The 120,532-nt window shown below is 49.4% G+C and overlaps 5 protein-coding genes across 7 annotated transcripts; 3 read left to right on the top strand and 2 right to left on the bottom strand.

Moving 5' to 3' along the window:
- Window positions 1–17,586: 17,586 nt before the first annotated feature.
- On the bottom strand, window positions 17,587–29,979 carry SAPCD2 (suppressor APC domain containing 2). Its single transcript, XM_057410594.1, has 6 exons — window positions 29,543–29,979; window positions 24,578–24,711; window positions 20,714–20,860; window positions 20,464–20,565; window positions 19,820–19,933; window positions 17,587–19,435 (listed from the first exon to the last, which is right to left on the bottom strand). Exons 1-6 carry the CDS (start codon window positions 29,940–29,942, stop codon window positions 19,307–19,309), a joined length of 1,026 nt encoding a protein of 341 aa, XP_057266577.1. The 5' UTR covers window positions 29,943–29,979; the 3' UTR covers window positions 17,587–19,306.
- A 4,379-nt stretch (window positions 29,980–34,358) lies between these two features.
- UAP1L1 (UDP-N-acetylglucosamine pyrophosphorylase 1 like 1) lies at window positions 34,359–53,800 on the top strand. 2 transcript variants are annotated; one of them, XM_057410592.1, is made up of 9 exons: window positions 34,359–34,662; window positions 42,698–42,902; window positions 44,441–44,616; window positions 45,820–45,992; window positions 46,782–46,975; window positions 47,748–47,888; window positions 49,372–49,557; window positions 50,318–50,384; window positions 51,391–53,800. In XM_057410592.1, the coding sequence occupies exons 1-9, from the start codon at window positions 34,386–34,388 to the stop codon at window positions 51,475–51,477; spliced, it is 1,506 nt and encodes a 501-aa protein (XP_057266575.1). In that variant the 5' UTR covers window positions 34,359–34,385; the 3' UTR covers window positions 51,478–53,800. The 2 variants fall into 2 exon arrangements, with proteins under 2 accessions (XP_057266575.1, XP_057266576.1); XM_057410593.1 differs by lacking the exons at window positions 50,318–50,384; window positions 51,391–53,800 and adding an exon at window positions 48,638–48,708 and having other exon boundaries at window positions 49,372–49,511.
- Window positions 53,801–56,368: 2,568 nt separating this feature from the next.
- On the top strand, window positions 56,369–76,342 carry MAN1B1 (mannosidase alpha class 1B member 1). Of its 2 annotated transcripts, none has more exons than XM_057410590.1 (13): window positions 56,369–56,546; window positions 58,512–58,620; window positions 59,583–59,719; window positions 60,500–60,660; window positions 62,646–62,755; window positions 64,037–64,222; window positions 66,421–66,569; window positions 67,187–67,375; window positions 68,441–68,631; window positions 70,010–70,130; window positions 72,540–72,737; window positions 73,107–73,238; window positions 74,124–76,342. In XM_057410590.1, exons 1-13 carry the CDS (start codon window positions 56,406–56,408, stop codon window positions 74,325–74,327), a joined length of 2,028 nt encoding a protein of 675 aa, XP_057266573.1. In that variant the 5' UTR covers window positions 56,369–56,405; the 3' UTR covers window positions 74,328–76,342. The 2 variants fall into 2 exon arrangements, with proteins under 2 accessions (XP_057266573.1, XP_057266574.1); XM_057410591.1 differs by lacking the exon at window positions 56,369–56,546 and adding an exon at window positions 57,438–57,580.
- A 2,647-nt stretch (window positions 76,343–78,989) lies between these two features.
- On the bottom strand, window positions 78,990–110,493 carry DPP7 (dipeptidyl peptidase 7). Its single transcript, XM_057410574.1, has 14 exons — window positions 110,461–110,493; window positions 102,040–102,145; window positions 101,661–101,774; window positions 97,348–97,487; window positions 96,507–96,670; window positions 95,008–95,143; window positions 91,404–91,485; window positions 89,725–89,891; window positions 88,579–88,639; window positions 80,758–80,876; window positions 80,517–80,673; window positions 80,159–80,223; window positions 79,705–79,775; window positions 78,990–79,158 (listed from the first exon to the last, which is right to left on the bottom strand). The coding sequence occupies exons 1-14, from the start codon at window positions 110,491–110,493 to the stop codon at window positions 78,990–78,992; spliced, it is 1,584 nt and encodes a 527-aa protein (XP_057266557.1).
- LOC130599823 (kelch-like protein 9) lies at window positions 81,260–88,792 on the top strand. The gene is made up of 4 exons (XM_057410589.1): window positions 81,260–82,904; window positions 84,016–84,268; window positions 86,086–86,246; window positions 87,345–88,792. The coding sequence occupies exons 1-4, from the start codon at window positions 81,813–81,815 to the stop codon at window positions 87,741–87,743; spliced, it is 1,905 nt and encodes a 634-aa protein (XP_057266572.1). The 5' UTR covers window positions 81,260–81,812; the 3' UTR covers window positions 87,744–88,792.
- Window positions 110,494–120,532: the final 10,039 nt, after the last annotated feature.

Here is a 120,532-nt window from a genome sequence, read left to right as displayed (position 1 = left end):
GCCACAGTCTGAGGGAGCCCTGCCTGACTGCTGGTGTCCCAAGAGACTCAACCTCCAGCACAAACAGGGAGGCATCGAGAGCTGCAGTGCACTGGGATGGAAATGCTCCCAGCCGTGCAAAGGGAATGACAGCCATGCAGACCCGTGTAGAGCCAGAGATCCCCATGACAGCGTGTTCAGGCAGGGAGCATCTGGACACAGTTGCCCTGAGCCCAGCCAGAGTCAGCCCCAGGAAGGGGAGGTTTCTCATTGTCACCCATTTACAGGAGGTGCTGCCATTTACTGGTGGCACCACCACCAGAGAGCATCCCACAATCCTCATGCCCATGTACGCTCTTTGCTGTCCAATCTGACATCTTCCTGTATCCCAAGTCCTCCTCTGCAGGGCTGCTTTCCATCTGTTCATCCTGCCTTGAGTGTCCCCAGGGACAGAGGCAGATGGTGAAATGTTAGGGGCCTACTTTGATAGAGGAGGGACAGAGACCCTCAGCATGACCAGACACAGTAACCTGAAATAGCCATTTAATCAGCCAGATGCAGGGCTGGGGTTTGCTGTGAGGCACAGTCAGTTCCCCACCGTTCAATGCCAATTTTCATGCTCACATCCCATGCCTGGGGTACCTCAGTTAAGGGGGTATGGCAGCGAGGGGCCAGGTGTAGCTGTGAGATGGGGCATGGTAAAGGGAACCCAGCAGAGAGCATGGATGTCACAGGCAAAGGGGAAACCACATCAGGAGCCCCAGCTCTCAGCTGTGCTGGTGCCTTTTGCTCACCTCACACCTGGGTAAACACTGAGAGCTTAGTCCCAGGTAAAGCTGGATGAGGATGCGCCACCAGCAAGCCTGAGGTGTCTGCAGGCTCTTGGTGTTTCCACATCCCATGCAGCTGATGTGGACACTGACTGCAGCTCAGCAGCATGAGGGATACAGGGCTTTCCTCCCCCAGCTCCGAGCAGAGGTGCAGGCTCCGCAGGGAAAATGGGTCTTGGCGGCATTCCCATACCAGCCTGTCCCCTTGCTGTGGGACTCAGGCAGAATGAAACATTCACTGAGGGCAAAGTGGCAGGTGGGGAACAAAAATGAGAAGGTGAGGAGTGTGTTACCCAGCCAGCAGTGCTGGATAACCACTTCCCGGACAGAATAGCCACTTCCCGGTTGGGATAACCACTTTCTGGATGGGATGACCACTTTCAGGATGGGATGACCACTTCCTGGACAAAGGGGAGGGGTTTTTCCAATCCACTTCCAACGAAAGCATCTGACAAGGTGCCACCTGCGTGAGGGTGGCCTAAGCTGAAGGAATGATTAGTAGAGATACTGGAGTAAAAGAATTCACTGGCTGGGCCTGCAAGATGGTGCCTGGAGATGTTGGGGTTTGCTGGTGCTGGGGCTTATGGCTTCTCAGTGTCTTCATTAAGCATGGACAAGCACATCTGGGAGCAACGGGTGGGCGGCACATCTGGAACACTGCTGAGCAGCACTGCAGCTCCATGTGTGGTTGGGAAATAACAGGAAGAACAAAATGAGCCTGGAGACGGGCAACAGGCGGGGGTCCAACATGAGAGATTATCAACAGGGTTTGCTGCTCCCATCTGCAAGCTCCTCATCCAAAAGCAAGTGCAGGGGAGATGCATCCAGGAACATTCAATAATCTTGGGACTAGGATGAACCACCAGTGTGGGCCAGCCATGAGCAATGTGCAGACAGTCCCACAATGCACTCAGGAGCTGCTACAGCACAACACTGACCTCAGCTCTGACAGGAGCCCCAGCGTGGTCCCGACCAGCACCTGAGGGAGCACAGGAGGGCAACGGGGCTGTGGTTACTCTGCAGGGACACCTAGGGCAGGGAGCAGCAGGCAGGGAGAGAACAGCATGGTCCCTGTGCAGCCAGCACCACGTCCAGGATGGGGAGAGGCTGTGAAGGTGTCCCCAGCAGGAGCACAGCTCCTGTCTGCCCCACGAGCAGCGTGTGAACCAGGGGACAAGGGCAGAGGATCTCTCCTCAGCCACAGGCTGGGTTGCGTTTGCTCACAGGTCCACATGCTGTGGCCTGTGGGAGGTGGAATCCCAATCCCAATCCTGCCTGGGAGCAGCACAGGATGCCCAGCCCAAGGATAGGGCTGTGACCTGCTCCCAGTGAAGCTGGACGAACTGCGCAGCTCTCACTGGGCCCAGGACCTGGATGGACCCAGCCTTGGAGACTCGGCTCAGAAATCAGGTGGATGTCTGGGAGGGTGCAGGCCAGCCACCCGCTAAACCAGAGCTGTCATTTCCTCAGGGACCTCCAGGTCCAATCAAAGGACTTCGGTGTCTGGGCTTCCCAAACAGCTTGTGATGATTCTCTCCCAGGTGTCTCACTGCCAAAATCATGCAGGGTACCAGGAAACCTCCCAGTAGCCTGTCCTACAGGGGGTGCATCCCTCAGCCCAGCAAAGACGTCCAGCTGGAGCCAGAATGATGCTTTTGCTTGGGGTGCTCCTACCACATCTCCACATTTCCAGCGTTACCTATAAACAGGAGCCAGCTCAGGGCTGGCCGGGAGCAAGTGCCTGCTGGGAATAGCTGGGAGTGCCCACACTGGCCCCAGCACTGAGCAAGCCCACAGCACATGTATGCAAGGCGTTTCGGTTTGGGTTTGAGCCTGTGGGCAGTGAGGCTGTAAATCCAACCAGTGTTTCCACTGGTAGAGGAGAAAAATAAGGGGGTGCAGCAAGTGGAAGCATGACTGGGGGCAAGTCCTGCTGAGCCAGTAGCTTTGCCTTGACACCCTGCAGGTGGGAGCTCCCCAGTGAACTTGAGACTTGGCTTCAAGGCCAGAGTTTTTCATCCTGCAAACACAAAGACTGGAAAGACCCTAGTGTATCCAAGGCTATAATCCTCCTCCTGGCAAGGATGCTTGCCTGGAAGGAAGATCAAACCCAAGCATAAGTCTCCATTCTTCCCTTACTTTCTAAACCGTTTTCTCTATCCTGTTTCCCAGGGCAGCGTCTCTGTGATGCCAGCCCAGGAGGGGCTCCCATGGCAAGGGATCTGCTCCCTGTTGTCCAGGCACCAAAGCAGCCAGGAAATAGGCGGCTTCTCTGGCAAAGCGCCCCTGGGTTCTCCCGGCTGCCCTGCCAGGAGCCCTCACATGACAGAGCAGACGCGGGGGGCATCCAGCCGTGGGACAGCCGCCGCAGCCAGGGGCAGCACGGGCTGCCAGGCTCCCGGTGCTGTCAGCTCTGCTCATGGAGCTGTGGCGCAGCACCTGATGAGCTGTTTCCCCAGGCTCATGGTAACAGGCTGAGGAGCATGCGACATGGGGCCCACTGGCCATCCTCAGTGTGAAGGAGGCAGGACAGATGATGGTAGCACACACAGGACAGATGATGGTAGCACACATGGGACAGACAATGGTAGCACACATGGGACAGATGATGGTAGCACACACGGGACAGATGATGATGGCATACACAGGACAGATGATGGCACACCAGGAGAGATGGTGGCACAGACAGGACAAATGATGAGGGCACATACAGGACAGATGATGATGGCACACGCAGAACAGATGATGGCACACACAAGACAGATGATGGCGGCACACACAGAACAGATGATGGCACACAGGACAGATGATGGCGGCACACGCAGAACGGATGATGGCACACACAGGACAGATGATGGCGGCACACGCAGAACGGATGATGGCACACACAGGACAGATGATGGCGGCACACACAGAACAGATGATGGCACACAGGACAGATGATGGCGGCACATGCAGAACAGATGATGGCACACACAGAACAGATGATGATGGCACATAGAACAGATGATGGTGGCACACAGAACAGATGATGGCACACAGGACAGATGATGATGGCACACACAGGACAGATGATGGCACACACAGGACAGATGATGGCACACACAGGACAGATGATGATGGCACACGCAGAACAGATGATGGCACACAAACAGATGATGGCACACACAGAACAGATGATGGTACACGCAGGACAGACCATCTCCCACCACCACAGCAGCAAGGACAGCGCGAGGTGCCAGCAGCAGCCTGGGATGCACCTGGCTGTTTACAAGGACCCGTTTACAGGGATAGCTGCAAAGGGACACTCTGGAGCACAAGGATAGGGGAGCAGGATCTACCTTTTGGCCAGGACTCAGCCACGGGAGCCCTTCTTTTCCCATTTTGCTTCCCAGCCCTTGGTGCTGCCCTGCCCTGCTGCCTGTGCCTGCTGACAGCTCCTGCCCTGGGCAAACACCACTGGGAACTTTCCTGGAGACACTTCCTCGGCATCTGCCTCCCAGCAGCTCTCCAGCATCCGGGCTCATCTCCTTCCAGCAAACCCAGTGCTCCCCAGGGCTGCCTGGGAGCAGGGATGAGCTTCATGGAGCTGTCATGATCTCTCACTGAGATCAGCCTGTTGAACTGATCCATACCCTGGCCAGGGAATGAATCAGCTGTCATCACTTTTTAAAATCCATTTTTTTTCCATATATAACCCTCCTTTTTCACCAGCATTGCCCACTCTGGGGCCTTTCGTATGAGCCTGCCTGCTGAATTCCCAGTGCACCCCTAGCTCCCCCAGATCCCTTTAGGTTTTTATCTCAGTTGACTCAAACCTCAAACATGGGAGTCAAAGAACCCAAAATCCTGACATTTAGAAGGAAAGGAAGAGTTTGTGAGCTGCAGACATTTTCAGAGTTTCACTTTTCAGGTTTTGAACACAACTGCAAAACTGGAGTTTTATCTTTCAGGGAGAACTGGAGCTTCTGAGCTCATCATGGGATGCCACCAGCTGCAAGTTGAGAAAATCGTGCTGTGAAACTCTCAAAAAGCCCCTGAAAGCCTCATTCATTTCCTCTTCTTCCTCACTACAAAACAGTACGACTCGTGAGCAGATGGATGCTCTGAGTACGCACAGGAATCTCTCCAGCTGCAGATGGACACCCTCAAATGCACCCCGGTGCTGCAGGTTTTCTATTCCTGCCCCAAAACAGAGACATCTCCATGGGTTTTCAGGCCACTCCAGGATGGGCAGCTGGCTTAGTGCAAACCTCAGAAATGTGAGAGGAGATTGCTTCAGCATGAAGCAATGAGGGACTGCGGCACATCCCCTGCCTAACCCCACGGCACTGGTTCTCTCAGCTCTGGGAGCGGCAGCCTGGGTCCAGCCTCAGGATGGGTCCAGCCCCCCTCCTTCACTAATGTTTGCAACATAGTCTGAAGAAACATGGTCCCACACAGATGTTACAGGCTGCAGGGCAAGAGCAAGCAGGGCCCACACCTGGGGTGGCACCAAGTCACTGAGGCTGAAGCAGGTTGCAGAGGTGATGGAGTCATCGTAAGGGGAAAGGAGATGGAGAATAGCTGTGCTCTAGGATAATCTCAGAGGCATTCAGAGCTAATAATGCTCCACTCAGAGCCACCACCCTGCCCTTTTAAGTCTGTGCTTTGTAACAGGGACAAAAGGAAAAGAAACACACAGGCAGGTTCATCTGTGGGAAGCTGGCAGTGCCACTTCCAGGTGCCACTCTGTGCCCGCTGGGGTGGGGCCATGGTAGGGAAGGGCATGGGAAGGATGCTTTCCCACCTCCGGGTTCAGTCCTGCTCTCAGGCTTCAGCAGGTGGCTTGGATGAACTACTAAGTGCAAGTTTTCCAGCTTCAGCTGAATTTTGCTATTCGCGGGGTAGAAGAGCAACCATCACTCCTCACACTGCTGCTGGGAGCTGCAGGGAGCCAGTACCCTGCTCAGGGAAGACATTGTTCGCTGGAATGAGTTTTTCCAGCTCGAAGGTCCCGGGGCAGGGCTCAAGTTAAACGCTCACTGCAGAAAAATGAGACTTTGCACGAGTCTGAGGTTTGGCAGACCAGGGCTGCGGGACTTGCCAGAGGAGCACTCCACAGCCAGCAGCCGGCCAGGTCCAGCTCCAGAAACACACCCCGTGCTGGTGTCAGAGGAGCTGTGCAGGCTGGGGAGTCCTCACGAGAGCCACATCCAGCCCAGGCATGTGGGATGCTGCTGTTGGAACAGAAATGATCCTTCCCAGTACGTGTCAGCCAGATGGGAACTGGGCAGAAGTTGGTGTGGACAAGCGTCCACATCCCGCTCCCAGCGTGTGCCTCTGCTCCAGCCTTGTCCTCCTGCCATGGAGACATCTTGTCCTTGAGACTGCATTGGGTTTACATGGCCAGGTTTTGGTAGTGGGAGGCTGCATGGGTGGCTTCTATAAGAAAACACCAGAAGCTGCTCCCATGTTGGGCCCAGCCAGGTCCAACCATCTCCAAGATGGACCCACCACTGCCCAAAGAGCTAAGTTGGTGGCTCTTCTATAATAACATATTTAAGAAAGGGTAAAAACCACTGCATAGCAGCTGAAGAGAGGAGCCAGAACATGTGGGAGCAGCAGCTCTGCAGATGCCGAGGTCAGTGAGGGAGGAGGGCAGGAGGTGCTCCCGGCACCAGAACAGATCCGCTTGTGGCCTGTGGTGCAGACCATAGAATTACAGAATCAGAATGAACCAGGTTGGAAAAGCCCTTTAAGCTCATCCAGTCCAACCCTTACCCCAGCACTCCCAAGGACACCACTAACCCATGGCACTGAGGCCTCGTCTCCACGCTGTGTGAACACTCGCAGGGACGGTGACTGCAGCCCTGCCCTGGGCAGCCTGTTCCAATACCTGAGCACCCTCTGGGGCAGGAATTGTTCCTCAGCTCCATCTAAACCTGCCCTGGTGCAGCTTGAGGCCGTTTCCTCTTGTCCCATCCCTTGCTCCTTGGGAGCAGAGCCCAGCCCCTCCTGGCTCCATCCTCCTGTCAGGCACTTGTAGGGAGCCATCAGGTCCCCCCTGAGCCTTCTCCATCTGAACCCTCCAGGTCCCTCAGCCCTTCCCCATCACACTTGGGCTCCGGGCCCTGCACCAGCTCCTTTGCCCTTCCCTGGCCCCGCTCCAGCACCTCAATGTCTCTCTTGTAGTGAGTCGCCCAGATGATGGTGAGGCAAGCTGTGCTCCTGCAGCCCACGGAGGTCCATGGTGGAACAGATATCCTCCTGCAACCCAGGGAGGACTCCACACCTCCACATTCCTGCAGCAGGAGCCTGCTCAGCCTCTGAGGTGTGCTTTGAGAGCCAAACTGCTGCCAGCAGCCTGCCTGGCTGCCACTGCATCCATCCCCCACCTTGTCATGTAGGAAAGCTTGCATGTACCTTGCATGATTCAGCTCTCCTTTCTCACTGCACATGTGCCTCCCTTTGGAAACGAGCCCTGAGCTCAGCCCTTTCAGCTCTGTTCTGGTTACCGGGTGCTGGACCACAGCAGGACTCCCACAGCTGGGGCCAAGCTGCCACATCCCGGCCAGTGCCAGCCAGAGGCACACGGGCCCACATGGAGATCCTGAGCCCTGTCTGATGCTGCAGATGGAGCTCAGGCTCCTCTCATCCCCCTGCCAAGGCTGTCTCACTGCAGAATGGGAGGAGATGGGTGCCAGGTCCCACGGCTTCAGTAGTCTGTGTGAGGAGCCACATTTCCAGTGTCTGGAGTAACTGGATTCCCCTGGGAGTCACCAGGCAGCTCGTGGTGAGAAGCTCACCAAGGAACCAGGCTTAGACCCTTTACAGGTGCAAGTTTCACTGGTTTAAAAAATAACCATCTCAGGGTCCAGCCAGAGCGTGTGCTCACTGCACTCCTGGCTGGCACACACCTCTGAGCAAATAAGCCTGGGAGCAGCCACCAGTAACACAGTTATGATGTCCCCACTGTCCCCTCCTGCCACCCAGCAGTGTCCAGAGGTGACAAAGATGACAGCAAGTGTGTGATACTCCCCTTGAGCTCTCTCCCTATCTCCAGTTGTTTTCAGCTCATTTCCTGAGCCACATGTGATTTCCCAACGTCCCTGTACTTACACTCGTTAGTAGATCCCTCCTTCCTGGACTTGTCAAAAAAAACCCTTTGGGCACAGGCAAACCCCCAGCATCAGCACAATCCCTCCACAAGGTGCTCCTGCCACCCCTGGGTGGAGAACTGCCTACTTCAGGTTGGGTTAAATCTGGCTCCCACCTTCACGTCGTGCGTTGGAAGAGCCGGTGGCTCTTCCCTTCTCCAGCCTCTTGGACAGTGCTCAGTTTCCAGATGCCCAGTTGTATCTTCTCTGGTTGGAGGCTCCCATCCTGCTCAGCTAGGAAGGTCCCTTCCCACCAGAGTTTCTCACAGTGATGCCTGCAGGCAGGGCTCACCCTTCCTGGGGCTCATCTGCTCCTCACGCACCATCCTGTGTGCATCCCAGGGAGCAGGATCAGCTCCTTGCAGCCCTTGCTGCCGCACTGACTTCACTCTGCATGCAGGTCCCACCCTGCATCCCACCTAGGGCTGAGCAGGACACTCACCATGGGACAGAGGCACGCTGTTACCCCACCGGCTGCCTCCGGCCTCTCGAATTTTCCCTCCAGCAATGTATTTTCCATTGCATTTAAAAATAAAATCTCAGCAATAAAAGCTCTGGCTAATTTTATACTGGGCCTGGTTTTCCCAGGCTCCTGCAGGATCCGGTGCCTCTCCAGCCTCATGGTGCTGGTTCCCCTCCCAGCACCAGCACTGCCCACATGACCGGGGAGATCCCACAGGGGACTGTGGGTGGACGTGGAGTGTCTGGGTGGATGTGGGGTCACTGGAGTGGATACTGAGCCCTAGTGCTGCCCATGAAGGGGATTCTTTCTCTTTGCCTTGCTGGGGAGGTAGGAGACAAGTGGGAGGGCAGGGACTTGCTGTGTGGGGTGGGTGGCACAGTTTGGTGGGGTGGGAGCACAGACACGGTGTGACCGTGGACACGGTGTGAGCACAGACACGGTGTGACCGTGGACACGCTGTGAGCACAGACACGGTGTGACCGTGGACACGGCGTGAGCACAGACACGGTGTGACCGTGGACACGGCGTGAGCACAGACACGGTGTGACCGTGGACACGCTGTGAGCACAGACACGGTGTGACCGTGGACACGGTGTGAGCACGGACACGGTGTGACCGTGTACACGCTGTGAGCACGGACACGGTGTGACCGTGGACACAGTGTGAGCACAGACATGGTGTGACCATGGGCACGGTGTGAGCACGGACACGGTGTGACCGTGTACACGCTGTGAGCACAGACACGGTGTGACCGTGGACACGCTGTGAGCACAGACACGGTGTGACCGTGGACACAGTGTGAGCACAGACACGGTGTGACCGTGGACACGGTGTGAGCACAGACACGGTGTGACCGTGGACACGGTGTGAGGAGCACAGACACGGTGTGACCGTGGACACGGCGTGAGCACAGACACGGTGTGACCGTGGACACGGTGTGAGGAGCACAGACACGGTGTGACCGTGGACACGGCGTGAGCGCGGACATGGTGTGACCGTGGACACGGCGTGAGCGCGGACACGGTGTGACCGTGGACACGGCGTGAGCGCGGACAAGGTGTGACCGTGGACACGGTGTGAGCGCGGACACGGTGTGACCGTGGACACGCTGTGACCATGGACACGGTGTGAGGAGCACAGACACGGTGTGACCGTGGACACGGCGTGAGCGCGGACACGGTGTGACCGTGGACACGGCGTGAGCGCGGACACGGTGTGACCGTGGACACGCTGTGAGTGCGGACACGGTGTGACCGTGGACACGGTGTGAGCACGGACACGGTGTGACCGTGTACACGCTGTGAGCACAGACACGGTGTGACCGTGGACACAGTGTGAGCACAGACATGGTGTGACCTTGGGCACGGTGTGAGCACGGACACGGTGTGACCGTGTACACGCTGTGAGCACAGACACGGTGTGACCGTGGACACGCTGTGAGCACAGACACGGTGTGACCGTGGACACGCTGTGAGGAGCACAGACACGGTGTGACCGTGGACACGGTGTGACCGTGTACACGCTGTGAGCACAGACACGGTGTGACCGTGGACACAGTGTGAGCACAGACATGGTGTGACCATGGGCACGGTGTGAGCACGGACACAGTGTGACCGTGTACACGCTGTGAGCACAGACACGGTGTGACCGTGGACACGCTGTGAGGAGCACAGACACGGTGTGACCGTGGACACGGTGTGAGCACAGACACGGTGTGACCGTGGACACGGTGTGAGCACAGACACGGTGTGACCGTGGACACTGTGTGAGGAGCACAGACACGGTGTGACTGTGGACACGGTGTGAGCACAGACACGGTGTGACCGTGGACACGGTGTGAGAACAGACACGGTGTGACCGTGGACACGGTGTGAGAACAGACACGGTGTGACCGTGGAAACAGGGCAAGCACAGACACGGTGTGACCACAGTCATGGTGTGCACAGTGCCAGTGAGCCTGGCACGATGGGACCACGAACATGCTGTGCCCATGCCTGTGCCCACGTGTCTGCCCAGGGCAGGGGGTTTCTCCAGGAGTGCCTGACTCCCAGAGCATTGCCCTGAAGCAGTGCCAGGAGCGCTGGCACGCTGGTGTCTGTGCTGGAGTCTCCCTCCAGCAGCTCCCCATCTGTCTGGCATTTGAGTGTATTCTGTAGCCCCCTCACTGGCTGTGCTGGAGCTCTTGAGCTGCAGCAATTGTCTGCAGGGCCAGGCACATGCCCAGGCCTGGGTAGCTGTCACAGCCTGACACTGGCACACATGGGTACAGGGAAAACCACCTCCACCTCCTGCCCTGCGGCTGGGCTGGCAGCTTGGAGAGATTGACAAAGTTGCCTTGGCCCTGCATTACCCTGCAAGTGGGAGCCTCCAGCCAGCACAGCCACTGTGGTTGCAGCAGAGGGGGTGGGTGCCAGCCCAGGTAGTGAAGGGACCTGGCAGAAGAGATCCCAGAGTCCAAAACTGGTTTGTGTTGGAAGGGACCTTAAAGCTCCTCCAGCTCCCACCCCTGCCACGGGCAGGGACACCTTCCACTGGAGCAGCTTGCTCCAAGCCCCTGTGTCCAACCTGGCCTTGAACACTGCCAGGGATGGGGCAGCCACAGCTTCTGTGGGCACCCTGTGCCAGCGCCTCAGCACCCTCACAGGGAAGAGCTTCTGCCTAAGAGCTCATCTCAGTCTCCCCTCTGGCAGGTTAAAGCCATTCCCCTTGGCCTATCCCTACAGGCCCTTGTCCCAAGCCCCTTTCCAGGTTTCCTGCAGCCCCTTCAGGCACTGGAGCTGCTCTCAGGTCTCCCCTTCAGGAGCCTTCTCTTCTCCAGGCTGACCCAGCCCAGCTCTCTCAGCCTGGCTCCAGAGCAGAGCTGCTCCAGCCCTCGCAGCATCTCCATGGCCTCCTCTGGCCTTGCTCCAACAGCTCCACGTCCCTCTTGTGCTGCTGCCCCAGAGCTGGATCAGGACTGCAGGGAGGGTCTCCCCAGAGTGCAGCAGAGGGGGAAAATTCCCTCCTCAACCTGCTGGCCTCCTTTCCTGCAGTCCCACATCCGGAACCTGCCATGCGAAGATGCTGTGAGTGGGAAGAGCCGCGTTTCCACTGGGAGGAAATCCCCGGAAAACTCCCTGGAAAAGCCACAGGATGCAGAGACCGGTCCCGGTGCAGCATGGGTGGGTGGGCTTTGAGCTCCCACTGTCCCCAGGCCATGGGTAGGAGCTGCAGCACCCCCACATGCCAGCATAGGCACCGCGGGACACGCAGCAACGGAGCTGTTTGTGTGGGAGTCGGATCCTGTAGGATCCTGCTCCCTGCTCCCAGCGCAAGGCCCCAGCGGCTTCGCCTTTCTTAATGAAATAGAGGTTTGCAGTACTGAAGGATTCACAGCTCCTCTGGTTTCATAAGACCAGGCTCCACCAAGGGTGGGTGCCACAGAGGAAAGCTTTATGGTGGGAGGGAGAAAGGCTGTGGCCCCTGGAGAGGAGCAAATGCTCTCTCAGAATAGCATTGTTTGCGGAAGTTGGTTATTTTTCTTTCTTTTTCTCTTTCTTTTTTTTTTTCTTTTTTCTTTTTTCCATTTTTTTCTCCTGAATTTCAGATTCTGGAGCCCCGGGGATGTTTGTTCCTCTGGGAACTGGCAGCAGCACAACAGCTACTTATGAGAGGAAAATGTGAAAAATGGGCTGGAAAACAAACACGAGTTTGGACAGAGTTGCAAAACGAGACCTGAGCCATCAGTGTCCTGGGTGGTGCAGAGCACAGAAACCCTGGGGTGAGGGTGCCCCTGCAGACCCCATGAAGAGCCCTACCAGAATCAGGTGAGTGCCTCTGCCTGCCCTGGATGCAGGGATGTTACCAGGATGTTGCCGGGATGCTGGGCTCAGCCACCCCTGTGGGACAAGCCTGGCAGCCTGGCACAGAGCAGAGGCCATTGTCACTGACCAGCCCCATGGCCACTGATGAGAAGGTGTTTGAGCAGGAGCATCAGCACGAGGATGATGGGCTGCACCAAAAGGAGCGTGACCAGCAGGTCAAAGGAGGCAATCCTGCCCCTTTGCTTTCGTGAGACCTCACCTGGAGCATTGTGTGCAGTTCTGGTGTCCTCAACACAAAAAGGACATGGAACTGTTGGAACAAGGCCAGAGGAGTTCCACGAGGATGATCAGGGGACTGGAGCACCTCCTGTATGAAGATAGGCTGAGAAAGTGGGGGGCTGTTCAGTCTGGAGAAGAGAAGGCTGCGTGGAGACCTCAGAGCAGCCTTCCAGTATCTGAAGGGGACCTATAGGGATGCTGGGGAGGGACTCTTCATTAGGGGCTGTAATGATAGGACAAAGGGAAACAGGTTCAAACTTAAACAGGGTAAGTTTAGATTGGATATAAGGAGGAAGTTCTTTCCTGTCAGGGTGCTGAGGTACTGGAATGGGTTGCCCAGGGAGGTTGTGAATGCTCCATCCCTGGCGGTGTTCAAGGCCAGGTTGGACAGAGCCTTGAGTGCCATGGTTTAGTGTGAGGTGTCCCTGCCCATGGCAGGGGGTTGGAACTGGGTGATCTTAAGGTCCTTTCCAACCCTAACCATTCTATGATTCAGTGTCTCTTACAAGCCCAAATTATTCTCTTCCTAAGCCATCAATATTAAATATTTAATGATGAAACCCATCCAATGATGGTGACCCATCCAGCTGAGCTCTCTCCAAGATGGCCAGGAAGATAGAAGGTTTTAGAAGATAAGGTCTAATGAAGATTTTTGGAAGCATCCCAAAGAAGTAGAAGCTATCTGCATGGCAGAGCTCAGCAAGAAGTACCAGGTCAGGGCCATTTTTCTCTGTGCTACTTAGAAATTACTTTTACATTTCCACTGGCCCTAAATACAGCAGAAGACAAAAAGGCAGTGTGTTTACAAAGCCCAAACCGAACTCAGAACACAAAATATTTTCATTTTGGCCTAAACAAAACCAGGGGGCTGAGGCAATAACTTCTGGGTTTCTTAGTCAATAACTAAAAAACTGTTTCTTTCTGTGTGATGAACACTGCATGGGAGCTGTTCATCTTCAGCAGGGACGGAAAAGCCACTGTGGCTTGAGAGCTGCTCAGTGCCTTTGTGGAAGTGAAGCAATGCAAAACCCCACTCAAGACCCACAAAACCCCCACTCAGGACTGCCCCTGCCCACACCCTGGCATCCACCATGCTCAGCCTTTTCCCACCGAGCCCAGTGCTGCCTGTGGCACAACACATCTGGAGAGTTCCTTCATCCCTCAGCTCCACACAGCATCACAGACTGGTTTGGGTTGGAAGGGACCTTCAGAGCTCATCCAGTCCAACCCACCTGCAATGAGCAGAGACATCTGCCACTAGATCTGCTTGCTCAAGAACCTGTCACATCCCTCCTGGGGACCTTGAGCAGTAAATGCAGATAAATCTTTTGCCATGCATGTGTGTGCAGCAGCACAAAGGGGGAAACTACCCACGCTTTGGGGCACGCTCTCAGTACAGTGTGGCCAGATTTCTGCTTCCCTTGCCCACCTCCTTTGCAGATCTACCCAAATTGCCCACCCTGTGATGCTGGCACCCGGTTTAGGTGTCTGCTGGGACCACAGCGGGGTCACTTGTGACAGCCTCCTCACAGGCAGGTCCTGACCAGCGCCAGTCCCTCCTTGGTGGCTCAGTGGCTGGAAGCCATCCCAGGGCACAGGGATGGAGGAGCACGGACTAGGACATCCTGCGTGCACTGGGCTGTCACTGCTGTGCCTCAGTGCTGCCCTGCGGGGCCCCATCCACAGGACACAGAGATGCGGCCTTGGCCACGACCCTTGCCTGGGGGTGGCTTCAGGATGCCCCTGTGCGGGCAGAGCAGATCCGAGCAGAAGGCCCTGCTGCTGCCAGCTTCCTGATGGGAAGATTTGATGTTTTCTTTTTTTCTCCCAAGGAAAGGGGCCAGGGGACATCCCTACAGCTGCCACATCCCTGCCTGGTGCTTCCTTGGGCATGTAGAGACCCCCCAGACCTCTTTCAGAAATCAAACCTGCCTGCCTGGGCCTGCGAGGCGTGGAAACAGATGGAGAAGTGCCCTGCTGCTGCAACTGTGCAGGCACAGAGCAGCCCGGGCTGCTGCCCTGGGGACCTGCCGCTCCGTGTGCCCGTGCCTACAGCTGTGAAACTGAGGCAGAGAAGTCAAACAGTGTCATCGTGTGGAGGGTTCTGATCACTCCCCGGGCCATGGCTGCAGCCCAGCTTCCAGCAGGCTCCGTCCATGCAGCCATTTCTGCCCCTTCGGCTGCCTGTCCCTGTCCCTGTCCCTGCCCGGGGCCGTGCTGGCCTGGGCACGCCCGGCATGGCCGCATCTCTCCGGAAGAGCGAGCAGAGCTGACGGCAGGGCAGGAGGGGGCCTCCTCCACAGGGTCTGCACCCCACCAAGTGTCAAAGGGGACTTTGTGCCTACAGGCGAGCGCGGTCCCGCCAGGCCAGGACCCCAGCCCCCGCTCTGGTCCGCAGCAGCCGCCCCTCTGAGGGTGACGGACCGGGGGGGTGACGGCAGCTGCCTCCCGGTGCGATGGGAGCGCGGCCCCAGGCTCCGGCCCGCAGCTGCGATCCAAGCGGGGATTCCGGGAGCCCCGTCCCGTCGCGCTGGGTCCCCCCGGAGGGAGCTGCTGCCTTCAATGGGCTGTACCGTGGGAGCGGCTGTGCTGCCCGCACTTAACCGGGCTGGGGCTATGGCCTCAGGGAGACCTCAGAGCTGCAGGGAGCTGGCCAGGCGCTGGAGCAGAGCCAGGGTGCTGTGCTCAAGCCACCCATGATGGAGATGTTGAGGGCACCTGGCTCCAGTTTCCCCCTGGGAATGAGCTGGGATGGGGCAGCAGAGGCTCACCCACCTTTGCCCCTGCCATATCCCACAGAGCAGAAGGCAAACCCGGTCCATTGCCACCTGGATCTTGGTTCCACCAAGCCTCAGTGGAAAATGAAATTTTTCCATGGCCGCAGCCAGGGCGGAGGAATGGGGAGCATGGAGTCAGGTAATACTGCTAAGGCAGAAGGCAGCTCTATCTCTCCCGAGAGGAGAAAGGCTTTGGCAAGCTGGAATCTGGGATACAAGCAGGGCTGTGGCAACACGGTAACAGGATGGTCTGGGACAGGAGAACACGAGGGACCAAGGGGATGAGCAAGTGGTATCGGGTGCCAGCTCACAGGTCTGCGACGCACCAGGCACCCCTTCAGCCAAGACAGCCCTGCATGACCCAGGGCTCCCCATCCTGGTGAGGACCAGCCTCAGGACCCAGGGTCTTCTCCAGGTCATCACATCCTCAGTTCATCTCCCAGGGATTTGCATGGGTTAGAGCAGGACAGTGGGTGCTCAGGACATGGGCTGGCAGCCCAGGAGATGCTGCAAACCACCCAGAGCAGCGAGGGCCCGTGATGGGCAGAGCAGCTCCTGACCACGCAGCACGGAAGAAAAGAAAAAAACATGAAAGGTTCAGGCTGGGGGCTCCAGATGCAGCTGCTCCTGTTGGCATTTGGGATAATTGTTCTGCTGGGAGAGCAGCCCTTCTCTAAGGGGGTAGCCGGGCACAGAGCCCAGCCTCAAAGGGCGTGAGAAGGGCATGAAGCTGGGCAGGAGAAGAGTGAATCTACAAATAGACCTGGGGGACTGGATCCTTCCCAAACCACGTGGCTGAGGACAAGGATAAGATTCTGGGTGCCAGGCATGTTCCCAGGTTGAGTCCAGGCAAGGGCCAAGGGCACCATGCCCCCAGTAAGAGCCCCCATCACCAGGGTCTGACAGTGGGGACCCCCCGAGCAGCCTCACCCCAGCACCTGTGATGAATGCAGTGACATGAGCGTGGTCTGTGTGGTGTGACCCTGGCCCTGACAAGCTGCAGTGTGCCAGGGCTGAGGCGGATTGGCAGGAGCTGCCCTGGCTGGGGACAGCAGAGCTCTGCCCCAACTGCTCCCAGTGTCACCACAGCTCCACATGGCAGGCACCAGATGTGACCGGAGCCATGGAGGTGCCTTCACAGACCTATGCTAAAGCACTGGAGGGAACAAAGCCTGAAGGGAAGGTGTCACCCACGTCACCCAGTGCATTGCTTACAGACCCGGCCACAGACCTAGGTCTTGTGGCTCCCAGACAAGCACTAAACAGGTAACTGCCCCCCATGGTGCAATGATACTGCAGTGAACACAACCCAGACACTCAGGTGAGGATCAAGCACAGGCTGGACCCATCAGGGACCCAGAAACAGCATGGCCAAGCCAGAGGCACAGCTCGAGGTCAACCTTGCTGCCCAGCCCCAGCCAGCCCCTCGGCTTCCTGAGATCCTCAGCACCGTCCTGCAGGGAGTGGGCCCAGGGCCAGCACTGCCAGGCCACGGCCAGGATGTTTCCTTGGGCCGTGGAGCAGGGGAAGAGCTGCCCTTGCTCCGCACACAGCAGCATTGAGCGCAGACAATGATCCTCTCTTGCATTTGACAGCTCTCACAGGCTCTGCATCCAAGCAAAGGCTTCAAATGGGAACTGAGGGCAATTATCCCCCTCCTCCTTGCCCTGTCTGGGACTTGTGGCTACCATCAGCACCACTTGAAAGAGGCTGCAGCTGCAAAAGACTTGGCTGCATCCCCATGCTGGCTCTGGGAGGCTCAGCCCCAAAGGCTCTGCAGCACAGGGGGTCTGAGCTCGCCAGAGGGGCAAGGGAAGGTGCCTCTGACCCCAAGAGCCTGAGGCTGGCCACCCTCAGCACAAGGCAGAGGGACATGGCTGCAGCACACAGAGCCGGCGTGGTCCCCTCTGGCTGCCCCTGCAGGAAGGAGTCAGTGCAGAGCACCATGGGCAGCCACAGGGGCCAGCTCTGAGGGAGGGCTGTGAACGACACCAGCACCACCTGAGGAGCACAAGCCCCCAGCACAGCTCCTGGAGGAGCAGCTGGGTGAAGGTACAAGCACTGGAAGGGGTGTGGGTGGCTTTGTGACTCCAGCCACAGTGGTGAGGAGACGATGGGGGGACCCCAGCCCCAGGGGAAGCCCAGAGGGGATGGAAAAGGGCATGGGAACATGGCCTGGAGCAGGGACCCCTTGCAGGGACCCTCAGGCTGTGACTGTGTAACCTCAGCTCACCCCACATCCTGTGGGACAGAATACTCAAAAACATTAAGGCTCGCAGCAGCAGATGAGCTGATTCAAGCACAAAGAAGGCTAAATTAAATAGTTCACCCCGCTTTATTACTCCCATGGACAAGAGACCCTTCTCAGAAAGAGGGTCACATTTAAGTCTCAGGCAAAACAAGCCGTGAACACCAGAGGTGGCATCACAAAAGTGGCCCAGAGGACAACTGATGTCCTATTCTCACAGCTAGAGGACACAACTAGTCCTGGCCTTGCTCCACCTCCCTCACCCTGGCACTCCGTTGATCCCTGCTCCATCACAGAGCAGCAGGCACAAGGGTAGAGCAGGGATCCATGCCTTGCAGTGAGCTTCAAGTCAAGATCAACCTCAAAGAGAGGAGCTGAATGGGACACACAGCACTGGACACATAAAAACCACAAATAAGAAAGGAACCGGTCTGCACGGTGCTCAGGGCAGGGCAGGTCCAGCACCTTCTGCCCAGCTCAGTGCATTGTGCTCCAGCATCATGCCAGGAGAGGCAGGAAACAATCCTGTAGAGAAAGGTCCTGGTCTTGGAGCTACAAAGGGCCAGATTTGTGCTACATGGGAATTCACAAGGATCTCCTATGAAAGTACCATAAATATCAAGTACCAAGCCACAGTGGAAGACATCATTCAGCTCAAGCATCATCACTGAGCTGGGTGTGAAGAAGAGGTATCCTGAAATGCACCAGTCTAACAGGACCCATGCTTAGACCACCCCACCCTCCCAAGAGACCTGGAGGAAGGTGCAGTTCATACTCAGGATGTTGCCCCAGGAATCCAGCATCCACCACCAGGACAGGCAAAGCTGCCATTTCTCCACTTGGAGATATGCAAAGGAAAGAGCCCATCAGCACCCACTCCATCGCTCAGTTCATCACAAAACCCTACCCTGAAGCCTCCTCAGAAGTCAGGCTTGTGTTAGCATCCTCCTGCTGCAGGACTTCCCCTTTCCTTTTAAAGTCATCATGGAAAAAAAAAACCAACAAAGTCTGGCAGTCATAAGAATCCATTTGCCGGGTCAAGGCAGACCAAAGGACTTGGAAGCGTCTGCCTCAATCTGCAAAGAGCCTGGAACAGCAGCTCAGACGTACGGGCTACCTCGTTCGAGTCTATGGCTCATGAGCTACAGGAGCCTGCACACATGTAAACAGAGACTATGGCATCACTACTGCAATTGGGAAGAGGGATTGCACCAGAGGAGCATCAGCTCAGGCGCTGCTCTGGCCCAGGACAGTGTCACTGGCAGGCAGAACTCAGGCAGCAGAGGGGCCAGGTAGGCCCCATCGGATTTTCAATTTGTCTTCCAACAGCAGCACAAGCAGGGGTCAGGCCACCCCCTCCAACAGCCATGCTTGCCTGGAGGTGCCAGCAGGAGTGTTGAAGATACATGCTCTTTTTAGGACAGCAGCCAAAATTCAGCCCAAGTGAGGCCAAGGGCACAGCAGCTCCCCCCCCACAGGCAGTGGCCATTTCCTCCAGCACATCAGGGACCCGGGGCTGGGGCACAATCTCTGAAGTCCCCTTAGAGATGGGAAAGGAGCAGCTTGAGAGCAGCACAGCTGAAAAGCCCAGCGGCAAAGCAGTGCAGGGACGCTCCCAGGTGGGGCCAAGGAAGTTCCAAGGGGTTCCTGGATTCCTCCTACAAAGATGCCACCAGCAGTTCCGGACATCAGGATAAAACACCTGGAGCAACGGATGTGGTGGGTTTGGGGCAAAAGTCTCATGAAACCCCCAGGAAAGCTTGAGGCCGGGGAGGTGGGAGCTGGGTGCTAGATGAAGGTGGAGTCCAGCTGGCTTGTCTCATGGTTATTGCGGGCATGAGCCTCAAAGAGCTGCTTGATCAGGGCAGATTTCTCCTGCTCCAACTGGGTGATGCGCTCGCTCTTGTCAGTCACCTCCTGCGTGGGGCAGAGGAAAATGCTGTTCAGGAGGAGAACACCACCATCTGCTGTGCTGCAGGTGCTGGGATGTGAACCCCAGCAGTGAGCATGGCCCCGACTTCCCCAGCAGCCCTGCTCACAGATGACGGCTGCAACATCTGCACTCTCTGTGACCTCCATTTATTCCATTCCTGCCCATGGACCATCACCCAGCAAACATCTGGACACAGCTGCATGACAGAGGGTCTCCATGTGCAACCCATGTGCCCTTCTCTGAGATGGCCAAGGTTGGCCAAGCTGAAGGAACACTTTCCACTGCCTTGTATTCCTTCTGTCCATCTCATTCCCCCCTCCTCTCCCAGCCCCCCTCCTTAGAATCTCCTTCCCTTTCTCACCCCTCACCTTGGTGAGAAGCCGGTTTTGCTCCTTCAGCATGTTGATGGCTTGCTGGGAGCCTGCTGAGGCTGGGGACACCACAGGGACCAGCCTGCTCAGAGCTGAGGAGGGGTTTGCTGGCTGCAGAAAAGATGAAGGGAAGGGATGAGACATTGAGCCTCCTTCCCAGAGGCCCACCCCAGCCCTTCTCCAAAGCCAGAATCTGTTTCTGTGGCACACAGGGAACTGAGAGAAGCCCAGCACAGGATTAAGATCCCAGCACAGGATCTCAGGCAGGCAGGCAGACATGGAAAGCATTTCTGCCAGGAGCCCAGTGGGACAGTCAGCTCAGCAGGATTGTTTCCTTATTCACTTGACAATGTCTACACCTTTTTTTGGATTTGCTTTAGCCTCCCGTATACCTTGAGCATCCTCAGCCCAGCTGGGGCCTGGCTGTGCTGTCCTCTGGGCCATTCCCATCCCTCCTCTTGCCCACAGAGCCAAGTCACCTCCCCAGAGCCCAGGAGGCAGCCCCGATGTCAGCCCAGCCACCACAGCGGGGGATGACAAGGATCTTGGGAGGACAAGGACAAAAGGGACATGAGCTTGGGACCCGACACAGGACGAGCCCCAAGCTCACGCAAACAAAGGTGCTGATGTGGTGCTCTCACCTTGCCAGCAGTGGACAGGAGGTCACCCAGGCAGCGGTTTACTTCCTGCAGCTTGGGGACCAGGCGCCCCAAGTGGCTTTGGCTGCCCTCTGTTGGAAAGTCCTGGGAGATGGGGAGGAAGAAGAGGCTGGGGGTTACTATGGAGCTGGCTCCAGGTCCAGCCAAGTCCCAGCCCACTTCTCCAAACCCACAGAGCAGCCCCAAACCCTCCCAAGCAAGTGGGCACCTCAAGAACAAGTCCCATACTCACCGCACTGGTTTTGTTCTTCCCCAGAAGCCTCTGGCGTTCCTGCATGAACTGGATGTGCTGGTGGTACCACTCCCAGGCACACTCGACCAGCTCCAGACCCTGCAGCAGGAAATCCTTCTCCTGTTCCAGCTCCTTCATGTGCTTCAGCTGCATGACAGAGGATGCAGATGTGTCATCCTGTTTCCACCAAGGCCTTGTCAAGCCCCAGGAGCTAGTTTCATAAGGCACAGGGATGAAGATACAGTCTCAGCTCCTTTCCCCATTAAAGACTATAGAGGAGTGGGCTGATGGCTGCTACCTGATGCTGCTTCAGAAGAAGAGCTCTCTGGTTTGGAAGAACAACTGAGGCAGGTGAAGGACAATCAGGCCATCTCTACCCTCTTGCTCCCCACTGACGAAGCAGGTTTCTCCACCTCATATTTATTCAGTGACACAAGAGCAGGGCCTACAGCCACTTCCCAACACTGTGAACCTCAGCCAGCAGCACAAACACACCCGGCTTTGGGTGAGCAGTAAAGACCCAAGCTAGATGTGCAGACTGGAAGCTGCACTCTACACCCCAGGCACCTCTGAGCAGAGCACAGCATGCCTTTCTGCTGAGTGTCTCTGCTGGTCTTTCAGGTTCAAGCACAAGCATCACCTGGAGAGGATGTGGGGACTTTCATACACCCAGAGAGCTGCTACTTGGGTGTCTGGGGCTCCTGTCCACAGACAAGCCCCTGGGACATGCAGAGCAGGCGCAGCCTACAGCCAAAGCTGCTGTAGGACAGGCAGCCCAGCTCCTCGACCAAGAGCAGAGCTGGAGCAGGGGTCTGTGCCACAGGGGATGCAGGGACCCTGCTCCACTGCCACCTTCTTCTGCTGCCCCTCAGCACTGCGCTGCCACTGGCAACTGCAGAGGTGGTGGGACAAGAAGGGACATCCTGAGAAACAGAGCAACTGGTGCAGCAACCCTTTCATCAGCCATCACTCAGTGAGCCCAGGGCTCCTGCTCCCCTTCCCCTGAGCAATGCTGCCCTGTTCCACTGGCCCCTGCCCCCCTGTCTCCATGCCAAGAGTATGGGGAGCTGACTGCCTTGCTGCCTCTGTTGTGTCCTCTGCCACAACACAGCCTGGCTTCCACTGCCCATAGCACAGACTGGGCTCCAGGAGAACCTCCTCCAGGCAGCAGTGGGATTTTGATCACCCAGAAGCTGCTGGATGCTCAGGAACCTCTCCTGCTGCTTTGGACAGCATCTTGAGAGGGGTGATTCAGCTCAGAAGTGGCCCTGAACAGATCATAGAAACACAGAATGGTGAAGAGCTGGAAGGGACCTTAAAGCTCCTCCAGTTCCAACCACCTACCAGGGGCAGGGACACCTTCCACTAGAGCAGCTTGCTCCAAGCCCCTGTGTCCAACCTGGCCTTGAACACTGCCAGGGATGGGGCAGCCACAGCTTCTGTGGGCACCCTGTGCCAGCGCCTCAGCACCCTCACAGGGAAGAGCTTCTGCCTAAGAGCTCATCTCAGTCTCCCCTCGGGCAGGTTAAAGCCATTCCCCTTGGCCTGTCCCTACAGGCCCTTGTCCCTACCCTGGAGACATGTGAGACCACACCAAGACCTTCCTCAGGCCACTAGCACTTCCCATCCCCACTGCCAGCCCTGAAGCGCCTCAAGTGCCCCACACCAGCCTCCTCCCCACCTGGATGGACAGACTGACCAAAGGGGACATACCCAGAGGAAGAAGCGCAGAGCCTTGATGCTACGCAGGCTGTTGCTGAGGGGCATGAAGAAGGTGCTGTATGTGACAAGGACTCTCACCCAGCTTGCGCTGCAGGCAGCCACCACCTGGCCTGCTCCAGTCCCACCAGGCTTGCTGGCCAGTTTGGAGACTGGAGGAAGAGGCAGCATCCCACAGAGCAGTGAAACACCACCAGGGACAGAGGGCATCTCTCTAAGGATGGGAAGTTCTGGGGCAGTGGCAGCTTCTGGGGCAGGAAGAAGACAGAGCGCTGCACTTGGCTGCTGCTGCCCAGGGTAGGAGGGGAAGGGACAGTGCTGTACGCTGGGCTGCAGACAAATGGAAGCGCTCAGCCTCATACAGAACATCTCATCCAGCCACCCCTGTGGCCATGGAGAAATGAGGCCGATCAATGATGGTCTGGCTGAGAACAGCAGCTAAGCAGACACCAGCAGTGGTGGTGCAAAGGGTCCTGGGCTGCAGTACAGCCCCACACCTCTGCTGCTGCTGCTGCTGCTTGGGATGAACCAACCCTGGTGCACCTAAGAGTGCTGGATGGATACCAGTATTCCCAACCTCCATTAGGCACTAGACAAATCAGCCTAATCACACCTGAGAGCTTTGTGTCTTCTGGGGCCTAACATACTCCAGCATGGGGAAGAAGGGAAGAAAGGCAGAGGGACTCCTTCCTACTGCTTCCCCAACAGCCTGGGAAAACAGGCAAGCCAGAGCTCAAGGCAGTGGTGGGCTCCAGCCTGGAGCTGTACTCACAGGGAAAAGCCTTGCCAGGGAAAGGAGGAACCTTCCACTATCCAAAACAGTAACTTCCAGCCACCAAAACCCAGAGAATCAGTCCCATCCCAGACACACACACACCCCTACATAACTCCTTGCCAGGACCTCTCATTAGAGACCTCCTCAGCCCAAGAGCACCCCAACCCTTTGCATGGCTGCAGGCCCAACAAACCATGAGTGTGCACAAGCCCCTTCTCCTCAGGCCAGGCTCTACAGCACGTTATGTCCCCCAGGGCCAGGCCAGGCTGTAATCAATGCTGCCCAAGCCACTGGTCAGCCCCACTGGGCTCAGGGTGACACCAGGGTGCAAGGAGTGGAAGCGCAGAGGTGACAGCAGCACCTCTGACACCAGCCAGAGCTCATCCCGCCAGTCACGCACTCATCCTGCAGGCTGGGTCCTGGCTCTCATCCCAGGAAAAATCAGCTTGAGCTTGTGGACAACATGCCCAGGCAGCTCCTCCATCCCATTTCAGAGCAGTGCAGATCCCTTCATCCAGGGATTCTGATCCAAGCCTCTCCACACATGCATGGAGAGGAAGGCAGAGCCCTCCATGCTGGGCTGCCCAGCTAAATTCAGTGCTGATTTTTCTGCATTACTGGCAAACAACCTCTCAGGAGCCACGAGAATCTGCATGCTTGAGCTCCAACCTTCAGAGCACAAGCGGTGGGAGACCCAGCCCAGCACCACCACTTGCCAGCACAGAGCATACCTGACCTCCACTGAGTACTTGAGGGGCCCAGAGATGCACCTGCTCCTACACCTACATGTTTGCTTTTCCCTTCCCGGGATTTTGCCCACTGGTAGGCACCTGTGCAGTCAAATGCTGGCTCCACAGACTGACCTCACTCCAGGAGAAGGCAGGGGAACACATGCCTCTGGCCCTGTCTGGCACGATTCAGGATGGAAAGCACCTCAGAAGCAACAGCAGGACCTCCACATACATCAACAGAGCTTTGTATGCCCAATATCAGGATCTGCCCAACACCCCACAGTTCACACATGCAGGACTGGGCAGTGGGGAGCCACAGCCCAGAGCTGGTGTCAGTGGTGAGGGACCCTGTGACCCACCTTTCCACAGGGACCAGGACTTCCCCAAGGTCTGTGAGTGTGCTGAGGCGCTGGCACAGGGTGCCCAGAGAAGCTGTGGCTGCCCCATCCCTGGCAGTGTTCAAGGCCAGGTTGGACACAGGGGCTTGGAGCAAGCTGCTCTAGTGGAAGGAGTCCCTGCCCGTGGCAGGGGACTGGAACTGGATGAGCTTTAAGCTCCCTTCAACCCAAACCGGTCTGGGATTCTATGATATGACCAAGGTCCCCTTCACTGGAGCCTGTGGCAGGACTGTCCCCTTACCATGCTGAAGTCCACGCCATTGGTGATGGTGTGTCTCCGATGTTCTGCACGTCCTCTCTGATGCCTCCGAGCATCCCCAGCCCCTGGATGGCCACTGTCTCCCTGGGACTGCCCAGCAGCTTTAGCATCACCACCTGTAACAAAGGAAAGCATAAGGCCACCAGCTGCTATCTGCAGCATGGCCTTGCAGACATGGCAGGGAGCAGCTGAGCAAAGCACCAGACCAGGTGCCTGCTTGCAGGCAGAGCAGGCTTCAGCAGCAACTTATTTGGCTGTGCCAGGTTGGCAACACACCTTGGTCATCTGCAAAAAGCAGACAGCTTCCAGGAAATGCTGTTTCAGTCCTAGCACAGGCAATTAAACCATTACCAACACGGGCTACCCTTGTCCTGTCCTCATGAGACCCCTGGCTCCCACTCAGTGGCACAGGCTCTGCCCAGAATCTGACTCCTGAAGGCATCTCCTGCTTGGTGATGGGCTTGGCCATGCAGACATTCTCTCCCCAAAGCCTGTGCCTGTGGCCTAACCATGAGTAAATCAGGCTGTAGGTTTTCCAAAATGTTATTCAAATCCCAGCATCCCACCCTGCAAAAGACTGATCTCTTACAAACACGACACTGGTGCAAATCCAGGCATGACCTTTCTGCAGGTTTTCATACTGGCACGTTTCAGGCTAGATCAGCCACCTCCTGCCCATGTTGCCTGTTTGCCCAAGCAGGTATTGGCTGGGCACCTGCAGCAGAGTCAGTACAAGCCCCACATCACCCACCTTGGGGAACTCACCAGGAACAAAGCCCTGCAGCATGGCCAAGGCCAGCTCAGAGCCTGGTTCTGGCCAAGCACCGCCCCAAACCACGGCACCAGAGCAGCCAGCACCATCTTGACATGCCTGGGCAGCGAGTGCTCCACCTCCCTTTGTGCCAGCTCCAGGCAGACCCTGTCTTGTATCCAGCCCTTGCTGCTGCAGACACCTCTCCTTGAGAGTCTCTTTCCCAGGCTGGCCATGGCACAAGAGCAGCAGAGAGGCAGGCGAGCAGCACGGAGGCAGGCAAGCGACGGCAGGCAGAGACAGCCAGGGAACACGCCTCTTCCTCAGGACTGCTGCCCACCTATCTCCCAGACACCCTTACCCATCACCACATCTTCTCCCCCATGCAGGCTCCCAGGCACCAGCGCTGCCTGGCACAGGTCCAGTGTGTTCTCTGCTGCATGGGCACAAAAGGCAGCAGGTACCAGGACAGGGCAAGTAGCATTCTCCAGGCTGGCACCCACAGCCCACAGCTCCACAAGGCTCCTCAGCCAAGCACATGGACACAATGAAAGAGGGATACAGAGCAGGAAAGGACAGCACTGGGCACAGAACCACTCTCTTTCACCTTGAAGGCAATGAGGTCTAGGAGAGCTGCACCATACCGGGGCTGTCTGTACTGCCAGTTTCAGCAAGAGGAGTTGGACCCTGGCTTAAGGGGCAACAGGCCACGCTACACAAGTGCCCTGCTCAGCCTGTCATGCTGTGTCTCTGAGGAAAGAAGCTACTGTGGCATGGGAAAAATCCTCTTCTGGTTTACCATGGCATCCTGCTTCTCCTACCAGCAAGAGCATCATCATAGACAGGTCTCCAGCATGTCAATAAACACAGTCTTTGCTGTCACCCATGTTGTTTTTGTTTCATACCCCCATATCACCTGGCAAGACCACTGCAAATACACGCATGCTCTCCTAGCAGACCTGTAGCACATCCTGTTTGGGAAGCTGAGGAACAGCCCCGAAACTAGAGCTAGCTTCAACAGGCAGAATCCCAAAGCAAAGCTAGGAACACCTTTGGGAAACATGTTAAAAAGGTTTTCATGGCTGTTAATTGGAAGCGCCAGGTTGAGCTGAGCTGAACCTGCAATAAGAAGGTGCTCCCTGGTCAAACAACTGAGCTCTGTGTACCTGAGCTGACAATGTAGTGGCTAAACCAGGACCCCTGCTAATGAGCCGAGATAATTTCATCTTTGGCAAAGAGCAGTTCCAGCTCACCAGAGCTGGATGAAATACAGCCTCTGCCACTGCAGGGCACAGGCCCAGCATTCTCCAGCCAAAGCAGGTGCCCAGGACCGAGCAGACACCTCATGGTCATTTACACATTTACATACCTATCCTTGGCAATGGACAGTAACTGCTCCCTACAAACCATCCCCTCCTGCCTGCAGGGGCCACCGACACTCCAGGCAGCTGACAGAGCCAGGCCACCCCAGCAGTGGGGGCCAGTGCTGTGCAGGGAGGAGGCAGCAGTGCCCAGGACACCACAGACATCCTGGGCGAGGCACATCCTAATCTGAACTTCCTCAGGTCTCAGCTCACAATGGAACCGCAACAGTAAAGACCCCAACACCAAGACACTTAGATGCTGCTGTGACAGGCCACCAGTAGTAGGGAAGCCATCACAGAGACTTTCCTGGCCAGCAACTTCTCCAGTATCAGCCTCACCGTCCCGGCAGATGTTGTTGGCTCCCCAGAGAGCCAACAATGGTGGCCAGCAGTGGTTCATGGGCTGCCCCAGCACTGCTGGGCTGATCACAGCCCCAGCCTCTGCCATCTTGCTGTGAGTCCATCCAAATCACCTCTGATGCAGGCAGATGTCCCTGGACCAGAAAGCAGAGCTGGGGTGGCATCCTGTGAGTACCCCCTTCCCCCAAAATGCAGGTTGGGAGACTTTCTTCAGACTGTGTAGTTGATGAGCACTGATCCACCATCTCGCTGCCCTTGGTTTGGTTCTTACAGAAACTACCTCAGACAGCTGAAGGCTCAGAGCAGCCTCAACCCCAAATGATAAGTTTAATGGAGACAGGTCTTTCGGGATCCACAGGCAGCTCTCGGCACATTTCTCCACAGCAAGAGCTGTGTCCTGCCACAGCAGCACTCAGCCTCGCAGCCTGGTGAGAATATCTACCCATTCATCCACACCTTGGGAAACCCTCGACAGTGGGAGGGAGCACTGGGCAGCTGTGCAGGATCCGGAGCTAAAAGAAACAGAATAACTGAGTTATGATGTTTGCTAAGCTGCTGAATCCAAGTGAGATTCCAGCCCTTTGCCAGAATAGGGCCCTGTGCTGCAGGAAGCTGGCAGCAAAGGCTGTGGCACAAACCCTACCTGCAGGCTCCAGACATCAGTATAACATCAGCTTACGGCGGGAAGATCCTCAGCAACCATGAAGCTGCTGTAATCACCTGCTCATTCCTTTCTAGGGCAGAGCTTTCCATTTGCTGTTTATTTACCAAGCAGGATTTTTGTTCAGGTTTTTCCAGATTTACTCTGTTGACAACAGAAGAACCAGCCTGCTTAATAATATTGCCCTAGACGAAGCTCCAGTAATTAGTCTGGAGGCAAAATGGAAAGCAGAGAACCTCAGCCACAGTTAAAGGCTTCTTCTCCACCCAACAGAAGAAAGGACTGGGAGGGAGCAGGGGAGAAGCAAAGGCAAATCAGCCTAACTTTCCCAAGGTTGAGGCAGTCATTGCGCTCCAGTGTTGAAATAACAAACACCAGCTCCTCACACAGACCTTCATGTCTGTAGATCTCAAAGCACTTCACAGATCATGGGCATGTAGGGACAGGCCAAGGGGAATGGCTTTAATCTGCCACAGGGGAGACTGAGATGAGCTCTTAGGCAGAAGCTCTTCCCTGTGAGGGTGCTGAGGCGCTGGCACAGGGTGCCCAGAGAAGCTGTGGCTGCCCCATCCCTGTCAGTGTTCAAGGGCAGGTTGGACACAGGGGCTTGGAGCAAACTGCTCTAGTGGAAGGTGTCCCTGCCCGTGGCAGGGGTTGGAACTTCATGAGCTTTAAGGTTCCTTCCAACACAAACCAGTCTGGGATTCCATGATTCTATCTAAAGAATTATTACCTGCATCAGATAAACCCAGAAGCCTGGTTTCCTGATGACATCACCTACTGACTAGCAACAAACTGAGATGCCAGTCAAATCACCTGCCCCTTGCCAGGGTCAGGGTCCCACTGGGGGTGGCAGACCCAGCACAGGGACTCCAAGAGCTCACAAGGACCTCAGGTGGCCTCTGCAGAGCCTGGCCATCAGGACACCACTGGGGGACAGCAAAGCACAATAAGGGGAGACCTTATGCCTTTCCGTACTTCAAAGGGGCCTATAAGAAAGATGGGGAGAGACCTTTGAGCAGGGCCTGTTGAGACAGGATGAGAGATGATGGATTTAAAATTGGGAGATTCAGGCTGGATGTGAAGAAGAAATTCTTTACAATGAACGACTGAATGGTGCAACACTGGCACAGGTTGCCCAGAGGTGGTAGATGCCCCATTCCTGGGGACATTCCAGGCCAGGCTGGATGTGGTTCTGAGAAACCTGATGTAGTTGAAGATGTCCCTGCTTATTGCAGGGGCGCTGGACTAGACAACCTTTGAAAGTCCCTTCCAACCCAAACCATTCTGTGATTCTATGATCTCTCTGATGCTACTTTCCCATTTAGCTATTTATTCTCATAATCAGTGCTGCGGCATTATCCAAACAAAAAAGGTGGATCAGGCTTTCCTATATTTTTGGTCCAAAACACAGATGAAATGGTGAACCCAGTGTCTGAGGGCACAGCACAGCACCCACTCAAGCTCACGGCTGCTCCGGTACTGGGGCTCCTGCTGACGCAGGCGACACTCCGAGATGACCATCGGCAGCACCAGAAGGTCACCGGCAGCCTCTACGCCGGGGACAACTGCGAACACGTTATGATAAAGCCCTTAATTTTTCCTGTCACTGCTATGAACAGACAGGCCCGCGTGAGGAGGGGTGCGAAGGGAAGGAAGCACGAACCCGAGGCAGGCGGAACGGCACTGGAGCCCAGGTCAGAATCATCGGTAACTTCTCGAGTTCGGCACCCGGCTCGCGGGTCCGAGGCGATGCTCAGGCCTCGCAGGAGCCTCAGTGTCACAGCCGCCCCCGCCCGATCCCCGCTCACCTCGGCCGCGGTGCTGGCCGTGCCCCGGCTCCCGCTGCCCGTTGCTCTTCCTGCGCCGCTCCTCGGCACAGCGCGGGCTCGGCGGCTTCTCCTCGCTCCGCCGCCCGCCGCTCTCCGCCGGGGGGTCAGCCCCGGGCAGGGAAGCGCGCAGCCCCAGGACGAACCTCTCGAAGGTGAGGTACCCGCTGGCCGGTGCCGCCCGCCGCAGCCCCTCCATCACCCCGGCGGGCAGCTCCCGGGCTTCCGCTCCCCGCCAGCGGGACTCGATCTCCCGTAGGTGCACGTAGCCGCGCCGCCGGTCATCCAGGATATCGAAGAGGGTGCGCAGGCTCTGCAGGAACGCCCGGGGAAGACCCTCGGTGCCGGCGGGGAGCGGCCGGTCTCCGCGCTCCAGGGCCATGGCCACCGCCGCTGCGGCTCTCGAGCGTTACTCGCCTCTCCGGCCCCGCGCTCCTATTGGTTGGTGGCGTTGGGTCCCGCGCTCTCATTGGCTGGTGGCGGCCGGCCGTGCTGGCCATTGGCTGAGGGGGAGGACGAAGGTTTTGAGTTCCGCGCGGTCCCCTCCCCACGCTCCATCGGGGAGAGGATCTGAGATGGGGAGGTCCCGCCCACCCATCCCGGTGCCGGCTCCGGGACCCGCCGGGAGGAGCCTCTGCCTGGCCCTCAGCACAGATCAAACCCCCGTTCCCCGCCCGGCAGAGCTGCACCGCTGCTCCCGTTGACCGGCAGAACTGCGGGAACCACTGCCCGCGCCCGACGGCAGCGAGTGCCTCTGCTGCCGGTGGCAATAAATAGAATCACAGAATCAACGAGGTTGGAAAAACCTTTGAGATCATGCAGTCCAACCATTCCCCAGCACTGCCAAGGCCACCACTAACCCATGGCACTGTGGGCGTCGTCTCCACGGTGTGTGAATGAACACTTGCAGGGACGGTGGCTCCAGCCCTGCCCTGGGCAGCCTGTTCCAATGCCTGAGCACCCTCTGGGGAAGGAATTGTTCCTCAGCTCCAGTCTAAACCTCCCCTGGCCAGTTTGAGGCCGTTTCCTCTTATTATTTGTTCCTTGGGAGTAGAGACCGCACCCCTCCTGGCTCCATCCTCCTTTCACATAGTTGTAGAGAGTGATAAGGTCCTTCCTGAGCTTTCTGAGGGTTTGCACTTCAAAGACACTGTAACCTTGCAGAAAGGAAAGCAGCTCTCTTAAGCAGAGATACTTGAACACCTTACATAGAATCACAGAGTCTCAGGCTGGTTTGGGTTGAAGGCACCTTAAAGCTCATGAAGTTCTAACTCTGCCACAGGCAGGGGCACCTTCCACTGGAGCAGCTTGCTCCAAGCCCCTGTGCCCAACCTGGCCTTGAACACTGCCAGGGATGGGGCAGCCACAGCTTCTCTGGACACCCTGTGCCAGCGCCTCAGCACCCTCACAGGGAAGAGCTTCTGCGGATGATCTCACCTCAGTCTCCCCTCGCCTGCTTGTCTTGACCATTTCTTTCCATAAATTTCAAGGACCTGTCCTACCTGTTTTGAGATCTCTGCTTGGCATAGTCGTGTCTGACTGAACAGGTTCACACCTGCTCAGGATACAGGGAGAAGGAACTGGTGCATCAGCCCTCCCCTTTCTGCTCCGGAAACAAGGCAGTGAATGTGATGCTGCTCAACTCTGATAGCATCAGCACATGGGCTGTTCTCAGCAAAAGATAAATCTTCAGGAAAAAGTTATTTAGGTTTCTCACACATTTGGACTTGATGGAAGAGCCAGGAATTCAATATGACTTTAATGTCTCTTGTTCAATTTCCCTGCCTGGCAGGTCCCACCAGGACCCAGCAGGAAAGCAAACAGACACCAAAAATAATTCCTGCAAAGTATTTCAGCCCAAATACTCTCACTCCTCCATGGGGTGCTTTCTGCTCCAGCAGCAGGGAGCAACTGCCCAGTGCAGCCCTGGTCTTACTCTGCTTTCCATAGCAAAGTGTCCTGGAAAGGCTGTTATGGGAGAGGCTCTCATCCTTGGTGTGAGCAGGTGAACAAGGTTTAGGAGATGTTGAAAATTCTTGGAAAAGTCTTCCCCCCCCCCCCCCCCCCGAATAGTTTATTTCAGGGCCGGCCCAGACTCTTCTGCTCAACAGCCATCTTTGTGTTGGGTTTGTTTTTAATCTAAACAACATAGTCATTCAGTTCTTCCTCCAAACTACTGGGAAGCACCAACTGCCAACTGCCATTCAAACCTCTCTCCCTGCTGGCCTGCAGGCACACTCACAGCTCCAGTGTGGTGGCACTCAGTATATCACTTTCCCTCTCTGGGAGGCCATGGAATTTCTGATGTTCCCAGGAAGGTGGTGGCAGGCCAGTGTGTCCACCAACCAGCCTTCCCACCCCTGGGAGGGGAGGTAACAGGAGCCACACCAAAAACCCTGCAGAGCACTGGAGGAACAGGTGGTGGAGACTGGGGCACCTTCCTACATGACACTGGCCAGCTACAGGTGATGCTGGGTGACTGTGGCAGTAGATGAAGCCCCATGCTGACTACAGGAGCATGTAGGGATTCACGTGTGAAGCTTGACTCTGCACAAGACACACAGTGATTGCAGCCATGGGGCTGACTATGTTCAAGCAGATGTTTACAGAGGCCTGTAAGGACAGGTCAAGGGGAATGGCTTTAACCTGCCACAGGGGAGACTGAGATGAGCTCTTAGGCAGAAGCTCTTCCCTGTGAGGGTGCTGAGGCGCTGGCACAAGGTGCCCAGAGAAGCTGTGGCTGCCCCATCCCTGGCAGTGTTCAAGGCCAGGTTGGACACAGGGGCTTGGAGCAAGCTGCTCTAGTGGAAGGTGTCCCTGCCCGTGGCAGGGGGCTGGAACTGAATGAGATTTAAGGTCCCTTCCCACTCAAACTAATTTTGGGTTCTGTGTTGTTAACTTCTGCTGCTGCTTTCTTCTGGTGGAGAGCAAGGTCTGATGGGGAACCAGCTGCATGTCTGTGTGCTCTCTGCACGCTTGCTGCTGCCTGACAGGTGGACCAGCCAGCACAGCACAGCCCTCCTCTGTGTATTGTACTGACAGTCTCAACAGTGCTGCATCCAAAATGAGTTGGTCCTCGGGCAGTGCAGGTTACCAGACCATACCCAGGAACAGTTGGTCAGGGCTTGGTTAAGACCAGACCAGGAGCTGTGCACACAGCAGTCCAGATGCCAAGTTCTGGTGCTCCCACAGCTGTCCAATTCATTCAGCACAATTGCTGTTAAACTCTTCTTCCAGCCCCAGAGCCAAGGAGTGACAGGAATCAGTTCCAGTAGGGTACCAAAGTGTTAACCCAGAAACACATCTGTAAACCTTTGGGCAGAGGCTGAAGGTTGCAAGGGCCACGTGGTTGGGGAGACACAGCAGACCTTCCCTTGGAGGGCGGCTATCTTGTTTGATCTTCCCAGCTCTGCACTGACATCTCATTTTCCATCTTGCTGCTTGCAGGGCGTCCCGAGGACCTGCTCTGTTTGCTCTGGAGGGGGCCAGCTGCTTCTCATAAAGTTGCTTTTCTTTCCTCCCGACTGTTTTTCCCTGCAAAGGGCCTTGAGCAGGAAGTGTGGTGGCTGCCTGGTGGCTTACAGGCTGTCACGAGGGCTGGGAGAAGCTGAGATCAGCTGTCCAGAGGGTGGGGGTTCTGTTTACTCACGCTGCAACATGCCTGATCCGCAAAGCAAGGACTTGTGTTGGTAGGAAATGTCAGTCACTCGTGTGGCGTCACCTTCCTGCCCTTCTGCTGATGGAGTCTCACACAGTGTAAGTAGAGGGAGTCATCCGGGGTTTAAATCAAAGTGTGACAGATGCTGCAAGTCCTCCCGTTAGAATCTATCAGCAATTGCTCTGTCCTATTGTAAGTCTCACTCTGCTGCTGCTGAAGCCATCTTGCAGGAGCGGCTCAAGGCAGCGTTCAGGAACAGTCCTGCCATGGAAGACTGATGTAGGGCCTTAAACACAGGCAGCTCTGCCTGTCTCCTGGTGGAATTTCTTACACCTGACAGAGCACGGTTTGCTGTCTCTCTGTTTTCAGGGTGCTGGAGCTTTTTTAAGGATTAATTTCTTTCCTGTTCCACCTGCATGTTTGAGTCTTGTACCTCCTTCATGTTCCCTCAGGTTGTCCTGCCTCATATATTTGATCCCACCTGCTGCTATTTGCAGTGCTTTACAGAAGAAAATTTCTACCCACATGGGTGCAGTGGGTTCTGGAATCAGCCCAGTAGACTGTGCAGCAGGACAAACCTGTAGTGGGGGGGTGACTGGACTGTTACAGTAGTGATAGGCCAAGGGGAATGGCTTTAACCTGCCAGAGGGGAGACTGAGATGAGCTCTTAGGCAGAAGCTCTTCCCTGGGAGGGTGCTGAGGCGCTGGCACAGGGTGCCCACAGAAGCTGTGGCTGCCCCATCCCTGGCAGTGTTCAAGGCCAGGTTGGACACAGGGGCTTGGAGCAAGCTGCTCCAGTGGAAGGTGTCCCTGCCCGTGGCAGGGGCTGGAGCTGGAGGAGCTTTAAGGTCCCTTCCAACCCAAAGAGTCTGGAATTTTATGACTTCAACTTTCTGCACCCAGAGCAGAGCTGCTTCAGCGCTCGCATCATCTTTTTGGCCTCCTCTGGCCTCGCTCCAGCAGCTCCACGTTCTCAGAGGGGGCCGCAAGGCTTCAGGGAAGACCTCCCGCGGCTGCAGCGGGACACCAGGCAGCAGAGAGCAGAGCACGCCGGGGTCCTCAAAGGGGCCCGGGGAGGTGGGAGCTGCTCGGCGGGGCGGGGCCGTGGCGGGGCGGTCCCGCCGCTCTCCCTGTGCTCGCTCGATCCGGCGGGTAGGGAGCGGTTGCATGGAGCCGCCCGAGGAGGTGCGGGACCGGCTGGCGCGGTGCGGGCAGAGCCACCTGCTGCGGTTCTGGGCCGAGCTGTCCCCGGCGCAGCGCGGCGCACTGCTGGCCGCTTTGCCGCCGGGGCTGGGAGAGCACTGCCGGATGGCGGCGGCGGCCGGGGCCCGCCAGCGGGGCCCACCGGAGTGCCTGGACGGCCGGATGGAGCCGCTCCCTGCCCGGCTGCTGGGCAGCGCCCGTCGCAGCGGCCCCGCCGTGCTGGAGCGCTGGGAAGCGGAAGGTGAGCGGGGCCGTGGTCCCGGAGAGGGGCCTAAGTTTGGCCCTGGCCCCGGGGCCTTGGAGCGTCTCCCCGGTCCAAACCCGTCAGCCGGAGCCGGGGCGGAGGGCACAGGGCATCTGTGCCAGCGCCGCTCCGAAGGGTGCCCCAGGGCGGCACGTCCGCCATGCGGTGCCAGAATACCGAGTTTTGCCCTAAAATCCTAGGAGAGCGCGGCCTGGCCCCGCGGGAACGTGCGGGGCCGGGGGCTCCGTGCGAGTGCGTCCGGCAGAGCCTGGCGCGGGCGCAGACGGGGGCCTCAGCACCACGCGGTGCTGGGACCGGGGTCAGGCGGGGAGGGCGAGTGGGACAGAGAGTGACAGTGGGGCGGGCGGTGGGGGGGAGATCTGGGCTTATGGCAGTGCCACCGGGCCCCAGGCAACGGCAGCCGCATCCCGGTGCACGGCAGGGGCTGAGGAGGCTCTAGGGCTGTGACATTGAATTTCCGCTGTTAGCTGTTAAATATAGAGCCTGAGGCTGGAGAGCACGTGGTTGGCAGGACCGGGGATAACGCCGTGCCCCGCGGGTGGATGTAATCATAGAATAAATCCTGGAATAGTTTGGATTGAAGGGACCTCAGAGCTCCTCCAGCTCCAACCCCTGCCACGAGCAGGGACACCTTCCACTAGAGCAGCTTGCTCCAAGCCCCTGTGTCCAACCTGGCCTTGAACACTGCCAGGGATGGGGCAGCCACAGCTTCTCTGGGCACCCTGTGCCAGCGCCTCAGCACCCTCACAGGGAAGAGCTTCTGCCTAAGAGCTCATCTCAGTCTCCCCTCTGGCAGGTTAAAGCCATTCCCCTTGGCCTGGCCCTACAGGCCCTTGTCCCAAGCCCCTCTCCAGGTTTCCTGCAGCCCCTTCAGGCACTGGAGCTGCTCTCAGGTCTCCCCTTCAGGAGCCTTCTCTTCTCCAGGCTGCCCCAGCCCAGCTCTCTCAGCCTGGCTCCAGAGCAGAGCTGCTCCAGCCCTCAAAGCATCTCCGTGGCCTCCTTTGGACACCAACAGCTCCACTTCCCTTTTGTGTTAGGGGCCCCAGGGCTTAAGAGGTGAAGTCCCTGCACTGGACACTGTTGCTGCTGGAATAGGGGGCTACACACTATCTTTCAGACCACTGATGGATGCAGAGGCAGTTCTCATGTAAGTGTGGAGCCCTGTCCAGACTCTGCCATGTGTGATGCAGAAGGGGGATGGAATGTGGGAGCAGAGTAGATTGGTGGTGTAGAAGAAGCCTGGAAAGCCCAGCATCCAGTTTTTTTTGGAGCCTGGTATATGCTGGTGGCTTTCCCTGGTCACCCTGTAGGCATATGAAAGATGGGCTTGATGTGAGCTGTGCTCTTCCCCTCCACAGGGAAGGGACCACATGTTTTACATGGATATCCTGTATGTACTCTGTTTTATTTGTTTACAAAGGTTCAGATGTGTCTTCCCTCCTTCTTTGGGAAATAGAACAGTACTATTAAAAAAGGAAGCCTGAAGAAAACAGCTGTGGTCAGAGAGACAGTTGCTGAATTGTGGCAAGCATTTGCACAGCCTTCACCTAAAACTTCCAGCGAAGATGTGGGGTTGTGTGGGCAGCGGAGTAAAAATTTCCAAGCAAAAGCAGAAACAGAAGTGGCAGGGTAATGGGGAGCTTCTCTGCTACATCAGACTCCACTGATGGGGCTCAGCAGTGATGGACAGAGTTAGAGGAAACCCAAGGGCCGCATTGTGGTTGGTCCCACCAGGGATCCACCAGCCATGCTTACATCTGCAGCCCAGCTGAGGAGGGTGTCAGCGCCCAGCCGATAACACAGCAGACGCTCAGATGTAACCAGTGGGGTTTGGCAGGGAACCTGCTGGGATGGTGCCTGTAGCCTCTTGCTTGAGGGTATTGCGGTGAGGAGGAAGAGGACCCCTGAATCCCAGAGGCACAGGGGTCTAGGTCAGGGCTGCACAGTTAACAGTTTTAACAAACTGGTTCCTTGATCTTCTAGCCTGCTGAGCCAATGAGGAACTGGCGTGTCTGCCCTGTGCCTGTCTGCAGCAGGAAAAGGAAAGCTCTCCCTGGAGCCTCTTCTTCTCCAGGCTGACCCAGCCCAGATCTCTCAGCCTGGCTCCATAGCAGAGCTGTTCCAGCCCTCAGCGCAGCATCTCCGTGGCCTCCTCTGGACTTGCTGCAACAGCCCCACATTCCTTTTATGTTGGGGGTCCCAGAGCTGGATGCAGAACTGCAGCACTGCAATGCTTGCAAGAGTCCAGAAGGTCTGGTGTGTTTGGGATGTTTGGCCATGTGTACAAGTCAGCTTGCCCTGGCCCTGAGGCCTGGTGGCCCTGAGCCACACCAGCCCTGCAGGCAGTATGTCTTAATCTCTCCCAGGAGGGAACATGCTGTCCTTCTCTTTCCTTTTGGTGTGTTTTTATGATCCAGTTTAATGCTGGTGATGGGATTCAGACCTTGGTTTTATTTCCCAGAGGAGGGCACTTGGGAGTGAGACTTTGTGCCATGTGTCCCTGTGAACATGGCCCCATCCCGGAGTGTCCATGTGCCCTGGCATAGCATTTCCTAGTGGAGCTGGCATCAGTGGCACAGGCTTTGTGGGGATTGGGGGTCCCTGTGGGGATGCAGGCCCCTAAAGGCTCTTTTTTTTTTGTGGTGTGGAGCTGGATGGGAGCAGGGTGAGCAGCCCTGACCCACTGCTTGACACAGCCCCCGGTGTGAGGTCAGGGTAACCCCTGAACTGAGCTTATCTGAGCTCTGTCCACGGGTGTCCACATTCCCAGCAGTTCTCACCTGCAGTGTGTTCCCTGCAAAGACTAAACAGCTGAAGGGGTGTCTCCTCCTTTCCCATTCTCTCTTTTTGTGATAAAAAGTGGTGGTTAAAAGGACCAGGCTACCCAAAATTTAGTCACAGAATCATATAATCAGCTGGATTGGAAAATACATTTAAGCTCATCCAGTCCAACCATTCCCAGCTCTGCCAAGGCCACTACTTTCTGTGGAGATGTCGTATCGGCCAACCTGCAATCCTCTGGGACCTGCCCACTACACTGACCTAGGACTGTGGATAGATGATGGAGAGTGGCTTAGCGAGTTCCTCTGCCAGCTCCTTCAGCACTCTTGGATGGAACCCACCTGGCCCCATAGACTTGTGTATACCTGAGTGGAGGAGGAGGTCTCTAGCCATTTCTTCCTGGATTATGGGGACTTCAATTAGCTCCCCATTTCTGCCATCCAGCTCAGAGAACCGAGTACCCTGGCGATAGCGTGACTCTTAAAGGCTGAGGCAAAGGTAGCATTCAGCAACTCAGCCTTTCCGTCGTCCTCAGTCCCTAGGTTTCTCCTAGTATCCAGCAGAGGATGGAGGTTCTCCTTGGCCCTCCTTTTATTCTAATACATATGTAAAAGTATTTTTTTATTATCTTTTATGGCAACGGTCAGTTTTATATCTGTCTGTGCCTTTGCCTTTCTACCTTTTTCTCTACAGAACCTAACAACATCCTGTACTTTTCATGGGGTAACTGTCCCTTCTTCTACAGGTGATAAACTTTCTTTTCTTGAGTTCCAGCACTCCCTCCCTGTTCTGCCAGGCTGGTCTCTTCCCCACCGGTTTTGGTTTTGGCACATAGGGACTGCCTGATCCTGCGCCTTAAGGATTTAATTCTTGAAGTGTCCAGTCTTCTTGGACCCCTTTATCCTTCAGTAATGTTTTCCAAGGAATTCCGCCACCCAGCGTCCTAAGCAGGCCAAAGGCTGCTCTCTGGAAGTCTGAGGTGCAGGTTTTGCTGACCTTCTTCCTGATTTCTCCAAGGATTGAAAATTCAATCTTGGTTGCCCAAGACAGCCTCCAACCATCGCATCACCCACCAGTGCTCTGTTTGCCAACAGCAGATCTAGCCAGTTGTCTCCCCTAGTTGGCTTACTCAGCACCTGGGTTAGGGAGTTATCTTCCACACCCTCTGTGAACCTCCAGGAATGTTTCTTCTCTCCTGTGTGGTAATTCCAGCAGACAGCTGGTAGGTTGAAGTCCCCCGTGAGAACAAGGGCAAGTAATCATGAAACTTGGCCCAGTTTTTGGAGAACATTTCATCTGTAGCTTCATACTGGCTAGGTGGTCTATAGCTATTATAGACCTATACAGTTATATTATATAACCTATACAGTTATATAGATCTATAACATTCTACCAGGTTATCAGCTTAGTTGGCCTTCCCCTGATCTTCACCCCTAAACACACAGCCTTGTCACTCACAACACTGAATTGAAGGCACTCCCTGACATACAGTGCATCCCCACCACCTCTTTTTCCCTGCCTATCCCTTCTGAAGGGCCTGTAGCCATCCACTGCAGCACTCCGATCATGTGAGTTATTCCACCACGTTTCTGTGGTGACGATCTTGGGAACACCAGAGGTATTTTTTGATCGTTGAAAAAAATAGATGTCATTGTTCTTGTCTCTGAGACAATGAAACTCAGCGTGGTCAGATTTGTTCTCATACCTTAAACACAAACGTTAAGCAAACGCATTTTCCAGGCAGCCTCAGGGATGACAGTGTAAATCAAGCACAGACCTTTTATGTTCTGTAAATGTTTTATTAACGGAATCTAAGCCTTAGGCAAGGACTGCAGTGGAGCTCTGATTCTGTCAGAGGCTTGAGGAGCTGTTCTGGTTATCTGAATTAATGTTTTGGGGTTTTTTGCTTTATTCTTCTTTTGCTGACTGCTCCTATAACCAGGCTGATGCGCTTGTTCAGCAGGAGAATTCAGTCTGTTCTTCCTGCAAAATCTATTTTTGTTTTTTACTTTCTATGCAGAGTAAGGCTTAGTGCAGCACTGGGGGGTATCTCAACAGCCAAAACATCTTCCCTTTCTTGTTTGGTTGAGCTGTTGGTATTTCATGCACTGCAGAAAATAAGATGGATTGGTTTTGAAGAGGGATAAATATTTCCATTTACTGCAGGATTGATGTGCAGCAAGATGTGTCAGTATGAACTTTAGATGTGAACGTTAGTAGTTTTACAGTTGGGAAGTCAGAGCAGACCTACTTACTCAGGTTTGGGGGGATATTATCTTCATGGTGGCCTAAAATCAGGAAGAACTTGCCAGTAGTTGTAGGGTTGCACCAGAAATACTGGGAATATCATAAATTATGGGAAGGAGAGTCCCTTTGCTGGGGCTGGCATCTCCCAGGAATATGGCCCTGTCAATCGGCTGGATTTTGGGAAGAGAAAAAGAGAATGACGCAGTTCATGCTATCAGTGGTGCTGCTTCGGACTTGGGTTAATTCTTCTTAGGTTGAGATTTTGGTCCCTGCAGTAAGAAGCTCCTCTGGGAGGTGAGTGTGAGATGCCAAATCACCCTTGGGCAGATTCCATCCTCTTATCACTGTGTGGAAAACTTCTGAGAACGGACATTGTGAGCTTCCTAACTGGAATGTGGTTGGGAATCGCTGGATAGTGACTCACTCAGTGTTGTCCTTGGCTGTGGGCATGACAGCAAGTACACTCTTGCCAGTGCTCATAGCTAAGGGCTTTTCTTTGCTCAGACGCTGCTATTTATCTTGCTTTATGAGAGGCTTATCGTCACTGAGAAGAGGCCAAGATCAAGCTTCCTCAGGGATAGGTTTGTCAACAGAGTGGCACTGCCTTGTGGAGTGGTGAACCAGCTCCCCATGCTGTTTGAGCTCAGCAGGACCATGGCAGTTGTTACTCCTTTTCCTAGGAAGGGAATGGTCAGGATCTGTATAACCACATCCTTGCTTGTGGTAACACTGCTTCAGCTATAGCTGCAACTGTCTTCTCCCTGCCTTGTCCCAGGACAGGCACAGCTACCATAACAGTGCCCTGAGAGTTTGGCTATGGTTTCTAACCACAGTGACTTTCCTCTCCCATTGGTAATTTTGTTATCACTGCTGACCCCCCACTGGCCTGTACTTCCTTCCTGCTCCACGCCACTGCTGTTGCTTCAAGGCACGGGCACAAGCCGAGGTGATGTCCTGGCAGGGATGTGGACTCAAGGGCCAGCTGGGAGCTGAGCATCCCTGGCTGGTCTGATGCTGAGCTGGCTGCTGCTTTGATGAATCTGTGTCTGCATGGGGAGGAGAAAGGACGCGAGGGAGAATGGGCTGGTCGGAAGGAAGGTTTTACCCAAGTTTGTGTGCTCCAGGGCTGCACCGTGCTGGGCTTGTGTCCTGCACGAGTTGGCTGCCTCTGTGCTAGGTTGTACTGGGGGGACAGTCACCATCCTTGATCCTGTGGCCTTTTGCCAGGATCCTTCCCTTCTCCCAGCATCATGCTGTGTCCTGGCAAACAGCCTGCTGAGCACACAATGGCAAACCATGTGCTGGGGACTGGTGCAGGTAGTAGTGGTGTACTACCACCTTAGCCCCCTGCTATGTGTTTTAAGCCTTTGTGACAGGAAGTTCAATAAAGATGCAAAGGAGCTGTTAATTCCTTGTGGTTTGTTGCATAAAATTAGGCTTATTTTATTTGCTTTGCTGTACAGCTCACCAGTGCCATTGTCTGTGCCTTGTAAATCTCAAGTTAAAACCTATTCAAGCTTCACCCCCTACCCAAGGCCCTCCTGAAACATAGAAACCTCAAGACATCCACCTTCCTACAGGTTTCCCTCTAGAGAGCTCTTCCGATCCCACTTGGAGGGTGGAATGCAGATCTCTAGAGGTGAACAAGCACTTACGGGGTCCTGTGAAGTCAAAGCTTGCTCTGCAGCAAAGAGCTGTCAGAACCCTCTTCAGTGTGCCCAAGCTGTCATCTCCAGCCTCTTCAGAAGAGGTTTGTTTAGACAGAAACATGGTGTTGCTCTTGTGGTGGGACTGTGACTTGTAAGCATGGAGAGGTCATTAGTGTTCGTGCAGTGTCATGGATGGCTTATGTCTGATTTTATTGTTGAAAGTTAGATTTTGAACAGAGTTAAAGCCCAGCCGGGTTGTTAGAACAACAGTTGATATTTTCCCTCTATTGCTCATTTAAACAGTCAGTTATTTAAAGATGAGCTTAAAACCAATCCTGTTTTTCTGAAATTCAGTATCTTCAGTCCAAGTCAGGATTTTTCTAGTCCCCGGTGTGTTAAAGCTGGGTGTTAGTCCTCTCCTCAGAGGATGGGGGGAAGTACTGGCTGGCTGGGGCTGTAGAGAGCAGTGGCAGGCTCAGTGATGTGTGCTGGACTTGTGTTAGGGTGCGGAAGGCTCTGATAGCTCCTGTACAGCAACAGATTGGGACTTTTAATCGAGGCAGTCCCAGAGCTCACTTCATTCCTTGAGGAACACAGAGTGTTCCCTAAGGAAAAATCTTTCTCATGGTTGTCAGTCATTACTGACTGCTAGCTTGAGAGAAGGCAAGGAACAAAAACTGGATGAGCTGTGGGTTTATTATGTGCTCTGGTCCTTCCCTAAGTTCTGGACTTTCCTGTTTTGTTGGGAGAAGTGATACTGTCTTTTCATTAGATCATGGGAGTTGTGGCTTCTGCAGGCTTGGCTATATTACTGGTCCTGACTGCAGTTGTACAGGAACTGAAGCATAAGTACAGAGATTTGATCAAGGTAGATTCCAGAAATGCCTGTGCTTTACTGAAGATGAGACTTTGCTTCTTTGGGACGTAGAAATGTTGGTGATCAGGGACTTCTGGAGGTCACTAGTCCGGCCTCTATTTGGAACAGGACCATATCCAGCCCTAAGTCAGGTCAGCTATGGCTTTATCAAGCATCACCTTCCTAGTAAAGAGTTTTTATCCCAGTTTCTAGTTTGAACCTCCTGAGCTGTAGCTCGTGGCTGTTTGCAGTTGTTACACAATTTGCTGCTTTAGGTGAGGAAATTGCTGCATCAGAGAGGTGAAATGAATGTTTTCATCGCGTGCAGTATCCTGTTTCTCTCTGAACCACCAGCAGTGGGCATTGGACTGGCAGCTTCTGGCTGCTGCCTGATCTCTGCAGAAAGGTTCAGAAGACCGTGGGGTGTTGATTGCTTTTGTGATTCTTATGTTCCCTTGGGCTTCTTTCTCCTGTTCAGGCTTGCATCAGATCTCGCAGAACAAGGTGGCAGTGCTGCTCCTGGCTGGAGGTCAAGGAACTCGCCTGGGAGTGAGCTATCCCAAGGGCATGTACAACGTGGGATTGCCCAGTGGCAAGACCTTGTATCAGATCCAAGCAGAAAGAATCCATAAAGTGGAACAGCTTGCTGGCCAGAGACACCACTGCAAGTGTGCCATACCCTGGTAGGTGACCTGGAACCAGAGACCTACTCTGCAGGCATCTGTATTGCAGTCCTGCCTGTGTGGTTTTCTAGAAGCATTTTCCTGGGGGTTGGAGAGAGGCTTATCAAGGGAGAGCCTTTAGTTGGCAAGATTTGTGATGCCAGGAGCTGGAGGAGGGTGCACAAGGATGAGAAGTGGCAGGTCTGTGTCTGCAGATCTGAGGGTCCGAGCACTGTCCTTGGACCACTGACCACTACCCTCACTGCTGTATCATGTTGTCTTTTTAAGCACAGTCCCTGACAACACTCTGCAGAGCACTTTTCAGGGCCTGTTCTGGATGCCTCCCAGCAGTTGTCATCCACTTGTGCTGTGCCTTCTCAGGTTACTGCATGGAGGGAGAGATTACCTGGAGTTCACCTTCTAAGACCTTCTTGCCTGCACTTTCTGCAACAGCAAAAAAGTAGTAAATACTTGTCATGCTCCATTTCCAGGCTGCCTCCTGCTGTTGTTGTTTACAGCTGGCTGTCATCTGTCTCTTCTGGCAGCTTTCAAAAACCTTCAAAAGGCTTCAAAAGAGACTAGCTCTGTGTATGTTGCAAAATATGAATTCCCTATAGGATGTGGTGGGTGAGAGAGAGGAAGGTGCTGCAGCAGACTTCTGGGAATGTTCTCTGCAGAGTGGTCTTTGTTAGGTTCTGGAGAGATACCCTTGTGATCTGAGCTGCAAATGCACCCTCCCTGGTGCTGGTGGAACCCAGGATGGATTATTTGCAAGATGCAACATCTGCTGATGTTTACAGTTCCTCTCTCTGGGCTGAGGAGGCAGCTGGCTACAACAGCACACCAGAGCCTAGTCTATGCTGTGCTGCAAAGATGTACATTGGGGGGTGTGTGAGGTCCAGGCTCTTTCCTGTGCAAGGGACTGATTCCCCTGGCATGCTCGCAGAGGACGCTGTATACCTCTGCCAATAGTTGAAGTGCTTGACAGGTAGATGATGAAGATGGCTCTTAGCTACTGTTGAAAAAGGAAGATAGTGGAGCGAAAAACAGCAGCAACATGGAGTTGGAAGGAAACGAGGAAATAAAGCAAGCTACGAGAAAAACAGTTCCTGCAGCCAGTATTTGAAAATGCTGCTGTTGGCCTTGGCACAGAAGAGGCACTGGCAGGCTGAGCTGCTGAGGACTTGCAGCTCATTCTGAGCGCCTCATGCTGTTCAATGCTTCTTTAGGCACTTTACATCATCTGTAATCTGGGGTGAACGAGGCTGTTGTACTGTCCTTTGCCTTGTTTTCTAGCTCATCCAGATGTCATTCACATGTAGAGAACATTCTGTCCTGGTTGGAGCTAAGTCTGTGGGTAGAATCATGCACAAGACCCTGTGCAGCGTCCCTGTGGGATGAGTTCTGGAGCAGAGCTCTGCTGCTCAGTTGTCTATCGCAGGTCACTGTAGTGTCTCTCATTTAGCACTCTTGGGTTTCCTCCTTTTTCTGTTCCATTTGTAGTTTTGTCTTTTGCTTATGCTTTTCTTGCTCATTACTCAGCACCCATTTCTACCCAGGTACATCATGACAAGCGAGTTCACACTGGGGCCGACAGAGGAATTCTTTGTAGAACACAACTACTTCAATCTGGATAGATCCAACGTGATCATGTTTGAACAGAGGATGTTGCCCGCTGTCACCTTTGATGGGAAGGCCATCTTGGAAGAGAAAGGGAAAATTGCCATGGCTCCAGGTACCCCACTGTTTCCTCTTACATGGTACAGTAATGTAATATGTGTTGATAATTGCTACCAGCCATCATGTTGATAATTGCTACCAGCCTTGGCACATGGAGCAGTCTTTGGAGGTCATAGAATCATAGAATCACAGAATGGTTCGGGTTGGAAGGGACCTTAAAGCTTGTCCAGTTCCAACTTGTTCCATGGGCAGGGACACCTTCCACCAGAGCAGCTTGCTCAAATCTCTCTCCAGCTGGGTCAGTGTTAGTGCTTCTGATGAGCGTGGGAGGGTTCAGTTCAGTGTTTCAGGCTGGCGATCAAAAGTGCAGCAATCTCTGTTCTGGTCTTCCCAGAGATTCACCCACAGCAGGTTTTTTTGGAAGTCTGGCAGCTTTGGCAGGATGAGGAGTGGTGCAGCTACAGGTCAAGAGCAAGTTGCAACCAGCGTGAGGTCCCTGAGGTGCTGCCTCCCAGCGGTGAAGCTGCCAGGAGCCAGGCTCCTGTTCAAGGCTGATAGCTGGAAACGGGTAAAAAAGATTAACTCGCCAAAACAATTGCAAGTGTCTCACTTCTTAGTAAAGTTCTCCTCTTAACCTGGACATGGTAAGAGACTCAGTGAAGACAGCCTGGCTGTGGCCATGTTGCAGTGATGCAGTTTTGTGGCTGCAAAGTGGTTTTCTAGAGCTGACAGGAGTGTCAAAGGAAGAACTTCGAAAGGGTGATCTCTGAGGAGCAAATGTGCAGGTATCTTGTGCAGCTGCAGTTCAAGCCCTTTAAAAAGGCATTGGGAAGTTGTGGGGGAAAGATAAAAAGAGAATAAGATTTATTCTTGTCTTTTTCTCCAAGCTGAGTTTTTAATATGATTAAAAATATAGTATGATATGTACTTGAAGATAATGAATGTAACAGGCTTTTCCCACCCTCCATATAATGTTTTGCCTTTTAGTGTTTTCTCTCTGAGGATCTTATAAGGCTTCATAAAGTGTCATAAGGCTTCTCTGTGAAGCTGGTCCCCATGGTCCTACTGCCAGTGAGGGAGCTGAGGTGTGCAGGGGAGATTTCCCTGAACTGTGTGGCAAAGCTGGGGATAAAACCTGGTAGCACTGACTCTTGGCCAGAGAGCATTCCCTGCTCTGCTGTTAAATAGCTCTTTTAGCTCCAAAACCCTTACAAAGGCACTAATTAACCAGGTCTTTCTCTTTTCTCTTGTGTTATAGATGGCAATGGTGGCTTATACCGTGCTTTGGTGGATAATAAGATTTTGGATGACATGAAGCAGCGTGGAATCCAGTACGTCCATGTATACTGTGTGGACAATATCCTCGTGAAAATGGCAGATCCAGTCTTCATAGGCTTCTGTGTTTCCAAAGGGGCAGATTGCGGTGCAAAGGTGAAGCGGTGCTAACACTGGGACATTGTCCCATGGGGAATTAAGGTCTGACTGTGCCTGGAAGCTGCTGGCTGGGTGTGCTTAGGTGAGCTGAGGTGTTCACACCTCTAACAGCAGCTTGCTCCAAGCTGTTAGAGGAGCTGCTCGCTGCCTGCATTGCATTCAGAATCCCTACCTTTTGGTGTCCTCTGCTCTTCCCAGAGTACAGTGGGAAATAAACTTCCAGCAGAGCAGGGTCTGTAACTGCACAGGGAATTACAAACTGGAATTGCTTCCTGCTTATGCCCTGCCCTTTCTGCAAAGGCTCTTGTCCTATCTAGAAGCTGTATTGTACTGTGTTGTGGTTTATAGATACACCTTTAAGACTAATGAAAGCATTCCTTATGCGCTGCTGTGGAAGATGGGGAAAGCCAAACCAGCCTGAGTTTTGTCACCCTAAAGCAGCAGGTGCCTGAGGAAAGATACATACTACTTTAATCATTAACACTGAAGGCTAATAGCCGCAGACATTTTCCATTTAATGCCAGGTCCCAGTCTTTGATAAGAAAAGTGTCCTACAGTATCTTGATTTCTTTTAATTGGGTTGTCTTCTGAGCAGTACTGGGCTTTATGGCCAGTTGTTGGGCAAAATGTGGCTCCAGGCTACTCTGGACACCAGCACTGTCATGCCCCTGTTCCTGAGGTGCCAGAGCATCAGTGGAAAACAGTCCTATAGGATTGTTGTTTGGAGTTGGAATAGTGCTGGGATTTTCTTCCTCCTTGTCATAGCCCTCTGTCTTATGGCTACAGGTGGTGGAGAAGGCCTACCCCACAGAGCCTGTTGGGGTGGTGTGCTGTGTGGATGGGGTCTACCAAGTGGTGGAGTACAGTGAGATCAGCCTGGAGACCGCGCAGCAGCAGAGTCCCAATGGGGGACTGATGTACAATACTGGCAATATCTGTAACCACTTCTTCACGGTTGAGTTCCTGGAAACAGTGGCCCAGTAAGTTCCAGCAGACCTGCTAGGCAGCTATGCAGCCCAGAAGTGCCTCCAAGGGTGTTCTCATTTCCCACTCTAACTTTCATTATGGGTGCCTCCTGCTCTGCTCTTCACCTCCTCTCTTCTCCAAACGGTTCAAAACAGCTATATCCCCTTTCTGACAGCCCCAGCGTGCTCTTCAGGCCTTACCCAGTGAAGAAGTGGCATGCTTTTCTGTAGCTAAATCAACAGAGATATACCAGTGCATGACCTTCCTGGGCCTGCAAGGTTGAGCAGCCATGTAGGCTGCAGCACGGTCAGTGATGAAGCCTCACACTGAGGATTTTCAGTGACAATGTCACTCATACCCTCCCTTGGGATAACAAGAGGTTGGAGGAGAGGGTGAAGCTGGGGGAGGACTGTGCTCCTTGGTGTTGGGAGATGGAGATGTGATGCTGGGCATTCAGTGAGCAGCTGTACGACCTTCCTGAAGAGCTTGATCCACCCTTGTATGTGGGATCTGCTGTACTCTGTTGTCATTCTGGTTAGGTAACAATTTCAGCTCCACGCTAGGTCCTCCCTCTCCTCTTGCTTTACCTTGGTACAGGGAGTCCTGCTGGCTGGGCTGCTCTGCTCAGTGTTTCCTGGATGTGGCTTGGATCAGTTTGGAGAGAGCAACACCCACAGCAGCTGAAAGATGACTCGGAGCTGTAATAAGGCATCTCCTTCCCAGAAGTGTACTACTTTTTCCTAAGTGGGCAGGAAGTAAATGAACTTGTTCCTTCTCCTTTTGCAGGAAATATGAGCCGCAGCTGAAGCATCATGTTGCCATAAAGAAAGTGCCCTACATTGATGAGGAGGGAAATCTGGTAAAACCACTAAAACCGAATGGGATAAAGCTGGAGAAGTTTGTATTTGATGTGTTCCAGTTCTCTAAGTTAGTGGCAGACATGATTTAATTTTTCTTCTCTCTCCTCAGTGTTTGTTTGAATGACTGTAGGTTGTAATGGGCCTTGCCAGGGAGCGTATGCTTGTGGGTGGCTCCTTAGAAAGGCTGTTGGATCTGCATGAAGCTCCAGCACCACAGTCATGCTACTGGCTCCAAGAGGGGCCATGTTCATTCCACTGGGGATGTGGAGGCCAGTCTAGCCTCTGCCAGCCCTGGTAAAGAAAGAATAAAAAGGAAATTGAGCACAAAGCCAACGTTTAGTACAAGCCCATGCTGAGACTGCAGAAATTGGGTCTTTTAGGATTCTGGCTTCCATGGCAACTGCAGCTGTGGTTATGGGTTAGGTGCTCACACCCTTAGTGCTCAGAAAGAAAACAGGTCGTTTAAGCGCTGTGGGGCCAAGTTACTGTTGCTGTGAAATTGTCAGTGTTGACTTGCCAAGCACTGAGTGTGCTCTGCCCTGGTGTTGGTGCAGTCAGGGGTACTTTTTGTTTAAACAATGTGGGATTTTAATAATTTAGGAATTTAGCATAAGTGTTCTTACAAAAACTGTTTTCAGAAGTCTGGAATTCAGCAGTAAGGATTCTGTTGTAGTTTTAAATAAATGGTAGAAAAAGACCTCATGCAAACTGAATTACCTTTCTTTGGGGACAGTATTTTTCTCTTCAGATGATTTACTTTAGGATAGAAAGCTCAAGGGTTGAATCAGTCTCTGCTTCCTGACGTGTTCAATGAAGTGTCACGCACCAAAGCCAAAACCAGTGTGATGGAAGCAGTGGCAAGTCCTGAGCATTGAAAGGACTTACTTGTAATCAGCGATTCCTTGTGCTTTTTTCATAATACTGCAAAACCAGCTTGGCAGCTGCTTTCACACGTGAAATGCACATGGATGCTGCCACGGGATTGCTTTAATTTGCATTCCCATTTCTGGGAAATGGCTGCACTTAACATTCAATGTGAATCCTCTCATATTGCTCATTCATCCCTGGGAACGGGTGTCCTGAGTTGATCCTTGCCTACAGATCACAAGTGCAGTGGTGATTTCTTGCAGCAGGGGTGCGGTGCTCTGAAGTGTCCAGGGCTGTGTCTGTGCATCAGGCATCGTTTCTCTCTCCATCTTCTTGTGCTCTTGGCTGAGAATTTTTGTCCATGAGCCTCCCAGAGCCTGGAGAGCTTTCTGGGGGATCTCTGCAGAACTGTTGTTTTTCTTCTTACCTGTGCGTAGCTGTTGTGAGGCTGCTCTTATGTTCCCAGACACTGAGCTGCTTCTTGTGTTTTGCCATCATACAACCCTGGTGCTTCTTTGCTGTTCAGATGGGAGGTGGGCTTTTCTCAGCTTGACTGTCCCAGGCTGGATACATTGCTGCTTCCTAAAATGTGTATGAGCCTTTCCCCGTGAAAGTTGTTGCATCAGCAGGGCTGATGGCTAGCTTGCTTTTTCATTATCATTGTTTTCTCCCTTTGTTGGTAGGAATTTTGTGGCATTTGAAGTTTTGAGAGAAGAAGAGTTCTCACCGCTAAAAAACGCAGACACAGCTGACAAAGACACTCCCACCACTGCACGGCAAGCCCTCCTGGCCCAGCATTACCTCTGGGCTCTCAAGGCTGGGGCCAGATTTCTGGATGAAAATGGTTGCAGGATACCAGAGAAACTCAGGTAGGAACCTCTGTGATCTGTAGCTTCCCTACCTGTGGTTGCTCAGCCACGCCAGCTAGCTAATGGCATGTACTGTGCTCTACAAAGGCAGGCATAAGTTTGACTCCAGGGTGACTCAGCATGATTCTTGTTCAGCTGGTCATTTCTGAACATTCAGAGTAATGTCCATTACAGCTTCTGCTCCATTACTGATTGTGAGTGCTCCAGACAGTAATGCACAGTGCTCAGGGCTTTGTGTCTGGCAGAGATTCCTGCCTTTGGGGTCATGAGCTGGCTCCTCCTATAGCAGCTCCTTAGGCAGGGGCAGCCTTTTCCATCATTCTGGTTTAGCCAGGCCAGGAATTGTAATCTGTAGTCTTCACCAGCTTTTCTGAATATGGCCCAGGAAGATTTTCAGGAGGGCTTAAGGATCAGCTATTATAGCAATTACCAATTCTGATACTTCTTTCATCATTCTAAATGGGAGCTGCTTTTACTCTGTGGAGCTATTATTTCATCAGCTTATAGTTTAATAAACCCACAAGCTGTTTGTTTTACTTGAAAAGTACTCCAGTAAAAGCGATGTTCTTGTTTTGGTGAGAAATATTTGGGACCTGTTAATTCCCTTTTACTTTCACACTTTGTGTTTGGATAATGTCTGGTGCATGTGAATGTAACAAATGTCTTACCCTTCTGGATATCCTATTCTGGATGAGCTTTCTAAGAAGATGCACTGATTTCTAAGCATAGCAAGAAGTTAATCCTGTGTTCTCTTCTTTAGTCTCTCAGGAACTGAAGATGCTCCGGCTGTGTGTGAGATATCTCCATTAGTGTCTTACTTTGGAGAGGTGAGAATAACTGTCTATGGAGGTATTTTTTAAGCATGCAGGTATGCATCTGATTTCATTCCAGACATGGGGGATTTCTTTAGCCTGGGCTTGCTGAGAAATGGTAAGATCAAGGGAACTAGGTTTTGGGCTTTGTGTTTGTCCTGGGTTCAGCGCTTAAACTACAACAGTGTTACATTCCTGGTTCCATTGTGATTTACTCTTCAGCAGTTTGTTCATGCTCAGTTTTAGCCATCTGTAAAATGAGATTTGCAACAAGACTGCAAAATTTCATCCAGACTTACGAGTACTTTGAGATCTTCTGAATGAAAATCACAGACTATCCAAATTACAAAATTCATTGGGTCACTGTATTCAGTGTGTGCTGGTCTGTGTCTGTCTCTCACAGTGAGTGAGCACTGAGTGAGAAGTGTGATATGTGTATTTGATTTAGAGAAACCACATCTTAGATTTCTCAAGTTATCCCTCTGCAAATAACTGGGACTGGGAAAGCTGCTTCCATTTAGTAGCAAGAGGAGCTTCCCTGTGCTGGATAGACAGGTTGAGAAATAGTGAATTGCAGGAGGATATGTGGACGCTGTGAAGAAGGGCGTTCATAAAACTAAATCTTTCCTGGGTTTCTGTGTGCAGGTAGTGAACTTGTCGCAATTGATGCATTGTGAGAACAAAATGAAAACAAGGCAATTTAAATTGACTCTTCTTTGCTAATATTATTCTAATATGAGTTAAGGATACATCTTCCCCTGCCTGCCGCTCCCCAGGAAGCCTGTTTTTGAGATCCATTGTTTTAAGGCTTATTGGTGCCTCTCCTTTGTGAAACCCACGCATGGGGCTGAAACATTTTGCCTGTCAATGGGGAAACTGTTGCTGTTGTCTGTCCTGTCAGTGATCTTTTGACTTTGGCTAGTCAGTTTTTCTTTTAGGATATTACAGAGACTTAAAACTAGTGCAGATAACCAGTCTGATGCATTTACAACCTAACAGTACTGTTTTCACACGTTCTCAGGGTCTGGAAGCGTACGTGAAGAACAGAGACTTCCAATCTCCCTTTGTACTTGATGAAAACAAAGCAGAAATGCTAGGAAATTCTTGAAAAGGAGGGAGGCTTTTCTCTCAAATCAGATACTGCCTGTCAGGTCCATTGTAAGAACTAACATTACTAAAATATCAGCTATGAAGTGCATTATAAAAAACACTGCTTTGCAGTATCGATTGATGCCAAATCATTACAGCAATTGTGTCTGCACACACATGCGTGCTCACCAGTTCTGTTTGGTAACTTCGAAGGCTGTGCCTTTTACCTCAGTCTGTTTTGTAGACTTGGATATGAATGAAGATTATTAATACCTTCTGGGTACCAAACACATTTTGTATTTTTTATTTGCTGTGCGTACATATGTGTCAGAGACAGTCAGGGTCTAATAAGTCAGCTTTGCATTCAAGAAGATTAAATCACTTCAGTGCCTTGTTAGGGATTTTGTTTGTGCTGGTGAGGTTGGTGGTTTCTGATACTGTTTTTTTTCTTTAATTTGTGTGCGCATGTGAAGAATCAGTTTGAGGCCCCATACTGAAAAGTATGGAATGACTTTGTGTACTGGGGCCTTTCTTTCCAAAGATCCATCTTTCCTCTAAGGCTGTGCTGGTTAGAAGATCCAGTACAGCAATTGCATCCTCTAACCAGATCGCGCAGTCTGCAGTGGGTAGGGATGCTGCTGTGCGTAAGCGTTGCTTGAGGTTTGGACTCCAAAGCAGATCAAAGTAGTATGCATATCTAGATTTGCTGGTGCCATTCCAAAAAAAATATATGGAAATATGAAGCTTTGACTGATTGCTCTTTACAGCTGTAGGTTTTTTTATTGAAAAGAAGATTTTTTTTTTTTTCCCCGGCAATCCTCTGTTCTTTCTGTCTATAACAGTTATTTTACTTTCCATTTTTCTATTTCATATGTTCCATATCCCTCAAAGGGACTCTTTTAAAGTACCTGAAAGTAGTAAGAGGCACAAATCCTGATGGTAAAATTTAATGCTCAGCCAAAGCAAACAAATGAAAAAGACTCAATCCCTGCATGACCACTGCACACAGTAAAACACCAGCTTCTCCTTCTACAGTTTCTGGACATCCTTTAGATGCCTTCCTTTTAAATACATTACTAACCATAACGCAGAGATAAGTGTCATCTAATTAAGGACACTAATAGTCAGAATGCATGTAGCATGTGAACTTGGCCCTGGCCAAGGGATCCCAGGGTGCCTGTGAACCACAAATGATTGCTCCTGTTCAGCCTTTGGCACTGCCCTGGCAAGCTCGTGCCAGGCAAGCACAGAACACACCAAAGTGGTTTCACCCTTTTGAGGATGCTTCAGGTGTACTGTTGGGTGGCCTTTGCTTGAAGAGCACTTTATACCCTAAATCAGGTTTAAAGGAAGGTGGGAAGGAAGATGCTTCATTTGGAATGTTGTTATTTCATGCATCTGCTTCTATTGAGGAATTGATGCTGTTTTATTAAGCATAAATCTTTTAAATAACTTACGTGGCTTTTAAAAAACTTACATGTGATTGCTGATGTGAAAGCTGTATTCAGAATGTTGGAGAAGTATAAAAATGGCTTTGAGAGTAAGTACAGTTTGTAATTAGGCTCATGTTGTCCAAAGAAAGCATCTAAATGTCAGTGGCAGTTTTCAGGTATAAGGTGTATATGCACTGAAGTAATGAGTCTTTTGCATGTGCAGACCAGCTCGTGACAGTTTTGATTACCTGTGTTTGCCGTGCATCTGTAATTCCCATTTTTAGTATAAATTAAGCGTTTGCCTGTAATGCTCAATTCTGTATTTTTCTTCACAGTGTTTCTATGGATCATTCCATTCCTGTCAGTCAAGTTTTATATTTGTGCCCTGGTTTTGGCTGGGATAGAGTTAATTTTCTTCCTAGTAGACTCTATGCCAGCCGAAACCAGGACAATCTGCCAACAAATTGTGTTGCATCTTTTGAGTATTGCTTGTTGATTCAGGCACATGCTCCTTTTAAGGTGCACTGTGCTACAAAGAAAGCATATTTCTATTGCTCTTTATAAAGTGCTTTGAGACTTCAGTTCCTGTGGGCTTTAATCATGTGTACACTGACTGAGCTGTTGACTGCTTTTAGAGGTTGTTGTTGAGGGGAAGCCGAATTAGAATGCTGTATGCCTTGTCTGTTGGGGTGTTTTTCTATAACTCCTCACATTTTAAACTGGAACATAGAAAAAGTTTTGAGAGAACTTAAAAAAAAAAAAAAAGAAAAATAGTATCTCTCCTGTATATAGCAAAATAATTCTAGTGTGCATTGTGAAATGAAAAAGTACCTGAAACAAAGGGAGGTCCCTTAGTACTCCAGCAACTTTTGGACACCTAAGATTTTTATAATAAAGTTGTTACTGTGATTTCTATGTGTCTGTCTGTGTTTCTTGTCCATAAGGAAAATACACTTGTTGTCTTTGTCCCTGTACATCATGGGTATTGTCAACACGGCTGCAGGACACTGCATGTCACTAATGGCCTGGCTAGAGTGCCCCTGCTGCAGAGTTACAGGGGGATGTGGAACTCAGCAGAGGGTAACTCCTGATGGGGTTTGACATTGTGGATGTCTTATTTTCATCAGGAAAGAGAAGATTCTTCTTGCCTGCATTCCTGTTTGTTTGGTGGGGTTTTTTTTCAAGCTTTTAACACAGAATACTGAGGGGAGGGAGTTTCATTGTGGGTGGTCTGTGCTTTTCCTTTCTTGAAAGTAGAATTGGGCGATCTGAATCTGAGTCAGGCTTTCACAGCTGCTCTATAGGTTATGAGCACTCACTGTAACACAGCTTTTGCTTGGATTCCCAGTGACTGCACTTTTAAAACTGGGCTTTATTTATAGAACAGTCATTGGTGGAAGTTGGCATTTTTTCATGAATGACAGATCATCCTCTTTTGAGGGCTTAGTGCTGAACCCAGCAAAGGTCAGAAGTAGATATTCTATCTTCCTTACCTATTTTGCTCCATGTTTCTCTCTTGGCACACACGTGAAGGCTGCTGGGTTTTTAATATGTTTTTAAGCTATATGAACCAGTAGTTTCCTGTGATAGGAAAACAAATACTAAAAATAAATGCATGCTTCAGGCTTTTGTTAAATTGTTCCTCTACTTGTCTATGCAGAGTGTTCGCACCTGTCAGAATTGTTTGCTTGGGTGTTGGTTTGTTTTTTTTTTGATCAGAAAAAAAAACCAAATTTTCATTTTTCCTGGAAATCTGTTGTGGAGGTAGATTCCAAATTTAAAGGCGCAAATGATGCATGTTAATTAAATAGTTAGACACAGCTGAAGGTGAATGCAGTGACAGCACTTAAAGCCACTGCTTCAGTTCTTTACTTTTCCTGTTGGACTACAAACCCAATCTAGAAGTAATCATTATTACAAAACCAGTCAGGTTGAGGCTCTCAATGTGTACATCACTAAAGAGTGCTCCTCTCCGTTCCTCTACACCCACTGATAACATCCCTCCTCCTCTCTGGTGAAGATGCAGAGAACTATTTGCACAGGGATTGACAGCTGAGGGTCTCTGGGGAAGCAGGTGAGGGAAGGAGTTGCGTGGACAAGGGGACCCTACTGAGCACCAAAATTCAGTGCAGGATCTTAGGGAAGGGTTGTTTACACAACTACTTAAGTTGATTTTCACCCGCTCATATGCATCCTTTCACAGATTTCAGCTGCCTGCTCTCAGGCCTGTGTTGTCTGCCCAGGACTCTGTGTGTGTGATGCAGGGGATGAGGGATGCCAGCTGTAAAGCATGTCTCTGGGGTTCTCACTGGTGAGTGATAATGACATTAGACAGCTCTTCTCTGTCTTTTCAGAATCAATAGTTGTTTAGGGTTTTCCTTTGCTGTGCTCACTTCCCTGGCAGGCTGGCAGGAGGAGCGATGCTGTGGAACGGAGCTGATCCTCTTTATCAGGGTGCAGTGTCTGGTGCTGTGGCCTTACTGGAGCACGGTTCCCCGAGGTGGGTGGGTGCTACCCCTTCCTGAGCATGACCAGTTAAGATGCTACTGGTGAGGGTCCAGCAGAGACCAACAAGGATAGTCAGGGGTTCTCATTGGGCTTTTCTCATCTCTCCGATGATAAGAGATTGTGGGAGCTGGGCCTGTTTAGCCTAGAGAAGATACAGGCTGAGGGGAACCCATCAGTGCAGATCAGTATCTCAAAGATGGGTGCCAGCAGGATGGTGCCACTCTTTCCAGTGGTGCCCAGTGACAGGATGAGGAGCAATGGCCATAAACTAACACACAACATGTGTCACCTCAACATGAGGAAGAACTCTCCTTTAAGGGTGGCAGAGCCCTGGCACAGGCTGCCCAGAGGGGTTTTGGAGTCTCTCTCTCTGGAGACATCCCAAACCCATCATGGACACGTTCCTGTGTGACCTGCCCTGGGTGGCCCTGCCCTGGCAGGAGGTTGCACTGGCTGATCTCCAGAGGTCCCTTCAACCCTAACGGTTCTGGGATTCTGTTATTTGAGTGTGAAGGCCCTTCTCTGGTCAAGTTGTTTTCCCTGAAGACCTTCCACATGCATATTTCCATTTATTTTTCTTTCATGCCAGTATTTCTGTGACTGGTCTCTACATTATAGTCTCACAACAGAGGAAAAGCGAGGGGCTCCCCGCCTCTCCTTACATCCCATTTCCTGCCCAGGCAGCTGAAGGCTCGCTGGGCAGGGCCCTCACAGTGAGACAAGTGAAGTGAGGGACAGCGAGCGGAAAGAGCAAGAGATGTTCAGCCCCAAGCAGCACCTGCCCTCCGCCCGAAAGCGGTGCCCGTGCCAGCGTACCCGGTGGCTCCGCTCGGAACTGCCACCAGCCCAACTCCCGCTTCCCCTTCCCCACGGCGGCCGCTGCCATAGGATCCCGGAAGTGCTCCCGGCCTAGAGCGGCGCCCGGAAGCGGCCGGGAGGAGGCGCGGTGATGGCGGCTGGCGCGCGGGGCGGTGGGCGGGCAGGCTGCGGGCCCTGAGGCGCCGCCATGTACTCGGCTGCTGCCGCCGCCGCCGCCTCTCCGCCTCGCCGGGACTTCATTTCCGTCACCCTCAGCCCGGAGGAGGCGGCGGTGGGGCCCGGCGGCTACAATAACAGCAAGGCCTGGAGGCGGCGCTCCTGCTGGCGGGTGAGGGCGGGACCCGCGCCGCGCCGTGAGGGGGGCCCGGCCTGGCGCGGGTGGAGGGCCGCAGGGTGGTGCTGGGTAGCCCCGGCTGGATGCAGGGGGGAGCAGTGGGGAAGCCGTGTTGGGCTGGGGGAGCGCAAGGTCGGGAGTGTCCCTGCCGCTGGGCTGTGTGTGGAGGGTCCTGGCTTGGCCCCGCCCTCCCCGTTCCGAGTTGGGTATGGGGCCAGGGGGGTGCCCTGGTCTTTGGGGAGAGCCGGCCCGTGGCGAGTGCCCTGCTCTCGGTAGTGGTGGGTGGCAGCTCCCTGCCTGGCTGGGGTTTGTGGGGCACAGGTTGAGTGAGGGTGCTCGAAGTCACAGCTTAAGTTTTTGCAAGAGAGCTGGCAGGGGGACGCGGTGTGTGTTTGAGGGGAAGCCTGCCGTCTGTTAGTGGGCATTTGGGAGGCAACACTGTGCTCTCCGGCCGCGGGCGGAGTGGGGAGATATCGTCTTGGTGCCCTTGCTCCCTGTTTTAGGGCTTGAGGCCCTGTCCTCTTCCCTGGGAGGATAAAGGGAATGGTTCTGTTTTCTGTGGGAAGACTTGAGTGTGAGGAGATAGCAAAGCTTCAGCAAAACTGTATGGAAGTGACCTTCTTGCCACTTGGGGGTGAGAGTTGGGCAGGCAGCTTTACCACAGTCTTGGGCTGAAGAGGCTGGGTGGGAAAATGTGAGTCAAAAGGACAAGATAACCCTTCCTTTTATCCTTATTCCTTGTTGGCAAAAAAAGTGAATAAATACCCTCATGTATTTTTGCCTCATTCCTACCCACCCCAAGACACCACAGTCAATGCCTCTTTTCATATCCTGCCCTGAAGAAGTAGGGCTGCTGGGTTTCAAGCATCCTTCTGCAACTGGTATGATTTGCCATGCAGGTGGAGATGAAGGTGCAGGAGTGGGATCAGCATGTTGCTGATGGGTGCATAGGGCAGCTTTTACAGGGTTACTGTACTGCTGGCACTGTGGGAGGACATCAGGAAATGTGGGCTGTGGGGCTTGGCAATGTGAGTACATGGACAGTTCTTCACTGAGGACTATGGGAAGTGCTATGGGGTGTAGAGTAGTTTGTAGGGAACTGCAGGTTGTTCCCAAGTGTAGTGTTGGACTGAATCACACTCTCTTTATGCCAGAACCAGTAATTACAGGCAAAATGCTTCTCTGGGGAATATTGACAAGACTGTTAGAAAACTAACAAAATGGTAATTTAGCAGTTAAACATTAATTCCGACTGCTCTCTAAGTGGAGGAAACTTTTCTATTAGGCTAATGTAGCATTTGCTGTCTGACTTTTAGTGATTTTGTTGTATGTACTTCGGTTTGAAAACACATTTTTGCCCAGGACTAAGCTTGAAAACATTGTGGTTTTGTCTTGTTAGTTTTTCTGTTGGTTTATTTCATTTTCGTGTTGCGCCTTTGACAGTTCCGTTTGTGTCTGTCAGAGGCAGGAGGCCGGGCTCTTCTTGTCCTGCGACTGGTACTTAGCCTGTTGTGAGTCTTTCTTCTTTGCTGCAGTAATGTTTTTAGGTTTTGTACCACTTTCTCCTGTTTCTTATTTTGCATGTGTGTTCTGCAGCCAGAGGGAGGAAAGAGGCTTTTGGCTTGTTTCCCCTGACACCTGGGCAAATGCGCAGGTCAAGCAGTGGAGGTTGCGGTGGAACTCAGCACACTGGGTGATGCTCTCTGGGAGTCTCAATGTTTGGCAGTCTCTGAAGTTCTTGCAGCAAGTGGCTCTGATGTTTCTCTGAGCCTGCTGTGCTGTTTGCTAGCATGTTATATTTTTGTTTTCTCTTATCATTGAAGAAAATAAGCAGTGGATGTCTGCAGTTGGAAGTAGAGGGTAAAATTAAACCTACTCAGTTTTGTGTTTATTTTTGACTGAGTAGGATCTTTATGCCATATTAAGTATTCTTCCTCTTACTTATTTTCTCTCCTAAAGAAATGGAAGCAGCTGTCTCGACTGCAGCGGAGCGTAATCCTCTTCCTGTTTGCCTTCTTGGCAATCTGTGGTGTCATTTCATACACAAGCATGGGGGAACCATGGAAAAGTAGGTGTCCTGTATAGCTTGGAATTACAGAATGCCATGCTCTAGTTAAAAGATTGTTGTCGTTCTTATCACTAGTTTTTATTTTTATTGACAGTGACTGGATGTATCAATTAAAGTGCAGGATTTTATGTTTGGATGACTGGTTTCTACTTAATCAGAAATACTCTTCATCTGCCCTTTCATGGTTTATCTTGACTAGAGTAATGTCTTGTTTTAGTTGGTGAAGATTTGGAGGATGAGGGTGGTTTTTTTTATGTTTGTGTGTAGATATTGGTAACCCAAATCTAAACAGTAGAATAAGATCATAGAATCAGAGAATGGTTTGGGTTGGAAAGGACCGTAAGATCATCTAGTTTTAACCCCCCTGCCATGGGCAGGGACACCTCACCATGTCGCCCAAGGCTCTGTCGAACCTGTCCTAGAACACTGCCAGGGATGGAGCATTCACAGTTTCCTTGGGCAGTCCATTCCAGTGCCTCACCACCCTTACAGTAAAGAACTTCTTCCTTATATCTAACCTAAACTTCCCCTGTTTAAGTTTGAACTCATTACCCCTTGTCTGATCACTACAATCCCTAATGAAGAGTCCCTCCCCAACATCTTTGTAGGCCCAAGATAATCCTCTCTTGGCTTTGACTGTACATCAGATTAGAAATTCCAAGCTTTTCTAGAATACGAAGGCACATTTACCTTTGATACTCTCTTACTGCCTGTATTGAGAAGCTAAACCAACAGTAGTTAATAAAAAGCATGTGCCTTTTAGCATCCCCCTTGTATATTAGGGAGAGTGTTAATACTAGCAGACACTTTGTATCTAACAATTAGTGTGTGTCATTCAATGTTTTGTGAATGGAAAGACTTTTTGGATGTGCATGTAGTATGTGAATGCAGAAAGCTGTTGTGAATTTCTGGCCGGAGCCTAAACTGTTGATTCCTTGTGCTGAGCAGTTTTGTGTGTTTAGGTATAACAAGCAAATCGTCAGATGATCAGAATTCAGAACCAGAAATTCCTGGATTAAAGCTGGCAAATCCAGCTGTTCTACCAGCACCCCAGAAAGCAGATGCCAGCCTTGGAGACTACCCAGAGCTTTCACCACAGGTACTATGATAAGAAATCAGTTTTATACAGCTGCCAAAGAGTTTGTGAAAGCTGTAAATAGTGCTTGGTTCCAACAGCTGTTGAGGAGAAGGGAGTTACAGCTTACAATAAAAGTCTGCTCTGAGTGTAATGCTCTCCAGTCAGGAAGGCCTTTGGTATAATATTTCTTGGCTTTACCTTTTTTTATTTAAGTGTTCAGTATACTATTTCTCAATCACTGATATGTGTAGGAGAGCCAGGACTTCAGGTCACAGTGACCTCTTACTTGAGGCTTTTCTTTCCTGCTATGATTAATTTGTTTGGACTTGGATGTCAGTGAGGAGCCTAAACAGAGTTGTGCCTGAATATGAGACATAGGATATAGTGTCACACTGAACTAGAACAGCTTTTCTGGTAGCCTGAAAAATAGCAACAAATAGAACAGATGTTAGAGGTTTTGGAGGGTTACATTTGTGGAGGGTGCGATGGAAAGTAAACATGAACTAACTGTGGATTAGTGGAGTAGAGGACTCGTGGTTAATGTAGAGCATAGCAGTAGAGGTAGTTTAAAAGTAAATTATCAGTGTAAGCTTAACTGTATAATTTTACCACAAGTTTAGAACAAAACCCCAAGGTTTTTAATATACCTTCCGTTCAGGGCAGAACTTGCATGCTGATACTATATCAAAATCAGATTTAGCTGAAGTTATGTTTAACACTGGAATGCTGTTGATTTGTGGTTTGAAATTTCACCATCTCTGTAACGTAACAAGCAAAATATTTTTTTCTTCATTTTGTCAGAAGCCACCAAAACCTCCCCATGTTCGGCGTGGTCCTTCCAATCTCCAGATCAAGCAAGCACGGAAGGATGTAAGGCTGAATACCCGACGCGGCAGCAGCAGGATTGTAGAAGAGCTGGTTCAGGCTGATAAAGAAGAGAAAACAGAGAAATCTGTTATCAGGTAAAAATGTTTCCAGCAGGCTACAGTGTTCTCCCTCCTCACCGTCACCCAGATCCATTGGCTATTGGACTGAAAATTGTAGGAGCTTTTTATTGCCTGGAGTTGATTTCTTTCCTGGAGAGGGACTTTTTACAAGGGTAGTGACAGGACAAGTGGGAATAGCTTTAGACTGAGGGAGGGGAGACTGTGATAAGATCTCAGTAAGAAGTTCTTCCCTGTGAGGGTGCTGAGGTGCTGGCACAGGCTGCCCAGAGAAGCTGTGGCTGCCCCATCCCTGGCAGTGTTCAAGACCAGGGCTTGGAGCAAGCTGCTCTACTGAAAGGTGTCCCTGCCTGTGGCAGGGGGTTGGAACTGGATAACCTTTAATGTCCCTTCCTACCCAAACCAGTCTGTGAGTCAGTGATTCTATGATATATTTGTTCTCAGGTCTGGCCTGACAGCTGTTGATACTGCTAGGCCGATATATGTAATTTTGGTGAACAGGCAGCTTTTCTGGTTTTACTGTTTGAACCACAGAGGTGCAGAAGATTTGGAGCTCTACAAGACTGTATTTCTAATACACTTGGATACTCCTAATGCTTAGGAGAATTCTCAGTGACTGTAGGTTTCTGCCATTTGTTTTGTTGTAAATATTAATGAACCATTATCAGTCCATTCATACTCACAGGTGTCTGTGTCCTGGGCCAGACTTGGACAACTACACCAGTGTCAGTGCTACTTACGGGTATGATGCCACTAAACAGTTGGACTTAAGCCGAAGTTCAACTGGCAGAAGCTGTACATGTGTATGTAGTTATATGCATGTAGCTGTACATGCAGGCTTACTCCTTTTTTACAAAATATTAAGTTCAAAGACCTCTTATGCATATACAGTAATATCTTATACAGAGGGTCTATGATGCCATATTATATTTATACAAAATTATTCCCCAAGATATTATTGATCTAAATCTTTTGATTTGGGAATAACTGAAGGGCTGTATCTTGGATATAGAAAAGATTATTACATGTTCAGCAGAATTTCTTAAGATTTGGAACACTAGGCTTGTTTTTTTATTATATTTGTGTCCTTTTCAGGACTGGCACAGCTGAGCTGATCATAGCATTAGAACCATGCTTACATCAGCATTTTGGCTGCTGGTACCTGAAACCTCCCAGAATGACTTTGTTTTATTCCTATAGCATAAGCAGAAGCTTATAAACTAAGCTCATAGAGTTAAATGGCAGGCAACAGGAAAACTTAGGAGAGCAATGAAAGCATAATGAAGACTAGTTACAAATTTAAAGGATGAAAGTGAGAAATGATATGATTTATGTAAGTCATAAGGTGTGCTGACTGTAAGCAACAAACTTCAGAGGTCCTATAAGCCTGGGTCCCTTAGGAGGCGTATTATGAACTCAAAGGCAACACACCTGTATATTAAACAGCAAGGTTGAGATCATTTCAACTTGATATGAATTTGACTTGGCTTGAAGTCAGTTCTGAAAGACATTTCCTTCAGGAGATTCTTAATATAACCCTGTAAGAACTGATACACTCATCTGTGGTGGTAGGGAAAGCTGTGAACCCCTTGGTAGTAAAGCAGGTGCTTTAAGTGGCTTGTCCTTTGTGCATATTCATGATTTTTTGATTATGATCATTTGTGTGGTACCATTTAGTGTTTGTGCTTTTAATACATCATTCTCAAGTTTTTTAATTCTTTTTTAGAAGTACTTTATTAAGTTCCATTGCCAAGATATTTAATGAAATCCCAAGAACTTGTAAGATTTCTTAATCCAGTAAAATTTCTCTGGTGCAAATTTCTTTCTCTGAACTGAAAAATTATCTAGTGGACAACATAGTTATTTTGATTTTTGATACAAAATCCAGCTCCTGTTTTATCAAAGTATTGTGAGAAAAAGGAAATGCAGAAATAAGTCCCATTCATTTGCATGACTTTTCTGGGGTCAGGTTAAGTCTTAATTACAATCTCTTGGATTTGCAGCTGGAGAGGAGCAGTGATAGAACCTGACCAAAGCACTGAACCTCCTTCTAGTAAAAAAAAGGAATCGGAGAAACCTTCATCTGTGGAAGCTGAAGACCAGAAGGAACCAGGTAAACAGTACAGTTAATTATACCTTTATATCTGTTCACTTTCATGGTTGAAGTTGTGTAATTCCTGCCCACACAAATCTGCTGTATTTATTTATTTTAATTAAAGGAAACAAAAAGTGTAGGAGAGGTGATTTACCTCAAACAGCCAAGCCTTTCAGTGTCCTTATTCCACCATGACACTCTTCACTCTCACTCACCTTCAGAATTTGAAAATAATTTTAGTGACAAATCTTTGAAACATAGCCTCTGGGAGGAGGCAGACATTCCCATCTTTTACCCAGGGAAAGATATTCTGAAGAGAGAGAGCCTGAAGGGGACAGCTTGCTTTTTCAGCAGCGGTTTCCTTTTGTTCTTCAAATACAGGGAAAGTGACTTCCTCCCTGAATCAAACTATAACTATTTTTAGTGCTCAACAGAAGGCTGTAGAAGCTGGTTTTGTAGTTGCTGTCCTGTGAAGTAAAGAGCCTGTTGTTCTGTTTTCTGGGTTCAGGCAGGGAAGTTCTGATATGATAAGTACAGCCTGTTATATATTTGACTCTTGCTAGCAGAAGATGTAAGGGATTAGTCATGCTGCTTGGTGTTTCCCACTCTAGACAAACTTTATTTCTCGTTTTTGAAAATTTCAGCTAGTGGGCTTGAAGTTTTTCATGGTGGATATTTAAGATGAGCTCAACTTCATGGCATGTTGCAAGCAAAAATTTCAGTGGAACCATGGAAAAAAGACATGGCTTTACCCAAGATGGAAAATGTAAATTTTCCTCCTTTTTTGCATTTAATGAAAAATATAAGAGAAATCATTTTGTGTAAGTGATTTTAAATTTAGCAGAAGGCAATGAATAAGAGAAGCTGAAACAAAACTGCTAGGTGGTAAATTAGCTGAGGATTGTTTTGTTAAGCATATGTATTTAGCAGCTGAATTACAGGTGATTTAAGCAATCTTAATTCCAGTATTTCCTGACTTTCAAGTCTTTGAGCTTTAATGACACTCATCTAACAACTCTGTGATTATTTTAATGTTTTATTTGTAAAAGTGACTTTTTTTTGGCCAGGGAAGGATCTCAGTTTCCAGCTGGCTGAATTGCTGACCAGAAACACTGACTGATTATTCCACAGAAGAAAGGCTGTACTGGAAAGAATAACATGAGGATAGCTTTTCCATTACACTGATCATTGAATTTGAAAGAAAGTTTATTTTGGATAGAATGCAGCAAAATGGTGTCCAGTATAGCTGCATAACTCCCCTGCAGAAGTCTTGAGCAAGCTGCCATTTTCCTTTTGCAGTGCCCATAAACGACCGTCAGATTGCTGTGATAGAAGCATTCCGCCATGCATGGAAAGGATATAAGGAATTTGCCTGGGGCCATGACGAGCTGAAGCCTTTGTCCAAGTCCTACAACGAGTGGTTTGGACTTGGGCTTACCTTAATAGATGCCTTGGATACCATGTGGATTTTAGGCTTAAAAGAAGGTAACAATTTTTTTTTCCTCCTCCATATTTTCCCCTCTAAAAGAATTCCATATTTTCTGTTTAGGTAGTACAGTTCCGAGTTCTGAGGGTAACATTTATTATGTGTGGCCAATGAATTTAGTTTTCCTGTGAAGGTAAATACCCCCACACATATGTAGAAAAACAGTAAGTATAAAACTAAATTCCCTCCCCCCAACAACTATATTATAGGACACCATTTTTCTTGGAATAGCATTTTGAGCCAGAAAAGAAAATATTTCACTGTTGCATTTTAACAGTGGATATATCTGCTAGAAACTGAGGAACATTTTAATAAGCCTCATGATTTTTTGCTTCTCTACTAAGACTCTAGTGCTGTCCTTGTGCCCTTCAGTCTTGAGTAGCTCTGTAAGCTCCTAGGTTGTGTTTTATCACACCTAATATCAGTATTTCATGCCTGGATTTAAGAAAGTTGTTTCTGTAAGGAACCAAAGGATGGAGAAGGGTTCAGTACCTCCTTCCAGAACTGTTCTGCTCTCTGTGTTTTTTTCACGCTTATTCTGGAAGTGATTATGTTAGAAGACTTTCAAGCCTATTTTAAAAACTTAGTAAAAGGTGCTGCAATTCTTTTGCAAAAAAAGTTGCTTAATCGGTAGTTCAGAGGGGTTTTTTGTTGTTGGTTGGTTGTTTTTTTTTCTTTGGTCTGTTATTTTAATGTGGTGCAGGGTTTGGTTTTTTTTAGTGGTAATTAAAAAATTTCTGGAAGTGCATTATTTAACCTTGGTAGATGGCCACCTCTGTCAGCTTGTATTGATCATGCAGTTTCTTGTGTCAGGATAGGAAGAACAGAGCTGCTCACAAGGGGGCAATAATAAGACAAAATTTTCATGGTTCTGTCTCTCCTAACTTTGAAGTTTGTGTAAAACATTAAATTAAATGAAAACTCCATATTATGTGTCTGCAGCTGTAGTCCTGAGCAGCCTGTCTTAAAGTTTCACCACACTGACAGTGTGCTGCTATTTGTTTTTCCTCATAAAAAGCTAATGATTAACTGCATAGAGTTTTTAAAATAAATTATTAGTTATTTAGCTGTGTTCAAAATGAGTTCTTGGTGAAGGCTTCTTCATATTTTATAGCAGTTATTCTTCTGATTGGCTTAGAGATCTCCTGGGTTTCTTCTGAATAACAAAATATAAATGAAAGTTAAATATAAATAACAATATAAATGAAAGTTAATCTTTCTTATAAGCTGGTAAATGTTGATGCTTGTGTGAAAGAGGATAGTGCTGGCATCTGACACTGGAGTTTGTGCTGTTGTTCTCAGTGGACCAACATCCAGTATTTACCCAACCACCAAGACATTTTTTTTGTCGTGGGAACACAGAGGCATCTTTTTGCTTTAGAGTTAAGCTCCTGTGGAATGCTTTCCATTTCTGGGAAGCTGGTGATTATTCTGCAGCTGCTCACAAGTAGGAGTTCCTGGAAGGTGTGAGAGTTTGAGATAGCTTAGTCTTCACAGTTACGAGGCGTGAGCCAACTCATCTGCACCATGGAGTTAGTCCCAGTGCAATAATCACTGAGTGGTGCTGCTGCTAAACTGACTGTTGAGTCTAAAATGGGTTGTTTTGTCTTTTTTACATTCCTTTTTGAATTCATAGCATGGTAAACAACTCTTTCTGTTTCTGCAGAAAAACTTGCAGGCTGTTGGGATTGTAGGGGTTAAGTGCTGAAGCAGGAGGCAGGCTCCCCAGAACATGGCTAGACTAAAGGCAGTAAGGGCTCTTAAGTGAAAATGTTACCTGTTACCTTGGTAGGTAACAGCTTTTGTTTAAAAAGATTTAATTAAAAAGTTCATAAGGCTGTTGTGGAAGCATAATGAATTCTCTTGACAAGTCAAATGGACAGACTTAGACAATGTCAATTTCTGGACTATTTTAATAAAGAATTCCTCAATTTCTTCTTTTTTTAGACTACTAGGAACTCTTTATTTTCCTAGGTATTTCTGTCTTTGCATCTGTCATGTATACTGAGTAAGAATTAAGCCAGTGATAGTCAAACTCCTCCCAGCATGTGCTCTTCATTTTAGTTTTCCATCTAAAATTACGATCACCCTAGATAGATATAAGTAACTGTCATGGATATATGGAGTACTAGTACCTCTAGTCTAGTTTCTGGAACATGCCAGAGGTTCATAACTGAACTACTTTTATACTTTACAGAGTTTGAAGAAGCAAGAAAATGGGTAGCAAACAATTTAGTATTTGATAAAAATGTGGATGTGAACCTTTTTGAGAGCACCATTCGTATCCTGGGGGGCTTGCTGAGCACCTACCATCTCTCTGGAGATAGCCTCTTCCTGGAAAAAGCTGTGAGTGACTAGTTTTACAACTAGTTTAACAACTGGATTATGTATTCTACATTGGACAAAGTTGAGGGAGTATTCATCAAAAAGCTGAATGTTGCTCTTTTTTGACAGTTTCATACTTAAAGTGGTGGGGAAGGGATTTACCATTATTCTTTTAAGCCTGTGCTTCTTTTTGCTCTCTGGATAACTTCAGATCTGTGCTGTATCAGGTATTCTTATATGTCTGTTCTTCTGTTGATGAAGAGCTGAGCATAATAAAGTTCATAAAACATAAAAAGAAATAAATGGCAAAGAATAATAGTCGTCATTTGTCACCTTTTCTACGTGTCTTAAGAGCATCAGTCACCTCTTTAGATTCCCTAGGTGAAGTCAGTGACTTCAAAATTACATCACATTGCATAGGGATTGCAGACTCATCTGAGGCATGATAGAAACAAGGTAGAAAGTCTGTAGTCATTATTATGAGGAAATCCATAACCTTTTTTAATTCTTGGCTTTCTTGTACCATATAAAACTAAGCTGCTGTTCTCTCTTTTTTGCTCTTCTTGGTGAAAGCAAATCTAAAGGGGTGTGTGTGTATTTGTTTGTTGTTTTGTCCTTTTTTTTTTTGTTTTCTTTAGAAAGACATTGGAAACAGGCTTATGCCAGCATTCAAGACCCCCTCCAAGATACCATATTCTGATGTCAACATTGGCCGGGGCACTGCACATCCGCCTCGCTGGACATCTGACAGCACTGTGGCAGAGGTGACCAGTATTCAGCTGGAGTTTAGGGAGCTCTCTCGTCTCACTGGCGATCAGAAATTCCAGGTATGGAAGAATCAGTTGGTGTTTTTCTCTTTTTCCACCTCTCTACAACTCCACCGCTGACTCTCCATCAATACACATGGTCTCTCTAGTCTCTAAGCGATAAATGAGTTGTGAAACACTAGATGAGGGAAGGAAAAGAATCAGTGAATTTCCAATTACTGTCTTAAATATAAAAAAAGGAGTAGTGGAGGTGAATATTTTTTTTTCCTCAGAAACAGATTTTGATTTACAAAAAAAACCCAAAACACCAACCAACCAACCACCAACAAAACCCGAAACAACAACAAAACAAACAGCAAACTCAGATCACAACAAAATGAGAGCAGATGCCATCCTTCCCTCTCGCAGCCCCCCAGTTTTTTCTCATTGACATTTTTGTTTAACATTAGGTTGTCAGATTTTGAGAAAATACGTTCCCCTGAGCAGGGGACTGTTAAAATTCCTTTTTTAAGATGTCCTGTGAACCATTTGTTGATGTCATTATCTAAATACAAAGAACAAAACCGTAATGTTGCTATCCAAGGAAGTCAAATATGTCTCACGAGGTAAGGGTCTGACAGCAGGTCACAGTATAATGAAAAGTTAGTTGAAATAAAAATAATTCCAGAGAAAACAATATTTTCCACTCTTCTTTTGTTTGGGCAAGTTGTTTTATTGTTTTTAACTCTATCCACAGCTCAAGTTTTGAAGACTGCAGTTATTTAAGGACATTTTAGCTATTGTTTGTTTCATGTAGTTGTTACTTTAGCTGGACTTCTATTTTGCAAATATGAGTAAGTCACATCAGAGTCCTTTGCCATAGTACTGGCTTTCAAGTGGGCTTCCTTGATGGAAAGGAAATGGTTTAATTATTTCAGAGTACTTAAATGTACCCAGAACTTCATGATTTGAGAGTCAGAAAGTTTTAAATCCTGTATATAATATATTGCATAAGCTGAACTTGAGGTCCCTGATGGTAATTTGAGGAAGAATAGTTAAAGGTTTGTTATTGGCCTGAAGTTACAAGCTACAGTTTTGTGCCTCATTTATACCTGTAATTCATATTTTCTGTTTTCTTTCTTTTAGAAAGCTGTAGATGAGGTGATGAAACATGTTCACACCCTCTCAGGGAAAAATGATGGACTAGTGCCTATGTTCATAAACACCAACAGCGGGCAGTTCACTCACTTGGGTGTCTATACTCTGGGAGCCAGAGCAGACAGCTACTATGAGTATTTACTCAAGCAGTGGATTCAGGGTGGGAAAAAAGAAAATGAGTAAGTTCTTTCTGCTTCTCATATTGGTGTGACAATTGTGTGAGCTGTAAAACTTCCTGTCATAGTTTGCTACTTAAAGAAAAATAATGCATGTGCCCAACAGTCAACTGGAAATATCCTTGTTTTTAAAAGCAAGCTAAGCAAGCAAGAAGAACCTGTGGTAGCTTGGTGAGAGTTAGGCTTAGTCTCAAAACTTCTCCTTCTCAGAAAATTTTTCTTCACATTAGATGTGAGGAGTGTTACATAGAGGAGAATTAAGTCTTTGCAGAGAATAGACACTTCTGAAATACTGATGGTACTTAATTTCACCAGCCATATGTTTCCCCTTGGTCTGTCAGGGAAAGATGGTTGAGGTGGGAGATTTAATCCATAAGGAAAAACTTCCCTTCAGAAGAAGAGAAATCTGAAGTTTGATGTTTGTGTAAACTTTGCTTTAGGTCTCTTATATTTCTTTTATCTGCACTGGATAAATGAAAGAAAATGTTTGCAAGGAGCAGAGGAATTAGAGGTATTGGAAAAGGAGGTTTCCTCTGAAACAAGATAAAAAAATCCAAGCAGTTTTTGTCTGCTTCTAAGCCAATTATGTTGGACTTGTTCACATTGAAGGGTTTCATGCAGTGACACCATGTCTCTCTGAGGCATTTCTTTATATCTGAGCAGGTGCATCTCTACAAAGAAAACTTGATCACTGCAATTCCCAAGCCATACCTCACTGTAAAGAGACCATGGGACCATGAATGATAGCATTTTGTGAATCTCAGTATGGAATTATTCAGCAGGTGTTTTTTTGTACATAAAAGTACCCTGAAACAAGGGAAATTCTAATGAAATACTGTGAAACAGTATTTCACAATGATAGTAGTCAAATATTGGGAAAGATTGCTCAAAATTGTCGAATGTCCACCTTTGGATGGAGATACTATTGCATTTCTGGATGTAGAAACTAACAAATTGCTCGGATAAACCTCAGGCAATCAGATGTAATTGGATCTGCTTCAGAGCAGAGTGTTGAAGTAGAGGCCTCCAAGAGCTCCTCACCAGCTGAGATTTTTCTCTTACTTCAATTACTGTACTTCTAAGCGTTCCTGAAATAAGGTTTGGTTATTGCCTAGAAACATAGTTGGAGGTCTGTTTTCTTTGGTATTTAAATTTAGGGTTTACTTGAAAAATAAACCAAATATTGCTAGATGGTAGTCATACCTAATAGCCAGTTGGTGGTGACTTTGAGGGTCTTTTAGGTCAGTTTTCACATTTGGTCAAATATTGTTATGTAGACTGAAATAAGAGTCTCTGAAAGGATTGTGCTGAACATTATCTGTGATTAAATATGTTCTGACTGCGTATATGTAAGCCAACTGTGAATGATTTTAATTCACAGGCTGTTGGAAGACTATATGAGAGCCATAGAAGGAGTGAAACAGCATCTTCTTCAGAGATCGCAACCAAAGAAGCTTACTTTTGTAGGAGAACTTGCTCATGGCCATTTCAGTGCCAAGATGGTGAGAACTACAGCTGCATCTAAAAAACAATAGAAGAAAACAAAAACCAGCACCAAAAAAAATGAACATGGGGACAGGCAAACACAAAGCTTCTGTGCTGTCTTTCCCCCTTCCCTCCTCCCTAGATAGACACATATATAGCCAGTGTGATGGCAGTGCTGAGTAACTAGTTTGTAGATACTAGTCATCCATGCAAACCAGGGGCCTTTTTTTTGAGTTCTTTTAGTAAGTCAATTTATGTTCCTGTAAGACTGAAAATTTTGGTGCTGGAGTCACGTTTTCTTTCTCTTTTTTTTCTGCCTTGGTCATAACATTCCAGTGTCTGAAACTGTTAAGGCAGTGCCTATTGTATGTAGTATTTATTTGCCATAATTAAAAAGTGTACATGGACACTTGCACACTGGGCTTGTCGGATTCACCTTCAAAAAAGAACAAAGTGATTTAATATTGTGTTACTGATAATTATGGAGAGTTCTGTCCATGACACTTGTTTCTTTTCCTACATGTAGGATTATTCAGTAAACTGTATGGTGTTTGCTGTAGGAAGAATTGATTGAGCTTAACTTCCTGCTCTTAATTTGTGCATCCAGTACTCTTTAAAGTGCATTTTAAGACCTTTCTGTTAAAGGTCTCATGCAAATGTAAAATTGTGTATGACTTTTTTTGAAGATGAGTGGTGTATTACCAGTGTATGCGTAACCTTACACATAGCTTTTCAATACCTGAAGTGATCTTTAGTGAATTCTGTGACCTGTTTGGTTTCTTAATGTAGTGGCTTTGAGATGTTCAGTTCTGGTTTTCAGCTGGTGTTTCTTGCATCTGAGTTTCACAGGGTCTCTCCAAACCTGCTGTGAGCAAGACTGGAGCCTGGGTTTTGGGTAGAGGGGAGCTCCCCCATCCCAAGATGTGACAGAATTGAATTCTCAGAGTTGGCTTAGGCTCCTGCATGTGTCAGTACACTTGCTTCTGTTCCACTGAGTCAAAGTGCTGGTATTCAATCAGTGATGGTTTGGTGAAAGTCTTGACAGGTATCTCACCCTGGAAAAGTTGGTGATGTTTGTCTCCTATGGCTATGCTGACCTTCACCACCCTGACACATTTCCTTAAGAACTGGACAAAGCATTTAAAGGTCCATATGGGTGCCCCTTTTGCACCAGAGTGGTTTTACTGTGGTTTTGATTGATGAGAGCTGAGCTTTCATTCTGAATGATACGAATTGTTTGAAATCCCATATGTGACAGGAATCTGCAGTTCTTACATTCCCAATATCAGTGGTGGATTAGCTGCTGAAAGAGGACAGTCAGTCTTGTACTGCAAATTGAATTTTGCTGAAGCTGAGTTTTGGTCATTTTATACTATCTGGTTTCTGACATGTTCTTCAATTGACTATGATGATTGAGCTTTCTTGAAAAATGAAGTTAATTTCTGTTGTTTACAAATGTACAGTTCTTGGAGTAATACTTCTCTTGCCTTTTGAACAAATAGTTTGCTGTGGCAAGTAAAAACTAAGCAAGAAATGTCCCTTCAGTCCTTTCATTGCTTCTGCTTTGTCTTAGGAAAGCAAGCAGGAATGCTCTTCACACAGTCATCCTCTGGTGCCCCTATTCCATTACATACACAAAGAGACAAAGATATTTTGTTCAAGGTACCTGGAATGTGTGAGATTCAGCTGGCTGTAAACAAGAGTCTAGGAGACCTGACTGTGGGGATGGGAGCTAGTAGCATTCCAGTCTCTCTGGAACAGTGATGCTCTTGCTACTTTGATGCTCTAAAGGTGTGAGAGGTAATAGCTTTTCATTATCCCAAATAACAAAGTTGAAAGAAGGAGGCAAGCTTTCAGATGGAGGTATGCTTGAAAGCTTATCAGTGTTTCCTGGTTTTATCAGTGGATCTGACTGATGTCAGGTGTTGTCTCTCTTACACTAATGCTAAGGTGACTATTTCAGAATGAGGAAAATCTTCAGCTGACCTCTTGCCCTTCCCCAAAGCTGTATTTTCTGACTTCTATCTCTAAGTTTAAAATTAAATGCAAAAGGTCAGTTTGTCCTTCATGATGTCCCTTTAGGTGTCTCTACTGAATAACCTGTAGGTGATTTTGCTTCATCAGTTGGTATGAGATATGTACATCTGGTAAACCAAAAGACAGTCTCTTCCCCCTTACCCTGACTTGGGACCTTTTGTCCAGAAACATAAAAACAATTTTGTACTTTTTCCAAATTATTGATGTCTTTGGAATAGTGCTTCCTGCCTTGTGCTACATTGCATCAGAGTGTTAAGAAGTTACCTTCACATTCTTGGTACCTGAAGTTGTGTTTTGAAGAAGATAATGAAGCGGGTAAAAAAAAAAGACACACACAAATACCTGTTATGTATTTTTTTTTACTCAGTAAAGGTTGTCTTGTCTTGCAGGATCACTTAGTTTGCTTTTTGCCTGGTACTTTGGCACTGGGAGCTCACAATGGACTGACTGCAGATCATATGAAGTTGGCTGAAGCCCTTATAGAAACCTGTTACCAGATGTATGCTCAAGTGGAGACAGGCCTCAGTCCAGAGATTGTACACTTCAATCTTCATGCACAAAAGGGCCACAAAGATGTGGAAATCAAGGTGAACAGATAGCTGGCCTGAACTGTACTTTGGTGGTTCTTCTGTGTCTCTATTCTGTGGCTGAAACTCCCACCTGGGTATGGGGGATGTGCTTTGATGTAGAGCAGCTTGTTCTTTTGCTGCCTTGCTTTCTGGATGTGCCATAGCCTTTTTCTTTAATTACCCCTGTAGTGTATTTAGAAGCTGAGGTATGCATAATACACTGTTTGGAGTAGATGGATATGGGAATCAATGTTTTTCTTCCTGGATAAGTCACAGAATCAAAGAATTGTTAGGGTTGGAATGGACCTCTGGAGGTCATCCAGTTCAGCCCCCCTTGAGGAAATTCCATGTCTGAATTATTCTTGCCATTTTTCTTTCCTCTTGCAGCCTGCAGACAGGCACAACTTACTGCGACCAGAAACTGTGGAAAGCCTTTTTTATATGTACAGATTCACCGGTGATAAGAAATACCAAGACTGGGGCTGGGAAATCTTGCAGAACTTCAATAAATACACACGGGTAAGGTCAGCTTATAATGGCCTTGTTCTGTCAGCACTGTGTTTGCTCACTTGCTCTCTAACAAGAACTTTGATAACCTGTTATCTTTAAACAGTCATTAAAAACCTGCAGGGATATTAGTAACAACACTCAGAAGAACTAAGTTCATGAGATGCCTTACTGTTTGAGATACACTGCTTAGTACATTCAGGGGTAGAACTTGCATTACATTGATTAAAAAGCAAAATGCAGAGGCTGCATGCAGACTACCAAAGTGTCTCTGTGTCCTCTTGGAAGCTGTTAGAACCTCTGCTGTGATCTTTTTTAGAATTAAGAAGCTGGGGAGAACCTGGCTGGATTGAAAAATCATTTGGTTGAAATTGCTGCTACTCTGCCCCCCTCCCCCCCCCCGAAAAAAAGCTTGCCACAAAGTGGTGTTAATTCCTTAATAGAGGGGCTTTTGTATTCATTCTGACTACAGTCTTGTGGAGATACAAGCACTCTTACATGCTGTAAAAGTGTGGCCTAGATGCCAGTGATATCCGTGGTCTGTACTTAAAAGAAATAGGCATGGTACTTTGGCCAATTCTGATGGAGAAGTTCTCTAGTTACTTCCTGTACATTTGTCCAGAAGCTTCAAGGGCGTGTTCTTTTTGATACCTCTTTAAATGAAGCATAAATAGACATTTTGTTTCATTTTAACCTCTGGTTTGTTTTAAAATGTAGAGATTTTTTTCCATAACTGAAGTTTTACATGCGAATGAAAAACAAACATTGAATGAAAAACATGCTGATCTGTTTCTTAGCGCTTATCTTCTCCAAGTGCATCTGGATATTAAGAAATGAAAATAATTTAGATTGTCAAAATATACATTTCTGATATTATTATTTTTTCTGTGTGCACAGGTTCCTACAGGTGGTTATACTTCCATTAATAACGTCCAGAATCCCAGTAATCCAGAGCCACGAGATAAGATGGAGAGCTTCTTCCTAGGGGAAACGCTCAAATACATGTTTCTGCTGTTTTCAGATGACATAGACTTAATCAACCTTGACAAATATGTATTTAACACAGAAGCTCATCCACTCCCTATCTGGGTGCCAGCATAGACTGGGTGTTAGTAGACCTTCCAGTGGTGGCATTTTTATCTTCAAGTCACTTTACTATTCAGGGTTTGAGGAGAGATGCTATATTGCACCTTTTCTGGCTTAAATCAAACAAACAAAACCTTTAGGAAAGCATCTCTGGTTTGAAGAAGTCATGTCAGTCTTAAATGTAATCTCTGGTTCTCGGATCGACAAGCTGTGCCATACTAAGCTGGTTTTCCTGGTATTAATGATGTGGTTCACAGAATAATGGACCATGAAATCATGGGGTTCTGGTGAACCAGAACTCAACTTACGTCAGTCTTACTAAATGCTCATTAAATAGTGGGAATGCAGAGAGTTGTCTGACAGCACAGGCTTGTTCCTGAAGAGAAGGAATAAGCCTACAGGTGTCTGGTTTGTTCTGGATTCACTGAAATACTCGGTTACAGCGCTGTTTCTTCATAAGAACATACAGTGTTTAAGGTGCTAAGTGGGATAAACCAAGAACTGTGACATTGTCCCAGATAGAAGCAAAGCTGTCAGTATTGCTACTGATACTCTGATCTCATTCCGACCTCCCCGGCTATGCTGCGTCACGTTGGAGGAAGCAGCAGCAAAGCGTCTGTTGGACAGCATCTTAGTTTTATAGAGCACTTTGGTTGAAATGAATGATGGAAGAGAATTTGCTGCTGCTTTGGTTCAAAGTGGTATATAATTTTGTAGAGCTATTGCAGCTTTTTAACTTATCTGCAGGAATGCAGGAGATAATGTGAAACACAAGTGAAACTACACGTGCGTTTTATATATTATTTGCATCAGTTAGACTCAGGTATTCTGACTGAAAGCTGCTTTCTGAGGTTGGGCACTGGGAAAGCTTGTTGAGCACATTAGGTATAATTCCAAGTCAGCTTTCTTCTGTCCCTTCCTGTTCAGATATTGCATTGTAAGGTGTTTGACAAAAAACAAGCTTACAAGTGTACAGCAGAGTTCATGTTATTCATCGTTTTTGGACTGTGGAGAAATTCTCAAGGTTTTTTGTTTTTTTTTGTTTTTTTTTTTTCCTTGGGAGTACTTGGGTAGAAGTTTTTTTCATAAATAATATTCAAAGCAGACAGTCCAAGTGTATTACAGCAATTCCTGGTCCCAATAGAATCCGTGAAATCTGTTCAGTTGCTTGAAGACAAAGCAGATCCTTTTTTTCTTAAGAATCTTATGGGAGCCCTGGGATCTTTCATTTTTATATGTGCAAATAGATTTTACACTATGAATTTGGAAATCAGCTTTCTGTATTGCTTTTCCTGTAGGTTTTGTAGCTACTTGGACAGTCCTGCATTCACAGATAAGGTCTCAGATACATGCTTATTTCTTTTTGAGGCTGCTGTCATCAAAATGTCCTTTCTGCTCACTTTAATGGGAGAAGCGTAAGGAATGCAGGTTGTGGTGGTGAGGTACGTTCCCTCTAAATCTAGGGCTGCTACAGGAGCTAATGAAATCTGACTGTAACAGTTGTTTTTTCTGTGTATTTGGTAGTATTTGTAACCTTTGATTTGTAAAGTAAGACGCATTTTTATTTGTTTTATGCGTATCAGTTCTGTTTGCTGGGGTCAGAAGTTACCCTTGGGACCACTGTTTAAATCTTTTAAAGAATATTTATCATTCCATATACTAATGATGGCTTATGGAAATGGAGAAATGCTACAGATTATTTAAATGCACCTTTTTCTGTTGTCAAAGGGACCTTGGAATTTGCAAGACATGACAAGTGTGCGCAGAATGTTAATGTTGCTCCAGTTCACACGCCACCAGTAACCCTGGAAATCAATTTCTCACATGTGCACTGGAATCCAGTAGCTGTAGCCGCTGTTTGCATAACTGATTTGCTCCGAAAACTTTTGTTTTCCTTTGATGAATAGCGAAGAAGGAAAATGCTGTTTAAAGATGGGAGGAACACCTTCAGTGTTTCTGTTTGTGGGGCAGGTTTGTGCTTCTGAGGAGCTGAGCTTTGGCTAAAAGCTGGAGGCTCAAAACTGAAGATTTTTTAAAAAAAAACAAAACAGAAAAAGAAAGTGAAACCCCCCATGCTCAGTGAGACTGTCCAGGCCCTGCTGACTGGTGCTGCTTGGCCTGTGCCTTCCGTTGGAGCTAGTACTGAACTCAGACTCAATGACTCTGCTGTGGATTCTAAAACTTGCAGAGTTTGGTGTTTCACCTTTAGGGCAGCGCTACTGAGGAAACAGATGTCTTAGAAAGTGGAGTACGTCCAAATCCCACCAAAACCCTTCAGTTGTTGAAGTCTTATACTAGTCTTAATGGAATCAACTCTGCAAATGGGACTGTGTGAGTTTGTGTTATATATATTTTTTTTTTCCTTCTAATTGGTTTGAAAGTAATGATCCATTTCTGAATGAATTGAAGAAGAATAAATCATCACTTCCCCAAACACACTTCTTGTCTTTTAGCTGAGCCTGTTCAACTACTGTCTTTCTACCTTATTCTTCATGGGATACTGAACCTCTTTGCAAAGTGGCTTTACTGTCCTTGTCCTTTATATCCTTTAGATCTGAAGTTAAGATTGTTCAGGGCTCCTGTATCACATGTGAAATGGCAGAAACCTAAATAATCTGATAAAAGTCCATGTGCTTCTTCCTGTTCTTTTGCAAAGGTCATTTTAATTGCTGATCTGCTTCTACTTGCTTAACAATATGCTGTGTCAGATGAGTTGCTGAGCTTCACAGCCCATCTCAATTCCACTTTCTGCTCCCCCAACACTACAGAAGCTTTGCACATCTTTGAAAGATTTTCTTTTGAGGACTCTCTGGTTCTCAGCCCCTGCAATTCAGGCTTTGGCTCAGGAATCCCTGTTGGTGTTTCAGTGTGCTCGTATGCTTCTGGTGCTTAAGGTGAATGTTGCAGAAGTCACTTCAGCTAGTCATTCTGTTCTTTTGCACAAAGACCTGCTGTGGTTTCTCTCCAAGAGCTTGAGTGCCTTTCCTAATTAAAATAAACCAATACACAATAACCCTGCTCCACCCAGCTATGCTGTTCACTTATGCTTTCACTGAGAAACAGAAATGGGTATGAGCACAGCCATGTTGTGCTGCACAGCTGTGGGACTCTGAGAACTCACATTTGGGGCTTTAAGCCACAGCTCGGGAAACAATACAGACCTTGCTCAAAGAAAATCCAGTAGATGGATGGGGCCACAGCATCTGATCTCTGCACTTTCTGAGGACTGAAGTCCTACTGCAGGTTTTAGAAACTGGCAGTTTTGCAAGGTCCATGGCACTGGCTGATGTGAACCCTTCTGTGTTACGTGTGGCTTTATGTTAACCTGGCCAGGTTGGACGGGCTTGGAGCAAGCTGCTCTAGTGGAAAGTGTCCCTGCCCGTGGCAGGGGGTTGGAGCTGGGTGAGCTTTAAGGTGTCTTCAACACAAACCAGTCTGGGATTCTGATTAATGAGGATGCAGTTCCACTAACAAAGTGTTTTTTCCCTGGGGACCAGAGTTTGACTAACTAGGTCTTCCCTACACTGTCTTTCATTTGTACATGTCTGAAAGATCTGATAAATGGACTTCATCCATTCCTGCTCTTCCCTACCCCTGCACTCCGCAGTGCTGATGGGAGCAGAACCTTTGGTCTTTTGTAAGAAGAGGGAAGAGATAAACAGGTTGTATGCAAAAAGGCTTTTTGTCAGCACCCAAACATTGTGAAACACCAGTGACTGTCACTGTAGCTCAGAACAGTCACACTGTGATGGCTGAGAGGACCCAGCAGTGCAAATACTGCACACAAAGCCTTGTGTTTGAACAGTGGAACAGAAGCTGAGGCAATGCTGTGAGTGCCTGTGTAAGTAATGTAAACCTTTGGGGATCTGGGAGGCTCTTCCCCTAAGTCATAAAATTATTGCAAATGGATCAACTGAGGCAGCCAATTGATTACAGGATTTAATACTTCTACACTTAAGCTAGTATTTATTGGTGCATAGTAATTCCATTAGGTAAGAACCCACCTGCTGATGTGCAAAGATGAGTTTGTTCCACCTGAACAGTTTTATCTTCTCTGGCATACTACCAAGCCATGAAATCACATCACGCATTTTAACAGACTTGTAATTTATTTTAAAAAGATTGAAGATAATCTGGAGCAAACTGCTCTACTGGTCACTAATGCGCAGCTCTCGAGTGACAGCAGTACACCAGGATGACTGCTAGGTGTAAACCTCCAGCTCAAGGACTAAAGATCTCTTGAGCAAGTTAAAAACAAACCAAAAACCCACCCAAACCCCCAGCACTGGATGAGGCTAACGGAGTCTTTTTTATGTAACTGGTTTCTGGTGGAGTCCTCTGAACCTGTGTAAGTAATGACCCCACCCCTGCTTCAACTCTAGTCATCTAATCTTCACCTTTTGCCTAAAATCATTCAGCTTCAACATTCAGGTGCCTCATGCAACCACACTTTCTATGCTAGTGGCGGTTCTTGGGCCTTCCAGGGCCCTCTCACTGCAAGCAGGTTGGCACAAGAGCTGCACAACATGCTTTTGGCTTCTGTCATAGATTTGGCATTTTGCTTTTGTTTTGATGCTTGATGAGGGGCAGCTAAGACACTTCAGAAGGGTGAATTTCCACCAGCTTGGATAACACTTCCTCAAATGGCACAGGCATAGCTCAGCAGGCTTCTGTCTTCTATTGTAGTGGCAGCCTCACTCCCAGGCCTGAGGCTGTGGGTCTGGACATACTCACTGGGCGCTTCTGTGCCCTTTCCATCCCTGCAGCTTTCACCCAGCTGTTGATGATGCTCGCTTCAAGCTTGCGCACTTGTGTGACGGATGGGGGGTCAGCTGGATTGTGTCCTCTAGAGAAAGCAGAGCAGGGTGAGCTGGTCAGCGGGGGCAGCTCTTTGCCTCTCGCACAGGGAAAGCCAAGCCAGGGAACTGACGGACAGATTATCTGTTTTGTACTTGATATTTATGCCCTGGAAAAAACTTACAGCGTGGTGTCCACAAAGAGTTTGGGAGGCAGGCTGGAGAGCCCCAGGCTCTCCCTTGCATTGGTGGCTGGTGTCCTGTGCTCCGGGGCTGAAGGCTGATGGCTAATGCCAAGAGACACTGGACTATTTCACGTGACTGACAGCTACAGGCTATCGCACACTTGTGCCAATCCCTGTACAAGAACGTGTTCCAATGAGAGTATGTGAGCTTAGTGCTGAGTTCTGCACTGCCTTGCTTCCCTGGAGGCCGGAAGAGCCCTGTGCTGGGGAAGAAGACTGCTCTTCTACAGTTAGGCCGTGACAGTCTGTGTCCAACCCCTTTTAAAGGATCTCCTGGATCTTTGGACTGTGGCTAAGATCTAACCCTCAGGCAGGAGGATTTTGCCAGCCAAAGGAGAACTCGCTACTTACCGCAGGTCTAGGTGATGAGCGCCTCCTCTAACAGTCAGTGCAATTAGTGAAGGGCTGAGGCTGCTATTTATCTGGAAGAAGAAGGAGCAGAGAGAAAGTCTCACCAAGTGACCAGGTGGAACTGGGCATCTTCTGAAAACTGCAAAGTGAGCTGGTCAGGACTGAGGACAGGCATGGGAAGAGCCCCCCCGTATGCCTGACATTGTGTGCAGAGCTGACAGTCCCAGTAAGCCCAATGCTCCATCTCAAATGAAGTGAGTCTATGATCATTAATGTCCTGGGGCAACTCAGTGGTTCAGTGTAAAATAGCTGCCAGCAGAAACTCACATGTAGCCACTACTGCTCTGAAAGGGGGGGGTGTGCGTGCGTGTGCATGTGTGTGCGTGCGTGTGTGTGTGTATCACCTGGAAAGGCTGCTCTCTGTGCTGGGGGGTGCAGCACTCCACATGCTTACCCCTCCTCCAGCCCAAGGATCCAAGTCTCCATTTGAAAAAATGATGTTGCTTGCGCTTTTCAGGTCTGAAATTCAGAGAGGTGACATGTGAGAGGTCTTCCTGCCCATTTACCCAAACGCATTTGGCTACTGCAGCAAACATGGCCAAGAACAGAAAACACAGGAGAATAAACCAAATTCTTGGCAGTTTTTAAGTATTCCATTTTTGTCTTGAGGAGATACAGAAACCTGTATCAAGGCTGTGACTGTCTGCCAGGACCTGTTAGTGCATTGTGCCTGTCCCCACAGGCACAGGCAGGTGGGACAGGCAGACAACTGAAGGGTAGTGCCAAGGGACGAGCAGCCACCACAAACTCACCTCCTCCCCAGAAGTTTATCTGCAACCAGTGTGCTCGTGGCCTCACGTGCCATTTCCTCCAGCAGTACTGCTCCCGCATGGCCTCTGTGAAGGGCATCTCGGGGAACATATCAGTCACGTTGTTGCTGTTGAAAGTTAAGTTGATCTCTGTGCAAACCTAGGAGAGGTAGAAGAGCTGTCACGGGGAGGGGGGGGGGGAACCAGGATAACCAGGAACCTGCTGGTGTCTCCAAAACTTTACCTGGTAGTCCCAGGCCTCAGCGTCTGGGCCGATGCCACAGCCCGTGGGGTCAGCACAAGACTGGTATAGCTGGTATATGTCATAGCACTGCGCCAAGCCAGAGGAGTTGTAGAACACCCCTGCCAGGGGAACAGAACACAGTGCCAACCTGTGAGCACCTCTCTGTTGCCTCACCCACCACCTTCCCCCCAAACCACACGGCCAAGGGGGGCTGTCCCAGCTGGACAGGGGTGTCAACCTGGAGCAGGGGCTGACCAACATTAGGCTACAACCTCAACTTAATGCCAAAGCTTTCACATGGTCTCAAGCCTGGCTGTGGATACCCTTTGCTTCTGCTGTATCCACAGGGAGAAAAGAGACTACAGGTGCTCTCTGCTTGTGCCAAAAAACTGGTTCACTAGGTATTGGGAAAACCCTAGGCTTCAATCCCCAACACCAGCAAGAGCAGGCTGCACACAGGATGTTAGCTGACTGCTTCAAGCTGAACAGGACACAAGTACTGAGACCTTCCCACCCCCTCCTTGAAAGCAGCTGTTGTCTGAAGCGATAAAATCTAGCCAGGGGGCCAAGGGTGGCCTGTCACAGACAGGATTTTGTTTGTTGTTCAAGGAGGAAAGATGGCATGTGCAGACTTGCCCAGATGAAAGAGTACCTAAACAGGCACCCAACAAAGCACTGCTGGGGAGCTGTCGAAGAATGAGCTGGTCTTTGTGCAGATGGGTAGTTACCAGATAGCAAGGAGGAAGAATGTGGCTATGCCGGTAGCTGTCCACTGCTGCCAGTGTCACAGCCAACAGGCAAAACCCACAAACACTGTGGGGTTTGTGTGATAATCAGCACCAAGAGCTCCACTTGCAAACAGCCCCAAGCAGCTCTGCAAGGCACAAGGCACACTGCGCCTGCAAAGCGCTGGGCAGAGGCTGCTGAGGAAGGGACTGCTGCAGCTGCTGCTGTTTGGATGGCTCTGTGTGCTTGGGCAGCACAGCCTCAGCTCTCCTGAAGCAGGAAACGCCTGTCCCGACTGCAGAAGAGTACCCAGGGGATGCACTGACTGCATGCAGCTGAGTCCCAGGGCTGCTTCCAGAGCCATGCTGCTGCGCTCGCAGGCCGGCACAGCGAGCCTGGTGTCAGACACCTACCTGGCTAAACTCCTGGATGGGCTCAGCAGCCTCCGCATGCAAAGCGCGCTGTGTGATGTGACGCTGGAGGCAGAAGGGGTTTGCTTTCCAGCCCACAAGATCATTTTAGCTTCAGCAAGTAATTACTGCAAGATCCTGTTTGTTGGAAACCTGACTGGAGCAGGGAGCCCAGACAATAACATTCAGCTGAAAACTGTCAGTGCTGCTGGGCTGAGGAATGTTCTCAACTTCATTTACTCCAACAAACTAGACCTCTCATTGCAGAATATTGAGGAGACCTTCAAAGCTGCAGAAACGCTCCTGGTTCGGGAGGTGATCAAGCTGTGCTTCCACTTCCTGGAGGGTTGCTTGAACTGTGAGAACTGCACGGATGTTCTTACCATTGTTAACAAACTCGGCCCAGCAGACCTGAGACAGAAAGCCATGTGCTACGTAGGGCAGCACTGCAAACAGATCCTGGCTGATCCGCAGTGCTTGAAAGACCTAGACCGAGGAACCCTTTGTGAAATTTTGGCCAAGACCGACACAGAGGGATGCAGCGAGCTGGAGCTGTTCAGAGCTGCCATGAGCTGGCTGCAGCACGACCACACACGGCTGAAAGATGCAGCAGAGATTTTAAGGCACATAAGATTCCCTCTCATTCCTCTATGTGATCTGCAGCGATGTATCCAGGAAATGCCTCTTACGAGGCTGGATTCAGGCTGCCACAGGTACGTGCAGGAGGCTCTGAGCTACCACTCCCAGCTGTATGCTCAGCCAGTCCTGCAGACCCAGAGCACAAGCCTCCGCGCTGCTTCCACAGTGCTGCTTGTAGCTGGTGGCAGAACCACCACCAACCACGTGTGCAGAGAGATATGGGCTGCGGACCAGAGCTGCAGCTCCTGGCACAAGGTCGGGGACCTCTGCATGCCAGTGTACAACCACTGTGTCACCATCATCAATGACTTTCTCTTTGTCATCGGGGGACAGAGCAAATTTGATCCCACTGGAAAGCAACCGTCAAATGAGGTAAGGCATAAGAAACGTTTAGCCTTGGAAAAGTGGCTGGGTGAGGAAGGGAGGGAGTCATTCCTCTTGCACACCACAGCTTTCCCAACTGTACACATTTCTTAGCACTCTGGGCAGTTACTGAAAGCCCTTGCGAATACAGCTTCCAAACTGCCTGGGAAGGAATCAGCTCCTGCCCTGATCTCACCTTGCTTCTACTGTAAATCATTATCCTAATCTGTACACAACTTCCATGGTGCAGGTTCAGCCAGGTCCACATCAGTTGAGAAAGCAACCCCATGAATGCTATCCCCATCCCCACTGTTGCTGCCATGGGACTCATCCTTGGGAAGCATAGCTGAAGTTCACCAATTCACTTGAGAACCGCTTGCTCTTCGGCTTTGCTCTGGAAATGCAAATCTGCTTTAGGTCCCCGGACCTTCCCCTTCTGCCTGGGGAGTAAAAAGACTCGTGCAGGATTTTATATTTTCCTAGATGGCTCCAGTGAGCTTGCTAGCAAAACCAGCATGTTTTCCTTTCCCAAGCTCCCAAGTGGGCTTATTTCAGCACAGCTCAACAGTGCCACTGCAAACAGCAACTCCCTTCCACTGCCTCGAAGGCAGGAGGCAGCTCAGCAGCAGCAGAGCAGAGAATGCTGCAGCAACAGGGCTAACAGCCTAAGCTCAGCATCCGCCCCATGTGGTTCTGCCCTTGCTCAGTGACCTGGGCTTTCTAACAGGAGTGGCAAAAACAAGCTTCTGAAAAACTGCTGAACAAGATGTGAGTGGAAGCCCAGCCTTAGCAGAGGTGCTGTGCCCCTCTTGTCTTGTCACCAGGGATAAGGGGAGGGGAAGCCACTCCTGCCTCCTCCTGGACAAGAGCAGCAGGCAAAGCTGGGAGAACAACATATTCCCAGACCCCCCTAGACCTCCAGAAAGGCCTTATCTGAGCCTCCAGCTCTGCTGGGAGGTGCTGCTGTAGCAACTGGCTGGCAGTAGAAGTTGAGCCCGTTCAGGTCTGAATATAAAACCTTCCTTAGTCTAGGGAACTGCTTCTCAGTTCTTGAAGCCACACAAGACACAAGCCAGTCACGTGCCACCTTCTAACTCTCAGCCCTCTGCTGTGATCCTAGGTTTTCCGATTCAATCCCCGCAACACCTCCTGGCTCCAGGTCGCCAGCATGATGCAGAGGCGGACGCGCTTCCACGCAGATGTGCTGTCCGACCGCATCATCGCCGTGGGTGGTGGGACACTGCTGGGGACCCTTACATGCACGGTGGAACTGTACCAGCCTGCTGACAACAAGTGGGAGTTCACAGCTCCCTTCCCCATGCCTATTGCTGATCATGCAGGCACGACCCACAAGGGAATCCTCTATATTTCAGGTGATCAAGCTGGCAGAAAGCAGCATATTTTCATATAGTTTCGTTGATTTTTGCTAGCATCTTAACATCACAGTCTAAACCTGCACCCAGACTAGGAACACCGAATGCTCCAGGGTCAGTTTCCTGCTGTTTTACCACAGCTTCACTGCCCTCCTATGTTCTTCCAGTGTCACCTTTAATGTCTTACTTAGTTCAAGACATTAAAGGGGATACCATCTACTTGTAATTCACAGCCCTGCTCACCTTTGACCCTGCAATCCTGGCTGAATCCCAAAGCTTTGCTGTCTGAAAGGTAAACCAGGAGCAGGCTGCCATAGTGCTATGGATGGGATTAAACCCTGATATTAATCTCAATGGAAGATGTGGGACTAACGCTCCTGTGCTGCTTTGTTAACCTGTACAAAAAGAAGCATAATGCGGGCTCTTACTGTACAAGGGATCCTCAGTCTTTACAGGGATTTTTTGGTAGATGGTGCAGGGTGTTTGACAGTAAAGCAGCATGGGTTTAAACACTTCAGGAAAGTATTGTAGGATACTTAGCTTTTGCAGCTACTAGATTGGACTTAAAAGATAATCTTTAGTTTGTCCTAGGAAAAGTACTGTTGTTTGTGTTACTACCTCTGAGTTAGAATTCCTGGGCCAGTCTGCCATTGCTGCAGGCTCCCTGCTCCATAAACCAGTTACAGCCAGCTGGGATCACTGCACTGATCCAGTCCAGGTTAACTTCAGTTGCACAGTTGCAATGAAGGACACTTCTCTGTGCTGGACTGTACACCTGAGGCCCCAAGAGCAGGGAAGGCAGCACACAGGCTGTCCTGCCCCGGGACACACACCCCAGTGACAGCAGGGCTCCTGATAAAGGTTCAGATGGGGAATGGCTGAGATTCAAGTTATTTAAGCCCCTGCTTTGACTCAGCCTATAATGCCGCAGGCAGCTCATTTAACCTCTGTTGGTCTCAATTCCTATCAGAAAGCAAGGACAAAATTGCTTCACAGAGCTTCAAACACACCATAGCAATCTAGCCTGGGTAACACTATACCCCTCTGGTGCAAGATGTTCCCTATAGGATTCATTTCCTTCTAAACTAGTGCAGTTAACTGCAACTTTGATCTGGCCAGCCTATAGCCCTGCCCAAGCAAACAGAAAAATGAAGAGCATTACTTTAATACAGGATTTAAACCCAAGGTCCAAGCAGACAAAGTGTCTGTCCAGGTGAGCTGGGGTCTACAGCCAACCTGAAATACTATTGTCCTTGTTTGCAAAGGCTCTGCAGGCTGGAATTGGACAGACACGCAACTGGAAACATTTCCCCTCCCCATAGCAGCACTTTCCTTCTGCAAGGAGGTTTTTATAATGCACACTGAAATACACAAGTGAGTGCCTAAGAGAGAAAGTTGACCACGGCACTGGCAGATTGGCAATGACCTTCTGCCGAAGACCCAGCGTTCAGAGAGCTTTCAATGCTTTTCCTTCAAATCCCCATTTTGTGATTGCTGGAAGCAGATTCCCTAATGAAAGCTGCCCCTGGTTACACTCGAAATACCCCAAGAGCTGGAAATCCCCCAGTTTACAGAAAGAGCTGGAACTGTTTTGGTTGGATTTTTGTTCTGTTTTTGTTTTCCTCTTTAAAAAAGGGGAGCAGCTCAGGTTTTGAATTCCGCACCACATCAGCTGTGCAGGATGTGTGAAATTTTAAACCTGATCTTCCTAGGTATTGTAAAAAAAAAAAAATCAGCTCTCCTAATGCTTGCAGAAGGTTTGCTGGATGTCAGCCAGGACGATGGACAGATTTTCAAGACTTCTGCTCTCCTTCTAGGGGGCTTCTCTGGGGGTAAAACCTTAGGAGACACTTACAGCTACCTCCCTCACCTCCGACGCTGGATATGCAATAGTGCCATGGCTTTTACCCGCTGTGATCATGGGATGGCTACAGTCAGAGACAAGATCTTTTGCATTGGAGGAAGGACACTGAAAGGAGTAAGTTTATTATTTGCTCTTATAGTCTCATATCTGATCCAAAATGGGGTCTCCCTCTTTGACAGGCCTTGATGTTTCTATTCCATCAGGTACCAGCCTCTTAATGGACTGGTGCAGTTGCAAGTCAGGCCAATAAGCTTACAAAAATATGCCTGCCATTATAGTCATGCACATAAGAAGCACCCCTCTTGTTACACTCTATTTGCTGGAGTACAAAGGAGGCTGCTAAAAGCATTTTCTTTAAATAGAGGAAACACAGGTGAAAGTGCAGGCTGCTAATGCAGGAAAACATGTCACGTACCCTGCCCCAAACACACTTACCACCAGATTTGCCTTGTTGGAACTTGGAGGGAGTGAAACACTGGCAGACTGGAAGAGGAATGGGCTGCAGTGAGGACACTAATCTGGATTTTAGGAAAGATGGGGTTAAGTCCTGAAAACCTGGATTTCCCACCTCTTAAAGAGGAGGGAAAGCGCTGCCCATTGTGACTGAGGGGCTCACTCTAGGAGAATCCTCTTCCCTGAAGCCAAGACAAGTGAGTTTTCAAAGATCATTCAGCAATTCCCATTTGAAAGTGTAAAGACTCAGGGCCTGGCCCCACTATAACCTGAGGGGTATGGCTTCTTCTGAAGGAATGAGGGTGTCTTAGAGCACGTAGTTACTCACTGAGAAAGGGATAGAAAAGAGAAACTGTACATCAAGGCTGACATCAAATTCCTCTGGATGACACAAACTCAGTTATTGTCCACAATTCAATGCAATATAGCCACTTCAGATGATTTCCTTTGTCATGTGTTAAAAGTCTGGAGAGCAGGTACGACTTGGGCTATGTCAGTTCCAGCAGGTCCCTGTGGCTCCCTGTTCAGCTCACTCTTCTGATTTTCCAAGCAGAAAGCTCCTTCAAAGCCGTGACATCCCAGAACTTTGTTCAGCTTCTTTTGAGGCTCTGATTGCTAAATGTGGATAAAACATTTAGCCTCTTAAGCCCTAAGGTAGTTAAATCGATGTTGAGACACTGATTTCCTTTGTCATGAACCAGGCGAGCCTGATGTGACAGGCATGACACAATGTGTGAGTGTTGGTATGGTTCTTTGCAGGTGGAAGAATGGATTCATGTGAACGAGATGGAATATTATTGTCCTGGAAGCAACCAGTGGACAACGCTAAAGCTGCCCCCATTCAACTGCTGCCAGTTCAGCATTGCAGCCCATGACACTACACTCTACCTTGCAGGAGGTGGGGCCCTGCAGCGCATGCAGAAAGAAGACAGTGTTTTCCTGTATGACACAGAGGGGGGTGTATGGAAGAAAGCCAGTCCCCTGCCTAAAGCTCTGGTGGATCATGCCTCTTGCATGATTAAACTGTCCCAAGTGAATGCAGCTGGTGGGACAGGGAGAGGTACCAAGTGCTTCCCTGCAGGCAGGAAGAAGAAATCTGTCTTCAGCTTGTTCATCACAAAGGAACCAGAGTTCCACTCTGGCTCACAGAAGAAGTAGGATGTGAATATGTAAAGCAGATCCAACAGTGTTTGCCAAGACATTAGTATTTTAACAACTATTCTAGCTGCCAGTCAAGCACCCGAGCATCTTTAGCAGTGATTTGGAATTAGTACGTTTCTGACTTGGTGCTATCATGGTGACATGCATAATTTACAGAAAAAAAAAAAAATAAAAAAAGGATTAGTTCCCAATCCTCCTAAGCTGCATTAAACCCATAAGAATTCCTTAAATAACTTTTTTTTGCCATTCAGGACCTGTTTTTCTGAATAACAACCAAGGTAGAACTTATTTTTAACGAGCAGCTTGAGAGACTTTATGAGGAAGTCTTCAAAAGAGCTTTAAATTCTCTCTCTAATAATTCCCTTACAAACACTGATGGCTGATATATTGAGGATTCACAGAGACATATGATGAGAAATTTAAGATTGTCTTGCCACTGGATCATAGGTCACTATGAGGACAACCTTGTCCTCAACAAGCAGAGCAGAAACTTTCCATCAGTGAACATGCACTGAACCTGTGACTGCTTGAGCAGATGGCTAAACTTTTAGAAAAGAATCAAGTACCTTAGAAGTCCACATCTTACAGATGGTTACAGGCTAAGGGGCTGCAATGCTGAAAAACCTGACAAGAATAAGTTTGGAAAGGTGAGAAGATGAACTCATGGGTCAGCACAGGATACCCCAATAGACAATATGGGGCAAAACATCCCAGTGGGAGATGGGAAACACACAAGCTCCCACAATACATATCCTGCACAACAATGCAACAGTTCTACTTAAAGGTGCTTCTAGAGAACAGGGTGTTAAAGACCATGATAATATTAACTCACCAACAAGAGCAGCCAAGCCTTGAATTGGGTCTGTGTGGGCAAGGATTTGTTCACAGCTGACCTGGATGAGACATTACAGGCAAATTGCAGACAGAATAGTTAACAGTCTCTGCTTTCTGCAAGAGCTAAGCTGGAAGGTTCATTAAAATTACTGCTTACATATTTTATGGTTCAGCAGATTTCCAAGGGTCTAATACAACAGGTAGGGGCTTGGTGGTTGTTTTGGTTTTGGTGGTGGTAGGGTCAGGTTTTTTTTTTTGGTTGGTTGGTTTGGGATTTTTTTTCCTTCCTTCTAGCAACAAAATACATAGAAACAAGGAGACAGGGCCAGGACAAACAGTTCCTTTACCAAGTTAAATAGCTGTGCAGAGGCCACAGTGATAGGCAACAGCACCTCCTACAATCAGAATAATGTCCTTCTCAAGGGGAGGTAGAATAATTACTTCCATTTTACAGATTGTTAAACAGTCCCTAGAAAGGTACTGGCTGCCCAGTGGAGCCAAAGACAGCATCTCCTGAGTCCCAGTACAGTGTAGCCTGTATGTCCTCTCATGAAATGTGTATTTTGCTCCAGGCAGGGCTCAAGCCGTAAATGCCACAAGGCCAGAGGCAAATAAAGTCCCATCAGTGTGGTGTGCTGAGTGTAGCAAAGAAGAGCAGCATGACGCTGACAGCACACCAGATGAAACCAACTGAACAGCAACTGGTAATACTTAAAAAGGAGCCTGATTTTTAGATCTCCATCTCTACCCACCAAGAAAAATACATCTACAAAAGTATGTGGGCTACAACAAAGCAACTTCAGTGCTTTAAAGCTGAAGTCAACAAGCTTGCGCAGGCCTTTGCATCTAAGATAAAGGCAGAGCAGGGTAGGAGTGCCTTCAGAAAATGCTCCCTGATGAGCCTTATGCAGTGCATTTCAAATGCAGCAGTCACCAGCAGATAGAAGTTTAAACAGCTACTGTTACTTACAGTAACAGTAAACAGTAACTGTTAGAGTAGAAAGGCTGCAATATCCACCACCACCTCCCCCTGTCACCATCACCAAGGTGTGTGCCTGACTGTCCCAGGCTGTGCAGATCCTGCACTCGAATCATGAAGATGCACATCACAAACCCCAACACTCTCCTGTGTCCTGGTACTCACCTTCACCGGATTGGCAGGGAGGTGACCCATGAAATCGGTTTTGTAAGGGTAGTTCATCATGGCCATCATGGTGAAGGCATTCCTAGCAAATCCAAAAAGCTGGTAAACATCCTCCTTGTTAGAGATCTTATTGCATGTGGCCATTTTACTACTAATTTCATCATAGGCTGCAGAAGAAAGGAAAATAAAAACCACAAACTTTAACAGAGGAAAGTAATACCTGGCTTCGGCATCTTGTTTCACTCAGGAGTAAGGGGATGCTGTAACACATAGATGAGGTTTCTAGTGGGAACAACACATTATATCTCAAGTTACAACATGTGGATGTTCAGGCATATTCTTTCTGTGCAGCTTTCCAGGGGAGCCCAGGGAATCAGCATCCACTAAGACAGCAGCAGTGCCATCTGGCACAGTGAGAATAGCATCTTAGTACAAGCCTGTCCTTGCTCATGCCCTGCCTGGCTGCCTCCTCTTTGCTCCTGCTGGCTCCCTACCTGGGGTCTGCTGTGTCCTGCAGGGCAGTGTCCCCAGGCAAGCTCCCATACAGGTCTGCAGTAAGAATTGCCAAGAAAGAATGATTCTCACAAAGTCACAAAGGATTCCTGAGATGTGCCTTCAAACTTCAGTGTAATGCAGAGAGGTCAGCTGGGGTCAGGAAATCTGTCTTTGAAGACATTCCTTCGAGATGCACTCATATACCTTTGAATTTCTGCTGGGGAAAGCTGCTCCCTTCATCCTCCACGTTTTTGAGCTGCAGTCCCCATCCTACTCTAGAAGCTACCCATCAGAGCTTGGCTGTCTTTATTTGGAAGCCTGGGACTTGTCTCTGGACATTTACTTGAGAGCCTAAGCCTTAAATATGACTACCTTATCCACCCAGCTGCAGAAAGCATGGCCCCAAGGAGACCTTGAAGAGCTTGGCTATTTAACAGTAACATTTTTCCTGCTGTGACCCAAAGCTGAGTGGGGTTTTGGACCCCAGCTCCTCTGAACAATTCCAGGACCAGCTGCTGCTGTGAGGCACAGCCCCTGACATGAGGACCACAGACCAAGTCAAGCCTTGAGACAGGCTAAGAACCCACCACAGCTCCTCCAACACCACGCAGGGCCCCCAGATGATGCTGCATGGGCCTGTGACACCTCATCTGGCCTACCTGGGAGCGAGTGCAGAGATCTTCACCAGCCTCTGTCCTTGTCTTCACCTAACTACCCAACTGGAGATGAAAGAGATTATGATGGCTGCTTCAAGACCGAGACTGCCTTGCAAATATTTCTCAGATTGTCCAGTAGCTGAGCCACGCAGTTGTCACACACACCTGAACATTTCTCAACAGTGTGAGTGCTGAGGACAAGTATCTAACAAAACATGGGGCTTTACCATCAGAAAATGCAGGTGTTTTGCACCTGCAGGTATTTTTGCATTTTGGTGCATAAAAGACAGTTTCATTACACTGTGCAAGCTCCCACACTGATGTTTTTATTTTTGTGTCAGTTACGAATTTCAGTGCTAACTGAAACTGTTCATTAAATCAAAAACCAAGCAGGAAGAGGCAGCCAGGTGGGCATTTGCATTGATTTAGTGGAACTAATTGAAGACCTAGCTGAAGTAAAGCTGTATCAGCTCTTTTCCACATGGCTGCAACTGTCTGCTGCCAGCCCCTCGGAAGCCATCTCCTTACCTCCGCTCAGGAACAGATCCTTAAGCTGCTGGAAGGCTTTGCGGACAGCAGGGACACAGCCTGGACTTGACTTCTGAAAATCCTGAAGGGACAGAAAAGACACAGAATTATGGCTGCACAGAGGAGGTACTTTGGACATTGCAGTGGGAAGAACTGCCAGAAGTACCAAGAGATAACAGGGGTTACTGGCCCACTGCTCATAAAAGCTCATCTGCATCTCCAGGAGTAGTGACATCAGTTCTTCTGCCTTGTCCTCCAGACAATCAGCACCTCCCAGCAGAAGCCAACAGTCTGCCAGTCTGCACAGCTCAGACCAAGCAGCAACTGTTTCACCAGATCTTCCTGGGGTAAGCTTTTAGGCAAACACTTTGCACTTAATGGAGCCATTAGACTGGACATGAAGCAGCGAGACACATACCTTAGCCAGGACGGGGAGAAGGGAAGAAGATGCCAAGCTGCTAGGCACAGAAATTTTTGGGGGTTTGTTTGTGGTCTTGTTTTGTTTTCAAACACACAATACTGCACTTTGTAAGAAGGAGCGATGGAGAAGGCAGTTATGCATGGAGGGCAGAGCACAAGTTTGGGAACCAATACCTGCTTTTTTCTTACGCCCACCAGTGACCTGCCAGATGACCAAGAAGACCATGTCCTTTTTCTTGGGAAAAACATCACGGATCCTGAAAAAGCCCTTTAAAGTATGTTTGGTGAGCTGTGGCTCCTTACACTGGAGTAACAAGTTGTTTCTGTTACTGAAAGCTCTAGCAACTCAAACTGTTTCTCTTCTGTCAGCTTGTAAGGCAGTTTTAGATCTACTGGCAATCAGTAAGAATTATCAGGGCTTTTTTAAGATCCTTTACCATGCTAGAGCAATGGTTAAGTAACGGTAAATCACTAGCTAAGTGTTTTTGTTACAAAGTCCACCCTCAACTAAAACTAGATTTGGGACCTTTCTTTCATTTCTAACTCTGCCTTTGTCTGATAGTTACACCTAGATAAATCATCATGGGGTTTTCCACAGTTTACCTGGGCAACTCTTCAGGGGTTCCAAATCTTCTCCTGGTTGTGCTTATTGATCTTCATCTACTAATGGCTCTAATTGGAGTGTGGGGATGGATCAGCATGGGACAGAGGAGCAGGTCTGCTCTGGCTGCCATGATGCTGAGCTCCCCACTAGCCATGCTGGAGCGCAGCAGCATGCTGCAAACTACCACCCATTCCAGTTCTTTCCTGCAGACCCTTAGGACTCAGGAACAGTTCAGCTGAGACCTCAAAGAAGCAGGGGCAGGAGTCATTACAGCCATTCCAAGGAAAGCTGTTTCCCACTCCAGGCTGCCAGCTTTACTCTTTGGAATCACCTAATTCAGATGTCTAAACTGATTAAAGTTAATGGCCCAAACAGCCCCTGCAGCAGTATCCCTATGGGAAGCATGCATGCATATGGCTGTATGTGTAACATTCACACAGGGGGTTCTGCCTGGCTGTATGCAGGGCATTTGGCGTATAGAACTTATGCTTACTCAAAATCAACTTTCTGCCCTTTGCTCACTTTCCCTGTGAGCTAGAGGCTTATGAAGTGAGCTGGGAAAACTCAGTAAGTCACAGAGAAGCTGGATTTGAGACTGACTCACGGGAAGAGAGAGCTCCTGCAATGATTCATGGAAGGTTTTTGCCTTCATTACTATTAACAGCTCTCAGGGGTGTTCACTCACCAAGAGCAGCGACTTAATTCAGATTTCAGATGCACAAACTGGTTTTATGCAAACACACTGATGATGGAAGGAACTACTTTGAAAGCAACAAAATGTGCTTGTTTAGGATCACAGCCCAAAGGTCAGCTTATTGCTTCAGAGAGAACAGATTTTAAACATGATGGGAGAATTTGGGGCATGCAAAGGTCAAAGCCCTCATTTCAAGGATGTGTAATGACTCAACATATTCACAACTGAAGAAAGACGCATATCAGCTGAACAGGGCTTCTGAGAAGGAATTAGCACTGATACCGGGAAATAAAGGGTTAACATTGTGCCTGCTTGCTTAAGCAGTCACTGTGCTTGGTGAAGTAGAACCGTAGGAGTCAAAGTTGCAAGAATGGTGAAGCAGAATTGTAGGAGTTACAGCTGCTAGACAGAATCGTAGTAGATAAGATTCATAGCTTAATATTTTATATTAATATTATTAATATTAATATTAATACTAATATTAATAAACAAGACATTCTTGTTTAAATAGTATCTTTAGAAAGAAAAGGAACAAAAGATAGCCAGAGTAACAAAATTTGCAAACCTGACAAGTTTCTGCTTCAAGATACATAAAACCAGCTTGTACCCAACCTGAGGTTTGGATAGGAGCTGAAACCCTATTGAATCTGCCTGAAAGCAAGAGGTTACTCGCGGTGATGAAGAGGAACTACAGGCCTTCATCCTCACGACCCCCTAACGACCACCACCAGGAGGCACTGCACAGGCGCACCAATGGGACAAATGCCAGAAAACTAATTATAATACTAGACAGGAATAGGTTTTGCATATGTATTAGGCGTGAAGCAATCTCATGTTTAGGTAATCATTATATGTAATATAAACGAACTGAGTGGCAAAGGGGGTGCTCATGCTTTTGGATGAGCAACCCCCATGCGCCTCAGCTGAATAAAGCATACCTACTTTACAACTCTAATGAGTTGTGGAGTCAGTCCGCATGTCAGCTCAACCAGGGAAGAATTCTGACTGCAGGGCCTGTCAGATGACTAAGTAGTATTACATTTTTTGTTTTAAAATTTATAATTTAAAGACAGTGTTCTTTTATTGTCTTCAACAGTTAGAGTCTTTTCTTTACACTTAGTGGCTATGCTATCTATAAGTCTCTGCATTGAAATAAGGTTTTCATATATGTAAATAAGGGCAAAAAGACCACAAGTTTCACATACAGGTAGTTCATGCAACTCCATGTGTCACCCAGTTGTAGAAATTCATGTTGAAAAGAGACAAAACAGACAACATCACAAGACTTCAGTACTGCCAGGTAGTACATGTCTTTCCTTATAAACTAAATGTAAGTCAGTTCTAAGCAATAGCACCCTCCTACAGGTCCTATGTCCTCAAAATGTGAAAGCCATATTTAAATTTTGCTTTTAAGTATGCCCAGGACACCTTGAATATTTTTAGTTAGTGAAATGCAAACATCTTCGGATTAAGTAACTGCTGTGAATCATTGATAACGATGCAAAATACAACATTCTGGGAGAGGATCTGAAGAATAAATTATCCAAAAGGAATTAAGGCAGGCAAAAAGGAGAACTTTCAGGCTGTAAAATGGTCAAGTTACTAGAAATGGGGAAGTGAATCCTTAGAGGTACTAAAAGTGCTGAAACCAAACTGTGCTGCCCAGAACAGCAGTTCTGGGGTCTGATATGCCAACAGCTAAGGCAGTGCTCAGCCATCACAACTGCAGATGCTGCTGTTCCTTGCAGGCTCCCACTTAATTGCATTGCCTGCCCAGCACTGATGCTGTGAGGACAGATGTCTGTTTAAACACATGGAAAAGGAAAAAAAAAGTCCAGCCTTCTTAAAGGAAGAAAATAATGCTCCTAAAAAGTGGTGCTACTTACTGCTGTTACATCTCTGAAGAACTGGGTGGGGTCTCCAAGCCCAGCCACAGACAGCAGAGGAGCACTAGCAGCTAATGCTCCAGCCACAATGTTGGGGTATTTCATCCTCATGTAAGCGCTGAGCATTCCTCCATAGCTGCCACAGGAGAGACAAAAGAGTGATTTCCTTTAACAGGCAGCTAAGAACACAGTAACTCAACAGTTCAGGCCAGCATTCCCAGGCTCACCTAACACAAGGCAAAAAGAAGCTTGTGGTTATCTTAGTAGTTTCCATCCTCATCTAAAATGAGCAGCACACACTGTGTTCTTACTGGGCTTTCCCCAGCTGCTCACCCCAGATTGGTGGGAATGCAGCAGCCCAGTGTGCTTCTGCAGCCATACATAAATCCTGCCTCAATACTGAAATCTTCACCATACTGCATATGCCCTGACATTGCTAAACTAGTAGGGGTCAAGTGAAGCTGTCACTTTTTCAGTGGGGGAAGGAGACATATTCTGCATACAGGATTATAAAGACTAGCCAGGCTTTTAGCAAGGGGTGTCCCTGGACCCTAAAGAATAAGCAGCACTCTCTGCTGCTGGGAAGTAGAGAGTGTTCCCTCTGGACACCCCAAATAACAGCTGCATAGATGATCAGCACAGACACAGGGAAGGGGAAACAAGCTTAGAGGTGTTCAAGTCTTCCTCCCCACCACCTCAAGTGGTTGCAGATCACCCACATGTAAAGCAATATGCATTTCTTGGGAACAGGCATAGCTGAAACCTGCCGCAAGTAATTTCAGGTTAAAGTTTGGAAAAGTTACAAGCAACAGAAGAGGTATTTTATTTTCTCCCATGGCACATGCTGTGCTACTCCAACACTGCCGTATTTCAGTATTTTTCATAGAATCATAGCATGGTTGAGTTGGAGATGAGCCATGAGCCTTCTGTGACTCGGGCAGAGTGGCTGGAGCTCTTGCTGGTGAAGACTGTGGCAAAAAAAAGTCGTTACATACCTCAGCCTTCATTTGGGAAAGAACTTCTGCTAGGAAGCAAGGAGCAACCAAGCAGCAGATTGCAGAACAACTATAAAAGAGCCTAGAGTGAAAATGGCTGGATGTTGTTAAAGAGGCTGTGTTTAAAAAAAAGCTGGGTGGCCCCTGAAAAGAATATTTTCCCAATTATTAGTTTTCTGTATTTCCAATATAAAATGTTCTGATCCTACAGGACGAATTTCCCATTTTCTGCAGTTCTGGCTGTCTCGCACATTGAAGCTACCTAGAAATATCTGGTCAGTGGTGCTTCTCCAAAGCAATCACAAACTGAGACTAATTCTTGATGGAAGAATTGACTGGGGCCTAGTGATGAGATCTTTGGAGCTCAGGTACAGGCACAACTGCTCTATATCAGACAGCGAAAAGCTCTACGCTTAGAATTTGCTTGAGAGCCAAACAGATCTACGAGAACAGCACAGCCGTGGCTGAGAAAGGATGCTGAAAAGGGAAGGACACAATCTTTACCTGCCACCAAAAGCAATGACAGGGCAGTCTGCAGCACCATACTGCTGCTTAATCTCAGTAATTAGCACTGCATAGTCAGCAAGGGCTTGTTCCACGGTAAGCAGACCAGTCTTCTTCAGCTGTGTTGATTCGAGTCCAAATGGGAGAGACTTCCCATAGTATCTCTGAAAGGAAAGAGATATGCTGCAGAATGCTGGTGTCAAGGTCCAGGTCTTCCCTGTTCTCATTATAGAACTGGGATAAGTGTGCACAAACAGGAAGCAATAATAGAGCACATGGTGTCCTCTAACTTGTTTGTAACTCAGGAAGTGCCTTTTCTCCTACATCTGATAAACAGAGACCTTCAGGACGTATCTGCTTCACTGGGTGTCAAGCGGGCCCTCAGCACGCCTCTCTCCTGAAATCCCCAGCTAGAAAAGGGAACAGTGTAATGTCTTCATGCATAAATTCCAGAATAGTAGATTTAATAGAACTGTGTTGGAAATGGTGTGGAGATTAATTATCCAAACAAAAATAACTTTCTAGACAAGCATGGAGTTCAAGACCCATGGAAACTACTTACAAAAGCACTGATCTAAGGCAAATACCCTGTGGCATAGGCTTTACCGAAACAGTAATTCTGTATCCTGGATTGCTGGTAGGCACAGTAAAAAACATTCTGAAGCCATGGTTAAGTAAAGAAGAGCTGCTACCACAAGCAGAAAGCTTACAGCAGGTACCCCTCAGCTTCATGGCAAGAGGTGGTTTTATTTCCAGACTAGCAAAAAGCTGAATTTGGTAATACTGAACAGAATTTGGCAATACTGAACAGAACAAGACTCTGTTGTAGTAAAATACTCACATGCTCAGCAAAAATCACAAGTGCTTGCTGTTCCTCTGCTAATTCAAATATGAAGTCAGAGTTCTGAGCAAAAGTCCAGATGTCACCTTCATTGCCAGTATAGAAGAAGATGGGTCCACATCCTTCCTTCCAGAACTTTGCTGAGAAAATTGACAGAAGCAAATAAGCAAACAAACAAAACCCACAAAAACCGAACTAAAGAAAAAACCCCACAAACCCAAACAAACATCATGAGCATGAAATGACACTACTTTTGGTGAGTCTGGTCAGGAGCTTAACAGCCCAGGCTATAGAAATCTCTCATTTGAGCAGGGGTAAGTAAGAGCTTCCATGAGAACATCATGTGGGCTGGAACTGCCACTTCTATGATTCTCCCTGAAAATCCCTAAAAAACTCAAGTTCAGCAAGGCCTTTAGACACAGCTGCCTCATCATACCCCCAAGAATTATTTCACATCTATATACCCTCTTCAGCCCAGCTCATCCCAAAACACTTGAACGGATCATTTTCCCACGAAGTGGACATTAGGGAAGCTTTCTGCTGTGATGTATAATGTAGAGCCAAGCTGTAAATCACATAACTTAGAATGGTTTGGGTTGGAAGGGACCTTAAAGCTCATCTACTTCTCTGTCAGTTTAAAGCCATTCTCCCTTGTCCTGTACCCACAGGCCCTTCCCAAAAGCCCCTCTCCAGGCTTTTTGTGGGCCCCTTTAGGCACTGGAAGCTACTGTAAGGTCTCCCCAGAGCCTTCTCTTCTCAATTCTCTCAGCCTGTCTTCATATATGTATCAGATATATATATATATATCTCATATGACATATCATATACATAGATATATATATATGATGCTATGTTAAGATGATGTGCTTCATCCTTCAATTTGTTTAGAACTGGAGGCAAATTGAGACAGGGAGGACAAGCTGATCCATGATACCAGTACTTGCTTATCTAACAAACAGTTGCTTTAATGCTTGAAAGCATTTTATTTTAGCTTAGTCTTAAATAGCATAAGAATTAAGAGGGATAATAGACAGCTTTCTTCAACAACAGACCTCAGGTTGTCAATTAAGTGTTGATTTGGACACATAACCTCACACCTGGACTTGTGCAAAGTGTTCGACACTGTCCCACACGACATCCTTGTCTCTAAATTGGAGAGACATCAATTTGATGGATGGACCACTCGGGGGATAAAGAACTGGCTGGATGGCCACAGACAAAGAGTTGTGGTCAATGGCTCAGTGTCCGGCTGGAGACCAGTAACGAGTGGGGTCCCTCAGGGATAGGGGTTGGGACCGGTCTTGTTCAACATCTTTGTCTCTGACATGGACAGTGGGATTGAGTGCGCCCTCAGCAAGTTTGCCGATGACACCGAGCTGTGTGGTTCGGTTGATACCCTGGAGGGAAGGAATGCCATCCAGAGGGACCTTGACACGCTTGTGAGGTGGGCTGATGCCAACCTCATGGAGTTTGACCATGCCAAGTGCAAGGTCCTACACCTGGGTTGGAGCAATCCCAGGCACAGCTACAGGTTGGGCAGAGATTCAGAGCAGCCCTGAGGAGAAGGACTTGGGGGTGTTGGTCGATGAGAAAATGAACATGAGCTGGCTTCAGTGTGCACTCACAGCCCAGAAAGCAACCGTATCCTGGGCTGCATCAAAAGGAGCGTGACCAGCAGGTCCAAGGAGGTGATCCTGCCCCTCTACTCTGCTCTTGTGAGACCTCACCTGGAGCATTGTGTGCAGCTCTGGTGTCCTCAACACAAAAAGGACATGGAACTGTTGGAACAAGTCCAGAGGAGGCCACGATGATGATCAGGGGCTGGAGCACCTCCTGTATGAAGACAGGCTGAGAAAGTTGGGGCTGTTCAGCCTGGAGAAGGCTGTGTGGAGACCTCAGAGCAGCCTTCCAGTATTTGAAGGGAGCCTATAGGGATGCTGGGGAGGGACTCTTCATTAGGGACTGTAGTGACAGGACAAGGGTAAAAAGGGAAAGTTTAGATTGGATATAAGGAGGAAGTTCTTTCCTGTAAGGGTGGCGAGGCACTGGAATGGGCTGCCCAGGGAAGTTGTGAATGCTCCATCCCTGGCAGTGTTCAAGGCCAGGTTGGACAGAGCCTTGGATGACATGGTTTAGTGGGAGGTGTCCCTGCCCATGGCAGGGGAGTTGGAACTGGATGATCTTAAGGTCCTTTCCAACCCTAACTATTCTATGATTCTATGATTACAACATATTTTTTTATAACAGGTTACTAACCAAGAGACAGAGAAGATTTTCTGGTGCACAGTCAGGCCTCTATTGTTCAGATTAAATGCAATTCACCTTACTCAACACTATTCTCAGTCTGTGATCATCACAGAGATCTTCCAACAGTGGTTGTCCTACAGATGCCACTGCAGAACATCACAGGAGCCCTGAATTTAATTCTTAGCATTCTCAACACAGACTTGCCAAAGCAGGATTTGTGGGTGTGAAAGCTTTCTTTAGGGAAACTGATGTTCTTTGTTAATGAAGAGGATGATTGTCTCTCTGTGTTGCATTTGCTTTGGGTTATCAGGTAGGAAAACAAAGTGCTATTTTTACTGTGGTTTTTCTTCTGATATGCTTCCTGGCTCCTAGAGTAAACAACCAGTCACAGGAGCCAAAACCAAACCAGATGGATTGCTTAAAATGTATCTGGTTTTAGACTAAAATCCTGGGAATCTGCCAGCTAACTTCAAGAGTGTCAGATGCCTGGTTGTGAAACACCAGTCTCCAAGTTCTCACAGATAATCTGCGAAGTCTTCTATTGCAGAAGCAGCAGTAAAGGGGAATGAAACTCCTCAGAGGCATTTTGCATTAAAAACTATTTGTAAACCAGCAGAACTGCAATGTTAATATTTTGTTTCTCACAAATATTATTCAGCTATGCCCAGGACACACAGATCAAATGTAACACTTTCAAAACAAAAGAACTAGAGGTTAAGGAATGCTTTAAACCAGGTGATCCCAAGTTTCTGTCCACAAAGGGCCACTTAGTAAAATTTGGGTACACTATCAAAATTCACTGTCAATTCCCATATATTTGGACTGAACTGATCCATGCATTCACACTTGGTGAAACACATGATTGTGTGCAGGTGCTGAACAAGCTGCAGAGTAACAAATCCTGTAAGGAAGGTGAGGTGCTGCATCCAAAGCCCCAGACATGGACAGTTTGTGAAGCAGCAGCAGGCAGGTGCTGGGCTGGGCAGGCCTCTGGGCTGGTGCTATTCACAGCTCCACCTTTGCTCCCTGCAAATCTCTCCTTGATTCCTCCAAGCAGGCAGGATTGAACATCACATGCTGCTGGTTATTGGAGTTGCCGCCTTTTTAGTTACACACTGCTTAGAAAATCCTTCTTTCTCTTACTGCCTGTGGCAGAGAAAATAACTCAGCATTTGGCTAGAGAGGAAGACACTGTCGGCTCCTTGCTGGAATCCCTTACTGTTCAGCATGGTTCAAGCTATATATAAAGTTGCAGGGTTTTAAATAATGCAAAACACTGACCCAGAGTTATCTTAATTCTTGAGAACAATGCAATATTTCAGTCACTATTTCATTTTCCTCCTGCATTCATAGAATTCCAGACTGATTTAGGTTGGAAGGGAGCTTTAAAGCTCATCCAGTTCTAACCCCGGCCACGACAGGGACACCTTCCACTAGAGCAGCTTGCTCCAAGCCCCTGTGTCCAATCTGGCCTTGAACACTGCCAGGGATGGGGCAGCCACAGCTTCTCTAAGCAACCTGTGCCAGCACCTCACTACCCTCATAGGGTTAGAAGGGATCTTAAATCTCACCTAGTTCTATGTCAGGTTAAAGCCATTCCCCCTTGTCTTGTCCTTACAGGTGTCCAAAGCCCCTCTCCAGCTTTCTTTCAGGCCCCATTCAGATCACTTATTTGCACTTGCAAGAGATGCTGTGACCAGCTGAAGACTTACATGCACAGAGCCAGCCCTGGCACAAGCCTAAAGCTACTTCTGGTCTCTCTTGCTCCAGAGAGGTCAACCCCAAACCTGCGCTCCACAGCCCATGGCCGTAACAATAAATTGAAGGTAAGGAGAGGAAACTATGGATAACGGTGTGGTTGCAGGAACGAGTGGCTCAGGAAGGGCTCAAACTGACTCCTGGCTGCTCAGCACAGCTCTGTGAGCACTGAAAGCAAGGGCTCTCTGCCTCAGGGCACGAGTGGCTAGAGCTTAAGCAGACAGAAATTCAGCCTGAGCTATCGCAAGACCCCGCACGGCCATGCCGGGGTGAGAGCAGCTCGGCCACAGCACACCCCCAGGACCCACCTGTGACCAGGTACCGCTGCGGAAAGGTCTCGTTGCCACAGCTCTCGAAAGTGAAGTGGTCCCGCACCTGCTCGAAGAGCCGCTCCTCCAGGCCGGGCCCCGCTGCCCGGGCAGCTGGAGGGGGTGAACCGTCATCGCCGGAGAAACCGGCAACCGGCGCCACCACCCGGTACCGTACAGGCCGTACCGCCCAGCCCAGCCCTGCTAACCGGGGCCCAGCTCCAGCGCTCCCCAGGCCGGCAAGGGGGCTCCCGCCCAGGGAGACTGGCTCGAGACCGCGCTCGGGGCCTAGGGGGACTGGCTGGAGGGGCTCCACCGGTGGCAGGACCGGAGAAAAGGGGCGCGGGGAGGCGGGCGGGGGCTCGGCCCGGTCACCCACCGGGATGGGCGGCGGCGGCCAGCGGCAAGAGGAGCAGGAGCAGCGTTTCCATGACAACCAACAGCTCCCACCGACGACAGTTCTGCCGCGGGGCGATCCTGGCAGCCTCTCACATGACGCTGTGTTGCCCGAGCCGGTTGGTTCCGGGGGCGCTGCTGGAGGGCTCGGGCCGGGCGACACCTCTTGGGCCCCGGGTTGCGTGTAGGGGGTGGAGCAGGACCTTCAGCAGGGGCCTGAGAGTGCTGAGGCAGGGCAGGGCCGGGAGGGGCCTCTGTGTCCCCTCTGCGGGACCAGGCAGTGTGTTTTCGCAGCTCCCTGGTGTGCCGGCTATTGCACCAGCGGTGTCTTGTGCTGACTGACCCTGGTGGCTCCAGGCTCGGTGTCGGGAACCCAGCTTGCAGGGCTGGGACAAGGATGCTGTAGCATATAGTTTAGAAAATGGGTCTTATATAGGTATATAGTAAAAATATTGGGACTTATGTTACTATAGAAAAACCTCCTTTTCCAGAGTAGCACATACAAGGGCCTCCTGAAAGGTCCTGATCTGATGACCTGAGAACGACACTGATTTAAGAGAATTGATAGCCTGGGAGAAGGTTTTGGCCTTGCCTAGCCGGATAAAGAAACAGGGCTAATGAATGTCTTAATTGGGGAAAACAATCCTTGGAGGCTGGTACATCCTGGAAACACATGGACATCATCAAGATAGGACTTCGACATGTCAGCACAACATGATCAGGGTGTCCTTTAGATGAACCATACTCAAGATACTAAATAGCACACCTACAGGTCAAAAGACCCTTCACTGAGCATGCGGAGTAAGGAATCAGTGATGTTGATACATGTAAAAATGCTCCTACAATGCTCAGTTGTTTTAAGTGCCTCGAGGCTTGCAAACTCAACTAAAAGTAGCCCATTCATACCATGGCAACATTACAATGAATACATGTGGTTCATAGATAACAGGGATCTTGCAGGCAATCAAGAAGGACATCTGACCCTGTGGTGTGGAGGATTGCTACAGCGAGAAAAAGATGAAGCATCACATCTTCATCATCCTCTGTGTGACCTGTGAATAACCCGAGGAAGAGAAGAGAGAAGTAACGACCCCTAGGACCACCAAAGAGAGTTACCATGCATGCTCTAGTAGGTAGTAACCTATGTCAGTTAATTCTGGGAAGAAATTATGTATAAGGTTCCTGGGAATTGTGAAAAACTAGGGACTATGGTATTGTTTATTAAGATTTATGCTAAGCCTGATGTAAAGATTAGACAACAAAAGAAAAGATAACCGTGGTCGCTTGTGCAGATTAAACCAGACACCGCTTGCGCAAGTTTTGAGGAAACATCTGCAAGTTTTGAGGAAATATCTGCAAGTTTTGAGGAAATATCTGCAAGATGTTCTAAAAAAACTGGCAGACATATGGGTGGGGGCAACTATTGCTTTGCTTAAGTGCTTTACTTGACACCAAAATTACTTACAAACCGCAAGACGCTTACTAAGGGCTTTTGCAAAATAATTCTAAAAATTATTGCACAGCAAGTTGAAGACCATATATGGAAAAGGATATCTAAAGGTAACCGAGGAGGACTTCAAGCCTTCAGCCTCAAGCAACTGGGGCATGCGCAGAGTACTCCATTGAAGATACGAATGCGGAACTGGAGGACTGATAAAAAGGGACTGTTAGAACTGTTCAGTACGGCAGTTGTCGGAGCACAGACTCCCCTGTCGTCCAGCGCTGTCTTTGCTCATATTCTACTTGCTATAATTAATAAAATTCAATTGGATTATGATCCGTTGTGGTCCCAATTTATTACAGAATTATAACGTATATGTATGGGATCAATTCTCATAAGCAAGAAACCTGTAAGAACCGACATGCACGTTTGGTGGAGCAATTCCCCCATGCATTGGGTGCCATAATAAATAATGCCTGCTTCTTAATGCTACATTGTGTTAAGGAGTCTTATTTTGCTGACTTTTGGTGACAGTGTGATCTTACGTAAATTAACTGACCAGTTGTTAAATGGTGGGAAGGTTTTGGGGAGTGACTAACCTGAACTGACTTGTATAAATACATCAGTTCTGTATGGTGTGGGTGCCAGCTCTGCAATACCACCTAGTACTACTTTTTTGTGCAAACTTGGGGTAAAGAAACACTTCGGCTCTGTGTGTGAATCAGCCATTGCACACCAGGGAGTGAAGCCTGTTCTTGGGACTATGAGGAGGGTGGGAGCCAGCGAGGCTCAGTGCTGGTGCTATGCTACTGCACCATCCCTGCAGGTCTTGGGGGAGCTGCTGGGCAGAGGCTGGGGTGTCTCCACCTTGGTCTTACTGCTAGCTTCTGCTCTTTGAATGTCTGCAGCATTTGCCTCCTGGTGTTGAATCAGTGCTACTTTGGTCCCCTCCATTATGTGTTTGCATGGGAAGGAAGAGCTGGAAAGAGTGAAAGCCCAGCCAGTGCGCAGAGGCCATAGCAGCTTGGCTCAGTACCCAGTGGAGATGAGGGAAGTGGGAATATAGCACAGGATGAAATCAAGGTGAGGATCCATGGTGAGGTTTGTTGGTTTGTGTCCACATATCCAGTGAGGAGTGGGCGACAAGGTAGGAACAAAGGAGAGGAGGATGCCCCTTGCTCTTAGTAGGAGGATGTAAGTGTGTGACAAAAGTAGAGCATGTTCCCATGGTGCTGATACACTAGTGGCCCTGTGGTTGAGCGTACTAGGGAAAGAGGGAGCTTGCACTGCTCTTGAGAGCAAGTTAGGAGCAGCATGAAATCATGTAATGGGTAATTTCTGTAGGTTTTTGCTTCCAGAGGGAGGCCCCAGCAGATACCCCAAAAGGGAAGGTGGCCCTGAAGAAAAAGGGCGATGGAAAAAGTCGCATTATGAACTGGGTGGGGCTGGAGCTGCTGGTATGGCTGTAAGTAAATTCAGCATTCCCTATGATCTAGCTTAACCTTGTTATGCCAAGGCTGTATAAGTTTGCAAAAAAAGGCCTTTTTACCCCAAATGGTCAGTATATTGTCAGCTTATTCAAAATGTTGCAGGTACTTTACAAGATGTATGTGAATGTCCTAGGATTTTATGAAGGAAGGGTTTTAGCTTACTGAAGACCAAAGGAGTTGTTGTTGGAAGAAGATCTAAAACATGTCATGATTGGGAAGCTGCAGAAGCAGCATTTTCACATCTACTATTACCATCTGCAACCACGCAATGGCAATGACTGCATGGGAGATCAGTCTGGTTCAGGCGATCACAAGATAAAAGCAGGTGGAAGTGAGATCTATCCTGTCTTGGCCTGATGAAAGAACAGCACCAGGCTCCAACCATGGGTGAGCTCTGGCCAGGGCTTCTCTAGGGCTATTTGTCCTCAGGTTCCCACCTGAGGAGGTACAGAGGTAGTGCCTACTTAACTGGGTCTTCAGACCCCTTTAGTTTAAAATGAGAACTGATACAAAGAAACTAAACACATTAGCAGGCAAGTATTTGCTTTTTCAGTGGAGAGGAAAGGCTGGAGTCCTTGGAGCAGGTCCTACTTGGGCTCAGAGTGAAGGCTGTGCTACAGGCAGCAGGATTAAGATCTTATTTTCAGACTACTGTTTGTCTAAATTCTGTCCCAAAAAGCTTTGCAGAGTTAGGCTACAAGAAACACCTCTGAGATGTGCATTCCATGGCTTTAAGGGAAGAAGGAAGGATTTGTATGCGTTGCCAAGCTTTATGAAGGGGTTAGGGAAATCCTCAAGATGACATGGACCAAGATACTCAGCCTGGGGTAAGGAAAATATTCTTCACCAAAGCCTTTTGTATAAACCAATCCTAATAATATAATGCCTTTAAAAAGGCTCTTAGTATCTTCAAAAATTAAAATACTTGCTGGTGGATGGGACAAAGAGCCAAAGGCTTTCCAAGATCTGAAAAGAGAAAGAAATGTCTCTCCCCATCAATAATACTAAAACTCCTCCACAGATACTAACGGAGAAGGCAAGTCCCCATCTGGTGGTACTTTAAGACTGTCAGCTGTGGGCAGCTCCAGGTGGACAAGCTCCTTCCAATCTCCCTTGGTAAGGTCCTTGGCCTTGGTGGGGTAAAAGAGCAGGGGGTGCTTGGAGTGGCCTTTGGACACAAACAATGCAGTCCTGTATTTCTAGATGGTGGCATATGTGATATGTCCATTCATTTAAAATGATGTAAACCCTTCTGATGTCTGACCCAGGTTAACTGCTTCTAAGTTCCTGTTCTGTGAAAGTGGAGAGATCAAACACTTGTCGTGTCTGAACTGAGCAGCTTGTCTTGCTCTAATAACCTGTGGCACTGTGCGGCCTTTCCATAGATAATGTTTTGTTGTCTGTGTCAGCTAAAGTACATCTGGTGTAACAGTCCCTTGGTCCTAGCTGTCAGGATGGAAATAGGGCATCCAAATGTATTGAAAATAGGAAGAAGGGTTAAGCATATAGTCAGTTATAAACAGCCTTGCACGTAGTAATTGTGTAACTTCAGTTTCTCTCTTTGGAAGAAGTAGGATCTATGTATCTAGCCCTCCCCCCAACAAAGGGGGCTGACAGTAAACCTGGAGAGGGGCTTTGGACAAGGGCCTGTAGGGACAGGCCAAGGGGAATGGCTTTAACCTGCCAGAGGGGAGACTGAGATGAGCTCTTAGGCAGAAGCTCTTCCCTGGGAGGGTGCTGAGGCGCTGGCACAGGGTGCCCAGAGAAGCTGTGGCTGCCCCATCCCTGGCAGTGTTCAAGGCCAGGTTGGACACAGGGGCTTGGAGCAAGCTGCTCTAGTGGAAGGTGTCCCTGCCTGTGGCAGGGGTTGGAGCTGGAGGAGCTTTAAAGCTCCCTTCCAACAGAAACCAGCCTGGTATTCTATGATCTTCATTTACAAACATTTCTAGAACACCTTTGAGATCAATCAATATAACATGCTCAGAGGTGTCCTCAGCAGGCCTTCATTGCTGCTCAGCTCAGGGGCTCTGTGAGTGGAAACTTAGCTCCTTGATGAGCCATGGCTGACCGTGATCTACCAGTGTTCACCCGTGTAACTCCTGAGGGGTGGCCACACGAGACGCAGCCTCTGTGACTTCTCTGCCTGCTGCCATGGTTCCTGGCAGAGCTGGTTGGCTTCCTTTCCCTGTGCTCCTTGGCTGCTTGCTGTGGTAGTGCAGGGGGAAGGCAGAGGCAGCTGAAGTAGGGGAAGATGCAGACATGCCTTTGAGTGGCAGCTGGATTTCCTCTGGGTTGCAGAAACAGCCTAGCCCAGGAAAACTGTTGTGGGGCAGGTCCCAGCTCATACAGGTTACATGTGGAAGGCTGAAGTGTCTGCCTGGGAGAAAGCCTCCGTGCAGAGGGTGGGTTACCCTAACCTTTTTTGGCCTGGTGGTTGTCAGAGGAAAGGTGTCTTCTCCCTGTAAAGCACTGGGTGGATGTTCCCAGAGCTGTGCTGGCTGCTACTCTGAGCCAGAGCTCAGCATGGTGGCACTGGAGGTACAAAGAACCCATGTCCCTGAGGAGCACAGTGAGCTGGGAGTGGTGCAATGCTGAGCCTTGGATGCAGGAGGCATCATGTGGTTTGTGCCAGCCAGGTGGCCAAGTGCTGATGTTAATCCCTGTGCAGGCTTGCCGTGTGCCCTGTGCAGAACATGCATGCACTGTGCAAAGTGGTGTTACAGCACCAGCCTCCTGATAAGCTTCTTCAGGTCTGGTTTAGTGGCACTGTGACCTTCACAACGTGGTTAGCTGAGGAGTGATGCGGCTGTGCTGCTGTGCTGGCACAGGCTGCTGCGGGAGAGTAGGGGCTGGGCCTTGCAGAATGTCGTTGGCCACCTTTGCTGCCTGCACCAGCACTACGCAGGGGTAGCCAGCCATGGTCTGGTCACTAGGGCCTCAGGAGATGGCATGGTGGGTGCTCTATGGTACACCAATTCTGCTGGTGGCACGTGGTGGCAGGCTGCTGCAGGCAAGAGTGGGCACAAACTAGAGGGACCACCTGGCTGCTGTGCAGCCTGAGGAGGGTCAGTGAGAGTGCTGGTGAGGGAGCTCTGCCCATGGAAGTTGCACTTTCACCATTGGCTTCTCTTAACTTGAACAGTCCCTATGACAGATGAACGAACAGCACCACTTGTCCTCTGCAAGTGATGCCCTCAAATTCACTTGGGAGTGGGGTATTGTTGGGCCTTGTGTGACAGATTCAGTGCCACTGTGCTGTTGTGTTTTGCAGGAGTCCATCTCTAAGTAAGGTTCAGGGATGCCAAAAGCTAAGAGTGATTTTTGTAATCTGGAAAATGGAAACTTGCCTGCACGCAGGAGAGGTGAGGCTGGGGGTCTCTCTGTACATGCCTCTTCTTCCCAAGTCCAAGTATCTCTTGTTTCTGCACAGGGTGCAGCAGATCCCACAGCTTGGGAGCATGCCAAGGGACCACGCATCTGCCCTGCTCAAGCTAGCACCAGGCATGTTATCAGTCCTCCAGGATGCTCAAGGACAGGGTCCTGGAGACAGCTGCTAGTGAGTATGCATGGCCAGCACATCTGTGCAGCAGTCTGTTGAGGGGTAGATATTGGTGTGGGATGGGGCTCAGCAGCAACCTCAGGGTTGTTTAGAGGACCGAAACAAGCCACAGTCAATATTCTGGTTGTTCAATGTTGGCCACAGTATTTTGGCAGACTTGGGCAGTCCCTGTGTGACTAGGTCTGTCTTCAGCAGTTTCTTCCACTTGGGTATGCTGCTATGCTGTTGTTGGTGTCTTAAGAAGGTGCAAACTCCTACCAGAGCCTCTCCCAGTGCTGGATCTTGAGGTAGTTGCTCTAGGGTGTGGATTCTGTCATGTCTGCTGAAAGCTGCAGCACCTCCTGCACTTGGAGTGCAAACAGGGTCTCACTTCCCCATGTGCTGCCTGTTTTCACAAAACCAGGCACCTCTGAAGTCTTGGCCCTTCTGTCAAATGTAGCAGAAATGACAAATAAGTCCTAAAATTGTCCAAGGCAGGACAAACTGGAGGCAGCGTGATTGCACAAGTCTTTTCTAGACAATACTTCCCAAGGAGCACAAAGGGAACAAATGTCTTGCACTGCATTGAATGACCTAGAGAGTGACATCAGGCTGAACTATGGGGGATGTGGTGTTTCCAGGAGTTTGCATTTGAAAAAGGGAGATTCTGTTCCTCTCTTTGTGGCTTTTGTCTGCAGGCCAAGCTGGGCATTCCAGGGGTACTTTACCCAGAGGCAGAGTGACTCTCCCAAGATCAGGGTATTCACTGAAATGCATCTTGGCTCCCATCCCTCCTCAGCAGAAGGATTTTCCATATGCTGCACCTTTTCTGCTTGGCTCTTGTGCACCTGCCAGTGGCTCCTCTTCAGGCTGATGCTTTGAGACCAAATAATGGTTGTGGCTGTCATATCTGTGGTTCTGTTGGCGATCTTTCTACCTACAGAGATGTTCAGTGGTTGGGACAGACAGCCATCACCCCACAAGTTCCAGATGGGGCAGTATGGCCGCTGGCTGCTTAGATATGCCCAGAACCATGGGGGATCCTCAGCTGGGCTTCAGATGAGAGGTTCAGCTGGCTGGTGAGCTCCTCCAGGAACACCCTTTGACCTTTGTTTAATTACTTCTGTGACAGCAAGCAAATAGAAGAGAACATTCTTGACAACCTCTCACGTCCCATGATAATCCTGAAGTTATTGAAAGCAGGGATGGAGGAAGGTGTTGCAAGCCTCCATCAGAGCAGAGTTGCTGCCTGATGGTGCTCCTGCAGACATGCTGGAGCTCCTGTCTGGGGACCATGGGCGTGATGGTCTGCAGGGAGCTGGGGGCACCGAGGAGGCTGGGAATGTGGCATCATACAAGGTCTTGCCAGAGGAGAAAAGCACCTGAACAAGAGAAAGAAATTCTTGCAAGGGGAAACATAATTGGCGTTTACACCTTGGTCTTCTTGTGGTTTTCTGTAGAGTGATGTAGGTGCTTCTCAGCCATCAACACTGCAGTTTGTTCCTGGCACTGTGTTTGCTTGAAAATGTTGTTACAGGAGGGTTGCCTTTCCAGTGTTTGTCTTAATGACATGGACACTGGGGCCTCTGAGCCATCCAGTTGGTATTGCTGGTGCTGCTTCTGTGTTTGATTGGGCCTGAGTGCAGGGACAGAACTTCTTTGCTTTGACACCTGCTGATGATCTCTCCATAGCTCGTAGCTTCCCTGCTAGCTGTAGGAGCAGAGGGTGGCAGCTGGGGCTGCTCTGTGTGCTGCTTGTTGCAGGGAAAATGGTCTGTGCTTGAAGTTGAGACAGGATGACATTCCAGGGTGTTCTGTGGAGAGCAGCTGGGCACCAGCATGGCCAGGTTACCAGATGGGTGGGCAGCTTGTGAAGAGGTGTCTATGTGCTGAGAAAAGTGAAGGAGGAGAAAGGAGCAGGGGTTCTCCTCTTACCTTAGCACTGCATGTGTTGCTCTTGATGGACATTGTAGAAGGAAGAGGCAGGAGGGAGGGCAGCTGGGCAGCAAGCCAAGCCAGCCGTACCTGAAGCAGAGACTGCACTGCAGTGGGAAGGGATGTGCCTAGGACTGACCACTGATTTAACCGGGGATACATCCACATCCTAATGTGAGGTTCTGGTCATGAGAGCTTCACCCTATGGTCAGCCAGACAAGTCCATTTATGAAACAGCAGGGGAGTGGACTAGAGGTTGCAGATGTCCCTTCCAACCCCAACCATTCTGTAATTCTGTGAAGAGAAAGCTCAGGGGGGACCTTATCACTCCCTACAAGTGCCTGACAGGAGGATGGAGCCAGGAGGGGGCTGGGATCTGCTCCCAAGGAACAAAGGATGGGACAAGAGGAAACGGCCTCAAGCTGCACCAGGGCAGGTTTAGATGGAGCTGGGGAACAATTCCTTCCCCAGAGGGTGCTCAGGCATTGGAACAGGCTGCCCAGGGCAGGGCTGGAATCACCGTCCCTACACCGTGTAGATGAGGCCCTCAGTGCCATGGATTAGTGGTGGCTTTGGCAGTGCTGGGAATGGTTGGATTTCTTGAGCTTAAAGGGCTTTTCCAACCTGGTTGAATCATAGAATAGAATCAGAGTCAAGTATTGTTGATTCTGTGGTTCTGTGAAATGGAGCCATAGAAAGCCATGGGGAACTGGAGCACAGCCTGACCCACAGCCTCGGGGTGCCAGTCTGCTGACGAGCTCCATATGCCACATATGCAGATGTACTTGTTCCCACTGCATTTATGGTGTTGGTCGAAAGGAAAATGTGCCTGAAATGATCACCAGTTCTAGGGAGGAGTTTGTAACCTAGAGCTGTAGCCAGACTTGTGAGTACTGATTCAGAGAAAACTCCAGGAACAAACTTGCCAACAGTTTCAAGTTGACAAGCAGGTATTCTTTATTGCGGCGCCGGGAGACACGGGGGATAGCTCCTCCTAACGTGTGTCCCCGAATTGCTATACAGGTCATCCTCATAGGGTCACTGAGCATATTACATCATTTTCCAAAAGGTTTCCGGCATGCATACAAAAATGTGGTGGTCTTTAAGGGTCGTTTACTTTTCCCAACAAGCTTAATTAACATTACAGACATGGCAGTCATCCTGGCCTTCTACTTATCAGTTAGTTTAACTGCTCTCACCCTGGACGTCTGCTAGTCCGGGATACTCCCCATCCCCAGGTCCTGTCCTTCTATTCTGCTTTTCTCACACCTTTTGTACTGAGGCCCTGAGGGCCTGAAACTATGTCAACTACCTCCAAGCACCGCAGTTATTTTCCATTACAAAGCCATCAAACTTAACATTACTTAGAACTGATTACATTTTGTACTTTTGTGCCTCCTTGTCTCAGTACATGAGGGCTCGGCAGCATTGCAGGTCGCTGCTGCCCGAATCTCAGCATAGTCACTGCCCAGCAGCTGCTCTCAGACCCTGCGCTGCAGTGAAGGACACTTCTGAAGATGGGTTTCTCATTGTACAGCTGCATCTTAGCAACGGTGTTTACAACACAGCGGTAAATGGGCAGTAAATATTCTTAAAGGCGAGTATCTAGAAGCTGTTAAGAGCCTTAACAGCTAGTGTTGTCTAAATGCTGTCTGTGTGCTAGAAGGTGTTTTTGAAACTGCATCTTGTGATGGGTTCCTTCACATGGTGAACATGACCACTGGATATCCTGGAGAGGCAGAATTTCTGTTGCTTCCAGTGTTCGTGGTTGTCATGTAGAAGTACTAGGGTCTTCAAGACATCATGTCTGGGGCCTTGGGGAGATATCGGCAAACCTTTGGTCTGTGGCTGGTCTCAACAAACAGAGCCTATGCCAGCTCTGATGGAGGAGGTCTGTGGAAGGGGAAGAAGGGGAAGAGGGTCTTGTGACACCCCTAAAATGCATTTTCCTGCAGTATTCAACCAGCCATCATTGCTGTACCTGATTTTGTTCTTATTGGAAGAAACTGCCCTGGATGGTTAATCCCTCTGCAAAGGGGATTCAAGGACCCTGACCCAGAAGAGCCTGTGTGGCTGCTCCAAGCATCTCCCCTCCACCCTGCATCACTGTCAGGGTTAAATGGTGCTCTTGGCATCATGTGCCCCCCACTATGGCAGTATAGGGTGTCCCTGGGGAGATGGCAGAGCTGGAGGGGAGGGCAGGGGGTAGTGGCCCCTTCCTGCCTGCATCTCCCCTGAGTCCTGCTCTTCAGATACGACTTCACACAAATTCATTTTCTGCGCACATAAGTTTGCCCCTTCAATTAATTTTGTATTGGGCATTTCCTTAACTCTCTACTGAGCTGCTTCACATTCAGCTACGTAATAAGAATTGCTCTGTATGTTTTGGAAGATGATTGCAGAGGGAGACATAATCCAGATCCATGGGCTTGCCATAGTCACTGATGAAATCTACGTGTTAGGAAGAAGTTCTTCCCTGTGAGGGTGGTGGGGCCCTGACACAGAAAAGCTGTGGCTGCCCCATCTCTGGCAGTGTTGAAGGCCAGGTTGGATGGCTCTTGGAGCATGTTGCTCTAGTGGAGGGTGTCACTGCCCATGGGAAGGGGTTGGAACCGGATGAGCTTTAAAGTCCCTTTCAAAACAAACCAGTCTGGGATTCTGTGACAGGAATGCTGTGGATGGGACAGAGGACTCAGCACGTGCCTCAGTCACACGTTGCTGTCTTGGGAGCTCTGTGTTCTGCTCTGGAGCATACCAGAGTCACTAATGCAGTCACATTTCTGCCTTGCCACCAGCTGTGTTCCTCAAGTTCCAACTGCCTGCTGCTCTTGCATGACTCAGACTTTTGTTTGTCTTGTCCTCATCAAATAATTTGGATGCTTTTTTAGCGTGGTTGCTGAAACCCACAGGACACCCTCACCCACTGTCACAGAAGCATTTGTGTTAATGGAGCAATGTTGTGGTGCCTGCCAGAGCAGTGAGAGAGTCCTGTTCCTGTCCTTTGGGTCCATGGAGATGTGGTGGGTGCTGTGTGGCAGCCCTCTATGAGCACCCTTATTCTGCTGGTGAAGGGATGGGATAACAGCTGGGAGAGGAGTCAGAATGGGGGAAGGGCTGAGAAGATTTGGACCACCATCAGAGATATGCAGACTTTGGCCTTTTCAGGAACCTGCTTAATAAGGTTATTAATAACCTTAATAAGGTTCCATGGGATATAGCCCTAGAAGGCAGAGGGGCCCAAGACCCCTTGATATTCAAGGATCACCTGCTATAAGCTCAGGAGTGTTTCGTCCTGACTAGTAAGAAGTGCGGCAGGAAGGCCAGGAGACCTCCATGGGTGGATAAGAAACAGCTGAGAAAACTTAGAAGGAAAAAAGAAGCTTATAAAAGGTGGAAGCAAGGACAGGCAGCCTGTGCAGAATACAGGGACATCGTCCGGGAAGCTAGGGACCAGGTTAGGAAAGCTAAGGCCCAGTTAGAATTAAATCTGGCAAGGGATGTGAAAGATAACGCGAAGGGCTTCTATAGGTATGGAGCAAACAAAACACAGACTAGGGATAATGTAGGCCCTCTCCAGAAACTCTCAGAAGAACTGGCTACCCTGGATTTCGAGAAGGCTGAGGTTCGCAATGACTACTTTGCCTCAGTCTTTACTGGGAAATACTCTGAGCACACCAGCAAAGTCTCGGAAGGCAGACACAGGGACTTTGAGAATGAAGACCTTAGGCCCACTGCAGGAGAGGAACAGGTTCAAGATCATTTTAAAAACCTGAACGTGCACAAGTCCATGGGACCTGATGAAAGCCATCCGCGGGCCCTGAAGGAGCTGGTGAATGACGTTGCTAAGCCACTGGCCATCATATTTGAGAAATCATGGCAGTCAGGTGAAGTTCCCGACAACTGGAAAAAGGGAAATATAACCCCCATTTTCAAGAAGGGGAAAATGGATGACCCAGGAAATTACAGACCAGTCAGTCTCACCTCTGTGCCTCGCAACATCTTGGAGCAGATTCTCCTGGAAGGCATGCTAAGGCACATGATAAACAACAAGGTGCTGGGTGACAGCCAGCATGGCTTCACTAAGGGGAAATCCTGCCTGACCAATTTGGTGGCCTTCTATGATGGGGCTGTGGAACTGATGGGCAGGGGTAGAGCAGTTGATGTCATCTACCTGGACTTGTGCAAAGCGTTCGACACTGTCCCACACGACATCCTTGTCTCTAAATTGGAGAGACATCAATTTGATGGATGGACCACTCGGGGGATAAAGAACTGGCTGGATGGCCGCACACAAAGAGTTGTGGTCAATGGCTCAGTGTCCGGCTGGAGACCAGTAACGAGTGGGGTCCCTCAGGGATCGGGGTTGGGACCGGTCTTGTTCAACATCTTTGTCTCTGACATGGACAGTGGGATTGAGTGCGCCCTCAGCAAGTTTGCCGATGACACCGAGCTGTGTGGTTCGGTTGATACCCTGGAGGGAAGGAATGCCATCCAGAGGGACCTCGACACGCTTGTGAGGTGGGCTGATGCCAACCTCATGAGGTTTAACCGTGCCAAGTGCAAGGTCCTACACCTGGGTCGGAGCAATCCCAGGCACAGCTACAGGTTGGGCAGAGAAGAGATTCAGAGCAGCCCTGCGGAGAAGGACTTGGGGGTGTTGGTCAATGAGAAAATGAACATGAGCTGGCTTCAGTGTGCGCTCACAGCCCAGAAAGCAACCATACCCTGGGCTGCATCAAAAGGAGCATGACCAGCAGGTCGAAGGAGGTGATCCTGCCCCTCTACTCTGCTCTCATGAGGCCTCACCTGGAGCATTGTGTGCAGTTCTGGTATCCTCAACACAAAAAGGACATGGAACTGTTGGAACAAGTCCAGAGGAGGCCACGATGATGATCAGGGGCTGGAGCACCTCCTGTATGAAGACAGGCTGAGAAAGTTGGGGCTGTTCAGCCTGGAGAAGGCTGCGTGGAGACCTCATAGCAGCCTTCCAGGGGGGCTATAGGGATGCTGGGGAGGGACTTCATTAGGGACCGTAGTGGCAGGACAATGGGTAATGGGTTAAAACTTAAACAGGGGAAGTTTGAATTGGATCTAAGGAGGAAGTTCTTTACTGTGAGGGTGGTGAGGCACTGGAATAGGTTGCCCAGGGAAGTTGTGAATGCTCCATCCCTGGCAGTGTTCAAGGCCAGGTTGGACAGAGCCTTGGATGACATGGTTTAGTGGGAGGTGTCCCTGCCCATGGCAGGGGGGCTAGAACTGGGTGATCTTAAGGTCCTTTCCAACCCTAACTATTCTATGATTCTATGAATAGAAGGTGTTTTTCCTCAGCCTGGGGTCTTCATAAAGTCTTCTGGCTTCGTACAAATTCCGGGAAGTCCCAGTGCTAGGATCTGTTGCCATTTAATAGTCTGGAGTCTAACAGCAGCATCCTCATGAGACACACGTGTCCTTGTGCACCATGTCTGGAGTTTGAGCTGGTTTTGCTCTGTGCAGCCCCCATCATTTCCCGAGAGCCAGTGTGCCCTGGGTGTGGATGGACGCGGCTCAGCCGGCCATGGCCCCCGCCGTGACCCACCGTGGGGTATGGTGTGGGGGGGCGGATAGTTGTGGGTCGCCTCTGCTGCGCTTCGCGTAGGAGGTTGGGCGTGGGGAACACAGCGGAACCACTGGTGCGGAGCCGCACACTGGACAAAAGGAGTGCTGTGTGCTGGGGGGGGGGGGAGCAGGAGGGGCTGCAGGCGCCGGGAGGGGGTGCGCGAGGGGGTGATGCCTTCCTTGGGGAGGGCGGTGCAAGGCGTGGGGAGTGGCGCATTGCCGTGGGGCGGGAGGGGCCGAGGCGAACCAAGCGGAGCGGGCTCACGCCGGGCGAGTTGCGGTTGTGCCGTGCCGTGCGGAGCCGTGCGGAGCCGAGCCGAGCCGTGCGCGGGGTAGCGCGTCCTGCAGGACCGGGGCCCAGCGGCCCCGAGCCCGCGGCAGGTGAGTGCGCTGGGGCCGGGCGGGGGAGCCGAGCCGTGTCCCGCCGTTACCGCGCTGGCTCGTTCTGCGCCCTCCGCTGGCAGCCTCTGGAGCGGGCGGGCCGGACCCTGCAGGACAGGGGCATCCCCCCTGAAGCTCCGAGTTCCCGAGCGCCCATGGACGCTCTCTCTAGGAGCAGGGGTGCCCCGGCTGGCCGATACCTCCGGTACCGAGACCCTGCTGTTTGCAGGGTGCTTGAACGAGCTGACAGAGACACTGCGATAGGTCAAGCCCAGCTGGGGGACCCGCTCCTGCCTTGGGAAATGGAGTCCGAGCTAGGTCTAGTCCCGGGAGCCCGCTTTGTGCTTTGTCCCGATGGGAGCAGCTAAGCAGACCAGTTCATGGGGCAGAGCTGCCCCCGGGAGTGATGGCGTGGAGGAGTCACTCCTGGAAGCAGCTCTTCTGGCCTGGTTCTCAGTGGGGCTGTGGCTGGTTACCCATCTGCTGTCCTCGGGACTCGCTCGGTGGTTCACAGCCTGTAGCACTGTCCCTAGTCTTGGTTCAGAGAAGGGCTCTGGGCTTTTTGGAGGGCTGCAAGAAAAATGTAGATCCCAACGGTAGGGAAATAGACTACTGGCTTGGCCCGAAGTTCCTTGGCAGCTGCTGTGTTACCTTTCCCCATGTCCAAGCAAGTAGTTTGCCTTTGATGCTGTTCTGATATTGCTTGCACATTCTGTGCACACAGTGGCTCAGGTTGGTTTGCTGAAGGAAAGATGGTTTTTCAGCCCGGTCTCTGCTTTGCAGGAAAGGTCCCTCTTCCCCTGCCCTTTCTTGGTGCACCTGGCTTGAAGACATGGATCTGCCTCAGGAGGTGGCCCTGCCAAGGGAAGGAATGGCTCCAGGTGGATCAGGCAGGGATTCATAGATTCATGGAATGGTTTGGTTTAGAAAGGACCTTAAAGCTCCTCCAGCTCCAACCCCTGCCATGGGCAGGGACCCCTTCCACTAGAGCAGCTTGCTCCAAGCCCCTGTGTCCAACCTGGCCTTGAACACTGCCAGGGATGGGGCAGCCACAGCTTCTCTGGGCACCCTGTGCCAGCGCCTCAGCACCCTCCCAGGGAAGAGCTTCTGCCTAAGAGCTCATCTCAATCTCCCCTCTGTCTAAATCTGCCTCCCCCATCTGTGGCATAGCAGTTCCAGGTCTCCTTCAATTTCCCTGCCAAGTTCAGAATCTCCACTGCTGAAACAGCAGCTTCCAGGAGAAAGCACGCTCAAGCTGCCTTCAGCAGGATCTCAAATGTATTATGTTTTTCTGTTTAAAAATCCCCGAACACTCAGGTAAGAGGGAAAACTGAATTGGAGCCTGTGTAAAACCTGCTGCAAAGCATAGGTAAAGCTGTGGGGTAAACAAATGGTAAAAAGCTAGTACTGTGTAGTGAAGAGATTGCTGTTACCATGCAGGGTCAGTCACAGCATGGCACAAGCTTACAGGTGGCCAGCTGGAGCTGAAGTGTTCAAAGTGGAACTACCTGCATGCGGATGGTTCTGACTCATCAGGCAAGAGTTGCAGTGCTCCTATTCCTGAGCAAAAAAAGAATATAAACCCAAGCTGGACCCGAGCAGTGAGGCTGAGGGATGCACCATGCTGCGGAGCTGGGATGTCAGCTCATCATGGGATGTCAGCATGGGGAAGGCCAGGCAGCACTTAGAGGCCCTCAGGCTTCTGCAGGGACCTTGCTGGAGAGTTCTCGCCTGGCCCAGAGTCCCTCCACAGGGAGGAGGCAGAGCTGAGTCACTCGGGGTACCTGGCACATATTTCCTTGTCCTTTTCCCATTCAGTCTTGCTCTTTCAGGAGTGTAGCTGCTCACACAGTGGGGGGGTTGTGTGGGCTGAGATGCAGCTGTGTTTCTCTCTTGTGCTGGTCCACCAGGCAAGGTCCCCCTTGCATAGTAAGTCCTCAGCAGCCCCCACTGCTGATGGTTGCTGTAGACACACTTGTTATTTTCTATATAAATTATTATTCCTGTGATCATTAGGTTTGGTGCTTTCTGGTGACATTTCAGAGGATCTCAAAGCAATCTAAGCTCATGGGCTGAAACTGAAGGTCGTGTCACTACTAAAGCTCTTCTTTACACCAGTTGGCAAAGTTTTTGGGAGTGAGTTCCGCACCTTCAGGCTGCACCCAAATGTACCTGCACCTGGAGAGTGGCACAGGATTTCTCTGGAGAGCATGGGGTGTAAGTGGGCAAGCCCATTTAAGCCAGAAGTTGTGATTTTTCTGCCACGTCCCTGCTTCTTTCTATATTGAGAAAGCTGCTGCTTGGCTGCTTTGTGAGCACAGGAGCTGGTTTTCTTCTGCTGGCAACTGGAAGCCTGGCAGCTTCCTGTAATCAGAGTTTAAAACATCAGGGCTTTTAAAGAAAATGCTTCAGGGTTACTCCTACTGTTCAGATTAAGTCTTGCATAATCTTCCCTAAGGGCAGATTTTGCAATGAAAACTTCATGTAAAGCAGCGCCCTGGCTTTACATAAAGCAAGGCTGTGGGGTTTTGACTTGAAGCACAGTTTCTGAGGGAACTTTCAACTTTGAGCATTGATGGCAAATGCTTTGGCTCCTATCCCATATGATCTTCAACATAAGTGCTTAAGGCTAGAGGTGTGCATCTCTAGCCACCAAACATGAAATATCCTGTTGCTGCTATTTAGCAAGTGGTTGGCTGGTGCTCTGCTCCTCTTGTGTCCTTGGTGACAGCTGTAATTAGGTAAATCATTGAATCATAGAAACACAGACTGGTTTGGGTTGGAAGGGACCTTAAAGCTCCTCCAGCTCCAACCCCTGCCACGGGCAGGGACACCTTCCACTAGAGCAGCTTGCTCCAAGCCCCTGTGTCCAACCTGGCCTTGAACACTGCCAGGGATGGGGCAGCCACAGCTTCTCTGGGCACCCTGTGCCAGCGCCTCAGCACCCTCCCAGGGAAGAGCTTCTGCCTAAGAGCTCATCTCAGTCTCCCCTCGGGCAGGTTAAAGCCATTCCCCTTGGCCTGTCCCTACAGGCCCTTGTCCCAAGCCCCTTTCCAGGTTTCCTGCAGCCCCTTTAGGCACTGGAGCTGCTCTCAGGTCTCCCCTTCAGGAGCCTTCTCTTCTCCAGGCTGACCCAGCCCACCTCTCTCAGCCTGGCTCCAGAGCAGAGCTGCTCCAGCCCTCGCAGCATCTCCATGGCCTCCTCTGCACTCTCTCCAACAGCTCCACGTCCCTCTTGTGCTTCTGCCCCACCGCTGGATCAGGGCTGCAGGGGGGTTCTCCCCAGAGTGCAGCAGAGGGGGAGAATCCCCTCCCTCGACCTGCAGGTACTGTGGATCAGCTCCATTTTCTACAATCTTACTGAAGCCACAAGTCACAGTGGTGTGGGAATGGCTTTGATGTCCTAGGAGAGGTAAGCTGCATGAGCTGCTTCTTCACTCCTACTCCTCAGTTGCTCAATTGCTGCCAGGGTTCCTCTTTGCTGCCCTCCGTCCTTGGTGTAGAAGTAGGCAGCGTGCAAATTCCATATCCAGACCTGCTGGGCATGATCCTGGCTGCTGGGGAGCCTGCTCACCCCATTGCTGTTTTTCCAGGGCTGGGTTAAGGGCTCTGCAGCTGCATTAGGGGATGTGAAGAGCCACTGCAGTGGGCAGTGCTGACAGAGGTGCAGCCAAGGTGGGTGTTCAAGCTCAGCAGATCTGAGTCTTGCTCCCCATGCAGGAGGCCATGCTGCTGAGCTGTGCAGCTTCTGGCCAAAGCGCGTTCTGTGGCTAAAAACCTGTGTAGTTTCAAAAGCTTTACTGGGCACCTTCATAGAAGGAAAACATCCATTGAGAGCTATTCAATACAAATCACTGTATCAGCACCTTCTGTGCTGAGCTACAAGTGGGAGCCCAGAAGGCAAATGAGCAGACAGGTCTGAGCGCAAGGGTGAGGGGTGCCCTTGTCACCTCTCACAGCTCATACTTGACACCCCACCTTGACACTGGCTCCTCACATGGCCTTTGGCAACTCACTTAACTCGCCTTGCTTTTTCCATTTGTCAGTGCTAGCCAAGTCTTCCTGCTTTGTAACAGTGGACTAGTAAGAGATAACA

This window comes from Pezoporus wallicus, unplaced genomic scaffold, assembly GCF_028554395.1.
Source record: "Pezoporus wallicus isolate ANWC-B61680 ecotype Strahan unplaced genomic scaffold, APGP_CSIRO_Pwel_v1 contig_8071, whole genome shotgun sequence".
Lineage (NCBI taxonomy): Eukaryota > Metazoa > Chordata > Aves > Psittaciformes > Psittacidae > Pezoporus > Pezoporus wallicus.
This window is presented reverse-complemented; position numbering and strand designations above follow the sequence as displayed.

Excerpts from the sequence above, each read along its gene's own strand:
- SAPCD2 (XM_057410594.1), bottom strand. The coding sequence starts at position 29,942 with ATGGCCCTGGAGCGCGGAGACCGGCCGCTCCCCGCCGGCACCGAGGGT. Across the intron at positions 20,861-24,577 it reads ATGGCGTGGACTTCAGCATG|CTGAAGCACATGAAGGAGCT; the intron begins GTAAGGGGACAG and ends TCTGTCATGCAG. Across the intron at positions 19,436-19,819 it reads AAAACCGGCTTCTCACCAAG|GAGGTGACTGACAAGAGCGA; the intron begins GTGAGGGGTGAG and ends TGCCCCACGCAG.
- UAP1L1 (XM_057410592.1), top strand. The coding sequence starts at position 34,386 with ATGGAGCCGCCCGAGGAGGTGCGGGACCGGCTGGCGCGGTGCGGGCAG. Across the intron at positions 34,663-42,697 it reads GGAGCGCTGGGAAGCGGAAG|GCTTGCATCAGATCTCGCAG; the intron begins GTGAGCGGGGCC and ends TCTCCTGTTCAG. Across the intron at positions 46,976-47,747 it reads TTCCTGGAAACAGTGGCCCA|GAAATATGAGCCGCAGCTGA; the intron begins GTAAGTTCCAGC and ends CTCCTTTTGCAG.
- MAN1B1 (XM_057410590.1), top strand. The coding sequence starts at position 56,406 with ATGTACTCGGCTGCTGCCGCCGCCGCCGCCTCTCCGCCTCGCCGGGAC. Across the intron at positions 68,632-70,009 it reads GGTGGGAAAAAAGAAAATGA|GCTGTTGGAAGACTATATGA; the intron begins GTAAGTTCTTTC and ends TTTAATTCACAG. Across the intron at positions 72,738-73,106 it reads ACAAAGATGTGGAAATCAAG|CCTGCAGACAGGCACAACTT; the intron begins GTGAACAGATAG and ends TTCCTCTTGCAG.
- LOC130599823 (XM_057410589.1), top strand. The coding sequence starts at position 81,813 with ATGCAGCTGAGTCCCAGGGCTGCTTCCAGAGCCATGCTGCTGCGCTCG. Across the intron at positions 84,269-86,085 it reads GGGAATCCTCTATATTTCAG|GGGGCTTCTCTGGGGGTAAA; the intron begins GTGATCAAGCTG and ends CTCTCCTTCTAG. Across the intron at positions 86,247-87,344 it reads GAGGAAGGACACTGAAAGGA|GTGGAAGAATGGATTCATGT; the intron begins GTAAGTTTATTA and ends GGTTCTTTGCAG.
- DPP7 (XM_057410574.1), bottom strand. The coding sequence starts at position 110,493 with ATGTCCATCAAGAGCAACACATGCAGTGCTAAG. Across the intron at positions 102,146-110,460 it reads GCAACACATGCAGTGCTAAG|GCTGCCAGGATCGCCCCGCG; the intron begins GTAAGAGGAGAA and ends GTCATGTGAGAG. Across the intron at positions 80,224-80,516 it reads GATAAACTTCTGGGGAGGAG|ACCTGAAAAGCGCAAGCAAC; the intron begins GTGAGTTTGTGG and ends TCTGAATTTCAG.